This window comes from Schistocerca serialis, chromosome 5 (genome assembly GCF_023864345.2).
Source record: "Schistocerca serialis cubense isolate TAMUIC-IGC-003099 chromosome 5, iqSchSeri2.2, whole genome shotgun sequence".
NCBI classification, from domain to species: Eukaryota; Metazoa; Arthropoda; class Insecta; order Orthoptera; family Acrididae; genus Schistocerca; species Schistocerca serialis.
Window position 1 is genome coordinate 383,376,137 of NC_064642.1, and position 144,179 is coordinate 383,520,315.

Genomic DNA, 144,179 nt, shown 5'->3' on the forward strand with positions numbered 1-144,179 from the left:
ATCGATATCCCATTCTCCTCTTCAGCCCTTGTGGCTTCCCTACATTGGCCACACCATGATGATCTTTGTGAAGTGACCACTCTCTGGTGATTCCATTGTTCCCCAGCCTTCTGGGTTGCCAGCGATGGTCAACAGTCCAGGGTCTTATCCTCAATGGTCCTCAGTGTACTGTGATCCATTGGTTCTTGCAGAACACCTCGTGACACACCTTGGGATGGCATCAGTATCCTCTTCCTATCCTGCTACCTTTCATGGCAGAAACGTAGAGTTGAACAAACCCCCATTTCATCCCTCATCAAGCTGAATCCTGCAATGAACCCTTCACTGAATGGGAATTCTTGCAGGCTCTTACCTCTTCACATGACACAGCCCCAGGCCTGAATTCCATCCACAACCAGATGATCCAACACTTGGACGTTACCGAGAGGCAACATCTACTCAGGGTCTTCAACCACATTTGGCTCATGGGTCCTTTCCCTTCACAATATAGTTATCCCTGTTCTTAAGCCTGGGAAGAACCTAACATCTCTTGACAGCTACTGCCCATTTAACCTCATGAATGTACTTTATAAACTTCTTGAGGGGATGCAAATTGAGGAGCTACTTGACAGAATACTAGTGGCTCTGGTCAAAGAAAACCATCATAGCGACCGGGAGAGCGGTGTGCTGACCACACGTCCCTCCTATCCGCATTCTCAGCTGAGGATGACACAGTGGTCGTATGGTCCCGATGGGCCACTTGTGGCCTGAGGACAGGTTGAGTGTGAGGATGGTTAGCTTCTGATTATGATGGGTATCTTGGGGCCTTTTGTCCCCATATCAGTGTGGCTTCTGGGAAGGATGATCTACAACTGACTATTTACTCGGATTGGAAACAGCAATCCGACAGCATTTTACTAACCGCCGGCACCTTGTTGCCATCTTCTTTGACCTATATGAGTCATACAACATGGTTTGGCGCCTTTACATATTACTTACCCTCCATGATGGGGCTTTTGCAGCCCCCACCAGATTTTTATCTGGAGAATGGTATCCCACAGGGTTCTGTGTCGTCACACTCTTCCTCAGAGCCATCAATGGGTTTTTAACCTCTTTTGGGCCTCTGGTTACCTCAACATTGTATGTAGACGATTTTTGCATCTGGTGTAGCTCCCAGTCCATAGCAACTGCAGAGTGTTGGCTCCAAGGCGCCATCAGATGGGCCTCTGCATGGTCCATCTCCCATGGCTTCCAGTTTTCTCCCTCCAGAACGCCGGTTATGCATTTTTCTCATCGACCTACAGTACACCTCAATCCAGAACATTATTTAGGCAACCAGTTCCTATACGTTGTACCACAGTCCCGTTTCTTGGGCCTTATTTTTGATAAAAAGCTGACGTGGCTACCCCATATTCACCACCTGAAGACTATATGCATGAGGGAGCTTAATGCACTCTGCCTCCTGGTCCACATATCTTGGGGTGCAGACTGAGCCACTCTTCTCCACCTTTACCACGCTCTGGTCTTGTCCAGGCTAGATTATGGTAGTCAGGTTATAGCTCAGCAGCTCCTTCCACACTGAAAATACTTGATCCTGTTCATCATTATGGGGTAAGTCTGGCTATTGGTGCCTTTCACTTTAGTCCAGTTGATACGCTCCTCGCAGAAGTGTGGATCCCCACTCCACAAATATGATGGAACCACTTCCTGGTTTATTACACAATCGCCATTCAGCAATCTCTCTGACTGTCCCGTGTACACTGTCCTCTTGACAAATGAGGGATGTCTCTCTCCTGATCACCACCCATGGGAGGGATTTCCAGTTGAGAAGCATCTCACTTCCCTCTGTTTGGATCTCGACCTTCACTCACTGGAATGCACCCATTTACTTCTCCCACGCACCCCCCTCCCCTTGGATGGTGCCTAGACCACAAATTACCACCAACCTATCCCAGCATTCTACAGTCTCTGTCGCCCCTATGGTCTTCCAGTGTCTTGTACATTCCATCCTTGCAGAGTTCCAGGGTGCCACCATTGTCTACACTGATGGTGAGATATGCTTTCACGTATCCTAATGGCTTAGAACACCATTTATTGCCAGGATCATGTAGTGTGTTCACAGCAGAGCTGCTAGCCATTGTTGATCAGGCCTTCCTCCACAGTGTTTTAATACTGACATATTCAATGAACAGTCTGCAGGTTATCAACCAATGCTACTCTCATCGTTCTTTGGTATCTGCCGTCCATCACCTTCTCTCTGCCCTTGTCCATACCACCTACTCAGTTGTCTTTCTCTAGATGCCAAGCCATGTGGGCATCCCAGGGAATGAATTAGATGACAATTTGGTTAGAGAAGCGGATACTTACCCCCATTCCCTGTCATAATTTCAGCTGAGGATATGCGGATGTACCTCAAATCTCTTTGCCCAAAATTTGAATGACATCTGGTGTGCTACTGCTCTCAGTAATAAACTCTGTACAATCAAGGAGTCTACTGTGGTTTGGCGCTCTTCCTTCTGCTCCTCTCAGAGGGGGTCCACTGCCTTATGCCATCTGCACATTGGTCATACCAGGCTCACTCATCGTTTCCTCTTGCATAACCAACCATCCCCATAATGTGGTTGTGGAGCCTGACTGACATACCCCATATTTTGGCCCTTCATACCAAGTATAGTCTTCCAGATTCCTTCATTTTAATATTCGCAGATGATTCATGGGTGGTTGAACTGATCCTCAGTTCCCTCCAAGAAAGTGGTTTTCATTTTCAGATACAAGGTTCTGCTTTACTTCCAGAGCAGGGTCAGGATAGTGGTTGTTGGAGCCTTTCCATGTTTTCTCTTTCTAGGGCCCATGACCATTCAATTGCAAAGACCCCTCTTTTATCCCTCTGTTTCTTCAATTTTTAGATTTGGACTACTCTTTATCTTCTACTGTGTGTGTTTTAACTTCGTTTTATAGTTTGACTCCTCTGGTTCGATCTATCCACTTTTAGTGGACTGCACAAGGCTGATGACCTGGCCATTTAGTTCCATAAACACCCCCCACCCCAGTTACTTGGTCCATCAGTTCAAGTAACGATCAAACTTCCCCCGTCAGTTTTAAATTTATCTGTGACAATTCTTTCACTAATAAAAATATTCTATACTTTTTATTTCCCATTTGTTATCCATCAGGATTGCTACCGCGCAAATTGCTGATGTATTTTGAAATACTCTGCTGTAAACCACTGCGTAATAATAGATATCTGTTGTTCCTTTTCACTTCTTTGTTTCTGTTATAACAGCTATATCAGTTTGTTTACCTCTTAATTTATGGTCTATTTATTTCCAGTCCCTCTTACCTTTGATTTAGCTATTTTTATCCTATCTGCGATACTTAATTTTTATCCTGTACTTGCCTGTCTCGATAATCCGTGCTATTCATCCGAGGCTGTGTACTGTGAAAAGTGCGAGTATGTATGAAACCCCTGGATTATGGGCAATGGCAGGTTAAGTTGGTGATGGGACTGCTACCTCACAGCTTCTGCGCCCACTGGGTAACATTCCCAGGCAGGCCTGCCCTGAAGAGGTATCTTCCGCTTCTTCTACCTTTTGGATATTGCATAAAATTCTCTACCGATATCTGGGCCGTTGACATCATGATCACTAATTTTGGTCCACTCCAGGCATTAAATTTCCCATTACAATCAGACATCTGGCTAGCTGGGCATCATCATGGCATACTTCAGGCCATCGGTCGTGTTAATGCAGTGTTTGTGCTCATAGTTTACGAAAATCAAACTGATTTTTATTACATAAGTTAAATTTGCGTAACTATTCGCACAGTTGATGGTGAACAATATATTTCGGGGCTCTGGAAACTGTGGGTGAGGTGCTAACCGGTCAGTAATGTTCAAAGGGACAGGGGAAACTAGGCTTATCTTTTATTAAGTACGATTTATCACATCCAGGAGGGAAAAATTAAAGGTTTCTCTTAAGATGGTACTTTTTAAAACACTCGTGTTTTCAGTCTTTTACAATTGCGAAACATAGAACCTTAAGGATACAGAGTACTTATAAATGGTGGAAAAATAGAATTTTTTTATACTTTATTAAATTCTAAAATCTTTCCTGGTTACATTGATTATACATAATAGGGTTTCAAATGAAAACTTACCTATATATACCAAATATTATAGTTACGGTCATGTATGCTGCCACACCTCTTTTATTTCTGTTACAGAAACCAGTATTTCGAAAAGAACTGTGGACTTTATGTTTCCAGTGATTATACGTGTGATACATTGTGTATGTTGGTAAAGGTACAGGTTTTTAGTGTCTCTAAATGAATAACTTTACTAGTATTTACTTTTTTTCGTTGATGGAGTTTGTTCAAGTGTTAATGAATGTTGTCCAAGTGCTAAATATATTTGTGGAAGTACATATCCTTTAGTGTGCAATAAATGCGAACTGTGCCACACATCAAGAAATTCAATAAAAGGAAATTCCGTGGTAACCAGTTCACAAACAAAGCAAGCCACACTCAAAGTAACCTATGTATCAGTTCTTCAGGAAAGAAACCCCCACATGGCCCGCCTCCTGGTGATTCAAATTTTTGTGTTAACAATGACGCTGTTTCTAGTGGACTTCTTGTTGTTGATGTGGGAATCTTTTCTTTGATAAAGAAAGTGGTGAAGTGTAAATAATGTGATTGTGTAGGCTGTCTGGAAATAAATGAACAACAGAGTAGCAGGAAGGGTTTAACGTCAAAATTAGTTGTTCTGTGCGGATCCTGCAATAAATCTACCTCGGAAATGACTTCGAACATTGTGCATAATTCATATGATGTGAATTTGAAGTTAGTGTATGCAATGTATGCAATAGGAAAAAAGGCTGCTCAAACGTTTTGTGGTTTGATGGATCTTCTTCTTCTTCGTCCTCTTCGTCCTCCCAGTAGGTTCAGCAAGTACATAAAAATGCTCTTAGGTACCTTGACGGTTGTGTCTAAAGCATCTATGAAATGTGCAGTAGAAGAAACTGTAAATATTAGTGGAACCAGGGACATTGCTGTTGCACTTGATGGGACATGGCAACATCAAGGACATCGTTCCTAGAATGGTGTTGTAAGTGCTACTTCTCTGGAGAATGGAAAAGGTGTTGATGCTAAGTGCTTATCTAAGTACTGCCACACCTGCCATGGTAACACTGAAGGGCATATTGAACATCAGTGTTCTAAGAATTATGAAGGTTACAGCGGAGGTCTGGAGTGTGATGGAGCTCGACAAATATTTCTGAGGTCGGTGCCCATTTATCACATTAGATATACAGGGTGTTTCAAAAATGACCGGTATATTTGAAACGGCAATACAAACTAAACGAGCAGCGATAGAAATACACCGTTTGTTGCAATATGCTTGGGACAACAGTACATTTTCAGGCGGACAAACTTTCGAAATTACAGTAGTTACAATTTTCAACAACAGATGGCGCTGCGGTCTGGGAAACTCTATAGTACGATATTTTCCACATATCCACCATGCGTAGCAATAATATGGCGTAGTCTCTGAATGAAATTACCCGAAACCTTTGACAACGTGTCTCGCGGAATGGCTTCACATGCAGATGAGATGTACTGCTTCAGCTGTTCAATTGTTTCTGGATTCTGGCGGTACACCTGGTCTTTCAAGTGTCCCCACAGAAAGAAGTCACAGGGGTTCATGTCTGGCGAATAGGGAGGCCAATCCACGCCGCCTCCTGTATGTTTCGGATAGCCCAAAGCAATCACACGATCATCAAAATATTCATTCAGGAAATTAAAGACGTCGGCCGTGCGATGTGGCCGGGCACCATCTTGCATAAACCACGAGGTGTTCGCAGTGTCGTCTAAGGCAGTTTGTACCGCCACAAATTCACGAAGAATGTCCAGATAGCGTGATGTTTCGGATCTGAAAAATGGGCCAATGATTCCTTTGGAAGAAATGGCGGCCCAGACCAGTACTTTTTGAGGATGCAGGGACGATGGGACTGCAACATGGGGCTTTTCGGTTCCCCATATGCGCCAGTTCTGTTTATTGACGAAGCCGCCCAGGTAAAAATAAGCTTCGTCAGTAAACCAAATGCTGCCCACATGCATATCGCCGTCATCAATCCTGTGCACTATATCGTTAGCGAATGTCTCTCGTGCAGCAATGGTAGCGGCACTGAGGGGTTGCCGCGTTTGAATTTTGTATGGATAGAGGTGTAAACTCTGGCGCATGAGACAATACGTGGATGTTGGCGTCATTTGGACCGCAGCTGCAACACGGCGAACGGAAACCCGAGGCCGCTGTTTGATCATGCTGCACTAGCTGCGCGTTGCCCTCTGTGGTTGCCGTACGCGGTCGCCCTACCTTTCCAGCACGTTCATCCGTCACGTTCCCAGTCCGTTGAAATTTTTCAAACAGATCCTTTATTGTATCGCTTTTCGGTCCTTTGGTTACATTAAACCTCCGTTGAAAACTTCGTCTTGTTGCAACAACACTGTGTTCTAGGCGGTGGAATTCCAACACCAGAAAAATCCTCTGTTCTAAGGAATAAACCATGTTCTCTACAGCACACTTGCACGTTGCGAACAGCACACGCTTACAGCAGAAAGACGACGTACAGAATGGCGCACCCACAGACTGCGTTGTCTTCTATATCTTTCACATCACTTGCAGCGCAATCTGTTGTTGAAAATTGTAACTACTGTAATTTCGAAAGTTTGTCCGCCTGAAAATGTACTGTTGTCCCAAGCATATTGCAACAAATGGTGTATTTCTATCGCTGCTCGTTTAGTTTTTATTGCTGTTTCAAATATACCGGTCATTTTTGAAACACCCTGTATGAAGTACCTAAGCGATGGAAACTCTAATGAGTTCAATGTTTATGATGATGCCTTCGTAACAAAACTGAAGTATTGTGGGCATGTGCAAGATGGGTGCTAGATTGAGCAAGCTATGAAGAGAAATGAAAGGAAAGTTGCTATCTCATGGAAAATCTCTGTCTGGCGGAGGCAGATTGACAGAAACTTAAATAGACCTCCTTCAGAGTTATTATGGATTGGCCATTAGACGAACTGCACCTCTGAATGATGTTACAGCAATGAGAAAAGCTGTATGGGTCACCTACTTTCATAAGTTGTCCACAGATGACCATCCTGTTCACGGACTTTGCCCTAAAAGAGCAGATTCTTGGTGTGGTTACCAAAAATCAAAAAGTGGTCAAATATACAAGCAAAAGCATTCTCTTCCTGAACCTGTTATTAATACAATAAAATCAATTTTAGAGACCTGAGTAGTAAATGTCTTCATGGGGGAACTCAGAATACAAATGAAAGGAAGCTTGAAGATGAAATGCTGCAGGTTGAAGACTATGCTTCAGGAATGTTCTGAGGCACAGTTTAATTGGACTCATATCTTCATTTGAAATTTCCCACAAGTTGTATTTTTCAGAATTCAGGTACAAATACTTCCTAAAGTTTACAAAGCATTGCTCTAATTTTTTTCTGTAACTTGCAATAGTCTTTACCTATGTAGTACACCTAAGCTTTATTGCAGAATCAACTAAATTATAGAAAAAATAACTTTTACTAGGAAAAAATTATAAAAATTAAAATGTAAGAGGATATTCTTTATCCTTGTAATATACGTAATAGGTGGAATTAAATAGGTCTACTATCTCAGCCATCATGTCATGCATATCTGGTAAAAATTTGGTTTCCTTCAAGTATATAACACTGGATTAAATGGTACATCAATTTGAGGAAGCATTTTGGAAAAAAATTGCATCAATTTCTTTGAATTTTAATATCCCTAAGCAGGTTCAAAAATATTCCAAATACTTCTAATTTGTTTAGAAAGTGTGCTGCATTACCTGATATCAAAAAAATCTAAAACACTGTGTCCTGCTGCACACCCTCGTCCGACAGGAATTTTCGACCCTTCAAGACCTTGTTAATGGGCCAAAGGCGTGATATTCGCATGGGTGAGAGATCAGAAATATAGGTCGGATGCCCCAGGGTCTTGCACTTGAAATGGCGTAACTTCTGCGTTACTAAATTTGACAATGCAGAGTGCGTTATTATAAAGCAGCAGCCCCTCTTGTCGCAGTTTCCCGGCTCCTTTCGCCGCAATTGCACTCCGTAAATTCTCCAGCATTGTGCAGGGCCATTCCCCAGTGATGGCGATGCCAAGTTCCTTGAAATCACTCAGCAATGGGCCCCTGTAATCAAGGAGTAGCGTGAGCATCATTGCCTTGCCACCACAACTTGGCACACCATTCCACCACGGTGGTTTTCGATAGGCATACTGCATACACATTCATTCTCCGGTGGATGTCTACTGGTGTTCGTCCTTCGGCAGCCAAGAAAAGAATATCAGCACGTTGGTCCTGTATGCACGCATTTGGTAATAACGTCGCCATATTTCGTTTCCCCATCTACCGCACGCACGTCGGACAGACACGAATGCCACACTGGTTCCTTGCCTACATGTCGGTGCTTCTACATCCGTAGCTGAGACGCGTTACGTTACATATACACTACAGCAACGCCCCCAAACAAAAAAATTTTTGATCGTCTCTTCACGTATAGGTGTGTGATGGCGTAGACAGCTGTGAGCTTATCAGCAAGTTAATGACTTTTTTCAGTCATTAAGGAATTTTTAATTATTTGGTGCCACTAGGTTTCTGAGCAGCTCGGAACGTCATTATGTAAATGATGACGGGATTTGCGCTTTGAAGATTGTGAAGAGTACATCACGAATATTACTTAATTTGCTGAGAGGCTTGGATGCGAAGTCTGACATATGGCTAAGGTTTTGTAGACATAACCTGACACAATCCATCTATGAACCCTCAACGTGAAGGACGACTTTCTATGCACTCCGTTATCCAGAGGCAGGGGCGTAGCTACCGCCGTATCAGTGATACGGGGCCCTTTGGCCACAGGGGCCTCGACATATGTTAGCAAAAATTCGTAAAATGTTTTTCACAATATCACTCAAGATGAACGCTTATGTCTTACGCTGTAGCCCAAACGTTTAATTAAAGCAGCGTCCAAATTTTGGCAACACTGAACGTCTGAGGTTTCCCGGGGCACACCTCAGCAAACAATGATTACGGTATTTCTCCTTTTCTGTTAAATGAGAACAATCTTTGCGTGTTTATTTCAATCTGTGCACGCGGTTAATGACATTCATACGGTGTAAATGTAGTGATTATTTGTTCGTTAATAAGTTTAATTGTGAAGGAACTGAGTCATAAGCTCCTCATCGAAGCTATGAAAAGAAGAAATAAAGAGGAGGTGGAGGAGGAAATTACAAAGAAGTTGCCCAAAATTTCTTCAGTTTTTCAGCAATAAGATTCTGTGAGTGAAACTTCCTGGCAGATTAAAACTGTGCGCCCGACCGAGACTCGAACTCGGGACCTTTGCCTTTCGCGGGCAAGTGCTCTACCATTTGAGCTACCGAAGCACGACTCACGCCCGGTCCTCACAGCTTCACTTCTGCCAGTATCTCGTCTCCTAAATTTAATTTGCAATTGTAAGTACTAAAAACTTACCTATCTCCACGGAAAAAAACTTCTTGTTTATAATTTACATCACGTTATCTAGCGTTCTACGTTGTGTAACGTACGACTCGTATCGTTACACGTCGTCGCGGAAATGTACAACATACATAATTTTATTTGAATTATGGTAACAAATTATAGGGTTGTAGTGAGGATGCGCATGCGATGCATGTCGCTCGAGAGCAGCGGCGTCTGAAAAGCTGCATCTAGGTCTATCGCCTAATCGAACGAACTGCACTGGGTAAATGCATGGGAGCAGCGCGTTCGCTAAATTTGAACACAGGCAGTACGCATCTATACAGGGTGTTACAAAAAGGTACGGCCAAACTTTCAGGAAACATTCATCACACACAAATAAAGAAAAGATGTTATGTGGACATGCGTCCGGAAACGCTTAATTTCCATGTTAGAGTTCATTTTAGTTTCGTCAGTGTGTACTGTACTTCCTCGATTCACCGCCAGTTGGCCCAATTGAAGGAAGGTAATGTTGACTTCGGTGCTTGTGTTGACATGCGACTCATTACTCTACAGTACTAGCATCAAGCACATCAGTACGTAGCGTCAACAGGTTCATCACGAACGTGGTTTTGCAGTCAGTGCAATGTTTACAAATGCGGAGTTGGCAGATGCCCGTTTGATGTATGGATTAGCACGGGGCAATAGCCGTGGCGCGGTACGTTTGTATCGAGACAGATTTCCAGTACGAAGGTGTCCCGACAGGAAGATGTTCGAAGCAATTGATCGGCGTCTTAGGGAGCACGGAACATTCCAGCCTATGACTCGCGACTGGGGAAGACCTAGAACGACGAGGACACCTGCAATGGACGAGGCAATTCTTCGTGCAGTTGACGATAACCCTAATGTCAACTTTAGAGAAGTTGCTGCTGTACAAGATAACGTTGACCACGTCACTGTATGGAGAGTGCTACGGGAGAACCAGTTGTTTCCGTACCATGTACAGCGTGTGCAGGCACTATCAGCAGCTGATTGGCCTCCACGGGTACACTTCTGCGAATGGTTCATCCAACAAGTGTCAATCCTCATTTCAGTGCAAATGTTCTCTTTACAGATGAGGCTTCATTCCAACGTGATCAAATTGTAAATTTTCACAATCAACATGTGTGGGCTGACGAGAATCCGCACGCAATTGTGCAATCACGTCATCAACACAGATTTTCTGTGAACGTTTGTGCAGGCATTGTTGGTGATGTCTTGATTGGGCCTCATGTTCTTCCACCTACGCTCAATGGAGCACATTATCATGATTTCATACGGGATGCTCTACCTGTGCTGCTAGAACATGTGCCTTTACAAGTACGACACAACATGTGGTTCATGCACGATGGAGCTCCTGCACATTTCAGTCGAAGTGTTCGTACGCTTCTCAACAACGGATTCGGTGACCGATGGATTGGTAGAGGCGGACCAATTCCATGGCCTCCACGCTCTCCTGACCTCAACCCTCTTGACTTTCATTTATGGGGGCATTTGAAAGCTCTTGTCTACGCAACCCCGGTACCAAATGTAGAGACTCTTCGTGCTCGTATTGTGGACGGCTGTAATACAATACGCCATTCTCCAGGGCTGCATCAGCGCATCAGGGATTCCATGCGACGGAGGGTGTATCCTCGCTAACGGACATTTTGAACATTTCCTGTAACAAAGTGTTTGAAGTCACGCTGGTACGTTCTGTTGCTATGTGTTTCCATTCCATGATTAATGTGATTGGAAGAGAAGTAATAAAATGAGCTCTAACATGGAAAGTAAGCGTTTCCGGACATGTCCACATAACATATTTTCTTTCTTTGTGTGTGAGGAATGTTTCCTGAAAGTTTGGCCGTACCTTTTTGTAACACCCTGTATAAGTAAATACAGTCCATAATTTTATATACACAAATTTTCCCGCATTAGGTGTATGTACATGGATGTTTAATCTTATGTGCTTCGTGCAGAGTGTATTAATAAAATAAAATTTTTATCATACACAATTAATAAGATAGTGATAAACTTGTTTACAGAACTGAGATTATATCAGGAAAAGATCTCTTCCGGCCAACACATCTGGTGTGGAAAGGGCGATGAAAAATAAAGTCAATTTAGGCTTTATTAAGTACACATTCAATAAAATAAAATTTTTATCAGTATAGTACGATATTACTGTTCACCCTCAGTGGCGCGAAGCCGCTCACGACAAACTGATGGTTAACGGGTAAAAAAAAAATTGGCCCAGACAGGAATACATTAGTCCTAATTGTAAATTTTATCGGTTAACACGAATTTCCGTTAAAGCGATTTACGAACTCTTTTTCCGTCACAGGCGTAATTAAATTTCATTTTAACACAAACTTAGAATGTTGCCGTAATTTTTTTCCGAAATGAATGCAAGAAACTTAACTACAGAGCAAACTACCCGTTGTTGCCTCTTTGCTAACGTATTGTAAGGTCGGGAGCCGCGATTATCAGCGCGTGCGGTACATTTAACCAAAGATTATAAAAGTAGGTTTTACAGATATTTGCTCTTTGCCACGCGTAATGAAAACAAAATAAGCCTGATAGCTTCAATAGCAATAAAATAGTTCCTTGGAAGAACTGGCCCGATGGAAAATTTGTTATAACTAAGGACGATAATCTAATTTTTCGAGTAAGTTCGATGAATTTATGGATTATAGGTTAGACGAAAACGTCTGAATCAACGATATAAATTCCAGGATGGTATGTTCGATGTGTTGACTTTTCTTGTTATATATTCCCCAAGACCATTAATTATACTTAGAGCTTCTACAGATGTTTTTTACATATATTGATGCGCCTTGGAAAACATCATAGGTCAATAAGCTTACATAGTATTTATTGCAACATTCATTTGCCAAGAATGGAGAGGATGAAAAAATACCATACCAAAGAAAAGAAAGGCACATTATACATCGAAAAAGATCAGGAACATTACATAAGTAAACTTTGCAGAAGTGTAACATGAATCAACAGAAATATCTCTCGATATAAACCAAACTCACAGAGGATTACAAATTAGAAGAGCACAAATTCGGAGAGGTCAGTCAGCGCATTTTGCAGTTTCGCAGCTACTGCAAATAGATTTTCGTATGGAATTATTTTTTTTCCAAACAAATCCGTAACACACTTTCTTAACATATAAACCGATCACTGTTAGTTCACCGCTGCCTGCGCAGCGGCGAAATCCTAACATTACGTTTTAAAATAAGTGTACTACTTTCAATCTCCGGTTCCATAAAAAAAAAATCTTCCCTCGGTGGTGCCGAAACGCCGTTCCGGTCCTAATTAACCACTGTGCTCCACTATTTTATTCACATTTTGATGATCCCCTATGATTTGAATGAATCTCGCCCGTGATGCTTAGAACTTTTTCGTGCTGCTTTGAAGCATCAGCCAATCTATGCAGTGATCATTTGTGTTGTGCTGCAGCATCAGTTAACAAACTGAAATATGAATCGGGGGGACGGAGAATAACGTTCGCTTTTTGGATATCTATGCTTTGCATAGGTGTTTGTGGGATTTCAGTGATGCTGATAACAAAAATAAGCAACATACTGCTGCCCCTGAGACCTTCATATGCGATAATAAAATAGATGGTTTGACAATATCCGAGCTGCAGAGCAAAATTTATTGAGTTAGGAACACACATACAACAGAATAACGAAAAATACAAGCAAGCGTAATTCTAGCTGTGGCAATGCTCTCGTCTACAAGACTAAAGTCCCATTGTTAGAGTTGGCCGACTCTTTGTTAAGGAATATTGTTGGCTATACAAATTCAGGAAGCTGCATTCTTTCTTCAACATTCATCTATTTAAAATGTCGCAGCAGTGCTCCCCATTGACACATGTTAGAATTTTGAAATATTGCCACTGTACAGATCTATCTTCAAGAGAATATTTTGCAAACCATTCTCTTCTTAATGCGGCCTACTTCGAATAATTATTGCTGTTAATGTTAATAATTAATGGTGTTAATGAAAAGGCGTCACCACCAACTAAACTCGCAGCTTATAGCATGTCGAGTGTTCTCGATTGTAATGCACGCAATATGATATGTAATTTCAGTTCTGGCGACAGTCTTTCATGCATTACAGCACCTTCATTCCTTATCACATAATTAACTCTATTTAGAAGAAACGTGAACAGTTCTGGTGGCATTTTAAAAGAATTCTTGGGTCTTCCGTTATAATTATTTCAGCAAGGATGCTGAGCAACCGAGCTGACGTCTTTTCTTCATCCAATCACGAACTGAAACAGGTTTCTTTTTTTTTTTTTTTTTCCTTGAGCAGCGATTCCACGCTGCAAGCTTTAACTCCATCACAACTTGTGCAACGTGCAGCTGCCAAAACTTTCATTTCAGACACGACTCAGGGACCCACAAAACGAATAAACTAAAGGGTATACTGATGTCGCAGTGTCTACAGTCAAATATGCAACCACTTGCGTGCAACGCATTCCACACAACGAGTAGCGCAACCCAATGTCGTCGTGTAAACTAGGCCTAAATCTCCACCAAAGCAGTCGTGCGGCACGACAGGAAAATGGTTGTGTGTGTGTGTGTGTGTGTGTGTGTGTGTGTGTGTGTTGCTTGCATTGTATAAGATGGCGCAAATCAGGCCTATTTATTTCACTCCCACCGCACCGATGTTCATACGCCTTCTGCACCTCGCATCCCTCCCCCAAACAGCAGCGATCTTAAGACAGAACAATCTATAAAATATGGCCCGTTTTGACATTGCACGTCAACGAGGAGGCCCGTGAAACAATTTTGGTTCGCCGCGTCAGGTTTAAAGATTAATTTTAAAAATTAAATATTTGCTTAATTAACACTTAACGGCACAGTTTTGAAAAATAACTTCCAAAATCTCTCAATATTAATTTTACTTCATTTTATTTTTAGATTCATCTGGAACACATTGCCTGCCAGAGACTTGGGAAATGAAGAAAAACATACCGATTATCTTAATAAGTCCGGGGAATTTCATAATATATCTTCGTCACATAGAGGAAATTTTGGTGACAGCCTTTCTGATTACGAACGAAAAATAATTTTTAAATTGGCCCCATTTAAACCCCAAGGACCGTTTGCAAAGAGCTATGTTTTTCAGCCTAACATTACCCATATTTCAATACGGCTAGTATAAACATTTCAAGGCCACGGCTATGTTATTCTAATATTTTAAACAAACCGTACTGTCACTTCTGTTGGTTGTTTGCAAATGGTCAAAGCAAATCATACTCTTCCGCATGGGCCAACGGTGTTTCAGTTAGAAGCAATTTTACACAATGTACATCTGACCATGAAAACTCACAGCCGCATTAGCGCTGCTCTATCTTTTAATAATTGGTTACATGGTAATAACATCGATAATTTACTGCAAAGTTAAATCAATAGTAAAATTACTTTCTGGCGAGATATGTTGCTTCGTGTTATTAATGTCACAATTACTTTAGCTTAATGCAATTTACCTTTAAGAGGCCTTAATTCCGAGTATGGAAATTTCATCTCAATCTATTACCATCAATCTACTATCTAATTATAATCCTATTTTAAAAGAACTACTTTTAAGGCCAAAACGTGAAATAAATTATTGAAGCTCCACGACTGAAAATGAGATTATTAATTTACTTGCTACCGCGGTTAGAGAAAAATATTGTTTTACAAATTAAAAAAGCTCCATTTCTGGCGATTATTTTGGATACAACTCAAGACCTGACAAAAACTTACCAACTTTCTGTATTTTTCGATACATCTCAATAGCAGAAAATGATGATCATGTGCCTAAAGAAATAAAAATCTGCGTGTCCTTTTTGGGATTTATATCAGTAGCTTATTATAGTGCAGAAGGGCTGAAAACTGAAATTTTTAATAGTATAAAGGAATATGGAATTGATTCTTCCAGATGTAGAGGGCAGGGTTACAACGGAGCAAATGGTGTGTCGGGTGTATATGGACGATTACTAGCCCTTATAAAAGAACATGCGCCAGATTCCGATTATATTCATTGTGCGGCACATGCACTAAGTTTAATTTTAAATGATGCTACGAAACGTGTTACTGAAGTGTCATTTTTTCGGTAATTATAGTATAAAACCCTGGTCAATACTGAGTAACGATAAGTATTTAAAATATATAATTACCCTTAAGAAGGTATGCCGTACTAGATGGTCTTCAAGTCACAGCGCTTTATCGGCTATAATGAATAATTAATCAATAATGAAAAAATTGTACAAGATAAATTTAATTTCCACTGAAAAAGACGAGCTTGACGAATGTAAAAGTATAATTAGTATATGAGAGAAAAACGATTTTGTAGTGCTTGTCGTCTTTTTTAATTCATTATTTGAAATCATTATTCCAGTTTCTAAGGCTATACAGCATGAAAATAATGCCTTACAGAAAGCTAGTATTTTACTAAGTAATGTTTTGAATAGACTGAGCGAAATAAAAAACCAAAATTCATTCCATGGTTTGCTAAAAGAGTCCAGAGACCTTTTAAAACAGTGGGGGGATAACAATTGTTTTCAGAAATAAAAGACGGAAGATGACGAAGCGATATTTTTATAAGTTATCAGAAGATGAGAGAATTTCAGATCCGGAATCGTACTTTAAAGTCAGTGTGTACTATTGCTGTTATATATATTTTCTCAACTAAACAAAGTTTCAAAGCGTCTGTGACCTTAGTAATACAGTCGAACTGTTACAACCGGAGAAACACTTATTTTCAAACGAAATAATAAAAAAGGAAGCGGAAAAACTGACTGCTAAATACTGTAAAGACGTGTCATTTGATCTGTACGAACAATAATTTCTTTGAAAATGTGCTTAAAAACTTAAGTTCAGAAAATCCCATTAAGGAACTCACTGACTTATTACTGATTTAATTCAGTAGCCTTGCATCCAGATTTTCGGAGGTAATAACAGCATGTTTCCATTTTTTACCCTTCCTGTAACAACTGCAACAGTTGAAAGAATTTTCCGAAATTAAAACTGATTAAAAACTATCTTAGTACTTCTATAAGCCACGAACGGTTTTCAGATTTGTCAGTGCTTTCTATAGAGGCAGAACATTTCGATAAACTAAAATCATCTTCAGTTATCGATGTTTAATAAGTAAGTTTGCGGGAAATGGGCGAGGAAAGAATATATTTTAATTGTTTGCCTAACTTTGCTCCTAGGAGAATTAATTGTAAATAATTACTTATCTATGTAACCTATACTTAATAAATACGTATTTATTTTACTCAAAGTGAGTTTTTGTTTCTTTTGTGAAAAATCTGTAGCTTCCATTTGAGCTTCGCCACAGTCGGGCAAAACGGCCCCGCGACAAATTTTGATCAGGACCCTTCTAAGGCAAACTATTCCACTGCCCCGAGGCAACTTTAACCGGCTGTTAAGCAAACCTCTAAAACCATTTTGGAGATTGAAACCATTCGTTGTACGATGGTCGCACATATATCGGAGACATATCTGCCATACATAGTCAATGAATTGGGGTCTGAGTGACCCCTCCTAATGACGTGAATAACATAAAAACGTTGTACCCTATTGAATCAAGGGAAAGAATCGGAATGTATATGGAGATATATATGCATTAATTGACTTTCCTGAACTCTATACGTTTAACTGTAAGACGATTCAAGAGTTCTGTGTAAAAAGAGAGAAAAAACTGTCATGGCGCTTTAGTCATACGCAGTCGTTCTGAAGTTGGAGAAGAAATACGACAAATGTCTTAACTGATAAAGGACGCTACAAACAGCGCAAAACATAAAACCGTCACTTCCGCCATAAGGATCTCGTAAACAAGACAAGACATATATTGAAAAGACACACTTCCTGTAGCCTGATTATTCTGCTCTGAATGACGGCATCTGCCACAGCTTCCTGAACAGCTGGCTGCGTGTCTTGTCCTCTCTCGCACACACGATCGGTGAGCGGAAGGCGAACTTGACGGAAGCGGAGTCGCGCGCGTCACCTAGCTTCCGCCACTCAAACAAAAGACATCCACATAACGTGACTCGCTTAGTATCAAGTTCGAAAAAATACTGAGGACTTTTAACTCCGGTTGGCATCCAGCCAACGACGGTCTGGGAGGGGCAAACCACATTCGCACACAACCCCGAAACAGTCACACGTATCAACTTTAATCACAAAACCCCAAAAAATTATGGTCGTATGTACAGGTTGTTTATGGCACTACAGTTTGTGTCCAGTCCCCAACAAGTGGGACGAACTGAAATTCGGAGGGTAGAAAAGCAAAAACTAAAATACTTAACTCTGTTTTCAAATGCTCCATTACAAAGCAAAACCCGTGAGAATCGCTCCAACTGAATCCTCGAACCACTGAAAAGAGGAGTGAAATAAGTGTAGTGGTGTTGAGAAACAACTGAAATCGATAAAACTGAACAAGGTTCCGGGGCCTGACAGAATCTCTATCAGATTCTACACCGAATTTGCGGCAGAGTTAGCCCCTCTTCTAACTATACTTTATCAGAGGTCTGTCGAATAAAAAACTGTGCCCAGTAGTGGGAAGAAAGCACAGGTCACACCCATCTACATGAAGGGTGGTTGAAGTGATGCACAAAACTAATGTCCAATATCCTCGATATCAATTTGTTGTAGAATCGTAGAACATATTCTGAGCTCATACATAATGAGGTATCTCAAACATAATGACCTCCTCCATGCCAACCAGCAAAGATTCCAAAAACATAGATTATGTGAAACCCAATGACACTTTTCTGATATGAAATATTGGAAGCTTTGGATAAAGGCAGTCAGGTAGTTGCAGTATTTCTTGATTTCAAAAAAGCATTTTACTATCATATTAAAGTTTATTGTCTAAAGTATGATCATACTGTGTATAAAATGAAATATGTGATTGGATTGAGGACCTTTTGGTAGGGAGAATGCTGCACGTTTTCTTGGACAGAGCGTAATCATCAGATGTAGAACTAGCTTCGGGGGTGTCCTAAGGAAGTGTGTTGGGACCATTGCTGTTCATATTGTATGTTAATGTATTAACAGTAACTTCAGACTTTTTGCAGATGATGCAGTTATCTCTAATGTAGTACTGTCTGAAAGAAGCTGTATAAATATTCAGTTACGGTGCAAAGATCTGAAACTTGCTTTAAAGGTTCAGAAATGTAAAACTAAGCACTTCACAACACATAAAACTTATATCGTATGACTATAATATCAACGAGTTACAGCTGGAATCTGTAATCTCATACAAATATGTGGGTGTAACACTTACTTTGAGACATGAAAGGGAAGTACCACAAAGGCTCAAGTCATGGGTAAAGTAGACAGTAGACTTCGGTTTCTTGATAGAATAATAAGAAAATTCAATCAGTCCACAAAGGAGACTGCTTGCAGTTCACTCATATGCTTTATCCAAAAATACTTTTCAAATGTGTTGACCCCTAGCATGTATGACTAACACGGGATACTGAACGTACACAGGACAGCACGAATTGTCACAGGTTTGTTTGACCCATGGTTGTTACATGTTCACTGAGATGCTGAAAGAACAGACTCTTTAAGATGGACAGAAATAATCCCAAGAAAGTCTACTATGTATCCCCTGCCATGTAGTTCACAGTATTTTGTAGAATGCAGATGTATAATGGATAGTAACTAGTAACAAATGTACCAGAGAATCATTTGTCATGTAACCTGAAAAATATTTCACCATCCTTCTTACAACTAAATATGCCAGATGGATCTGGGGTCTAAAAGCTTCCAGTAGTGCCGCACCTTCAATTAACAATGTTTCTTCTTATATTACCAGCCAGTGCCAAGAAATACTAGAAATGTGGAAATATACAATGTCTACATGCATGGACATCTGCAGAACTTTATCCAAAAGGGGGAAATATTCTACAATCCTCATATTTTATATACCATACCCGATTCAGTGAATTTCAGGAATATCTCATGACCCAAGGGCTAAATTTGACATGAAGTGCCATACACGAAGGTTACTGAATCTCAAACTTTTGCTAACATTTTTTTTAAAATATAAGATTACTTCCATATTGAAAACCCATTTATATTATTAATATGACTACAGATGCTACCATTTTGATTTTAACGTCTGCGATTACACACTCAAATGGTTAAATCCGACGTATCCAATGGGTTAGGAAATAAGGCAAGAATATATTAACATCCACATTTTAATAATGTTACATTGGCATAGAAAATTAAAATTCTAAACTTTAAAAACAGCATATCAATTGAAGAAATCCAGATGGGTATCAACAAAAATAATCAGCAAAAACTGCCACTGGCTAATACACCTCTAAGTGAAGGAAAATATATATTCAACATCAATGCCATCTATAAAGTTTTTTGCTTGCAAAATTTCAAATATAATCTTATTAATAGATTCATTACCTTACTTTCATTCACTGATATTGACTAGCATAACAAAAATTGTTTCAGTCTAACCTTAATAAAAGTGAAACAAATGTGTTTCGAGACTTACTTGTTTTTTGGGTTATTGGGTAAAGTGTCACCCATGGCAGAAGGTATATGCCATTGTACTTTTTTTAGGGTTTTTTCACATTCCATTGACGTTAACTCGTTGACAGATGCACGCTTAGTGAAGGATGTTGCACCGGCAGGCATGAGATGTTCAGGCTCTTCTGTGGCTTAGTCTAATCTTGCCTTTTGGATTCCCTTAGAAGCAATATGTAGCAGATTGTAGTATATTCCTAAGAGTCATTACCTGCAGTTGTAGAAACTTTCTAAGCAGGTTTTCATGCGATAGTTTGCACCCCTCTTCAAGCATATGCCATTTAAGTTCTTTCAGCATCTTCATGACACTTCCAAGGATCAGACAAACCTGTGACCATTTGTGTTGCCCTTCTTTGTATACATTCCTTACTCCCATTTGATATGGGCCCCACACACTTGAGCAGTATTCTAGGATAGGTCACCAGAGTGTTCTGTATACAGTTTTAAATCATTAATGGAAAATCTCATATAAAGATGTGAAACAAATACTAACAAAGAGATAGAGGGGCTGGCCAGTACTTACCTCAGCTCAGTACAGCCGATAGATAAACAAAAAACAGAACCAAAAATTTACGTTCCTAGCTTTCGGAACAAATGTTCCTTCATAAGGGTGGAGAGAGGGGAAAGAAAGGGAAGAAGGGAAAGTAGATTCAGTTACTCACAACCCAGGTTATGAAGCAACAGGGAAAGGTAAACAGGGAGGGTAGCAAGGATGGAGGCATGGTTGTCAGAGGGAAGCCAAAGATATTCTACTGTAAGTACTGTGCCAGCTTCAAACCAAAGAGGATGCATACAGAAGTAAAGAGGTATATAGTATAAAGATAAAAACAACTATGTAGGATGAAAAGATGTGTGAATGGCTAAAGAGGAAAGGGAAAGAGGAGAAGACTGAAGAGTAAATGGGAGTGAGGTGGTTTAACGTAGGTTCAGTCCAGGGGGATGGCGGGATGAAAGGATGTGTTGGAGTGCAAGTTCCCATCTCCGCAGTTCAGAGGGACTGGTGTTGGGTGGGAGAAGCCAAATGGCACACACAGTGTAGCAGGTTCCTAGGTCCCTAGAATTATGCTGGAGGGCATGCTCCGCTACTGGATATTGGACATCTCCTAGGTGGACAGTTCGTCTGTGTCCGTTACAACAACTAAACTGGCTGAGCACATGAACGGACACAGACGAACTGTCCGCCTAGGAGATGTCCAGCATAATTCTAGGGACCTAGGAACCTGCTACACTGTATGTGCCATTTGGCTTCTCCCACCCAACACCAGTCCCTCTGAACTGCGGAGATGGGGACTTGCACTCCAACACATCCTTTCATCCCGCCATCCCCCTGGACTGAACCTACGTTAAACCACCTCACTCCCATTTACTCTTCAGTCTTCTCCTCTTTCCCTTTCCTCTTTAGCCATTCACACATCTTTTCATCCTACATAGTTGTGTTTATCTTTATACTATATACCTCTTTACTTCTGTATGCATCCTCTTTGGTTTGAAGCTGGCACAGTACTTACAGTAGAATATCTTTGGCTTCCCTCTGACAACCATGCCTCCATCCTTGCTACCCTCCCTGTTTTCCTTTCCCTGTTGCTTCATAACCTGGGTTGTGAGTAACTGAATCTACTTTCCCTTCTTCCCTTTCTTTCCCCTCTCTCCTCCCTGATGAAGGAACATTTGTTTCGAAAGCTAGGAACATAAATTTTTGGTTCTGTTTTTTGTGTATCTATCGGCTGTACTGAGCTGAGGTAAGTACTGTATACAGTTTTCTTGTTGCCCTAGAATTCTACCAACATACTGAAGTCTGCAACCTGCTTTACCTGTAACTGACACTATTCCATTTCATATCCCTACATATTGTTACACTTAAGTATTTGTATGGTTTGACAGATTCTAACTGGGACTCACTGACACTGTAGTTACAGGATACCCTTTTTCCTCTTGTTGTGCACAGTTACACATTTCTGAACACTTAAAGTCAGTTGCCAGTCTTTGCATCACTATGAAATCTTATGACCTGACTAAATATTTTTGCAGTTTCTTTCAGATGGTATTCCATTATAGATAACTGTATCATTGCATCATCTGCAGAAAGTCTTACATTGCTATTGTCTGCAAGATTATTAATATAAAAAATCAGTGCAAGAGTCCAAACACACTCCCTGGAGCACACCTAAAGTTATATCTACACCTATTAATGAATCTCCATCAAAGATTACTTGCTGCATCCTCTGTACTAAGAAATTCTCAATCCAGCCACAGATTTCATTTGATACCCCACATGATTGTAGTTTTGACAAATGTAGATGTGCTACTGAACTAACTTTTTAGAAATTGAGAAATACTGAATATACCTGTATGCCTTAGCCCACTGATTCCAGGGTGTCCATCTCAAAAACACGGTTGTCTTTAGCTGAATGCTCCAACTTACTAATTGGCTTCTATGACCATTTATTTCAGTTTGAAATGCTCTGACAAACTGGCTATCACAGGTCAAACAGCTAGATCAAGGCTCATGGTTATGAAAGTCCCAGTGTGCAGTAAACTTCTGGAAGAGAGTCTCACTGTCGTCATTGTCTTACAGATACTTCTTATGACTTTCTTTACATAAAATACTGAGAGAACCAGATATATTAGCCATAGTTAATGACAAAAGTAATGATAAAATAAAATGTAGATGCTACAGAGAAGCCTTTAATTGCAATAAATATGAAAACTCATTTTGTGCAGCTCCATTTCCTTCTCAACATGACTAAAACATATTACACATCATAACAGAAAATGCTGTTTCAAAAATTTGTAGTCATTACACAACATGCTTTACACATATAAAAAGCCATTTAATAAAATTATGTTCTTTCAATAACAATTATGCAGGATCCAGAACATTGTGATTATTCCATAACAACCAAATATCCCAGCCTAATTTTCTTCTGACTTTAAGAACTCTGTATAATCTGCCTCAGTCATCAGCTTCTCTAGTTCCTCTGGTTTTGTAACCTCTACTTTGAACAGCCAACCTAGAACAGACAACAGATCCTGACTGGTACCTTCAATGCAGGTAAATATAAAATATGATCAAACATCAACTATGCAATTTTCAACTGTCAATACAGATTTCTTAGAAGTACTGTATCAATAATAAACCATATTTGTTTCTATGGATACAGAGATTTCATTGCATGCACTGGAAGATTAATCCAAAGGATTTAGAAACCCATCTTTTGCTATCTGTTGTTGGACTTCCCTCTATGCTATTTCTGCAGTGAAGAAAATCACAGTCAGCAACCAAAAATTATCGTGGCAACAAACTGAGAGGTAAATTGAATAAAACCATACAATTATGTTAGAATCTGTCAAACTTCCCACTCACACAAACTCACCCAAGAACCTAAAAAGAAGAAATGGTATAAAATATACATACAAGCAAATTAACACAAATGAGGCTGATATATTAAGATAGTGAGGTGATAACTATAAAAGAGAATCACTTGGTTTCCTTAAAACCGGTCACATTAGTAGACAGCTTTACAGCTACTCCCTACATGAGCTTTACTGAAAGAAAGCCAAGAAAGTTGTAAGCACATAGGTCCTGTTAGCTAAGAAATACTTCATGCAACATATGATAGTATCCTTTACACAAGATAGCTGAGAAAATCATATCCTGTTTAAGTACCTGTGAAGAGGTTGCTCATTTTGCTTTTGCTGAATACAAATGACTGTCTCTTACAACCATCCGTTCGCCTGTCACCAGTATTCTGTTGAGAGAGAGATGGATCATACCACACAGGAAGGCAACAATGTGTGGAAGCGAGTGTCACGCAAGGTTCCTCAACCACCACATCCATTATTTAGTTGAATTTGTATGTGTACTGTTGAATAATACCACCTCCTCTGCTTTAGAGCCTTTGCAAGCAGAGAAGGGAGTCTTAAATATTGTGAACTTTTTTCTCTATCGCATGAATTTGTGCAACAGCTTGAAGGGCACGTGGGAAATCAGAGCACATCTAAAATGCTTTGGAGCCATTAAGATTAAAGCAATAAATTTCTCTATAAAGCTGAGACTGATCTTGCAGACACAATCAACACAAATTTCATAATTAACAAGATGAATTGTGAATGACACTTCTGTCAAGGATGCTCCTAAACTTTGTATAAATAACAGTCATGTCTCAAGACTTCCATTTAATGTCACTCTCTATATCTAAATCTACATCCATACTCTGCAAGCCACCTGTCTGTGTGTGGCGGAGGGTACCTTGAGTACCTCTATCGGTTCTCCCTTCTATTCCAGTCTCGTATTGTTCGTGGAAAGAAGGATTGTCGGAACGCCTCTGTGTGGGCTCTAATCTCTCTGATTTTATCCTCATGGTCTCTTCGCGAGATATACATAGGAGGGAGCAATATACTGCTTCACTCCTCGGTGAAGGTAGGTTCTCGAAACTTCAACAAAAGCCCGTACCGAGCTACTGAGCGTCTCTTCTGCAGTGTCTTCCACTGAAACCTTGTTTCTACAGTTTTCAGTAAGCACAGCTTTCCATTCTATTTCTGTCCTCTGTATTCACTCATTTAAATGACAAATATAGGCCAATATTTGTATACTTGCATTAAAAAATAATTAAAAAACTTTGTGACATGTGAATAGTGTGGCAGCATACAACCCTTGAGGATGGATGACACTGTCAACACAAGCTGTGTATATATCTACTACTTGCAGTGGTGCAATGCATTTTTTTGTATATCACACATAAGACAGCAAACAATTACTGTAAAACCTTTTACCAAGAAACCTGGTGAATCTTGTCAATTTCTTTAAGCCTAACCATTATTTTTCCATGGTCCTCTTTCAGAAAGAACAATAACATGTTTATTTAACAATTTCAAACCAAGAAAGCTTACAAGGAGAGGCCAGATCATCTCATTCCTTGATTTCAATGATCTACTAGTCTAGGACCACTCCTGTGAAATGGCTTAAGTCATTACACTAATTTACTACTGTTTCCAAAAAATCTAGGTCAAAGGCCATGACACAGAATCTGTTTATAGAGTAATGTCCTTGCTAACTGAAATGGTCGTCAGGAGGTATGCGTTCTGCATTGACATTACAGGCTACTTACTTGCACACATTCGACTTATTCTTCTTACAACTTTTTTTTTTATACATGAAGACCTAAAGTCATTATTAGTCAGTCCCAATACTTCCCACAAAGTTATCATACGCGTGGCATGCATCAAAATTAAATGTCTAGAGAAGTATCATCATAAATATACCAAGTTTGCTTTTCATTAGATACTGAGGGTGCAGTAGATTTCCCTGCTATCACCGCCTCTATGATTAATATCAGCACATTACACTGAAGGTTTACTACGATGAAGGGAATAAGTGAGTCTTTGCAAAACAAAGTGAGAGATTACAGCAATAACTGTATTACATTTATGTATTACATTTATGGAGTGCCATAAACAAGGATAACATTTTGTGAGGGGGGAAAAAAACACATGGAAAAAAAAAAAAAAAAAAAAAAAAAAAAAAAAAATCACACAGTAAATTGGTACTGAAGATTAAACTTTTGTGCTTACTCACAATGAAATTTTATTTAAAGTAACAATTTTGTGAGGCCCTTCATTCTCTTTCAAACGAGAAAAAAATAGTGTCATTCAAACCCATGTGCACGGAAACAGATGTGGATGCATGCCCTATGCAACGTGGCCACTGTTCCACATAACACAAGAATTCCTCAAGTACATGTGTAATGAAATGAAGTCACTAATTCTTCAACTTTTCAGGAACTATAAGGATGTGAACCTGATATGTATGTATAACATTCCTGTTATCTCTGTGTGTTCTAAAAACTTCCTGGTCTGGAATAGATCCTATATCACCACCTTCGACACATTTTTCACACATAGAGTACTCACCTAAACTCTTTCACAGCTGTTACTTTTGAGTGATCCCCAGTCAGTATTCCAAAGGTCACCCAAATCAGTGGGTGACAGGTTCTGGCAGAGTTAGTTTTTGATATTTCATTACATTACAGATTTTTTGTTCATGTATTTATCTTTATTACAATGAACCCCTGTGTATGACATGGTTAGGGAACACACAACACACCAAAAACAAGTTTAAAGAAGAAGAAGAATAATATCTTTATATGTGGAAAAAGGGATTTCCAAGTGTGTGTATTGCACACAGCCTCAGATAATTCATTAATAACAGATCCACACCAATACATACTTTTCAGTTTTCCGTCATGTCAGGAAAATACCCAAAAAATCACAGTCACAGATAAATTTTTTTTTACATTGATAGATTTTTATAAGAAAATGCTTGAAATAATTTTTAAAAAGTTTAAAGCCACCTGAAGATGAGAGGACTCCATACTTATGACTTTAGAATGAACTATAGTTTTGTAGTAAATAATTATTTAGTGCTTTGCAAAAACAGACATAATGTCTTATGGGATAACAGCAATCAGTGATTTTATGTTACTTTAAATCCGTCTTGATTGCATATTTTTTTTTTTTTTTTATTATTCATATGACCGGTTTCGGTTCATTCAGAACCATCTTCAGATCTGTAAAAATAATTATACTAATTTACTATTTCACGAAAGCAAATCTTTTTCATCCTATCTTATCAACATCAAATGTACCAGAACGTACCTGATATTTAAGTTACAGGAGTAGCCCGTCCAATTCAGCAACTTTCACATGCTACGTCACATAAAATTGGTTGTCAGAGTGCACGTCATTTATATTAATTATGACACTATTACCGACAGGTGGCGTCTGGTACATTTGTTACATTCCATTTGCACATACTGTATTCAGTAGATCTTTTATATATTAAAAATATTTAATTAAAATATGTAGATGTCAAAGCTAAAATCTGTTCTTGTCAGGATTAAAAAACAGTAAAATTATCATTTTTATACGATCTAACAGGCATAGGGCGATTTATATATCTATGGTGCTGGTGTGAACTTGTTTTCTTCTACGGTCTGCTTCCGTGGTTCCCGCCACTTTGGTGTTGTGCCGCGGTCCGCTCAGTCGTCTGCTGTCCATCGCCGCGGGCAAGAGGGCCGCACAGGAGGGCCCCGTCAACGACGCCAGGCGTTGCACGCGTCTTCCGGCTTCTCCACCGCGCACCATCTCTCATCCCTCGGCCTGGATCTCCATACGCAACAGTTGTCATCTTAGTAGGTCGTCATAAATGCTAAAATAGGCGTTATGATTGAATTCGCTTTGTTCGTTGAGGATTAAATCCGGATCTTTATTTTTATGGGTGTATATTTCGATCTCTTCTAAAATGTTAAGGAACCGTCCCTTGTGAGCTCTATGCAGGATGTCTAAGTTGTTTTCAATATTCGTGACTGAGTGCTTTGTCGCAGCCATATGCGCCCCAAAAGCTGTTTTGTTTTGAGAGTAGGTGTGCTCCCTGAATCTGTTTTCTAAGTTCCTACCAGTCTGCCCTATATATTGTTTACAGCAGTCATTACATTTGATTTTATATACACCTGAATCCTGAAATTTATTCCTACTATTACATATTCTATGCCGGAGCTTCAATTTTAACGTGTTATTTGTTCGGAACCCTATTTTAACGTCGGATTTACGAAAGCATCTTTCAATTTTGTCTGCAATTCTTCCATTGTAAGTGAGAGCTACATATTTTTTCTTGTTGTTCCTCTTAACTGCTACTTGCCTTCCTTCTGTTTGTTCCATTTGCCTCTTCTTTATCTTCCTATAAATATTCATCACCTGCTTACACGTATATCCGTTCGCTACGGCCACTTGTTTTAAAATACTTAACTCCTTTTCTACTTCGTGTTAGCTTAGTGGCAATCTTAGTAGCCTGTATACCATCGAAGTAAAATATGCCCATTTGTATCGCGGTGGGTGACAAGAGCGCTCGTTGATAACTAGATCTGTACATGTAGGTTTTCTGAATATGCTAAATTCATGCTTCCCATTTTTCTTTATTAGTGTTAAATCTAAGTAATCTATACGGTTGTTTTCTTCAAATTCCATGGTGAATCTAATTTTCGGGTGTTGAGAGCTCATTTTTTGTGCTAAGTTTTCGATATCATTTTTATCTCCTTTGTATAATAAAATGGAGTCGTCCACATATCTCCTGTAATATACAATTTTCTCAGCGATATTGGGATTTTCATCAAAGAATTTGTTTTCTAAGTGATTTACAAAAATGTCAGCCAGCGTCCCAGCTAAATTGTATATTACAGGAGATATGTGGACGACTCCATTTTATTATACAAAGGAGATAAAAATGATATCGAAAACTTAGCACAAAAAAATGAGCTCTCAACACCCGAAAATTAGATTCACCATGGAATTTGAAGAAAACAACCGTATAGATTACTTAGATTTAACACTAATAAAGAAAAATGGGAAGCATGAATTTAGCATATTCAGAAAACCTACGTGTACAGATCTAGTTATCAACGAGCGCTCTTGTCACCCACCGCGATACAAATGGGCATATTTTACTTCGATGGTATACAGACTACTAAGATTGCCACTAAGCCAACACGAAGTAGAAAAGGAGTTAAGTATTTTAAATCAAGTGGCCGTAGCGAACGGATATACGTGTAAGCAGGTGATGAATATTTATAGGAAGATAAAGAAGAGGCAAATGGAACAAACAGAAGGAAGGCAAGTAGCAGTTAAGAGGAACAACAAGAAAAAATATGTAGCTCTCACTTACAATGGAAGAATTGCAGACAAAATTGAAAGATGCTTTCGTAAATCCGACGTTAAAATAGGGTTCCGAACAAATAACACGTTAAAATTGAAGCTCCGGCATAGAATATGTAATAGTAGGAATAAATTTCAGGATTCAGGTGTATATAAAATCAAATGTAATGACTGCTGTAAACAATATATAGGGCAGACTGGTAGGAACTTTGAAACCAGATTCAGGGAGCACACCTACTCTCAAAACAAAACAGCTTTTGGGGCGCATATGGCTGCGACAAAGCACTCAGTCACGAATATTGAAAACAACTTAGACATCCTGCATAGAGCTCACAAGGGACGGTTCCTTAACATTTTAGAAGAGATCGAAATATACACCCATAAAAATAAAGATCCGGATTTAATCCTCAACGAACAAAGCGAATTCAATCATAACGCCTATTTTAGCATTTATGACGACCTACTAAGATGACAACTGTTGCGTATGGAGATCCAGGCCGAGGGATGAGAGATGGTGCACGGTGGAGAAGCCGGAAGACGCGTGCAACGCCTGGCGTCGTTGACGGGGCCCTCCTGTGCGGCCCTCTTGCCCGCGGCGATGGACAGCAGACGACTGAGCGGACCGCGGCACAACACCAAAGTGGCGGGAACCACGGAAGCAGACCGTAGAAGAAAACAAGTTCACACCAGCACCATAGATATATAAATCGCCCTATGCCTGTTAGATCGTATAAAAATGATAATTTTACTGTTTTTTAATCCTGACAAGAACAGATTTTAGCTTTGACATCTACATATTTTAATTAAATATTTTTAATATATAAAAGATCTACTGAATACAGTATGTGCAAATGGAATGTAACAAATGTACCAGACGCCACCTGTCGGTAATAGTGTCATAATTAATATAAATGACGTGCACTCTGCCAACCAATTTTATGTGACGTAGCATGTGAAAGTTGCTGAATTGGACGGGTTACTCCTGTAACTTAAATATCAGGTACGTTCTGGTACATTTGATGTTGATAAGATAGGATGAAAAAGATTTGCTTTCGTGAAATAGTAAATTAGTATAATTATTTTTACAGATCTGAAGATGGTTCTGAATGAACCGAAACCGGTCACATGAATAATAAAAAAAAAAAATTTGCAATCAAGACGGATTTAAAGTAACATAATTATTTAGTGACTGGTCACTGAACTTTTTCAGGAATCAAATTATTGATGTACATATTTGATAAGCTTACTCCTGATATGGCTGAATCAAAAACTTTCCAATTATTGGCTTGGTTAAACTAAGAAAAAATGCGTAATTTTTTAAGTAAAAATCATCATCCAGTAAGCTCCACGTACTTTATTATCAAAATACTTTTTAAGGGACTTGAGAACGCAGGCGACCATGAAAATGATAAACCAAAAATAAACTTTTTTATACTTACGACCTCCACGAATATCCTTTTTGTCCAGAACTGACATGGTGCAATGTATTTGGGAAACACTGCATTATTTTGAGAACAGAAAACAAAATGCATTTCTTATTTTTGATGAATGCATTGTCCCTCACTATCCAAAACAGTGTTGAGTCTGAGGGACAAAGGATCTAAAAATATGCTGACTTGAACTAATGCTCTCCCACATTGTAAGACTCGTTTGCAAAGTCTCAAGTACATTCATGATGCAGCCCCAAATCTCAAATCACCTATTCCCGAACATGACTGATCGGGTGTATATCTGGAGACATTGTGGGCTATTCCAATATGAATACCTCTGGAAGTCAGTTCAGCCAAGTTTAGATACTGTTTCTGTGTACACACTACTGCTGTGCCGAATCAAGAGATTGAATAGATGGCAGCATACGTTTTCTAAAACAGGTGTGCGCACTAGATGGAACTCTGACCAAGTCTTTCAGTCCAACTGCTGTTATCCAAACACACATCCAAGCTCATATTTCCATTTTGTGCTGTGGTAACAACGTGATTTGAAGAGTGGTGAGTAGTTTTGGGTCTTCACAGAAACAAGTCTTCCAGTCTTGACTGAACGAATACTTTTTGAAAGCCCATACCAGTAAGTCAAAGACATCTTTGCCAGCTGGAAGGTCCTGAGACCAAATGGTGTATGTGTTTCTTGATGGTAAGGTATAACACCTTGTTTTCTTGCACGTTTGCAGTGACAGAAATGAGCAACATGACAATGTTGGCAGGCAGTACTCATACTTGCTGGCAGATCAAGATTTCTGGCCACTGTTGTAGCAGACACGAATGGATTCTCCACACTACCATACGCAACAGTAAGTTTAAGGCTTGCTGTTTTTTGGTGTGTGTGACATATGGCCACAGCGAAAGCTTGGTCATATGACTAAGCACAGCCATGCTGCAATTCACAGTAGTGTATGCTGCTCTAGCTAACACAAAATAACATGGCACCTGTGTAGAAATGCATTCTCTTACTGATTTCCAGCCAAGTCCAGACAATTATTCCAAAGGTGATGCTGCCTCAGTTGCACATTGCCTGGTGACATGTGCATTTTGAGCATTCTTGTCACTGTCTCTTTACTGCATAGTATTCAACCACAATCTTCATGCAATGTAGGTGCAGGGAGCATTCTAACTAATCAAGAACAAGTGATTTAAACAACGCCACTAAATTTGTCAGAAAGGTGCGTACAATGAAATAAAAATCACAATTAAAATTGAGCTTCAGAGGGCTGAAGAAAGCACTAGCTATTCCAATTGCACAGTAATGAGAATAAACAAGGAGGGGCAGAAAACAATAGCTACTAATTCTTCCTAAGGCTTCATGACTTTGGAAAGACACATAAGAAGGCGAAAACTTTATTTTTAGGTAATACTGCCAAAAAGATTGTCTGGGAACTGAGACATAATTTCCTTATGACCCACATTCTTTATTTTACATTGTCAATATTGTAATGAGTACTGTCCACTACATTTTTTACCCTTCTTTTTGGTTTTGCAAGATTTCCTTCTGTTAATGAATGGTTGGACTTGTGTTGCTTTGCTCGATCCTTTGTTTGTGTGAGTATTTCTTTTTGAGTTCTCTAGTCAGAACTATTGACTTTGAATGTCTATATTTTTCGAATTATTGGTTGCACTGACATAACTTGCCAATACAATCATCTGCAGATTCACCAACTGTAACTTTCAAGTTAGCCAAGATGTGTGTTCATGCATAGGCATTAGCTATTGCACTGCACTTTTCTAATGCATGACAGTCATTTGTAATTGAGACCACCACCACCACCACCACCACCACCACTTCACCGATTCCTACTGTGCCGTCCATATAGGTCTGACTAATCTATTTTGGGCACACACTACATCAAAGTGCTAGCACAGAAAAAGAGCACAGTATATATTATTGTGGCATGCATGATGACACACTGTTAAGATCAATAAATTTACTGATGGTGGGGCGAAGAAAAATACTATAATGCCAGCAGAGGATGCAGGAATGTGCAATCAAATGTAAGCAAGCCCATGGCATTTGATTTACACGAGGGCGGAGATGATGACATAATGTTGGTTGGAGTAGGATTCAAGTACCTACCCCAGAGCAAAAGAAGCAAAATAAATATAAATATTTCATCATTAATGATATGGATAAATTTGTTTTTATGCAGATATTTCTGCTCTATGAAAAGTAGAGGAAAAGGCCAATTTTTGTAAAAACTTCACAGCTTTTCCCACAGTTAACTCAAATTTCAGCCCACTCAAGCAACTCTAAGAAACACTGTTCCATGTATGAGGTTCAGTTTTAAAAGGCACCAGCATAAATGGGTCGTCATGTTTGAAAGACTTTAGTGCCATTAAGCGTTCCAGTGTTGTGCTTGAGGACAACGATAGGAGTTTTGTTTTTTGTTCAGTTCTCCTACAACAGCAAAACTTTGGATTATCACATAGATTTTTTCCTTCAAAATATGTAGAAATAAGGATAGACAAACTTTTGGCATCAAGGAGAAGCACCAAATTGTTTATTTAACTGACAATTTTTCAAGAAAATGATTCCCCTCCTACTGCTTCAATAACCATCTAGACCTAAATAGTACAGAACTGGCCTGGAATCTTGAAAAGAATAAGATTCCTGGTCATAATATGTCAAGATTCTTCGTCTCCAAACTAGTAATAAACAAACTTAGTATATCACTCAGCCTGGTACAGATATTTTGCCATTGTGGCATTAGGATACCATAGACAGCCTTATATCATGAAAAAAGTGTGTGGTAACTACTAGAGGAGAGAGTACAGACAAACACACCTTCGAACATTGTTTACATTAGACTCACACTCCCTGAGGAGTTACTAAAAATTGCCACAGAGGTGGTATTTCACATCTCTATAGCGGGGTATTGGTAAAAGTTTTCAACTAGTAATAATCGCACCTCAGTTAGGCGGATGAGGAGACTGAATATGTATCAGCCAGCATGGATTCTAAAGTTACCTTTTATGACAAACAGCAGGTCACAAAAAGAAAGAGACAGCTGAGAAAGGTAAAGATCTCATAATGGGGGGGAAATAGTTTTACATGTGGTTCCAGTGAAGTGTCATGAGCAGCTAAGATGAGATCTAAATAGGCCCTTGATCCAGTGGGGTTCACAGACATGTAAGCATGTGACAGCAACCCACTTGCAAGAATACCAGATTGTATGTGATTACTTCCTCCTGTGCCCACACCTCAAATGTAAACATGATAGCACTGCCTACCTGGCCTGGTCTTCACATCACTTTGTCAGGTAAAAGATCTTCTTTGCCCTTCTTCTGAAATCATCTTATCCAGATTTTTTAGCTATGTCTGAGAAGCTGAACTGACAATGCAATCCATTAATACTTCAGATAAATAATGCATAGTTCAAAATTAACTTCTTTCCAATATTCATTCCTGATCTTTATCCATTATTCATTCCTGATCTTTATACAGCTGTCACTGCACTGCCAAAAATTAGTGTTCAAAGAACAAATTTATTGACAATCTGAGCAAGAAGAACAGCTGATGTCAGCTGTGAATCCAGATAGATGATGTTATACATACTGTACTCACAATTAGTATTAAGCAACAAAGGGGAGGGATATGGGAGGAATATAATCAGAAACATCTTTCTCTTACCAGAGATGATTTGTTACTTTGTGATCAGAGCACAATACCTTTTCTGCTAACTGTCACTATTTGCTTTTGTTTACATTTCAAACAAAGCATTTTAGGAAATGATTCCATTTTCAAGTGAGTTTCTCTCTGTACTATGCAATTTTGTTATTACGTTTTTGATGTGTGATGTTCTGATTTAATCTGATGACTTTACTGCAGTATATAAAAAACATTTTTAGCTGATTATTGATCTGTATACATGACTAGTTCCAAAATTTGGAAGAACTTGTACTTACAGTTTTTATATGGTCTATTTGTGCCGAGTTTCACATGTTAAAACATCACACAGAATTTTCTGTGCATAGTATATATTAAGAAGAGCAAACTTACATAAACAAAAAGTTACAATGATTTTTTTCAGTGCAATCAACAGAGATAATGTTATAGATTTTATACAAAGTATGATATGCTTTTGTACAGAAGGTATTTATCACAATTTACTTATATCTGTTTACCATGGTGCTTATTTCTGTGCGTTGCTATTTTTATTTAAGTATATTGTTGAAGCATCTGAAGAAATTCCCTGATTCACTTTCAAGTTTTTGTTTAATGTTTTATCTTCATATTTTCTATTACGTAAACATTCAGGGGATAGGCAAAATAATGTGAACAATGGTAGTAATGGGATAGTTGTGTTTGACAGTCAACAACGCAGGTAAAGCACGTGTCACACTGGACTGTGCGCAATCAGTACAGACTGGGCATGAGTGCAGGTTGTTTATGAGTAGTGCACACTTTATATTTGCATTCAGAGGCCAAGGTCAACGTGCAATGAAAGACCTAACAGAGTTCCAAAGAGGGCAGATTGTGGGGGCTCAATTAGCTGGAGCATCAGTAACCAAAGCAGCCAACTTATTGAATGTTTCAAGGAAAATGTTTCAACAGTCGTGACAGCCTAAACAAAACATGGAAAGACGTCATTGTGTAAACGTAATAGTGGGTGCAAATCAGAACTAAATAACAGAGATTGTCATATACTAACATGAATTGTGTCAAAACAATGCAAAACTAGTACGACAAAAGTGACTGCAGAGCTCGATAGCCAGCTTTGATACCCCATATCTATCGACACTAGCCACTGAGAACTCCATAAAGCAAATATTCATGGACAAGCTGCTATACTGAAACCATTAGTGATGACAACCAACTCAAAGAAGCGTAAAACATGATGTCAGTAGCAGAAATCCTAGACGACCAGTGGAAAAAAAGTCATATGGTCTGATGAGTTAACATTTTCGTTATTTCCAACATTGGGTTGGGTTTACGTCTGGAGGACACCGAAAGAGCCTACACTCTTGATTGCTTGATGGTAACAGTTAAGCATGGAGGTGGAAGTGTGATGGTAAGGCCATATCATGGTTTCTGCTGGTCCCATCAATACTCTCAAAGGCCGCATTACAGCCAACAATTCTGTGAACATTTTAGGTGATTAGGTGCACCTCATTATTCAAAATGATGTTTCCCAACAATGATGCCTTATTTCAGGACAATAATACACCCATTCACACAGTCAGGACAGTTAAATTGTGGTATGCAACTGAACTACAGGGTCTTCCCTGGCCAGCACAGTCCCTGGATATGAACATTATCGAACCTTTGCGGGTGGTATTGGAGCGCAGATTCCAGAGCAGATTTCTGCCTCCCTCATCACTACAGGAGTTAGAAGAGGTTCTGATCGAAGAACGGCATATCATTCCACTGGAGACTATACAATCATTATATGCCAGCATTCCAAGAAGAATCACAGCTGTATTACAGGCAAATGGGGGCCCAACCCCTTATTAATAAACCATTCCCAAAGTAAGTACAGATGTTTACATTATTTTGCCTATCCCCTCTATCTCCACTTCATCTAAAAATCCATTTTATATCCTTTATTTAGTCAGGGCAGTACTTTGACTTTTGCTCTACTTTTCCAAATGAGTGTCCTGTAGTATCGTGTATGTGTGTCACTATTGCAGGTTTTAATGCACTCTGTATACCTGGTGTTGAAATCTCCGCCTGTTTGTCCTAAGTAGAATGAAGAGCATTCCTGGAATGTTACTTTGTATATTCCAGAGTCTGGGTATGGGTCATTATAATATTTTGTTATGCATTAGTTTTTTTGTTGTTTATTAGAAGTAGAAACACTATTTCTTCTTGGTGGTGTTGCAATCTTCTGTGATATATTGTCAATGTATGGGATGTCAGACGAATATTTGATATTTTCCTTGTGTTGTGGTTTGTGTCTGCATTTTTCTTCACATTGTCTAGGACTGTGTCAATTGTGGAAGCAGTATAATCACTGGCAACTGCTACCTGTTTCACTATGTTTATTTACTGTTGCATGTTTTCTTGGCTCAAAGATATTTTAGTTGCCTAAGCAGCGTTGACCTGTATGCTGCCTGTTTGGAGGTTTCGGTGGCATGAGATTGCAGGGGTTGTGCTGTCGGTCATTGTATTTTTCCTATAAATTTTGAATGTGCATGTGTTGTGTCTTGTTCATGCTCCACTGTAAATTTAATGTACACTACTGAAGCCATTTTAGAATGTCTTATATCCTTTGCATCCCCTTATACTACAGTTAGTAAGGCATCTAAATATCGCCTCTAAAATTCAGTATTCTTTAGGCAGGGTTATTGGTTGTTGAATAATTTCAGTTCAAAGTGATTTATATCAGCTATGGTACCCAGACACAAACATTGCCATAGAAAAAAATGTATATCCAGCATTCCATCCATTGGCAATATATCACAGAAGGTTCCGAATATTTTCAAAAACCACACAGTAAAAATTGAGTTTCCCTACATCTAATAAACTAAAACATAACTGTGTAATCATGACCTATACTCAGATCCTGGAAACTATAAAGTAACATGCCAGGAATGCTCCATGTTTTAAATGAAACAAACAGGCCGAGATTTCATGGCCAGTTACACAGAGCACATTAAGGCCTCAGACACACAAAATGTCAAAGTACTCCACCAACTAAATAAAGGGCGTAAAATGAATATGTTAGATGAAATGTATTTCCATTACAGAAAATGTGAAGATAAAATCTTAAACAAGAAAACCTAAGTGAATCAGTGAATTCAGATGCATTGGCAATACACTTAAACAAAAATAGTAACACACAGAAATAAGCACCATTGTCAATAGATATAAGCCAATTATGATAAATATCCTCTGTACAAAAGCATATCTCACACTGTAGAAAACCTGTAACATTATCTCTGTGACTACATCTCAAAACATCATTGGAACTGTTGGTTTATGCAAGTTTGTTATTCTCAATATATAACGTGTACAGAAAATTGTGTGTTATGTTTAATATGTGCGTGACTCTGCACACGTGGACCAGAAGAAAACTAAGTACAAGTTCTTCCAAATTTCACCACTAATTACGTATAAAGATGATAATCAACTAAAAATTGTGTGTGTTTTTATACACTGCAATAAATTCAATGGATTAAAGCAGAAACTCAGAAATTAAAAACATGACAAAATGGCGTAGTCACAGGGAAAAACGCACTTGAAAATGGGAATAATTTCACGAAAAATGCCGTGTAAGGTGTAAATAAGAAAAAGTGTGACTGGTAGCACAAAAGTTATTTACAAACAACCTCATTGTTTTCACAGTTGCAGGCTTTCACAAACCATTTCCAACTGATCAAATCAGAAGTAAGTTTGGTTAACAAGTGCATAACACATCTTGTTTGACAAACAATCTGCATGTTTCTTACACAACTATCAACACAATAATTAACTAACTTTAAATACTTTCAGTAATAGTGCATCATATACAGGTCTAATGTAAATTATATTTAACACCAACTTTCAGAAACAGCAGTAGACTGCATTGCTTAGTATTAAGGAACCAACTATTCTATGTGAAACAGTGAGGTCACAATTCAATGAAATAAGTTGCAATATAATTTATAATAAATGATAAATACTATGATGACCAACAGAATATGGAGACTAAAGAAATAATAAAGAAAAATGTCAAAAACACTAAACAAAAATGCCCTACATACAAGAAGAGAATGCATACAAAGAGCTTAATTACAAGTAAATTACAAAAAATGGCTCTGAGAACTATGGGACTTAACAGCTATGGTCATCAGTCCCCTAGAACTTAGAACTACTTAAACCTAACTAACCTAAGGACATCACACAACACCCAGTCATCAGGAGGCAGAGAAAATCCCTGACCCCGTCGGGAATCGAACCCGGGAAGTAAATTACAATTAAGAGAAAATAACTACGAGGACATGCTGGTAAGTAATGCCTCCAAATTTTTTACGTAAAATTTTTTTATAGCTCAAACAAACATTATTAACATTTTACATCTTTATTCTTCATGTCTGCACATTTGCACCCATCTGCTGCTAGAAGATTCCAAATTTTAGCGTGTAAAATGGCAGTGTGTAAAGCAGCAATGTAAGTGAGAAACAGCATTCTGTAATTGAGTTCTGAATTCAAAGAGTTCAACCGTACATGGAGCGCCGTCTTCAGCATGACAACACCAGACCACACACAAGTGCAGAGACATATACAACCATCGAACACCTTGGGTTCACTGTCCCAATTTGGCCCCATCTAATTTTCATCTGTTTCCAGAACTTAATGAATACCTTCTAGAGCTTAACTTTGATAGTGATGAAGCAGTGCAAGCAGAGATGAGGTTGGGACTCTGTCAACTAAATCAAACATTCTACTGTTATCGTATCAACAAACTGGTCTCTTGTTGAGAGAAATGTGTTCATTACCAGGATGAACATGTTGATAAATAAAGATGCACACTGGTAACAATGTCTGTTTTATTTAAAAAGCTTTAAGAGTTCTCACCTAAAAAATCCAGAGGCATCACTTTTCAGTACACCCTCATAGTATGTGATGAAATGGGTAAACTAAAAACAGGGTTTCCAGTCAAGAATTGCTGTTTTGCACTAATCCTTAATGTATTTATTGTATTCTGTATGATTTATTGTAGCTCAGCATTTTCTTGTACTCTAAATATTTCACATAATTGTTATAATTAGTAAAGAATTATGCTGAGTGTCTGGTATTAGTGTTACTCACTTTGGCCACTGTCCCACAAACCACTTACAATGGTGACAGGTCTATACACGAATGTGCTCACATTTGGATGAAGGTGCCTAAGACCTCTAGGAACATTTACAGATGCTGATAAATCACGGCAAGTTACAGTGCTACAATACCACAAGATATTTTAATAAAAAAAATAAGACAAAACCTGGTGCACACTTCTTGAGTGGGTAATGACAAAGGATAGACCATTTCTCACCATATAGCGGAAATGTTGAATTGCAGGCAGGCACAACAAAAAGGCTACTAAACACGTATGCTTTCATCAGCCACAAGGCAAAAAAAAAAAAAAAAAAAAACACACACACACACACACACACACACACACACACACACACACACACACGCACACACACACACACACACATACACACACACGAGACCACTGTCTGTATGGCAGAGCCAGACTCACTCCTAGAATATTGCTCAAGCTTGTGGGAATCCTTACCAAATGTGACCAACAGACAATACTGAATGGATACACAGAAGGGCAGCACAAATAATCACATCTGTTCAGTGCACAGAAGAGTGGCGGAGATGCTTAAGAAGCTGAACTGGCAGACATTTTAAGTCAGAAACTATCCCGAGTAAGTCTATTTATGAAGTGTCAAGAACTAACTTTAAACGATGAGTCTAGGAGTATACTACAATATCCTATATATTGCTCTCATAGGGATCATGAGAATAAGCTATTAATTACAATGCACACATAGCCATTAAACACTCATTCTTCCCACATGTGAATGGAATGGGAGGAGGCCCTAATAACTGCTACAATAGGAAGTAACCTCTGCTATGCACTTTGCAGTGGTTTGCAGAGTATGGATGGAGATGAAGTATGAGAATTCATCCAACCATTCAGAGGTACTGAAAAACAAGTTCTGCACCTTTGAAAATGTGGATTACACAGATACAAAAAGGAGGAATTTCTCATGAGCGTTTATGCAAACAGCAATCGATGTAGCAGGTACAAAAAAGAAAAGAAAATCTCAACAGGAAGAAGGTAGCTACTGGAGAGAAAAGTTCTAAGCAAACAATAATGACAAATTTGGTAAGAGAATCAATTGAAAAATAAAAATGGTAGATGGGAGTGGAGTGGGGGTGGGCATAGGGGGGAGGGGCTGGCTGGCTGGCTGGCTGGGGCTGAACAGCAAGATCATCAGTACCTCATCTATGGGATAGTCCAACTGGGAGTTCATGACACCAACCAGAAATCTGATCAAATTGCAATTGTATGCAAGAGTGGTAAAATATAGACGTTGAGATCAATATGGATGCCAAAAGGGGAGAAATAATTTGTGAGAGATGGAACTATATGGGCCAAGTCAGTCTGCAGGCCAAGAAGCACACAAGGGTACTCCAAGGCCCATCTGCGGTGATAGTAGTAACAGAATAAATAATTCCTTCCAGCTGGAAAGAGAGGATGTCCATAGTAGTAAAACTGGAAAGGCTAAAAAGGTAATGACATCCTTAGGACCAATAAAAGTAAAATAATATGAGAGAAATGATTCGGCCGGAAGGTGGATAGGTGGGTGCAAAAAACCACCCAGCATAACTGATAGGCTACCTTCCCTTCAATCAGTTTGCAGAGTACACTGGTGAGGCTAACCGGTTAGTAGGTGCCAATGACAATGAGTTTTTGCTTGGCTTGAATATTCACAAGATCCCACCATCACCCCACTAAGAAGGGAAAAACACCTTCTAGCCATATGTGATGAACAGAATTTGCAAGTCTCATTCAGATGTTGGCTCATCTGATTATGAACCGTATCAGGACATGGGTCCTTATCATGAGATGAGTCAAGCCCAAGGTAATTCCCACTCAGTGAAAGGCTCATTATGTAATTCAGGATTACAGGGAGTAAAGGACAGTGGCAAGTCTTCAACTTGCTTTATGTTAAAAAAAAAAAAAAAAAAAAAAAAAAAAAAAGGAAAGAAAGAGGCACCAAGACTGTTGCACGGTGTTCAGCCACAACTGACATGTCCACCGTGAAGGAGGAGACCTGAAATCATTATTGATCTTCCCAAGCCCAGCAAATATATGGAGCTTGGCCGACGTCTGGGATAAAGGTCACAGTTTCCCAAGGAGGCGGCACAGCACTTCCAGTAATCATCTTTACTGCATTCAATTGGGTAGTGAGCATTCGCATGGAGCCACTTGAATGATGACAATCTGAAGGATGTCACTTGAAATGCTGCATGACCCTTAGACAGTCTTAAATATCTGACAAAATTCTTTGGTGCAGCAAGCTACCAGCTACTGGTCAAGGGCCTTAAAAACAGGGATCAAATTCCAGCAGCAAAGGTGATTGTGGTGGATAATAATGATGATGATTGGTTTGTAGGGTGCTCAAGTGTGTGGTCACCAGCGCCTGTACGAAGTCCCAATTTTTACACTGTCCAATCGAGCCGATGATGATGATGATGACAACACAAACACGAACCCAGGACCCCGTGATCCGCAGGCAGCAACACTAGCCACTAGATGACGAGCTGTGGACGAATGCGGTGGAGATGTCACAGACAATCTCACTGACACAATCTGACAGAGAGGTAATTAATCTACTGGCACGCAGTTGTCATTTGGTCCTCTGAAGACCTAAAAATGATCGTCAGAAGACATCTACTAGACAATGTGCTACTCCTCCACATGGAATATCCTTGCAGGTCAAGGGGGAACGTGAGTCGTCATCATGTTAAGGTGGCTATCTGAAAGTACATACTGATATCACACTGATATTTCTTTCAATGTGATACAGAGAAGAATCCACTAATTGATGGCACCTGTATGAACCAACTTACAGACTTCTGCAGAAGTGCTCTCGGGGCCAGTACAGTTCTGACAGAAGACACTAACCTCCAAATGCTGAAGAATAGTCATCAGTGAAATTTATTTCTTTGAGACTTGCACAGATTATGGAACAGAAGAACATTACTTGTAGTTGTTGCAGGTGACAGTAATGCCATTAAATTATCACATTAATAGTGTCTTAGACGTAAAGAAATCAAGAGGACAGGCCACTCCCAGGATCACTATCTTCTGCCGGAGGTAAGGGTTGACCAACATGGAGTCTGATGGTAGGGGTCGATCTGGTGTCCCTGGGGCATTGAAGTAGTCTTACAGTTACAGGAGAAGTGCTAATCGATATGCTTGCTTTCATAGATGGGCACACCTCATAACTCAGGATACATCTTGATATAACTAGAATAGTTAAAATTATTTCTTATTCTTCTGAAACACTACGTAAGAGTTGAGACACTTGCAAGGTATCCACTGTGAGGGTAGTAATTGAAGAGGAGTAGTTAGCCCTATGATGTGCAGTCTGTGATTCTTTCAGCCACCAGCCAGTGTTCGGTAGCTATGGAGGGAAGTGCGGCTAAGGACTAGAAAGGAGGCGACGGGGAGGGGAGGGGCGCAAGGGAACAGTATAGGAATGTGGCACAGGTGAGCTTGCCAGAGTGCAGGAACAGGGAGTTGTACCAGTTGTACAGGGTGTTTCAAAAATGACCGGTATATTTGAAACGGCAATACAAACTAAACGAGCAGCGATAGAAATACACCGTTTGTTGCAATATGCTTGGGACAACAGTACATTTTCAGGCAGACAAACTTTCGAAATTACAGTAGTTACAATTTTCAACAACAGATGGTGCTGCGGTCTGGGAAACACTATAGTATGATATTTTCCACATATCCACCATGCGTAGCAATAATATGGCGTAGTCTCTGAATGAAATTACCCGAAACCTTTGACAACGTGTCTCGCGGAATGGCTTCACATGCAGATGAGATGTACTGCTTCAGCTGTTCAATTGTTTCTGGATTCTGGCGGTACACCTGGTCTTTCAAGTGTCTCCACAGAAAGAAGTCACAGGGGTTCATGTCTGGCGAATAGGGAGGCCAATCCACGCCGCCTCCTGTATGTTTCGGATAGCCCAAAGCAATCACACGATCATCGAAATATTCATTCAGGAAATTAAAGACGTCGGCCGTGCGATGCGGCCGGGCACCATCTTGCATAAACCACGAGGTGTTCGCAGTGTCGTCTAAGGCAGTTTGTACCGCCACAAATTCATGAAGAATATCCAGATAGTGTGATGTTTCGGATCTGAAAAATGGGCCAATGATTCCTTTGGAAGAAATGGCGACCCAGACCAGTACTTTTTGAGGATGCAGGGACGATGGGACTGCAACATGAGGCTTTTCGGTTCCCCATATGCGCCAGTTCTGTTTATTGACGAAGCCGCCCAGGTAAAAATAAGCTTCGTCAGTAAACCAAATGCTGCCCACATGCATATCGCCGTCATCAATCCTGTGCACTATATCGTTAGCGAATGTCTCTCATGCAGAAATGGTAGCGCCGCTGAGGGGTTGCCGCGTTTGAATTTTGTATGGATAGAGGTGTAAACTCTGGCGCATGAGACGATACGTAGACGTTGGCGTCATTTGGACCGCAGCTGCAACACGGCGAACGGAAACCAGAGGCCGCTGTTGGATCACCTGCTCCACTAGCTGCGCGTTGCCCTCTGTGGTTGCCATACGCGGTCGCCCTACCTTTCCAGCACGTTCATCCGTCACGTTCCCAGTCCGTTGAAATTTTTCAAACAGATCCTTTATTGTATCGCTTTTCAGTCCTTTGGTTACATTAAACCTCCGTTGAAAACTTCGTCTTGTTGCAACAACACTGTGTTCTAGGCGGTGGAATTCCAACACCAGAAAAATCCTCTGTTCTAAGAAATAAACCATGTTGTCCACAGCACACTTGCAAGTTGTGAACAGCACACGCTTACAGCAGAAAGACGACGTACAGAATAGCACACCCACAGACTGCGTTGTCTTCTATATCTTTCACGTCACTTGCAGCGCCATCTGTTGTTGAAAATTGTAACTACTGTAATTTCGAAAGTTTGTCCGCCTGAAAATGTACTGTTGTCCCAAGCATATTGCAACAAACGGTGTATTTCTATAGCTGCTCATTTAGTTTTTATTGCCGTTTCAAATATACCGATCATTTTTGAAACACCCTGTATGTGCCACACCATAAGTGCATAAGTGGATTAGGATGAGGAAATTAGGGGGTAGAGCAGAGAAATACAGAGACTGTGGAGAGAGGTGTGTGAGTAGACTTGAGTGAAGTGCACAGCAGGTTTGAAACTTGGGCTGGAGGAGAATGAGGCCAGACAGACTGTAGGATCCGGTAAGGACAATTACGTAATTCAAAGAAGTAGGAGGGGTGGGGATGGGAAGGGGGAGGAGGACGAGGACCTAGATGCTATAGGTTGTTAAGTATCACTGATATCTAGTATTTTGAGTTCAGCAGCATATTCTGCCACTGGGTAGTCAGCTGTGATCTTGATCATAGTCTGACAGTGGTTGTTCAGACAGGGGCAGAGTTGGTGAGTGGTTGGTGGTCATGCCCGCATAAAAGACTGCAGTTACAGGAGAAGTGCTAATCGATATGCCTGTTTTCATATATGGCCACACCTTATAACTTAGGATACATCTGTGACATAACTAGAATAGTTAAAATTATAGAATGGATGGATTGCTACCCTCAGTAAAGATGAAACATCGAGTTGCAGACAGGCACGATGAGTTTTCGGCTAAAGCCTTCTTCAGAACAGAAAGGGAAACATACACACATTCACACAAGCAGACATACCTCATACACATATGACTGCTATCTCCAGTAGCTCTGGCAGACTGCAACTGTTGCGCTGAGCGAAAGCAGCAATCTGGAGTGGAGCAGGGAAGGGAGAGGGATATCAGGGTGCAGGTGGTGGAAGAGATGAATACACTCTTGCAGAGCATGCTGGGACTAGAAGGTGACAGGACAAAGCTGCCAGGTGCAGTGTTGGGAGGCTGTGTGGGAGAGGAGGGAGGAGAGGAGGGAGGAGGGGAGGGGGGGAATGGGGTAAAGACTTGTGCGTTACCAGAGAGCGGTGCACAATGAGGGTGAGGGAAGGTGAATTGGGAGGAGGTGATAAGAGAGAGGGGCCAGAAACTGTTGGTGGAGGCGTGGGGCTGTAAATTATTGTTGTAGGTTAAGGCTGAGATAATTTCGTAAGTGGAGAATGTCTTGTAAGAATAACTCCTATCTGCGTAATTCTGAAAAGCTGGTGGTGGAGGGGAGGACCGAGATGGTCGAGGTTGTGAAGCAGTCATTGAAATCAAGCATGTTATGTTCATATGCATGCTGTGCCACAGGGTGTTCTACTTTCCTCTTTGCCAATTTGGTGGTGGCCATTCATCCTGGTGGGCAGCTGGTTGGTACTTATACCAATATAAAAAGCTGTATAATGATTGCAGCAGTGCTGGTACATGACATGGCTGCTTTCACAGGCGTCCTAGCCTGTGCTGAGGTAGGACAAGCCTGTGACAAAAATTGGTGCTAGGTGGGTACACAGGGCAGGACTTGTACCTGCGCCTTCCACAGGGATATGATCCCTGTGGCAAGGGCCTGGGATTGGGGGTACCATAGGGATGGACTAGATGTTTTGGAGGTCAACTGGGTGGCAGAGAACCATTTTAGAAGTGTGAAGGATCTTAGGTAGGATGTGTCTCATTGTGGGGCATGGCGGTACATAGCCAAATCCCTGATGAAGGGGTTGTTTCTTTGTAACTAGTACTTGGGTGTGGTGGGAGGATTGGGGGATGTGCCGGATATGGCGCAGGAAATCTGTCTGCGGACCAAGTCTGGAGGATAGTGACCTTCAGACTACTAGACAAGGGAGTTCTTGTCACTACAAATATGCTGTCCCCAGTGACCAGGTTCTGTGGGACAGATATTTTTGGTGTGGAAGGGATGGCAGCTGTTGAAATGCAGGTACTGTTGGTGATTTTAATGTGGACAGAGAGGAGATAGTCAATGTCCAGGAAGGTGGCAAGCTGGGTTGTGGAGGACCAGATGTAGCTGGGAGAGAAGGTGGTGGTGTTGTGAGAGAATGAAGATAGGGTGTCTTGGGCCTGAGCCCACATTATGAAAATATCTCGTCAATGAATCTGAACCAAACTAAGGGTTTGGCATTTTGGGAGGGTAGGAAGGTCTCCTCTAGATAGCCCACAAATAGGTTGGCGCAGGTGTCATGCGGATGCCCATGGCTGTGCTGCAGATTCGTTTGTATACTTTCCCTTCAAAGGAAAAGCACTTGTGAGTTAGGATAAAGTTGGTAGGGTGTAAAGGAATGAGGCAGTTGGTTTTGAGTCTGAAGGATGTTGGGGGAGGTAGAGTTCAATAGCAACAAGACCATGGGCATGGAGGATACTGGTGTCAACAGTGACGAGTAGGGATCCAGGAGGTAAAGGGATGGGAATAGTGAAAAGTCACTGAAGGAAGTGGTTAGTATCCTTGACATGGGAGGCTAAACTTTGGGGAATTGATTGGAAGTGTTAGTCAATGAGGGCTGAAATTCTTTCAGGGGGATCACAATAACCAGCTACAATAGGGCACCCAGGATTGTTGGGTTTGTGAATTTTAGGGAGCATATGAAAGGTGGGTGTGTGGGATGTCACAACGGCAAGGCAGGAGATGGATTCAGGGAAGAGGTTCTGGGGAGCACCTAAGGCTTTAATCAGGAATTAGAGGCTATGTTTTATTTTTGTCCCCACACTCTCCAACCAACAGTTTCCACCCCCTTTGTCCCCCTGCCTCCCACTTTACATCCCCTTACCCTCATTGTGCACTGCTCTCTCCCAATCCACCCACTGCTCTTTTCCCCTCTTTGCTCCCCTCCTTTTCCACTCAGTTTTCCCCTGCTCCCTCCGCCACAGTCTTTCGAAGCTGTGCCTTATAGCCTTGTCCTGTCCCCTTCTGCTCCTTGCACACACTGCCAGACAGTGCTCGTCTCTCCCTCCACCTCTGCACTGCTATCCCTCTCCCCTGCCTGCTCAACTCAGGATTGTTGCATTTGTTCAACATGACAGTTGCAGTCTGACCAGACTGGCTGGAGACAGGGTCATGTGTGTGACAGGTGTGCCTGCTTGGGTAAATGTATGTGGATTTTCCTCTTTCTGGGGAAATTTGGTTGAAAGCTAAGTGTGTAAAGGTATTTCCATTGTGACTGCCTGCAACTCAATGTGTTACCTTTACTGTGAGTGAAATCTATTCTTTTCCTAATATTGTTGATATTCTAAACTGAAATTTCCATTGTTGATAGCTACAATAGGATATGTAGGTGCAAAGGACAGTTCCTGCACCTGCACCTTCCACAGGGATATGATATGGGGCAAAATTCGTTGGGTATAGGTGGACAAGGATGAGACAGTCTACGCCATGGCGAAGGATGTGGTTAAGTTGTTCCACTCTGGGGTTATACTGGGTAATGAAAGGGGTGTTCCTTTGTATATGGTTTGTGGGAGTGATTTCAAGACTGGAAGCATGTGTAGATATGATGTAAGACATTTTTTTGTGGATTAGATTTGGAGTGTAACACCTGTCGGTAGAGGCCTAATTACGACATTCATTATAGTGGGAAAGGTAGTGCTCATCAATGCAGATGTGCCATTTGTGGGTCGCTAGACTGTTTAAGTATGGAAAAGATGATAGGTATCGCAATGGAGATACATTGGACTTTATAAGAACTAAGGTTTCTATGGAGCCATCAGAGGGGGTGAAGGTCAATGTCAAGAAATGTCGAAAGTTTCGTTGAGGAGCACCAAGCGAAATGGATAGGAGAAAAGCTGTTGAGGTTGTGGAGGAATAACAATAGAAGGCGCTGATATGTAATTTCACAAAAAAGCCTGTTTGTACAATTGTCTGCCAAATTAAGCTATGCAACCGTGGTGAAACACACGAAGGTCACACAATGACGGGCCGACGTGCGATAGATTTCCTCACCACTGGCACAGAGAGGTGTTGATCTGTATGTGCCTAGAAACACTGTAACGGCACAACAAGGGTACAACTAGTGCTAGCTCAGGTTCTCACTGCTGAATGAGGTATCTGTGTCAGCAAAGCAGGATGCTGATATCAGCCATCTCAGTGCTGTGGCCTTCTGTCATTGGCATCACCATTGACAACACACCTGCAGAGGGAGAATCAGGGGCAACATAGCACTCTGTCACTGTAAACCAAGATGATGTATCTTACAGCAGAATTTTCCTAGTCACCTCTGCCAGCACCATCGCCTCCACAACCTGCCACTCCACCCTCTCTACACCATAGTGGCCCCACTCATCCCAGGCTGCTATAGAGTGGTGCAACAACTACTTGTGGACCTTGTCTGGCACCTTGTGCTAGCACAGTTGAACTCCACGCAGCACTGCTTCGCAACACAGCACACAGCTTTCTCAGACAAAGGGGCAAGTGAGTCGACTTGGTTTTTGTGGTTTCCTCCCCCCCCCCCCTCCCTGTTTTATGTGTAAGTAGCATGGAGTGTAGTGATTTGAATGTTACATTTGTACAGCCAGTGGGAACTGGCTGATGTTCGGCAATCCCATGGTAATACAGAGAACCATTATTGACAACCCGTGAGATGTGGTCATGGTAACTTGAGAGAGCATTCTGCATTGTATACAGGGTCAGTACCAGTACTTTATGTTAATTTTCATCACTTCAGGCATATGCTTCATTGTGCACAGAGTCAGGACAGGTGATGGTAAGATGCAAGATATACACTGATCAGGCAGAACACTACGATCACCGACCTACTATCAATATAAACCCATCCGGGGGATAGCAGCATCACCTGGCAAGGAATGACTGCTAGTCAGACACACGTGTGATGCACGCAGTGTTAGTGAGCATGCTGTCCATGTGTAGAATGAGGAAAGCGCGTGATCTATCCGAGTTTTACGAAAGGCAGATTGTGACAGCCCAGAGGTTTGGCATGAGCATTTTGGAAACTGTACACCCAGTTGGGTTCTGAGGAGTTCTGCGATGAGTGTCTTCAACAAGTGGCGAAACCAAGGTGAAAGCATGTTCAGGCATCATGTGGTCAAGTGGCCACCCCTCATTACAGATGTCGAACATCACAGGTTGGGCAGACTGAAAAACAGAACAGCCAGCAAAATGTGGTGGAATTAACATCACACTTTCATTCTGGGGAGAGTACAGATCAGTCTGAATGCATGCACAGTGCACCACACTCCTAACAATGGATCTCCAAAGCTGATGCCCAAAGCATATGTCAATTTTAAAACTGCATCGGCAGCTACTGAAATGGGCACACAACCATCGGCACTGGCTTTTGGCGCAAAGGCAGAACATTGCATGGTCTGATGACTCTTGGTACATTCATCATCATGCTGACTGGAGGGCGTGACTCTGTCATCTTTCAGGGGACAGCTCCTTAACACATGTACTGTGGGATGGACACAAGCTGGCGGTGGCTCCATTATGCTCTGGAAAACATTCATGTCGGCATCCATGGATTTTGTGGAGATTCTGCAAGGCACCACAATGGCCAAGGAGTAGCATACACTGGTTGCAGACCATGTACACTCCTTAAATAACGATCATGTTTGCCGAAGGCAGTGACATTTTTCAGCAAGATAATTTGCCATGTCACGAGGCCAAGAGTGTGATGGAGTGGTTTGAGGTGATCTGCTGGCCCTCCAGTTTGCCAAATCTGAACTCAATCTAACACATCTGGGATGTGACAATGTGGAGTAAGAGCTCACCGTCCCCTCCACAGAATGTAAGGGAACTAGGTGACGTGTGTGTGTGTGTGTGTGTGTGTGTGTGTGTGTGTGTGTGTGTGTGTGCGCGCGCGCGCGCGCGCGCGCGCGCAGATGTGGTGGCAACTCCCTCCAGCGACCTACTAAGTCCTCATTCCTTCCACACCATGACGCATCACTGTTATCCATGCCAAAGATGGACATACCAGCTATTAGGTAAGTGGTCATAATGTTCTGGCTGATCAGTGTTAAGTTTGTATGGGATCATGAAACTTGTTGTGTTTTGTATCTCTTGGTGTGTACTGGAGATTAAGATTCCGCAACAGCAGAATCTCAAGCAAAGGGTGTCACTAGTTGGGAGGCAATTCAAGCATTGGTTAATGAAATGGCGTAACTGAAAGCAGAAAATGCTGACTTGTGTAATAAACTTGCAGCTACGGAGGGAGAACTGGAATTAGCCGAGCAACCTACTCCTCTATCAGATCCCACCCTTCTCTGTAAAGTTGACTGACAACATAATGTCTTTTCTGGATGACCTACAGTTAGCAGCTAATATTAGGGGATGGTCACAGGATCAGTTATTACAGTTGACAAAGTTATGGTTAGTAGGGCAATCCAAAATATGTGTCAGATGTACAAAGGGACTAAGAGACGCATGGACATTTGATGAATTGAAAAAAATGACTGCTGAAAAATTGCAAGAATCAAAACAGTGTGAGGTTTTTTGCGAGGAGTTGGGTAGTATGTCAAAAAAGCATAATGAGTTGGTAGAGAATTTTGCAAACAGAATACAGAAAGTGAATGTACAGACGTACAAATTAGGGGACAGTGACGAGGCGAATTGTCATACTCCATGAAGCAAAGCAGAGAGAATTGGACATATTTTTGAGGGGCTTGTTGCCTGATGTGTGTAGAAGGATGAGAGCAGGTACGCCAAAGGATTTATACTCTGCACTCAAATTTGCCAGTTTGAAGAAACTGATTTAACAGGAATACAGAATAATAGAGGAGTATTTTACACTGACGTGAGGTGTTACAGATGTAGGAGGAAAGGTCAAGTTCAGAGGCAATGTCACTAACGTCAGTGTAGTAGATGTGTGGTTGGACAACACCAACATGATTGTAGAAATAGTAAGGGAAAACACAGCTTGAGTAAGGAGGTTTTAAATGTAAATGGACACCTCCGGCCAGCCACACGCAGTTCCTGATAAATTTCGATGCAGCAAATGTGAATGCAGAGGTGGAAGGTAGTACAGTGGTAGAAAGCACAAGTTTTTGTTACACACAGGGGCACATGTCAGTGGCAAGTACGGATTTCATGGGCCAGAGGCGATTAAGCCCTCTGTGGTATAATTTATGTGGAGTTGGAAATGGTGATGCGAAATCTTTGGGTTCAGCAGTGATAGATTTTCAGGTTGGGATGCAGCATTTTACGAAATGTGTTGACGTTATACCCCAAGTCAGTGACGGTTACGGCATGATCTCAGGATTAGACTTTCTGACAACACAGCGCACCAAAACTGACCTTTGGCGACATGTAGTTGAACTTAGGGGGACAAAGTTCCAGCTAGGTGGACTGTCGCTAGTTAAGCAGAAACTGCAAAGTGCACCAATCTTAAGGGGTGAACTACTTAAACCGCAGTCAACAGTACCAAGGATTAATTTGCACATTACTGTGCCGCAAGATACCGAGAAGTTGGCCTGAGTAAATGCATCCTTGGTATAACCACTGGCAGAAAATGATATATTAGACTCATCACGTTGGTTCATAAGGAGAAGTTTAGTACACATATGTATGAGAGGAACTGGATGGAAAGACAATGCCCATGGTTTTGAATAATATTGGTGCCGATGGAGTAACGCTCACCAAGGGAATGTAGGTAGCTAGCTTGAAAGTCTTGGATGATACTGATAGGGACTGTCAGTGTGCACCAGAGTAATGCGCAAACCACCAATAAAACTGCATTGTGTAGGAAGTTCAAGCATCTTAGAGGTATGGATAGATTGGAAATGGAGTATTATTGTTTGAATTTGAAGATATGTTTTTTCCTCGAGGGCATTTAAAAAAAGAGGGGACAGCACTAGTCCATGGAGTGTACCTGCCATAGTTGTATTAAAAAAAGTTCCCAGATGGGAGCAAAATGTATAGATTCTGTTGGGGCTACAGACGTCTTAACAGCAAAACCATAACTGATGTATATCCAAACCCAAACATTACTGAAACTATTGACAATTTGGGGCATTGTAGGTACTTTACTACCGTCAGATATAGGTACACCCAGAGAACTATCCAAAAACAGCATTCTCAATTCCCCAGGGCCATTTTCAGTATTGCAGAATGCTGTTCGGGTTGAAAAATGCTCCAGCAATATTTCAGCATTTGGTGGATGAAGTGCTGAGGGAGCTGAAACCCCACTAGTGCATGGTGAACCTGTGTTGTGTAATCATTTCTGCAAAGGACATGGCAGAGCATAAACAACAGCCTTTTAGAAGATTTTGAACAGTGAATTTAGCATTACAACACGGCAAAATGTTGCTCTGCATTAGAAGTTACATATTTAGGGCATTTTCTTAGCAGTGAAGGGATTAAGATGGATCCGAATTTGATTCAGGCAGTACAGGGATTTCCGATTCCTAGTAATGCTGAGGAGTAAAATCTTTTTTGGGTTTAGGGAATTGTTATAGAAAATTCACATGGAAGGATTTGCAGATATAGTGGGACCACTTGCATAACTGTTAAAAAAAAAGGGGGGGGGGGGGGGTTAAGTTTGAATGGATGAAGGAATGCAAAGGTACATTCAAAGAGTTAAAGAGAGCATCGATGTCGAGTACTAATTTTTCTGAACTATGAGAAAGAGTTTCTCTTGTCAATGAACACTTTCAGTCAGGCTATAGAGTGTGTTCTCAGTCAGATGGTAAATGGAAAGGAACATCCGGTACCATATGCCTCCAGGCAGATGGACAGAGCAGAGGAAAACTACTCGTCAACAGAAAATGAGGTAATTAGTGTGACATATGGACTCACTTATTTTAGATGTTATTTGTATGGAAAGAGGTTTAAAGTAGTAATCGACCATGCAGTCCTTAAACATTTCTTGGGGCTTAAGGACCCTTCTAATAAGTGGGCTAGATGGTAATTGAAGTTAAGTGAATTTGAGTATGAAGATATACACAAGTCTGGTAAGACACACACAAATGCAAATAGTTTAAGTTGAAAAATAGCAGCGATACAGACTCTTGATCATGAACTTGCACAATGGCAAGCAGTGCAACAGACAGATTTGGAATTTAAGCAGTATATCACATCCACAATTCACTGTGCGGGATGTGTTATTGTGTAAGACAATGAGGTAGTAGAAAATGAGTAATAGTGCCAGGAAATCTAAAAGAGGAAGCGCTGAAAGGAGTGCATGACCACTCGTTATCAGGACACATGGGTAGTAGAACAACGAACAGGTGAGTAATGGTGTGCTACCAGTAAACGTCTAGGAAAGAAAAGCAGATTGGTATGTACGAGGTTGTGTGCAACACATGCAGTGGGTAGATATGAGACATAACTTAATACCTTTGCAGAGGTTACCAGAAGCAATGGAGCTTTTTAAAGGCATTGGGTTGGATGTCCTTGGGCCATTCAACAAGACTCCAGTCAGCAAACAGTTTGGATTAACCATTATTGATCATTTTTCTAGATTGTGGAAGTGATTTCAATCCCTACACAACAGGCAGCATTGGTCCAACAGCTGGGTGCTCAAACCTGGTGTGCCAGAAACTATGATCACTGATCAAGGGACCAACTTTACGTTTGATTTGTTAAGGTTAAAGGAGCTGTGTAATGTGCTATGATTAAGAAGTTATGTACAAGTCCATTGGACCCTCACGCTACTGGTGAGATGGAGCTGGAGATGGTACATCCCACAAATGGAAGGATGTTGAGTCATTACGTGGGCATACACCACAATGATTGGGACATGTAATTCAAAAGTCTATTCTGAAACCAGGTTAGCAGCATATGAGGTAGCTTATAATACCACAGTATAAAATCAGTCATTGGATAACGTTATCGAACCTGTACCTGCAGAAGGATAAGACCAAGAAATTTGTAACTCATTATCAAGGGCCGTATTAAATAGCTGAGACAGCACTGCCAGTAAACATCAAGCTTCAATTACTGACTATAATAACTATTGTGCATATGGGGCATCTAAAGCCATTTCAATGTGTTCCAGATGCGTTGTTGCAGGAGTCGTCATCCACTGAGGGTAAGAGTATGGATAAGTAGGAATAAGAGGATGTATGGAAACATTGCACGATCTTTACAAGGGATTCCATATGGATTAAGACCAAGCAAATAGGATGGAATAGTTTATATCTGGGTAGAGTATATATGCCATTTAGAGGCATACGGATTAGCGTATCAGTAGAAGATGAGGATAGTAGGAAGAAGTTTTGTTCATGGTATATGTAGGATTATACTTTTATGTTCAGTTGTGTGTAAGTTTGGTACTTTAGGGCTGAGTTTCGTTTTACGACTACGTAATGGCAACCTCTTGATGGAGAGAGGGAGGGGAACAATGGGAGTTCCCTGTTCCCAGGTTGTTGGGGGTTGAAGTAAGAAATGAAGGGAGTCCTTATCTATACTCCGTTCATCATAAATATAAACATGATGCAAACAAACACAAACGTAAGGATTGGTCACAGAAACCATAGCACACGTACACTGGTGTTGTTTGCTCTTGGAAGTAGGCCCTACTTACGTATTAGATATATTATTACTAAATTATGTTAAATGAAACTTTATGACGGCTACAAAGTCTTTCGCGACATATTTCTTGAATAAAAATCTCTCGGTGTACATGCCGCGTCAATTCAGGGTAAAACTCCAAGCTTTCGACCACTACCTCCATGGTCGTCGTCAGGGCTAAAACTGGCAGTCGTGAACTAGCGAGGCTCCCACTTTTATATGCAAAGGACGGCTTCTGATTGGCTGGAATAGGTCATAGCAACAGCAATATGGTGCGTAGTGACGTGGTGCCCTCTACTTCCATAGATGTAGTTTCTATCACGCGTTGCTTGCAGCGCCATCCCTTGAATCAGGAGGTAAAGTGCGGGAAGTTTTTCTCTGCGATTTTTCTTTGTCCAGTGCACTCTTCCAAGTGTTGCTAAGTGCATAGCCGTTGTCTCTATTAAAGTTATTATCGCTAAGTCTAATTTCGACTGCTTCCCAGATCACAGAGTCCCAGTTATTCGATGCGTGGGCTATTACTCTGGTTTCTTCAAATAAAATCTTATGGTTGTTGAGCAGGCTATGTTCAGCCACCGCTGATTTTTCCAAATACCTGCATTTCAGGTGGCGCTGGTGCTCGATGCAGCGGTCGGCAACGGTTCTTACGGACTGGCCCACGTAATTCTTGCCGCATTCGCAAGGAAGGAGTAGTATAAATTCCCGGCGCTCTTAAGCCGAGACTATCTTTAACTGGTCTCAACATTTCCTTAATTTTCCTAGGTGGTCGGAAAACTGATTTTATTTCTTGCCTCTTTAGGACTCTGCCTATCTTGCTTGTTGCAGCACCGCAAAAAGGAAGCCACGCTGTGTGTTGGTCCTCTTCTTGTATATGGCCGGCATTGTGTCTTACTTTCTTGGACAATACTGATTTAATTTTACCGGCAGAATAACCATTCCTCTGGAAAACAGTCGTCAAATGGTTAATCTCGGGACCGAGGTGGTCCTTGTCGGAAATAGTCCTGGCTCTGCGTACTAAAGTATTCAGCATAGCTCTCTTCTGAGACGGATGATGGAAGCTGCGGCTATGCAGATATAAGTCTGTATGGGTTGGCTTCCTGTACACAGAATGGCCCAGTCGTCCATCCAGCATTCGCTCCACCAACGCATCTAAAAAAGGTAACTTCCCTTCCTTCTCTACCTCCAAAGTAAATTTTATGTTTGGATGTACACCATTTAAATGTTGACGAACTGCTGCAGCGTGTCACTGCCGTGTGGCCAGATTAAAAACGTATCGTCGACGTATCTGTAGAAGCATGATGGGCGGAGGTGAGCACTGCTCAACGCTCGTTCTTCAAAATCCTCCATGAAAAAATTCCCTATTGCTGGTGACAGGGTTACCGTGGCGTTTCCTTTGTCAGCAGGTAAAACAACTAGATCTAGTTGTAATCCTCAATGCTACAGATTACCACAAGAAAGTTGGATTGTTACTGGAGGACAGCACATACCGGATTCTCAGACGGGATCCCACATTGGTGCTCAGCAGGAAGACAAGGGAGCTACTAAAAAACTCTGGCCTCTCCGACGAACTGGTGTAGAACTTACGGCCGAGAGCACCAAGACTGTACAGTTTGCCAAAGGTTCATAAGGAGAACGTCCCGTTGAGACCAATTGTTAGCACTATTGATAGGCTTGCAAAAAACACTTAACTAAATTGTTGGCGCCTATAGTTGGTCACTGCCCACATCATATTAAGAATTCAAAAATGTTTGTTGATATCATAAAACAAATGAAGATAGGCCCAAATGATATCATGGTCAGCCTCGACGTAGTTTCTCTGTGCACCAAAGTACCTGTGGACGACACATTACAAATGTTGGCTGCTCATTTTTCCTCAGAAATTTTGAAGTTGTTCCGGCATACCTTGACGACCACTTACTTTTTATACAGTGGAAATTATTATGAAATGACGGATGGAACAGCCACGGGTTCGCCACTGTCACCAGCAATAGCGAATTTTTTCATGGAGGGTTTTGAAGAACGAGCATTGGGCAGTGCTCACCTCCACCCATCATGCCTCTACAGATACGTCAACGACACATTTTTAATCTGGCCACACGGCAGTGACACGCTGCAGCAGTTCGTCAACATTTAAATGGTGTACATCCAAACATAAAATTTACATTGGAGGTAGAGAAGGAAGGGAAGTTACCTTTTTTAGATGTGTTTGTGGAGTGAATGGCGGATGGACGACTGGGCCATTATGTGTACAGGAAGCCAACCCATACAGACTTATATCTGCATAGCCGCAGCTTCTATCATCCGTCTCAGAAGAGAGCTATGCTGAATACTTTAGTACACAGAGCCAGGACTATTTCCGACAAGGACCACCTCGGTCCCGAGATTAACCATTTGACGACTGTTTTCCAGAGGAATGGTTATTCTGCCAGTAAAATTAAATCAGTATTGTCCAAGAAAGTAAGACACAATGCCGGCCATATACAAGAAGAGGACCAACACATAGCGTGGCTTCCTTTTTGCAGTGCTACAACAAGCAAGATAGGCAGAGTCCTAAAGAGGCAAGGAATAAAATCAGTTTTCCGACCACCTAGGAAAATTAAGGAAATGTTGAGACCAGTTAAAGATAGTCTCGGCTTAAGAGCACCGGGAATTTATACGACTCCTTGCGAATGCGGCAAGAATTACGTGGGCCAGTCCGTAAGAACCGTTGCCGACCGCTGCATCGAGCACCAGCGCCACCTGAAATGCAGGTATTTGGAAAAATCAGCGGTGGCTGAACATAGCCTGCTCAACAACCATAAAATTTTATTTGAAGAAACCAGAGTAACAGCCCACGCATCGAATTACTGGGACTCTGTGATCCTGGAAGCAGTCGTAATTAGACTTAGCGATAATAACTTTAATAGAGACAACGGCTATGCACTTAGCAACACTTGGAAGAGTGCACTGGACAAAGAAAAATCGCAGAGAAAAACTTCCCGCACTTTACCTCCTGATTCAAGGGATGGCGCTGCAAGCAACGCAGGATAGAAACTACATCTATGGAAGCAGAGGGCACCACGTCACTACGCGCCATATCGCTGTTGCTATGACGTATTCCAGCCAATCAGAAGCCGCCCTTTGCATATAAAAGTGGGAGCCTCGCTAGTTCACAACAGTCAGTTTTAGCCCTGACGATGACCTTGGAGGTAGTGGTCGAAAGCTTGGAGTTTTACCCTGAATTGACGCGGCATGTACACCGAGAGATTTTTATTCAAAACTTTAGGATGTTCAAATGTATTAACAGTCATCAACGTTTTTCTTAATCACACTTTAGCCATGTAGCTTTTATTTAAAAAATTGCGTACAGTCACAGCCTCTGCAATGTTGTGCTCGATTGTCACACTGTTAATGCACAGCATGAAAATGGCTGAGGCTGCGTCCTGTTCAGTCATGAAACATGCGTGTGGAACACTGTTACAAATGCCGAGGAATAGGTTGTTGTCAAGGTTTTTCATAAATTTTAAGAGATAGTCAGCTTTGATGTTTTCTGTGGGACTGTATTAGAAACAGTTGAGATACAAACACATACTGAGCGTATAGCGGAATCTGTAGTGTATTGGACTGGTAAACATATTACAGTTCGTGGTTCTTTCTATCAAATCTCATCTAAGGCATTGTTTTTTCTCATTCCATTTGAATGACCTACATCTTGTAATTGTAAAATTTATCATAATTTTTTATGAATAATGCACATCATCTTGCTTCTAATTGCATATAGCACGCGATATTCCTGTTTTCATTTCAAATATAAATTCTTAATTATTGATATTTTATGAAATATTGTTGATAGAAGTAGGTTAAATTACGGAAACATAACAATTTAATTTTTAAGGCATAAATAAAAAACCAGATACTCTTTATTTGGGCTATGTCCATCGTTTTCTACTACAGATTTAGATAAGTGTCGTAGAACCATGACAAACAATCATTTTCACAACATCGAGTGCACCATACAAATGCTGAATTTTTACATTTGCCACTGTACTATTACAATATGAACCCAATAGAATGATCTGGAGCAAAGTTATGGGATTTGGCCCGGGAAATTACAAGACTGTTAAGCTGTCAGATGTACTGGAACTAATGCACACAGGTTTTTCACGCATCACTGCCAAATGCTGGCCGCATATAGAACAGCTTGTCATGAAAGAAGAGGAGAAAACGTGGTGCCTGGTTAGTTTCATGGATTCTGATGTTGACAGGCTCGTTATCAACATAGCAGGTGACACTTCCAAAACAGAAATGTATTTCTCCGATTCGGATAAGGAAGAAGCTAAGAGATTACCAGACAACTTACTGTAATTAATACCTTCAGAGGCTTCAGTACTCAACAATATAGTGAAATCCCTGCAGTATGCTTTTGCAGCACACTCAGAAAAAAATTACCCTGTGTTTAAGTTAGAAACTTTCACCACGCTTATTCGTAATTAGAATACCATGTCAGGTGAGAATGAGACCATTTTATGCTTCCTGTCTAGACACCTTAGAAGCATACAGTAGTGCTGGAGTTTTGTCGAATATTACATCATTCTGTTTAAAAGTTAAATGACATTCGAAGATACATTGTTTCTTTGCTCATCTCTTTCTATGCCTGAACTGCAATTGCTCACATCATTACAGGTTAGTTGGACCGCTGGCTCGCCAGTGCTGTCCCAAGTTTAATGTGCCAGTAAAGCTGTTGTCTCGCATTATTGCTCAGTCTATGTGCATTGATACAAGCATAAAACATATCTTTATGATCGAACTTGACTGTACCAGTCATGGCTTGGCTTTCACTCCATGTGAAACAAAATCCAATGACATTCAAGCAGAAGCAGAAGAATACATGGCATAATGTTTACATCAGGTTTATTCTTATGATGAATAGAATATAATCAGAATTGCACCTCTTCACCAGGAGTAGAGTGGGGGCATTGCAGGTGCTACCATTGGAAATTTGAACACTTTTTAGAAGGCAAGAGGACATGGTACTCACAAGGCACTCGTTGGGCATTGAAGCTGATAGAACACTTGGAAAATGCATAATGAGGTGAGGCATTTAGAAGATGTTTTTAAGAATTTATGAAGGGAAATGGAATGGAGAGAAATGCTGAAGGAAATGAGGTGTGAGTACGGTAAGTTGCACCAGTCACTGTGAAGCCAAATACAGCAAAGAGTGGAAGCAGTACCACACACAGTATGGGGTCTTAAGTGGGATTGGTTACACACAGGGAAAAGGTTATTAAAAATGGTTTTCAGATGTCAGGGAACTACATTATATGTAGACAGCAGTAAATACAATAAACTGGGACCTGGAAGTTATAGAGGCTCAGGTGGATATTTTGGACAGGAGATTGGCAGTAACAAGACTGTTGCAGTCTTCGGCCAATAGCTTGTGGAACACTCTGGTAGTGGTAAAAGAGTTGCAGGAAGAGGCCTTACATGCGGCACACAGATGGGCGAGTCCAGCTGTGTTAATGCCAAATCAGTTCCGTAGGCCTATGGAAAGTGTAGGAGGAGTTGCTGCCAGAAATGGAACTTGTAGTTCAACCAAACATGTTGAACCTATCACTGTTATTACCATATGGCACAGATCAAAATCAGGACAGATGTACTGCAACTGTATATAACAGCATGGTTTCCAATTAGCAACGGGCAAGCCAGATTCAGTTGTGAATTGAGGAAATTTGGTGAAATTCGTCCAAGTAAAGACAAAAGGAGTAGTGCTGATCGCAGAAAATGGTGGCAATCACATGGTGATGTTGCTAACCAAACTCTATCACTATCAGAAGCAGTTGTATTTAGGTAGGCAGGTCAGGATTGTCCAAGTGACATACTGGAGACATGACCCTATTTTCAGCGAGGAGGTTTGCATTGGGTGGTTTTTGTAAACAGCACCGAAATGATAGTAGCAAACTGGTGAAAGCAAGGTAAGCTCACAGAGGTTGAATTTTTGGATCAGCTCAAGAGTGGAATACTTATTAACAGGAAATACTGTGACATGACAGGGCAGACATTTCATCTGGCAGCCTCTGCTACAGGGGAAACAAACTTTAAGATTACACACCCATAGTTGTACTGGCCAGAGAAGTCACTAGCAGTCCTCCTAGACCTACCTGAATGAAACATTGGATTCTCATCTAATCCTGCATTTAGACCAACTAATAGACATGCAAGAGGGGCATATTTCTATAGAGCAAATGCTTTCACATGGTCAGTGATCTCGGAAGGAGCAGCAGCACATTAAGATCTTAAATGTCACATCCACATGCACTGTGTTAATGACTGTTTGCACAGCATTCATTCACTTTAGGCGGAGGGCAGCTTGCCAATGCGATCCTGCAGTACATAAGATACCTTTTGCCTAGTTAGCTGTTCGTACATGAGAAGGTATGATGAGTGCAAAAGCTAGACGTAATTGATTGTACTCTTAATTAATTGTGATTTGAAGAACAAGAAACTGTGAGTGTTGTAGAAATGAGTATTGCTGCTTACCATACAAGATGTCATAAAGGCACAATAAGACGATATTCATGTAAATAGTCATTTACTGTTTTGTGGGGTTAATGGTTAAGAGGTAGCTCGAACAAAAGTTTTACGTAGTAGCTTAAGGACCATGGAACCAATGGGCTGGGAATTGTAGGGGAGGAATATGCTCCTTTTTAAAAGTCTGTTCTTGATGTAAGAGCAAAAATAATATGTGTCATAAATTTGTAAGGAAGTCTTCTGTTGCAGACTGGTCACGGGTCCCCCAAAGAGAGGAGCCATATGTGAGGCAAGTGGCCAGCTACAGAGGTGCTGATACGTAATTTCATTGGCGCAGTCAGGTTAAGCTGCACAATCATGGTGACATCACAGAAACGTAATGAAATGACATGGTGACCTGCAGTATATTTCAATACCATTGGAAAACAGATGTGGTTCTCATCTGTACATGCGTGGAAGCAGTGTAACGGCACAACAAGAGCCCTACTAATTGCTATAAGTACACTCTTCTTCTACGACAGTTATATGCAGTCTGGTAGACCCTTGACAACATTGGGTCCAGGTCGGCCACCAACATGCTATCTGCCAGGCAGCAGCTAACACCAGTCTGGGCAGCCAGCTCCACCAAACTAACTCCTGATAATAAGTCTGCTGCCCCCCCTTCCCCCGCACCACAACAGCATCTAAATTCTGCCTTAGAGGGCAGCAGTTCTCAGACAGGGTAGAGTACTGACTCCACCCCTCCACAGCAGGGCGAGCTTATAATCCATGGCCACCTACGGAAATTCAGCAGATGTATGTGTTGCTGGCACTGTTCACTCACAGCCACATAATGATAGCTCAGGCACACACTGCTGAGTGAGAAGCAGTGCCAACAGTGCAGAACACAGACACCACAAATGATCATCCCATCACTAAAACCTTCTGACGTCAACAGTGGACCACACACTGGCAAAGGGTGAATCCAGGGACATTACCGTACTCTGATATTGTTATCCAAGATGAATAAAACATGCTGTATCTTGCAGCAGAGTTCTCCTAATCAGCTCCACTGCCTTCATAACCCGATACTCCACTACATCTACAATATAGCGGCCTCACTCAACCCAGGTTGCTATAATACCTTCTGTCAGTAATCACTCTAATTCGGTATGAGTGGTGGAGCCTTTGTTCACAGGGAGAATGATCAAATCAGGGTTTGACTTGAGACTGAGAATGGCTACTATATTCTCTCCTGAGCGCTACAGGTTATTGGATAGGGATATAGAAAAGGAGGGGGTTTGGCCAGGTTGCAAGTAATGACTTGCTGGAAAGTAACTAGAAAGTAGCTGACTGGAGTGAGAGAGGGTAAAGGTTGGACTGAGGCATGAACTGGGAGAGGCAAGATTCAGTGTTGGTTTTATGTTAGTTTTGGTTAGAAGGATTAGTGGCAAAGTGTTTCCATTGTATAAATAAAGAAAAAGGAGAATATATTTTAGCTGCTGGTGAATCTTCTGGGATATATGGTTGTGGTTTATGAAACTGTTTCATTCATGATGCTTCATCCAGAACTGGGTTGGACATCTTAAGAGGTGGTCCTGGTTCCACTTAAGTCTTGTTGACAGATGGGAGAGATATCAGAGAACAACAGGAATTCTGTGGAAAGGGGCATTGCGAAAGTTTACACATGATAAGCAGAGGTAATACTTGTCAGAGATGAAGCTGATCTATCAATCCTTGTATCACTATTTCAGTGGTTTATCTATACAGCCACTGATAACAGTCATTGCTGATAAATTTTGATTTTGGAAAACTTCACTTTATGATTTCCTGACCAAAGACTGTGCTTTACTACAGCTAATTTTTCTACTTCCCGAAGTCAGTGAAGGCTAATGTGTTCTTCCAAATGTGTATTAACACACCTCTTTTTAGTTCGGATGTAGACCTCACACAAGTATACACAATTTTGTAACAACTCACATGCCAACAGACCAGGTGATTTATGGTTTACAGCTCTGAGGGCTAAAAACTGGCCTGGTGTTACATTTCTATAAAATCTTTCAGAATTGATCAGTTTTTTTTTTTTTTTTAATATAAAGGAGAAAACTGTGTTCTCCCATGGCTGCATTTTATCCTTGTTCTTTGGCCTACTGTTATTTGGTCATACAACTCTAGTTTCTCTCCTGAACACCTATTTTTCTCAAAGGCCTGCTTCAGATGTTTTAACTGAGTTTAAGTGGGCAAATTCTTTTGACTTTGTTAACAAGACATCCCTCTTATTGTGGGTATGGTCTGAATAGCTTGTACCAACCTTCCATCAGTCTGTGTCACAACTAAAACATCCAAAATAAACTGGATTTGTTTACTTACATAATTTAGGTAGCAAAAAAAACAATTCTTCTAAAGATTTTTTACCTTGTGACCAAACCTAAAATCGAAATTCCCACAACAAAGCAAATAATTGGGAACATTATTAGGCATGAAACAAGTGATTTCAGTAAGGTAAATGATATTAAACTTCCTAACAACACCAGTAGTGAGATGTTAAATTGAAATCATTGGCCTCTATAAATTAAATGAACTCTTCCTGTAAATAGCAGAAAACACAGGAAGAAAGTTAAATTTACTTAGAAAGGCATTGCAGTTTTAACTACAGACATCAGTTTTGCCACATCCAATGTTAGAGGGTTCATAAGTAATAACTGTTCTGGCTATGATATTTCAACAAAAGCACTGAAATCTTGAGCTGACTTGATACTTATCTTTGCAATCCGCCAGCAAGTAAATGTGTATTTCCTGAATGCTACCCTATGCAATTGGCACATGCATGGACAGTCAGCTATGGAGACCCATTGCTAGAAGCATTTGGTAAACTGCATACTCAGACACACTTGCACTCTATCCACCGTTAAAGTCTCATGCTAGTTCCACCTCAGTTCGCCACCTGTCCTATTATTAAAATTGAACTAAGCAAGTGACCTCTAATTGTAGACTGCATCTTTTTTGTCACATTCTCATTTTTGCTGTGTGAGCCGTGCGCAGCTCATGTTTGTGCTGTTATTGCTTCACATCTTGTCTTGGTGGTACTGCCGTCTCATTTCTTATTTGATTTACTGGTGTCACTAAGTTGCTGGCTTGCCTGCCCGTGAGTGGCAGCAGCAGTGCTTATAGATAAGAGCACTGTCGTACTATCTTTGGAGCGACCGCTAGGATTTCCGGGTCATCGTGTGTCGAGCGAGTTGAGTAGGGTCGGAGCAGCAGTGAGGTCCGGACAGCCATGACTCGCCCGACCGTTGCCAGCACTCTTGACTTAAGTGGGGACGACCTAGGTTAGTCATTCAGTCATTCATCTCATCGGACGACGTGTATTTGGTCGCCTACCACTTCCGGGTTCTCTGTGTATGCTGACTTGTGATTCCTCTTAGTTGTTCCACAGTGACTGGTTTTAGTATTGTTCAAGTTGTTTGTGGAAGTGTTTTTGCAGAACCGTGTGTAGCTTGTGAGTTTTTGACTGAGCATTTATTTTAATGGTGTCTGCGTTCTGGGTTGAGGTAGTCAGTTGGTTGGGACAGAGCAACAAGGAAGTCTCCGCGGAGCGAGGCCAGGCCGGGACTACTAGTGGCGTGCATGCACTGTCGAATTGTGAGGCGCTAGCTGCGAGAGCGACAAAGTTCGTTGCCCACCGAACCTAGACACTGAAGCTGAATGATCAGTTAACCTGTTATGAAATCTCAACTAGTGTGACATCTCTTCGTTCATTTGCAGGTTGTTGCTCCCTGGGCCATTCGGGTTAGCACCAACGTATGATGTGTTGGAGTCAGTGAAATCTTGCAGCCATCTTCCTATATTGTGATTAATTATTAAATTGACTGTTACTTGCCAGTGAAGTGCAGCAGCAGTATTTTCTGCCCTGTGGCCATTAACACCCCAGTGTTGTGTGTGGCCTTCAGCTGAGGATTTATGTGAACCCCTTTTAATAAAGCCTTCAGTCGTGTGTACTCTTTACAGGCATAATTTTTTATAAGAAGGAAGGTGTTTATTTTAAACTGTTTGTCTGACTGTTTGTTGTTTCAAATTTGTTTGTGGCCTTCAGCTGTGCAATAAGTTAAAATTTCTTTAATTAGGCTTTTGGTTGTTCTGTTGTAAGTTTAAAAAAAATTTCTTGGTTGGAAAAATTGTTTATTAATATGTTTTATTATAGTTGTCCTTCAGATGTGTAGTGTAGGACTTCAGCCGCTAATTTTTTTCAATTGCGTGGTTTTCTTTTCCTAAAGGAAAAAAATTACTTTCTATTTCTAATTGCTTTTGATTTCTAAGCCAGGCCTTCAGCCGTTCTTGTTTTTGGTGTGGTTTTGGGCTTTCGGCCCAGAAAGCATCTCAAGTTCTTTACTAGGCCTTCATCTGTATCGTTTAATTGTGACCTTTTAAAGCCATGGGTAAATGAGTGGTTCATAGAAAAATAAAGTTGTGTGTTTGATTGTGCAACTCACAGTAACTGTTTACGGCCCCATCCACAATCATAACTTTACCCTGTGTGCTCTCTGAGTACCTACCAACCAGGTCTCACTGTGGATGAGGTAGCTCATAACAGAATACTGAACTATCTTTCTAAGAACAGCCTTTTAACAACTGATACTGTAATCATTACTCAAAACTGATGGCATCTTCCATTTATATCATCAGGCAATATACACTGATCAGCCAAAATGTTATGATCTGCGACCCGCTATCTATGTAAACCTATTCAGGCGATAGCAGCATCACTTGGTGAGGAATGACTGCTAGTCAGACACATGCACAGTGTGTGTGTAGTACCAGTGAGCATGCTCTCCGTGTTTAGAATGGGGAAGGCGCATGATCTAATTGAGTCTGACGAAGTGCAGATCATGATAGCTTGGGGGCTTGGCATAAGCATTTTGGAAACTGTATGATTGTCAGGTGTTCAGTACTGCTGTGGTGACCATCTTCAACACACGGCAAAACAAAGGTGAAACCATGTCCACATGAGATGGGTTGGGTGGCCACCCGCATTACAGATGTCAGACGTCATAGGCTGCGCAGACTGGTAAAACAGGACAGGTAGCGAATTATGGTGAAAGTATTACCAGACTTTAATGTTGGGCAGAGTACAAGTGTGTCTGAACACACGGTGCACCATTCACTTCTAATAATGGGCCTCCACAGCCGACAACCCCTGCACATGTGTCAATGTTAGCACTACGACATCAACAACTACGACCGAAATGGGCACATGACCATTGGCACTGGACACTGGCGCACTGACAGCATTGCATGGTCTGATGAATCTCTCACCTTCGTAATATCAATAAGAGGGTGTGAATCCATCGTCTTCTGGGGGAACAGCTCCTTGACACCTGTACTTTGGAATGGATAAAAGTTGGTGGCGGCTCCATTCTGCTTTGGGGAACATTCACGTGGGCATCCATGGGTCCAGTGGACTTTGTGCAAGGCACCAGAAAAGGAGTACCGTACAAGGGTTGAAGACCACATATATCCCTTCATGTTTACCAATGGTAATGGCATTTTTCAGCAGGATAACATGCCATGTCACAAGGTCAAATGTGTGTTGGAGTGGTTTGAGGAACACAGTGACAAGTTCCACCTGACGTGCTGGCCCTCCAACTTGCCAGATCTGAACCTGATTGAAAACATCTGGGAAGTGATTGAATGTGGCATCAGAGCTCTCCTCCCTGGAATTTACGGGAATTGCACAACTTGTGTGTGCACATGCGATGCCAACTCCCTCCAGCAGCCTACCAAGGCCTCATTATTTCCATGCCCTGATGAGTCATCACTGTTATCTGTGTCAAAGGTGGACATACTGGCTATTAGGTAGGTGGTGATAATGTTCTGGTTGATCAGTGTACAATATTATGCCAAGTATAAAGGGAAACTACTTAAATAGAATGACATTTGATGATACTTCGATTTTAGCAGCTACATTACGAAATACAAGATTTTTCTGGCTAAATGTGAACTATCAAAGCTAGCCACCTTTCCTTGCTAAATCAATTCGCTGAAGCCATGCTCTCCAACAGTAACTTAACCATGGCACAAAAATTTGACTATATAATTGTACGGGAAAAATGAGAAGTTTCTGGCAGCCACTGAAGTTACACAGTTACATCACAAAACACTGGAGAAAGCAGTTTAACAACCCAATAACAGTTTTTCTTCCTTTTTGTTAAGGAAAAAATTAAAACTATCACCTCAAGCTCTTTTTATTAAAAAAGAAAAAAAAAGGACAAAATAACACTGCAACTTTTTACTGTGTGCACAGTATTTGTGAAGGGTTAATTGTGTTTTCTCTCATGTGAAAAATGTAAGCATGTAAAGTGATTTAATATTGGAATAAATAACTACATTATTGAAAAGTAATTGGAGTGTATCAATGATTTCTCTTAATTTACAACTATATTATTACCTTCCTTGTAACAGGATTTATTTATCAAACCAGGCTTTTCTTCGACAGATGTGTTCTTTTCTACTACTTTTCCTGATATAGGACTGTACAATTCACTAGCAGCTTTCACACTTTCCAGTGCACCACATTCATCTGGAATCACAGCACAATAAAACTATACAGAAACTAAAATACAACACCAATCTTAACTATTTATATTAAAAAAATAATCAATCAGACAAATCTGGATTTGTTCACGATAACTGTTGCTTTTCAAAACCAAAAGAGATTAAATTACAAGAATTATATTTGCTCAAGCAATTAAGTGTTCCAAAATTTAGATTTAGAGCACAACAAAATCTCAAATATTTAATATGAATAAATCAATAATACCAGAGAAGGAAAGTTGCTACTCACCATATAGCGGAGATGCTGAGTCGCGATAGGCACAACAAAAAGATTCACACAATTAAAGCTTTCGGCCAGCAGTACACACACACACACACACACACACACACACACGCGCGCGAGCGACTGCAGTCTCAGAGAGCTGAAACCACAATGTGAACAGCAGCACCAGTGCATGATGGGAGTGGCAACTGTGTGGGGGTAAGGAGGAGGCTAGGGCGGGGAGAGGGAGGTATAGTATACTGGGAGTGGTGGACAGTGAGGTGTTGCAGTTTAGACAGAGGGCAGGAGAGAAGGTGCGGAGAGGGGAGGGGGTAAGTAGAGGAAAGGAGAGAAATAAAAAGAAATTAAAAGACTGGGTGTGGTGGTGAAATGACAGCTGTGTAGTGCTGAAAGGGAACATGGAGGGGGCTGGATGGGTGAGGACAGTGACTAACGAAGGTTGAGGCCAGGAGGGTTACGGGAACGTAGGATGTATTGCAGGGAACGTTCCCACCTGCGCAATTCAGAAAAGCTGGTGGTGGTGGGAAGGATCCATATGGCACAGGCTGTGAAGCAGTCATTGAGATTAGGGATATCATGTTTGGCAGCGTGTTCAGCAACAGGGTGGTCCACTTGTTTTTTGACCACAGTTTGTCGGTGGCCGTTAATGTGGACAGACAGCTTGTTGGTTGTCATGCCTACATAGAATGCAGCACAGAGGCTGCAGCTTAGCTTGTAAATCACATGACTGGTTTCACAGGTAGTTCTGCCTTTGATGGGATAGGTGATGTTAGTGACCAGATTGGAAGAGGTGGTGGTAGGAGGATGTATGGGACAGGTCTTACATCTAGGTCTATTACAGGGGTATGAGCCATGAGGTAAGGGATTGGGAGCAGGGGTTGTGTAAGGATGGACCAGTATATTGTGCAGGTTGGATGGACGGTGGAATACCACAGGAAGGGGGGTGAGAAGGATAGTGGGCAGGACATTTCTCATTTCAGGGCATGACGAGAGGTAATCAAAACCCTGGCAGAGAATGTAATTCAGTTGCTCCAGACCCGGATGGTACTGAGTTACCTCTGTGAGTGGACTGTGGGACTTTTGGAGGTGGTGGGAGACTGGAAAGGTAAGGCATGGGAGAGTGTTTTTGTACAAGAATGGGAGGATAATTACGTTCAGTGAAGGCTTCAGCGAGACCCTCGGTATATTTTGAGAGGGACTGCTTGCCACTGCAGATGCGACGACGTAACCATCTCTGAGGTGAAGATCAACATCTAGGAAGGTGGCTTGTTGGGTTGAGTACGACCCGGTGAAGCAAACGGGGGAGAAGTTGTTGAGGTTCTGAAACCTTCCTTCCCACCAACACCAGCTTTTCTGAATTGTGCAGGTGGGAACCTTCCCTGCAGTACATCCTACGTTCCCGTAACCCTACTGGCCTCAACCTTCATTAAGTCACTGTCCTCACCCATCCAGCCCCCTCCCTGTTCCCATTAAAGCACTACAAAGCAGTCATATCACTGCTACACCCAGTCTTTTTTATTTCTCTCCTTTCCGTTACTTACCCCCTCCCCCCTCCGCACCTTCTCTTCTGCCCTCCATAGAAACTGCAACATTTCACTGTCCGCCACTCCCACCATACTATCCCTCCCCCTCCCTGCCCAAGCCTCCTCCTTACCCCCAACCAGTTGCCACTCCCATCATGCACTGGTGCTGCTGTTCACAGTGTGGTTTCAGCTCTCAGACTGCAGACGTGTGTGTGTGTGTGTGTGTGTGTGTGTGTGTGTGTACTGCTGACAAAGGCCTTAATGGCTAAAAAATTTAATTGTGTGAATCTTTTAGTTGTGCCTATTGCGACTCAGCATCTCCGCTATATGGTGAGTAGCAACTTTCCTTCTCTGGTATTGTTACATTCCATGCTGGATTTTCCATTGTTTGAATATGAATGAATCAATAACATAATCTCACCATCTTTTTTGACAACGGTTCCTACATCTGGCAGTTGGGCATACACCACTTCCCCCAACGAATCCTAAAAATGTATGCTAACATTAATAACATAAAGAATGGTAGACACTCAAATGACAGCAATTTCCAATATCAAAATCAACTATGAAGCATAGCGGATTAACAAATTTTAAAACTAGGAGAGTTAGAATACTATTGCTAATTATTGGTTTTTAACATGTTTTGCAATGAATAGTAGTTGTTGTTGTGGTCTTCAGTCCTGAGACTGGTTTGGTGCAGCTCTCCATGCTACTCTATCCTGTGCAAGCTGCTTCATCTCCCAGTAACAACTGCAACCTAAATCCTTCTGAATCTACTTAGTGTATTCATCTCTTGGTCTCCCTCTACGATTTTTACCCTCCACGCTGCCCTCCAATACTAAATTGGTGATCCCTTGATGCCTCAGAACATGTCCTACCAACCGATCCCTTCTTCTAGTCAAGTTGTGTCACAAATTTCTCTTCTCCCCAATCCTATTCAATACCTCCTCATTAGTTATGTGATCTACCCATCTAATCTTCAGCATTCTTCTGTAGCACCACATTTCAAAAGCCTCTATTCTCTTCTTGTCCAAACTATTTATCGTCCATGTTTCACTTCCATACATGGCTACACTCCATGCAAATACTTTCAGAAACGACTTCCTGACATTTAAATCTATACTCGATGTTAACAAATTTCTCCTCTTCAGAAACGCTTTCCTTCCCATTGCCAGTCTACATTTTATATCCTCTCTACTTCGACCATCATCAGTTATTTTGCTCCCCAAATAGCAAAACTCCTTTACTACTTTAAGTGTCTCATTTCCTAATCTAATTCCCTCAGCATCACCCGACTTAATTCGACTATATTCCATTATCCTCGTTTTACTATTGTTGATGTTCATCTCATATCCTCCTTTCAAGACACTATCCATTCCGTTCAACTGCTCTTCCAAGTCCTTTGCTGTCTCTTGACAGAATTACAATGTCATCGGCAAACCTCAAAGTTTTTATTTCTTCTCCATGGACTTTAATACCTACTCCGAATTTTTCTTTTGTTTCCTTTACTGCTTGCTCAATATACAGATTGAATAACATCGGGGAGAGGCTACAACCCTGTCTCACTCCCTTCCCAACCACTGCTTCCCTTTCATGCCCCTCGACTCTTATAACTGCCATCTGGTTTCTGTACAAATTGTAAATAGCCTTTCGCTCCCTGTATTTTACCCCTGCCACCTTCAGAATTTGAAAGAGAGTATTCCAGTCATCATTGTCGAAAGCTTTCTCTAAGTCTACAAATGCTAGAAATGTAGGTTTGGCTTTCCTTAATCTAGCTTCTGAGATAAGTCGTAGGGTCAGTACTGCCTCACGTGTTCCTATATTTCTACGGAATCCAAACTGATCTTCCCCGAGGTCGGCTTCTACTAGTTTTTCCATTTGTCTGTAAAGAGTTTGCATTAATATTTTGCAGCTGTGACTTATTAAACTGATAGTTTGGTAATTTTCACATCTCTCCAACACCTGCTTTCTTTGGGATTGGAATTGTTATATTCTTCTTGAAGTATGAGGGTATTTTGCCCGTCTCATAGGACTCAGGTCTCTCAGTGCCCTGTCGAACTCTTCACACAGTATCATATCTCCCATTTCATCTTAATCTACATCCTCTTCCATTTCCATAATATTGTCCTCAAGTACATCGTCCTTGTATAGACCCTCTATATACTCCTTCCACCTTTCTGCTTTCCCTTCTTTGCTTAGAACTGGGTTTCCATCTGAGCTCTTGATATTCATACAAGTGGTTCTCTGTTCCCTAAAGGTCTCTTTAATTTTCCTGTAGGCAGTGTCTATCTTACCCCTGGTGAGACAAGCCTCTACATCCTTACATTTGTCCTCTAGCCATCCCTGCTTAGCCATTTTGCACTTCCTGTCCATCTCATTTTTGAGACGTTTGTATTCCTTTTTGCCTGCTTCATTTACTGCATTTTTATATTTTCTCCTTTCATCAATTAAGTTCAATATTTCTTCTGTTACCCAAGGATATCTACTAGCCCTTGTCTTTTTACCTACTTTATCCTCTGCTGCCTTCACTACTTCATCCCTCAAAGCTACCCATTCTTCTTCTACTGTATTTCTTTCCCCCATTCCTGTCAATTGTTCCCTTATGCTCTCCTTGAAACTCTGTACAACCTCTGGTTCTTTCAGTTGATCCAGGTCCCATCTCCTTAAATTCCCACCTTTTTGCAGTTTCTTCAGTTTTAATCTACAGTTCATAACCAATAGATTGTGGTCAGAGTCCACATCTGCCCCTGGAAACGTCTTACAATTTAAAACCTGGTTCCTAAACCTCTGTCTTACCATTATATAATCTATCTGAAACCTGTCAGTATCTCCAGGCTTCTTCCATGTATACAACCTTCTTTTATGATTCTTGAACCAAGTGTTAGCTATCATTAAGTTGTGCTCTGAGCAAAATTCTACCAGACGGCTTCCTCTTTCATTTCTTCCCCCCAATCCATATTCACCTACTACGTTTCCTTCTCTTCCTTTTCCTACTACCGAATTCCAGTCACCCATGACTATTAAATTTTCGTCTCCCTTCACTATCTGAATAATTTCTTTTATTTCATCATACATTTCTTCAATTTCTTCGTCATCTGCAGAGCTAGTTGGCATATAAACTTGTACTACTGTGGTAGGCGTGGGCTTCATGTCTATCTTGGCCACAATAATGCGTTCACTATGCTGTTCGTAGTAGCTTACCCGCACTCCTATTTTTTTATTCATTATTAAACCTGCTCCTGCATTCCCCCGTTTTGATTTTGTATTTATAACCCTGTATTCGCCTTACCAAAAGTCTTGTTCCTCCTGCCACCGAACTTCACTAATTCCCACTATATCTAACTTTAACCTATCCATTTCCCTTTTTAAATTTTCTAACCTACCTGCCCGATTAAGGGATCTGACATTCCACGCTCCGATCCGTAGAACGCCAGTTTTCTTTCTTCTGATAACGGCGTCCTCCTGAGTAGTCCCCGCCCGGAGATCCGAATGGGGGACTATTTTACCTCCGGAATATTTTACCCAAGAGGACGCCATCATCATTTAACCATACAGTAAAGCTGCATGCCCTTGGGAAAAATTATGGCTGTAGTTTCCCCTTGCTTTCAGCCGTTCACAGTACCAGCACAGCAAGGCTAGTGTTACAAGGCCAGATCAGTCAATCATCCAGACTGTTGCCCCTGCAACTACTGAAAAGGCTGCTGCCCCTCTTCAGGAACCACACATTTGTCTGGCCTCTCAACAGATACCCCTCCATTGTGGTTGCACCTAGGGTACGACTATCTGTATCGCTGAGGCACGCAAGCCTCCCCACCAACAGCAAGGTCCATGGTTCATGGGGGTAGGCAATGAATAGTGTATTCACATATGTAATTTTACATGCAATCAAAAATGTTCACATGTGTGTGAAATCTTATGGGACTTAACTGCTAAGGTCATCAGTCCCTAAGCTTACACAATACTTAACCCAAATTATCCTAAGGGCAAACACACCCACCTATGCCTGAGGGAGAACTCTAACCTCCGCCGGGATCAGCTGCACAGCCCATGACTGCAGCGCCTTAGACCACTTGGCTAACCCCGCACGACTACATGCAATCATGAAGTGTCAACACAACTATTCAGCAGCTCTAGGTAAGATTGCACTTCAGTTACTTAGAAAGTAACGCGCTGACTGCAAATTTCTTGACATCAGCTGCATCATGCACAGATATACAACCCAATAGCAGCATGTGAAACTTAATGCTGGACTGGGACTCAAACCATGATGTCCCACTTATTGCAAGTTCGAGTCCTCGACTTGCACAAATTTTCATGTATCACTAAAACCTAGTACAGTTGAAATCAAATGAATTCACAATCTTCTTTCAGACATGCTAAACAAAATATCTGCATGATGCTACCTCATGGATAGAATGCATTTTAGATTGTATCTAGCTGTTGTAAGTGCCATTCATCAGACTATTGAGAATTCTGGCATGGAGGAACTAATTTATTTTGTGCTCTGATGAAGTAAATATTTGTGATGTTAAGCATCTGTACTCTTACAGGTATGTCAAGTCTATTTAAACTTTATACAGCGTATAACTATACTTATTCAGTAATATTACAGCATAGAAAATTTTTAAATCCTAGCCCCTTTGCAGTAAAAAGCATGTCTAAAAATATATCAAATTGTATCACCACTTTTATTATATACTGCAGCAGCACATTTTAAAATAATGTTCACTGTACATATTTTACCAACTGATTTGATCTAATAATATTGTACTGCTACATGTGTAGCCAATGAAGGGGGCCTATTGATGGTTTTTATTGGAAGATTGAATTTCGCATGCTTAATTCTTGCATTTTATTTAACCTTGAAATGGAGCAGATGTCATATCTATAATTACAATTACAAATATTGTCTTACTGCACTGCACATGTTGCATCATTTTATTGAAACACCTACACATCAAAAAAAGTTTTCCATCACCCCAGTTCCCAGAACTCCTGAAGATAGACGTTGGCTGTCGATACTGTATCACAGACACAGTCCCTTTGACAGTTCAGAGATATCATTAACCCGCCCAAAGATGTAAACAACCATGCTTGAGCAGCGTCTATTAGACAGAGGGGGTCCCCACAGCCGATCAGTTCCAGTCATTCCACCAGGAAGGAGGTACACGGCTCGTGTTGTCCGCAGTTCAACAATGCCTAGGCGGTCAATACCGACGGGAGGCCCTAGCCACACGACATTTCCATTTCCATTGAAACACAATTATATGACACGTTATGCTAGTAATCATGTAATTAAAAAAAGACATTCCTCAGTTTTTCATCAAAATAAAAACTAGTTACTAGAGCCCCAGAGATGTAGTAAGAGTGAATTAGTAACTATAAATAATGCTGATGATAATATTATCAGATTGTAACTTGTCTTACAGCACTACAGTTTTTTCATGTAGCGGTACCAGTGAAATATGGTTTTTGGTCCCAAGAAGACATGGAGAGGGGTAGTGATGCTATTGGACATGCTCCCAAAGGACAAAGAAAAAGAAGCAGAGGAACATCATCTGCTTTTGCAATCACCGGTGGTCCTTACAAGATGTCCTCTTTGATACAGAATATGAGAGAATTGAAAGTCGGTCTAAGGAAACTAAACAGCGCATGATTAAGTGCCTCAGATGTGGTGTATGATTGCATACCTGATGAGCAAAAGTATGTGCAAAGAAAAAGGTGTTGTATCGTGATAGCTGCAAACCTGAATGAATAGTTAATGTTGAAACTTCAGTCTAAGTCCAAAAGTAGGCTAATATTTTAGATAATGAATATGTATTAAGGGCTCGGATTTCTTTCTTAATGTCTGAAAAATTAAAATAAATATTGCTGATACCAAATTTTGTATTTATTGCTATGAAAGAGAAAATTTTTTAGCGGTACAATTCATAATACCAATGATACAATTCAGAAGACCCGTTTATGAAATGTAATGCTTTGCACCTCTCCATTTACTGTGTTCTATCTTTTAAATTTCAGTAAATTTAGTTTCAAAACTTAAAGCATATGTGTCCAACAGAATTGGCTATACCTTGTCGACATTACATTTAGGTAATGTATATTAGATCTCGGTCCAATTAGAAAAATGCTCAAAGTGAAACATAAGAACAGATTACCTGTCCAAGATGTCCAGTACTGTCATGTTCCAAAAAACATTTAACACAGTGACCCCACAGCAGACTTAACAAATGTCATAGCACATAGAATGGGTTCCCAGATATGTGAGTGGCTTGATTACCTTTTTAATAGAACCCATTACACTGTCCTCAGTGGTGCCTGTACATCAGAGACAAGCGGAACAGCCTGAGTGCCTCAGGGAAGGGTCGAAGGATTGGACAAATATATCGTACTAGAACTGACATGTGATTACATTTTCACGCAATTTGGATGCATAGATCCTGAGAAATCAGTACCCAGAACAACCACCTCTGGCCGTAATAACGGCCTTGATACGCCTGGGCATTGAGCCAAACAGAGCTTGGATGGCGTGAACAGGTACAGCTGCCCATGCAGCTTCAACACGATACCGCAGGTCATCAAGAGTAGTGACTGGCGTATTGTGACAAGCCAGTTGCTCGGCCACCATTGACCAGATGTTTTCAATTGGTGAGAGATCTGGAGAATGTGCTGGCCAGGGCAGCAGTCGAACATTTTCTGTATCCAGAAAGGCCCGTACAGGACCTGCAACATGCAGTCGTGCATTATCCTGCTGAAATGTAGGGTTCCACAGGGATCGAACGAAGGGTAGAGCCACGGGTCATAACACATCTGAAATGTAACATCCACTGTTCAAAGTTCCGTCAGTGCGAACAAGAGGTGACAGAGATGTGTAACCAATGACACCCCATACCATCACGCCGGGTGATATGCCAGTATGGCGATGACGAATAAACGCTTCCAATGTGCGTTCACCGCAATGTCACCAAGCACGGATGCGACCATCACAATGCTGAAAACACAACCTGGATTCATCCGAAAAAATGACGACATGCCATTCGCGAACCCAGGTTCGTTGTTGAGTACACCATCGCAGGCACTCCTGTCTGCGATGCAGCGTCAAGGGTAACCGCAGCCATGGTCTCTGAGCTGATAGTCCATGCTGCTGCAAATGTCGTCTAACTGTTCGTGCAGATGGTGGTTGTCTTGCAAATGTCCCTATCTGTAGACTCAAGGATCGAGACATGGCTGCACGATCCGTTACAGCCATACAGATAAGATGCCTGCCATCTCGACTGCTAGTGATACGAGGCTGTTGGGATCCAGCATGGCGTTCCGTATTACCCTCCTGAATCCACTGATTCCATATTCTGCTAACAGTCATTGGATCTCGACCAACCCAAGCAGCAATGCCGCGATACGATAAACCACAATCGCGATAGGCTACAATCTGACCTTTATCAAAGTCGGAAACGTGATAGTACACATTTCTCCTCCTTACACAAGGCATCACAACAACATTTCGCCAGGCAACGCCGGTCAACTGCTGATTGTGTATGAGAAATCGTTTGGAAACTTTCCTCATGTCAGCACGTTGTAGGTGTCGCTACCGGCGCCAACCTTGTGTGAATGCTCTGAAAAGCTAATCATTTGCATATCATAGCATCTTCTTCTTGTCTGTTAAATTTTGCGTCTGTAGTACATCATCTTCGTGGTATAGCAATTTTAATGGCCAGTAGTGTGTGTGTGTGTGTGTGTGTGTGTGTGTGTGTGTGATGCAGTGGACAGAGTGAACAGCAATTTGCAACTGTTTGCTGGAGATACTGTAGTACATGGAAAAGTATCATCATTCAGCATCTGTAGAAGGATACAAGATGACATTTCCATTTGGTGTTATGAGTGGTGGTTTGGTCTAAATGTGGAAAAACTTAAGTTAATGCAGATGAGTAGGAAGAACAGAACTGCATTGTTCAAATACAGTATTAGAAGTTTGCTGCTTTACACAGTCATATCAATTAAGTATCTAGACATAATGGTGCAAAGAAATATGAAATGTCACGAGTATGTAAGGAAGGCAGTAGAAGAGGTCGACTTCGGTTTATTGGGAGAATTTTAGGACAGTCTAGCTCATCTATATACAACACTATGTACCCACTATGTCAAATTAAAGGCAAATATCAAAGCAACTCTCAGGTGTGCTGCTAGATTTATTACTGGTACATTCAATCAACACACGAGTATTACAGAGATGCTTCATGAACTCAAATGAAAAACTGTGAAGGGAAGACAATTCACAACACTACTGAGGAAACTTAGGCCTTTGCAGCCGACTATACAATGCATCTACAGCTACCAACGTAGAATTCACTTAAGGACCATGAGGACAAGATAAGAAAATTTATGACTCTTATGGAGGCATATAGACAGTCATTATTCCCCTGCACCAATTTTAAGTGGAAGAGGAAAGGAAATGACTAGTAGAGATACAACATAGCCTCCAGCAGACACTGTATGATGGCTTGCAGAGTATGACTGTTGATGTAAATGTTTATGTCCAAGAACGTGGGAGGGGAGGCAGTAACAGGGAAAAACTCCATTACTCCTACAAGCAGTGCGCTGCCAGATTCTACACATCCATAAGCGTCACTGAATTAAGTGCTCATTTAGAATATGGACAAAAACAAGACACACAGTATATCTCATCTTGACTGTCCATGACACTTCATTGGCAATATCTGTAAAACTTTCTTCGCAGTGATGTGTGTATTTTCCACAGCTGTAGATGTTCACATTTGTCATCTGCTGGTTCAGTCAGAGGTGACTGTGTAGACTCCTTGTTTGAATCTATGCCAACTGATTCTGTTATATTTTCAGTTTCCTCCACCATCAACGTCTCTCTCCTCCACAAGTATTCACAAACTTTTTTAATTATTATAAATAGTGCTTTTCGTTTCCTAAAGACACATCACTAAAACTAATGCCACAGCAATAAAATTAATCTGCCTGCATGGTCTAGCAGAGTTTTTGGCTGCTAATGTCAGGGTCCAGTCTAATTTCCAGTGATAACTTCAAGGTCTGGAAGGAGCATTCTCTTGACTTTTGAGACTGAGAAGTTGCTCGAGTATGGAATAGGGAAGGGAAGAACTGAGAAGTTAAACCAATATCAGTATTTTAGTTTTGGATAAATGGTATTTTTTGGTATTTGCTTGATTTCAGTTACAACAGGTTTTTTTTTTCATTTTTACTAAGAAGTGGGTAAAAAACTAGCATATCAATTTACCACTGCAGCAGTGTTAAAATATTTTATTGCTCTTGAATGTTCAGTTATTATAGAAAATGGGAAAAGCAATCAGTGTAGGTTTATAAAAACCTCAAAGTTACAAAATAGCAACAAACACATACTAGCACCATCAGAATTGGCAGAGCATTGCTAAGACATAAATGTATCTAGTGGCATGGCCTATTACACAACAGGCCTGCACATGCAGGAACACATGCCCACAGCTGGTCTATATGGTAGTTTTTTGCTGTCATCCTTGGATACTGGTAGTATTGCAGAATGACATCATTACTAATTTGGAAGTGCTTTACGAGAGTAATGAAGTGCGATGGTGTATTTGCTTTAAGTGATGAAAAATGAGAGGAAGCACATCATCATATAAGTAGAAAACATCCATAATGTTTCTTGGAAGACAAGGCAAATTTAAATGCTATACCTATACTGTATGTGCGAAACCCTGGTCTGATGTAAGAGAGGGCCTAAAGGCCATAATCTTATCACAGTTTAAAAAAATGCAGGGAAATCATTGACTTGTGACCTCCCACTCTCGCTGTGTCAGTATTCTACATCTACATCCACATTCCACAAGCCACTGATTGGTGCATGGCAGAGGGTACTTTGTACCACTACTAATCATTTCATTTCGTGTTCCACTAACAAATAGAGCAAGGGAGTAAAGACTGTCTATATGCCTCCATATGAGCCCTAATTTCTCTAAACTTCGTGGTCCTTGAGCGAAATGCAGGTTTGTGGCAGTAGAATCACTCTGCTGTCAATTACTTTTGAATGCATTACGGGAACAGCAATGATCAATGTCTTATAAATAATTACTATTAAAAACTGTCTTGATCACGATTTATTTAACAAGGTGACCGGTTTCGACCACTACTGTGGTCATCTTCAGGCCATTGAGTAGGAACCTCTTTCTGTTGGAGAATCATTGTGATTCTCCAACACAAAGAGGTTCCTACTCAATGGTCTGAAGATGACCACAGTAGTGGTCGAAACCGGTCACCATGTTAAATAAATCGTGATCAAGACTGTTTTTAATAGTAATTATTCTGCTGTCAGCTTAAATGTTGTTAATAGTATCCTTGAAAAGAATGTTGCCTTACCTCCAGGGATTCCCATTTGGGTTCCTGCAGCAAATCCATGATACTTGTGCACCATTCACAGCTACCAGTAACAGACCTAGCAGACCCTCTCTGAATTGCTTCCGTGTCTTACTCTCAACCAACCTGGTGCGGATCCCAAACATTTCAGCAATACTCCAGAATTACGTCGCACTAGTGTCCTATATGCAGTCTCTTTCACAGATGAATAAAACTTTCCAAAATTCTCCCAATAAAGTGAAGTTGACTATTTGCCTGACCTAACACAAGCACTAAATACTCATTTCATGTCATATTGCTTTCCAAGGTTACACTTAGATATTTAAGTAATGTGACTCTGTTAAGCAGCATACTAGAAATTTTGTATTTGAACATTACGCATTGGTTTTTCCAACTCATTTGCATTAATTGACATTTCTCTAAATTTACAGCTAGCTGCCATTCATCACACCAATTAGAAATCTTGTCTCAGTCATTGTATCCTCCTACAGTCTCTCAATGGCAACACTTTCCTGAACCACCACAGTGTCATCAGCAAATACCTGTAGATTGCTGCCTATCTTGTCCATCAGATCACTTAAGTATATAGAAAATAATATTAATAATAATAATAATAATAATAATAATAATAATAATAGTTCTATCACACTCCCCTCGGATACTTCTGATGATACCTTTGTCTGACCAACATTTGCTGTGGTGGATAACATATTGGGTTCTATCACTTAAGAAGTTTTCGAGCTGCTCACATACTCGCACCTTTGTTAACAGTCTGCAGTGGGGCACTGTGTCAAATGCTTTTCAGAAACCTAAAAATGTGGCATCTGCCAGTTGCCCTTCATCTGTAGATCACAATATATGATGTGACAAAAGGACAAGCTTTGTTTTGCACTAACAATGCTTTCTAAAATCGTGCTGATTCGTGGTCAGGAACTTTTCTTGTCTCACGGAAATTTATTATATTTGAACTGAGAATACATTCAAGACTTTTACAGAAAACTTATGTTAAGGACATAGGTTTAAATTTTTGGGTCCATTTTTACCCTTCTTATATACAGGAGTCACCAACAGTATTTTCCAATTGTTTGGGACTTTCCGCTGGGCAAGAGATTCACAACAAACATGAGATAAGTAAGGGCCAGTGCTGTAGAGTACTCTTTCTACAACCAAGCTGGGATTCCATCCAGATGTGGCAACTTATTTATTTTCAACTCTTTCAGTTGCTTCTCCGTGCCAAGGATGCCTATTACTACGTTGTCCATATGGGTGTCTGTGTGATGGTCAAAAAAAGTTATGACTGCGCGATCTCCTGCATTATTTCTTAAATACGAAACTTGAAACTTCAGCTTTTGTTTTACTATCCTTTACTGCCTCAACAGACTGGTCAACGAGTGATTGGATGGAAGATTTGGCAACATTAGCAATTTTACATAGAGCCAGAATTTTCTCTTGTTCTCGGCCAGATCTTTTTACAGATTCATAAATCTCCACTACCCTTAGCTTCCCAATATTTACACATTCTCTTTTGAACTAAGAGTGCAACAGCTTTTGCTTCCTCAGCATCTTCCAAATTTCACAGTTAAACTATGGTGGATCCTTTCTATCCCTAATCCACTTACTACACATGTACTTCCCCTCATACTGGAACTAAATTATGTCAATTCATTGTCCAAGTCAGTTGCTAACCACAGATCATCTGGTCTAACAAATTTTCTCCTAGCCTTCTTGACTGATTTATTAACTTCTATAACCATAGTTGCTAAGATAACATCATGATCACTTATCACTGTCTCAATACTGGTGCCGTCAATAAGGTCAGGCCTGTTTGTAGCTAGAAGGTCTAAAATATTCCCACTGAGTGTGGGCTGTCAAACTAGTTGCTCAAGTTACTAATCAGGGATGAATTATATAGTTTCACTTGAGTGCTTCAGTAGTTAGGTTTCTGAATCTCTGCGTATTAATCTAAATTACTAGACAGATCCTGCATTTTCGTCAGGGTCTACAGTAGAGTTGCACGGCACAAGCCGATAGTTCGTTTATCTGCATAGTTTAGTTTTCCACGGTCTTTAGTATGGACAGGGACTGCGATTGTTGTGTGCGGATGTGAGCCTATTAGGTGACACTTCGCTCTCAGCTTCAGGATGTGCTGGCTTCGGTTACACAGCTTGAGGCTGCAGTGGGTGGACACCACTGCTGTGGGCCAGCTGTGGAGATACAAAGGACATCCAGCACGTCCAAGTCCTCCGATCGGTCCTCACCGGAGGCCAGCCCACCCCTCACCCATGGTTGAGTGGGAGGTCACCACAGGGCATAGCAAGCGGAGAAAGACTTCCCAAGCTGCCGTACATAAGGCCTCCCCGGTTTGTCTGACAAGCAGGTTCCAGGTGCTGTCTGGGTCCGACAGTCACTGAGCCAGTGCTGTTCCTTATCTATATAAACAATTTGGGATACAATCGTAGCAGTCATCTTAGATTGTTTGCAGATGATGCTGTTGTTTATTAACTAATAAAGTCATCAGATGATCAAACCAAATCGCAAAATGATTTAGAAAAGATATCTGTATGGTGTGAAAATTGGCAATTGACCCCAAATAATGGAAAATGAAACGTCATCCACGAGTGCTAAAATGAATTCGTTTAACTTCGGTTACATGATAAATTCGTCAAATCAGAAGACCATAAATTCAAATAAATACCTAGGAATTACATTAACGAACAACTTAAATTTGATGGGGACACACAAAAAATTTTGTGGGGAAGGCTAACCAAAGGCTGCCTTCTACTGTTGCGACACTTAGAAAATGTAAAAGATCTACTAAGGAGACTGCCTACACTACACTTGTCCATCCTTTTTTAGAATACTGCTGCACGGTGTGGGGTCCTTACCAGATAGGACTGAGGGAGAACAGCAAAAAAGTCCAAAGAAGGGCTGCACATTTTGTACTATCATGAAATACAGGAGAGAGTGTCACTGAAATGATACAGGATTTGGGCAGGACATCATTAAAATAAAGGTGTTTTTCATTGCGACAGAATCTTCTCATGAAATTCCAATCATGAACTTTCTCCTCTGAATGCGAAAGTATTTTGTTGACACCGACCTACATAGGGAGAAACGATCACCATGATAAAATATGGGAAATTAGAGCTCGTACAGAAAGATATAGGTGTTCGTTCTTTCCGTGCGTTATACAAGATTGGAATGATAGAGAATTGTAAAGGAAGTTCGATGAACCCTCTGCCAGGCACTTAAATGTGATTTGCGGAGTATCCATGTAGATGTAGAAGACAGTTTTTAGAAAACTGTGCTGAAAATCACTTCGCAAGTCTGTCTGTCTGTCTGTATTCCCCCCCCCCCCCCCCCCCCCCCACACACACACACACAACGAATCCATAGATGTCCCAGTCTACACTCGATATGTTAAAGCCACCACCAACTAATGGTTTGGGTATTTATGTGCTACTGACCATAGATGTTCTTTGAATTACTAAAAAAACTGTCATGTCAGATTTGGGTGGCTGGTAAAAACATCCAACAATTACCTTTATTTCAAATACACCCGTTATATGTGACCAGATACCCTTACTGTCACACTCAAATACAATCTCAATAGAGAGAATATTTTTGTCAGCTGCAACAATCATCTCCCCCCCCCCCCCCCCCTCCTCCGTAGCATCTAATCTGTCTTCCCGAGATTCAGTCCATGACTTGGTAAATGTCAAAGCTTTCTACTTCAGGTTTCGCCAGTTCTTGGTCCTGAGAATACTTTGAGCGTAAGAACTTTCCTGCAGGAACTTTCCTGGAGAGCAGTAAATTCAGGAACTTCGTTACAAATACTTCAACAATTTACTGATAATATGTTGACAGACAAAGTGTCTTTACTCTGAGCACTGTCTAATTTTGCTGTCTGTGTACCGTCTGGCAAGTGTTCATGAGAGTACCTCAAACTACTACCTACCCTAAAAAAACCCTACGTGACTCCCCAAGTACTCTGCTACCTAAGCTGCTTCATTTGTGTAGTGCACCTTCATCTATTGGGAGGGGAGTCCTACAATTCCCCACCCAATAGTACAGGTCCTTCACCATCTTTGCTGGAGACAATGAGAGCAATTGCTGCCACAGCCTCAACCCCCATATCGATGGAGATTTCCCTCTCCTTCACCTGCATTAGAATTTTTCAATCATTGTTCACTTTATTATTGGAAATAATAGCCTTAAAAAACCTACCCTCAGTTACTTCAGGAACCAGTTTTTTGAGCAGTCTTAACAGTCAGGTTAAAAGAAAGTATATAACCAAAAACCAACTGTTTCAGCAATAACTGCTATCCCTAATATAGAAGCAGTGAAATTGACACACAAGTCACCTAAGCAATATTTGATATCAAAAGGCTTGCCAAATGCTATGTGACACACAATATTTATTTATTAGGAGCAAAACCATCTAGCAGGGATGGCTAGAAGACAAATGTAAGGATGTAGAGGCTTATCTCACTAGGGGTAAGATAGATACTGCCTACAGGAAAATTAAAGAGACCTTTGGAGAAAAGAGAACCACTTGTATGAATATCAACACATTCAGACTATTGATCTTATCCTTTCAAAGATTCCACACCAGTTCTATAGGATTTAGGACTGTATAGTATGGCAGAAATAGGAAAGGAACCATTTTCTTGCAAAATTTTGTCTGTGGAATGAACTTATTTAATGCCAAAAGTTTAGGTCTCCTTGGGTTTATATAATTTTTTCCTTTTTTTCTACATTTCTATATGATAAGTCCGACTTTTCCATTGCTGACATAGAGGAGAAGTGAACAGGAAATGAAACTCTGCATTCACACGAATGAATCACTAACCAACACTGCTGTTTGAGAATACTATTTGCATACTGTTACTTTACAACAACTATTCACAGTGTACTCGGAATGAATCCACAGTTCATCTAAAACTAATACCCACTTTAATTTCAAAACCCTTATTTTTCATAAAAATATCTAACGTAGTCTGCACTTTTTGCAAGTACCTTCTTTCGTCTGGACACGACGACTCATTTATTCTGGTTTCTTTTAATATCAGATCTCTTAGATGGAACATTATGGTATTGACAGGAATGGGGGAAAGAAATACAATAGAAGAAGAATGGGTAGCTCTGAGGGATGAAGTAGTGAAGGCAGCAGAGGATCGAGTAGGTAATAAGGCAAGGGCTAGTAGAGATCCTTGGATAACAGAAGAGATATTGAATTTAATTGATGAAAGGAGAAAATATAAAAATGCAGTAAATGAAGCAGGCAAAAAGGAATACAAACGTCTCAAAAATGAGATGGACAGGAAGTGCAAAATGGCTAAGCAGGGATGGCTAGAAGACAAACGTAAGGATGTAGAGGCTTATCTCACTAGCGGTAAGATAGATACTGCCTACAGGAAAATTAAAGAGACCTTTGGAGAGAAGAGAACCACTCGTATGAATATCAAGAGCTCAGATGGAAACCCAGTTCTAAGCAAAGAAGGTAAAGCAGAAAGGTGGAAGGAGTATATAGAGGGTCTATACATGGGCAATGTTCTCGAGGACAAGATTATGGAAATGGACGAGGATATAGATGAAATAGGAGATATGATACTGCGTGAAGAGTTTGACAGAGCACTGAAAGACCTGAGTCGAAACAAGGCCCCGGGAGTAGACAACATTCCATTAGAACTACTGACGGCCTTGGGAGAGTCAGTCCTGACAAAACTCTACCATCTGGTGAGTAAGATGTATGAGGCAGGTGAAATACCCTCATACTTCAAGAAGAATATAATAATTCCAATCCCAAAGAAAGCAGGCATTGAGAGATGTGAATATTACCAAACTATCAGTTTAATAAGTCACAGCTGCGAAATATTAACGCAAACTCTTTACAGACAAATGGAAAAACTGGTAGAAGCCGACCTCAGGGAAGATCATTTTGGATTCCATAGAAATGTAGGAACACGTGAGGCAATACTGACCCTACGACTTATCTTAGAAGATAGATTAAGGACAGGCAAACCTACGTTTCTAGCATTTGTAGACTTAGAAAAAGCTTTTGACAATGTTGACTGGAATACTCTCTTTCAAATTCTGAAGGTGGCAGGGGTAAAATATAGGGAGCCAAAGGCTATTTACAATTTGTACAGAAACCAGATGGCAGTTATAAGAGTCGAGGGACATGAAAGGCATGAAAGGGAAGCAGTGATTGGGAAGGGAGTGAGACAGGGTTGTAGCCTCTCCCCGATGTTATTCAATCTGTATATTGAGCAAGCAGTAAAGGAAACAAAAGAAAAATTTGGTGTAGGTATTAAAATACACGGAGAAGAAATAAAAACTTTGAGGTTCATCGATGACATTGTAATTCTGTCAGAGACAGCAACGGACTTGGAAGAGCAGTTGAACGGAATGGACAGTGTCTTGAAAGGGGGATATAAGATGAACATCAACAAAAGCAAAACGAGGATAATGGAATGTAGTCGAATTAAGTCGGGTGATGCCGAGGGAATTAGATTAGGAAACGAGACACTTAAAGTAGTAAAGAAGTTTTGCTATTTAGGGAGCAAAATAACTGATGATGGTCGAAGTAGAGAGGATATAAAATGTAGACTGGCAATGGCAAGGAAAGCCTTTCTGAAGAAGAGAAATTTGTTAACATCGAGTATAGATTTAAGTGTCAGGAAGTCGTTTCTGAAAGTATTTGTATGGAGTGTAGCCATGTATGGAAGTGAAACATGGATGATAAATAGTTTGGACAAGAAGAGAATAGAAGCTTTTGAAATGTGGTGCTACAGAAGAATGCTGAAGATTAGATGGGTAGACCACATAACTAATGAGGAGGTATTGAATAGAATTGGGGAGAAGAGGAGTTCGTGGCACAACCTGACAAGAAGAAGGGACCAGTTGATAGGACATGTTCTGATGCATCAATGGATCACAAATTTAGCATTGGAGGGCAGCGTGGAGGGTAAAAATCGTAGAGGGAGACCAAGGGATGAATACACTAAGCAGATTCAGAAGGATGTAGGTTGCAGTAAGTACTGGGAGATGAAACTTGCACAGGATAGGGAGAGCTGCATCAAACCAGTCTCAGGACTGAAGACCACAACAACACAGATGGAACACTTTCTTCCTCAGAGTATCTTTGCTAGCTTGAAATTCCAATTTTGTGCAACAAAAGCTCTGAAGTTTTTGCAAAGATGGTATTTCCTTGTATTGTTCATAATACTGCAGAAATTACTGTCTACTATCACATTTCTCTATATCAAATATTTATTGTGTGTCTTTTACTTATTCTGCTCTGGGGCAGATATCTGAATCCAGCTCCACTCAGCATCATGTTCTTCCTCCTGTAATTTGCACAACACTGACTTAACTTTTGCTTGTTAACACTTGCTTTCACATTCCATTGCATTTTGTTAGCAACATCACACCCTTCTCATTCTTATTTGATGTTGACATCAAGTTCTTACAGCTTCCCATGAAGGCATTTTCTGTGATCACTTCTCACACTCACACTGCAAGAGAACAATGTGCGCTCTTCTGAACTGAAACGTGACTGTACCTCCTCACATGACCAAGTTTATTTTCCCAATGGTGGATAAACACTGCCTTGCCAAGTGACATCAATCTTCATTTAGATTTCCTCCACACACAGCTGTTACTGCAGCCACTTCACTGGATCAAAATACTGGTTTGTAATTTATTTTCACATGTTTTCTTAACTGAAATGAATAAACAGATGCAAACGGGGAAAACTTTTGACAGCCTAACTTCTGTTTAAAAGAAGTTATACACTAACAAGTTTCCTAAGGATAAGACAAAAAGCAAGGAGCGATTTTGTTGTTCTTTTTATAAATCTGACAGTTACTTTATCAATATAAGGCTCTTATAAACACTATTACTATCATATTTATAAAATCCTCTACATGAAAATTTGCAAGGCATGAATTTTTCCGATCAAAATTTTCTACACTAAAGGACACACAATTCAGCAAAGATAAAACCTCCTTCATCACATGCTAATTTTCATATTTAGAATGTGAGTAGTGAATGAACATCTTTCACCTGTGCGTGGTCTGAAATTCCAACTGTGCCCACTTTTCCATCATACAATATCCATTCGTGTTTTGCACTGAACCTCAGATCTGCAAGGGGAAAAAAAAAAAATCACATTTAACAAGTTATTCAAGCTAAAGGTAATAAGCTCTTCTCTGTCTCATGTTTCCACACAAAAGCAAGAAACAGGCAGCACCTCTGCCATCACATCAATTACATATTGTACAAAGCGAGAATACAAATGAAAGTGTACTTAAACCTACAAAGAAAACACATTAAGAGCAAGCTAAATATGAACACTATGATATATTATGAATTTTTAGTGTTTTCATGTCCTTGAACATTTCTATGCTGTAGTTTTTTTTAATGACACTGTATGGCAGTTACGGAAAATTTTTGGGCAGTTGTTTCTAATTCAAAACAGACGATTGCCTACACTATTCAGTATTGTTCAATACAAATATTACTCATTTTGAGTATAATTATGATGTCCCAGTATGTTGCGTCCATGATAATTGTTTTGCTATTACTGGAAGGAAAACAAGAAAACCAGACTCAAAAACAGATTTCTTTCTTTTCTGTAATCACTGTGCATTTCAGAACATTGGTTTCTTTATCTGCCTATACACAAACATACACTTGTGCAGTGATTGTTTCTGTTTATCTGCTTTCTTATCAAACATATATTCACTCAGCTTCATTTAATATTGCTACTTTCTGTATTGGCCCTATCTACTGATTATTGTTTGTTACATATTTTGCTACTTTAATATTTTGGACAGTTTTATTACCAATATACCTGCCATAGTAACAGCTCTTTGTGAAAGCTTTACATTTCTGTATTCTTTCTTTGTCAGTTAATCTTTTCTCTATTCACACATTACAGGTGCTTTCTTGTATTTGCAGTCTTACTTCACCTGACCTCCCTCTGTCCCTTCATTTTCTTCTGCACTTTCAGTTCTTAGTGCTGGATTCTCTGACAAACTCATGTTGCAGCCTACAAACTAACCCTGATTGTCCACAAGAAATACAGATAACCCAGTCTTAAACTTGCATACCATGTAAATAAAAAATTTGGGTCACGAGGATCTATTTAATCATACTACGGTCCTGCCAATAATTTAATATATCGGCCTCATACCTAACTAGTAAACCTTTGTTATTTTTACAACTTTCTTAAGCTTCTCCCACCACTAACATTACACAAAAACTTCCTAATACTATCACCACACTGAATTCCTCCTGCAACATATCGCCATTATATTGTTGATGTAACTGCCTCATCTCTAAGTTTCTGTCAATGCAATTACGACTCCTATCTCACATCCCCTCATGGACGTTACTTACCTCCCATCTGATCATAAACGCTTTGGTCTTCACTCTTCAATTAACTTTTCATTTCTTCTTACACACAACCTCCAACTCTCCATGTTTTAATATTTAGAATGCACACTTACTTCTTTTCTACTCAACAGCATTTATCAGCAGCCAAAACCCAATAAGGAAACCACTTTAAATTCAAAGACCAAGAATTCATGAGAGAGAATTTTTCCATTCCGCATGGGTCGTCACACTAGCAGCTTGAGACAGTTTTCGGTAAATGTGTTCAGAACTACTTCAGATGAATGACTGCCCATACATCTGCAAGACTATAGTCACTTCCAACTAATATTGCATGACCAAGGTATTTCCATTCTACTGATTATATCTCTTTGAATGATTCTACGATAGTTACAACTGAATCAATTGGACATTATAAAAATTCAATGATTACATGACCTGAAGGTAATTACTCACCAGTCATTCTGTATCTTTGCACTTTTATAGTTTTGTCATGTGTGATTGTTTTTTTTATAAAAACTGTATTAAATAATATAAAAAATCTCCAATAAATACTTCGCTACATATTATGTACTTATATCCTTCATCAACTATGAAAAAAATTAATAGAGGACACAACAATAAATCAGAATCTTAGATCATATTCTCAAACAGAATGATATCCTCCACACCAAACAGTGTGGATTTTGAGAACACAGGTCATGTGAAACAATTCACACTTTTCTCACGACATTCTGAAAGCCATGGATAAGGGCAGTCAGACAGATGCATATTTCTTGATTTCTGAAAAGCATTTGACTCAGTACAACACTCATGCTTATTATTAAAAGTATGATCGTATGGGATATTAGACAAAATCTGTGACTGGATTGAAGATTTTCTGGTGGAGCGAACACAGCATGTTATATTGCATGGAGAGTCATCGACAGATATAGAAGACATGCCCTGTCTGCTCCCAAAGAACTATAGCTAGGCATTCTATAATATTCAGTGCCTTCTGGGTTCTGGCTCATGTCTCTTAGGTGCGGTGACTACCCCTTTGGAATAAAAAATGAGGCTCAGAAACCACACTGAGGCTATAAAATAGATAATGATGTCCAACCATCTTTACAGCCCACTCTTCTAACTACCGCACTGTAAGTTGCAACTTAAGAGTTGCTGTTGTGACACTGGAGGAGGAGGAGGAGGAGGAGGAGGAGGACACAGCAAAATCATCCACAAATAAGAATCACTGTACGGGGCTCTATGTGGTAGATGTTATACTGTTTATGGCTGTGGCAAAGATGGTAACAAAACACTACCCTGAGGAACACCATTCTCCTGCTCAATGATCTGACAATGTGTCACCAACTCAGTACCTAAAAAAACCACTGAGGCAGGAAAGACTGTATCAAGATGGGGAGGTGGCCATGAAAGCTGCTGTGCGAGAATACTGTGTTTCCAAGTACTATCGTACACTTTACTGATATCAAAGAAAATGCCGATACAGTGATGTTTACATAGGAAAGCCTGCTGAATAGCTGCATCTCATAGGATCAGGTTGTCGACAGCAGACCAAAATATCCGGAATCCACACAGAGATACTATGGAGTTGCCTGGTCTCTAATAACCAGATCAGATGACAGTTAACAATTTGATCCAAGGTTTTTGCTACAAAGCTCATTAAAGCAATACTTGGGTAACTACTGGTACACCTGTAGTACTTGAGGAGAGAGATCAAAAATAGTCTTTCTGCGTGACTTGAGGAAGTGACCTGTCTGCCATATCAAATTAAAACAGTCAACAAGGTTTTCCTTTGACACTGCTGACAAATGTCTCAGCATGCAGTACCAGATATGGAGTGCAGTATCTTTAGTCTCAGACAGTGTCAATTCCCGCTACCATAAGCAGAAAGATAGTTGTAAGACAATTATTGGATCTGAAATTCAACTTGCCCATCTCTACAGTTGCAGGGTAGTAGCAAAACACTGGATCCTGGCTGCTATTGGCAGTAGTTTCTGCAAAATGCTCTGTCAGCACCTGTGCAATGTCTCTGAGTGTTGTTTACCAGAAATCATCCTGGTGGTTTCCCATACTTCTGTAGAACAAGAGCAGTTGATGGAGTCCAGGAATGCTTGCCACGACCTTTTCTTGCTCTCCTTACTTACATGACAAGTCTCGGCTCTTGCGACCTGAAATGTAGTGAGGTTCTCTGCTGTTGGGCAGTACTTAAGCAGTTGAAGAGTTGCATGTCTGACCCAGGTTACTGAGTGGTACTCATCTGTGCACCAAGGAACAGGTTGCCTCTTAAGGTGACCTGCAGACTTTGAGATGGATATGTCACTGGCATGATAGATAACTCATGTAATGTGGTCCACCTATCCTGGACACACTCATGGTATTCAAACACAGCCACCTGGCAGAACAACATCCAGTTAACCTTGCTGACCATCGATTTTTGTGGCTGCTTTTCAGGGAATGCTCCACCCACTAGGTGGATGCAGAGTGGGAATGAAGGTAATCAATGACTTCCCATTGAAAAGTGTCTGTGAGGGCTGAAGAGCGGAAAGAGAGATCAATGGCTGAGAATGACCCAGTAGCTGCAGCATAGAAATGCATCGGTAGTATCTGTGTTGAGGATGCACAGCTCGTGAGATGTCATAAGGCCCTCCAAAACTTGACCCTGAGAGCAAGTAAAGGTAAGACCCACAAGACATGACGGGCATTGAAATCTCACAGTAGGAGAAACTGTTGCGGGAGTTGTCCCATAAGATCTGTGAGAGCCTCTGAGTCTAATGCATCTTGTGGAGATAGATACAGTGAGCCAATAGTGATCCTCTGACATACATGAATTTCAATGGAAACTGCATGCAGTGTCAGTAGCCAGGGTAGAGCTAAAGGAATGGTGTGCATTATTGACAAACACAGCAACCCACACTTGGCTTGGTCCCCAATCAGGTCATCCTTTCAGTGAAGGGTCTAGCCCCGTAGCACAGGGGCAGCAGTGCTTTAAAATGTGTTTCTTGTAAACACAGGTACAGGGGGCATTCCAATGTTAGCTGCTTCAGTTCCTCCATGTGTCCTGAACCCATAAATGTATCACTGTAATATGGGAGCCATCTGTCACACGGGCTGCACTTTCAACTTGTCCTCCTGCCGGGAAGGCGAGCCTGTAATGGGTGAGATTCAGTCTTGGGGCAATATGATTGCCCCAGTCCGATATCAAACTCAATTACAGTTTACTTCTCGACTCCATTTGTGGTGGATGCTTAATCTTTAATCGCCAGAGGTAGGCTTCGGAGCCACAATCACAGTGATAGTGGCAGCATTAGACGGAATATTTGGAGAAGGGAGCTCCGCAATGTTAGCTACCACAGCCTTGCCTGACGTTGGTTATGAAATAACTGCAGCAGCATGAGTGCACTGGATATTGCAGGTACTTATGCTCACACTAGTAACCCCCATTTGTGTAGCAGCATCTCCCTTCTGAGCTGGCTGTTTAAGATCACACACAAAGGAAGTAGCAAACTTTGGGGCTGCATGGTGCTGTAGATTTTTTGCCTCACCATATGACATATGCTTAGTTGTTTTGATCTCCTGTATCTTACTTTCTTCGAGGAAGACACTGCGGTCTCTACTCCAGACAGGGTGATTCCCAGAGTAGTTCACACATTTTGGGGGGATATGAACAACCAACACCTTCATGGGAGATCTTACCACATTTGTCACGTGTGGCTTATCCCTTAAAACTCAAGGTGGTGTCCACAAAGCATTGGCATATAAAACAGCGCATTTGGTTGGAAAATAAGGCTGCATGCTGAGGTGAAGGAAACTAGCCTTAACGTGCTCCGAGTTTGCCAGTGCTGAAAATCGCTATCCAAGGATAACATTTGCCTTCCCATAAACAAAGACACCACTTTACAGTTTGACAAAAAGGGCACAAGAGCCTGACTGTATATGACATATTTGCTTTCAATGGAAATAAAAAAAGATCTGCTAAGTCAACTTCTGACTCTGAACTTAAAACCAACAGAAGTAACAACTGCCTAAGTCATAACCAACAACCAGGTATTTACAAATGTAATAAAGAGGAGCAATGAAGAGGTCAATATTAAAAGATTTGGTGACCATACAACTTAAAGCCTTTAACAAATTCAGTTGAACTGAATGCTCATGAGCATATTTCACATTATTATGTAACAAATGAAGTGAGAAGCTACAGTGATCAGAACATAAATTTATCTGTACACTGCCTTGCTAAGAAGGTATGGGAAGAAGTTTTGAACAATACCAGTGAATAATTAATGGATTATCCTACTATTCACAGTTATGCTTCCCTATCAAAAGAAGGAAATTATTGAGGAAGAACTGGAGGAGTAGCCAGTTTACACTAGGGATTCATAAGTCCCCAAAGAAGGAAGGATTACATTATGAAATACCAAAGCAGACAAAAGCATACCTCATAACAAATATCCCACACAAAATGGTCAGTGTGGGATACTGCTACAGGGAAAAAAGAAAAAAACACTCACAGAAAACCAAAACTTGATTTTGGTCAAATATGCAGAGGAAATAATGAACCTTTACAAAGTAAAAAATAAATTTAATACCTCTTTCAAAGATGTAGCTGGAAATCGTGTGAAATTGGTTGTAGCAAATGATACAGAAGAACAAGCACGAAACAATATCAACAAAAGTATACTTTTTTCATAACCAAGAAAAGAAAGAAGTTTTCAAGGTCTGCCACTTAACAAAATTCCTGAGCCTATGTTAAAGAAATGTGCAGCAGAAATAGCTGAAACCCTTCCTGATTTTGTAGCTGTTCTATGTCTTTAGGACTATGTGCCAAAATACTGAACAAAAACTATGCTTTAATTTCGTCTATGTGGCTGCTACTTCGATGGAAGATGTGTTGTTGTTGTCGGCGGCGGCTTCTTCTTCTTCTTCAGTCCAGAGACTGGTTTGATGCAGCTCTCCATGTTACTCTATCCTGTGCTAGCTGCTTCATCTCCGAGCAACTACTGCAACCTACATCCTCCTGAATATGCTTAGTGTATTCATCCCTTGGTTTGCCTCTATGATTTTTATCCTCCGCACTTCCCTCCAATACTAAATTGGTGGTCCCTTGATGCCTCAGAACATGTCATACCAACCGATCCCTTCTTCTAGTCATGTTGTGCCACAAAATTTGTTTTCTCCCCAATTCTACTCTTCTGTAGCAACACATTTCAAAAGCTTCTATTCTCTTTTTGTCTAAACTATTTATCATCCATGTTCCACTTCCATACATGGCTACACTCCATACAAATACCATCAGAAAAGACTTCCTGATTACACTTCAATCTATACTCACTGTTAAATTTCTCTTCTTCAGAAACACTTTCCTTGCCATTGCCAGGCTACATTTTATATCCTCTCTACTTCGACCATCATCAGTTTTTTGTTCCCCAAATAGCAAAACTCCTTTACTGCTTTAAGTGTCTCATTTCCTAATCTAATACCCTCAGCATCACCCGACCTAATTCGACTACATTCCATTATCCTCATTTTGCTTTTGTTGATGTTCATCTTATCCTCCTTTCAAGACACTGCCCATTCTGTTCAATTGCTCTTCCAGGCCCTTTGCTGCCTCCGACAGAATTACAATGTCATCAGCAAACCTCAAAAGTTTTTACTTCTTCTCCATGGATTTTAATTTCTACTCCAAATTTTTCTTTTGTTTCCTCTACTGCTTGCACAATATAAAGATTGAACAACATTGGGGATAGGCTACAACCCTGTCTCACTGCCTTCCCAACCACTGCTTCCCTTCTATGCCCCTTGACTCTTGTAAGTGCCATCCGGCTTCTGTACAAATTGTAAAAAACCGTTTGCTCCCTGTATTTGATCCCTGATCCCTGCCACCTTCAGAATTTGAAAGAGTATTCCAGTCAACATTGTCAAAAGCTTTCTCTAAGTCTACAAATGCTAGAAACATAGGTTTGCCTCTCCTTAATCTATCTTCTATGATAGATCGTCGGGTCAGTATTGCCTCACGTGTTCCAACATTTCTACGGAATCCAAATTGATCTTCCCCAGGGTCAGCTTCTACCAGTTTTCCTATTTATCTGTAAAGAATTCTATTTATTATTTTTCAGCCATGACTTATTAAACTGATTGTTCGGTAATTTTCTCACTTGTCAATGCCTGCTTTCTTTGAGATTGGGATTATTACATTCTACTTTAAATCTGAGGGCATTTCGCCTGTCTTGTACATCTTGCTCACCAGATGGTACAGTTTTGTCAGGGCTGGCTCTCCCAAGGCTAGCAGTAGTTCTAGTGGAGTTGTCTATTCCCGGGGACTTGTTTTGACTTAGGTTTTTCAGTGCTCTATCAAATTCTTCACACAGAATCTTGTCTCCCATTTCATCTCCATCTGCATCCTCTTCTATTTCCACAATATAGCCCTCAAGTACATCACCCTTGTTTAGACCCTCTATGTACTCCTTCCACCTATCTGCTTTCCCTTCTTTGCTTAGAACTGGTTTTCCTTCTGAGCTCTTGATATATTGATACAAGTGATTCTCTTTCTCCAAATGTCTGTAACTTTCCTGTAGGCACTATCTATCTTACCCCCTAGTGATATATGCCTCTACATCCATACATTTGTCCTCTAGCCATCCCTGCTTAGCCATTTTGCACTTCCTGTCGATCTCATTTTTGAAACGTTTGTATTCCTTTTTACCTACTTCATTGACTACATTTTTATATTTTCTCCTTTCATCAATTAAATTCACTATCTATTCTGTTACCCAAGGATTTCTACTATCCCTCGTCTTTTTACCTACTTGATTCTCTGCTGCCTTCACTATTTCATCTCTCAAAGCTACCGATTCTTTTTCTCCTGTATTTCTTTGCCCCATTCTTGTCAATCGTTCCCTAATGCTCTATCTGGAACTTTCTACAACCTCTGGTTCTTTCAGTTTATCCAGGTTCCATCTCCTTAAATTCCTATCTGTTTGCAGTTTCTTTAGTTTTAATCTACAGTTCATAACCAATAGATTGTGGTCAGAGTCTACATCTGCCCCTGGAAATGCCTTACAATTTAAAACCTGATTCCTACATCTCTGTCTTACCATTACATAATCTATCTGAAACCTTCCAGTGACTCCAGGCCTCTTCCGTGTACACAACCTTCTTTCATGATTCTTTAACCGTGTATTGGCTATGATTAAGGTATGCTCTGTGCGAAAATCTAGCAGGTGGCTTGCTCTTTCATTCCTTATCCCCATTCCATATTCTCCTACTACTTTTCTTTCTCTTCCTCTTCCTACTATCAAATTCCAGTCCCCCATGACTACTAAATTTTCACCTCCCTTCACTATCTGAAAAATTTCTTTTATCGCATCGTACATGTCTTCAATCTCTTCATCATCTGTGGACGTAGTTGGCATATAAACCTGTACTACTGTGGGCTTCGTGTCTATCTTGGCTACAATAATGTGTTCACTATGCTGTTCATAGTTTAAACACGCTCCTATTTTTTAATTCATTATTAAACCTACTCCTGCATTACCCCTATTTGACTTTGTATTTATAGCCTTGTATTCACCTGAGCAGAAGTCTTGTTCCTGCTGCTACCGATCTTCACTAATTCCCACTATATCTAACTTTGAACTATTCATTTCCCTTTTCAAATTTTCTAACCTACCTGCCCGATTAAGGGATCTGACATTCCACACTCCGATCCGTAAAACAGCAGCTTTCCTTCTCCTAACAACGATGGAACATAAAGAACATTTAACAGCTGTATTTTTAGACCTCATAAAGGATACTGACGTTAAAACCCTGAGCTATGCAAAAAAATTATAAATTTATTTACCTTCAAAACAGGCAACAAATAGTCAAGTCAATGCAGGAGGAGGAAACAGTGTTAAGTGGACGCCAGGCATGGGGGGAAAAAAGAACACTGTGTAACCAAGGCTTGATCTTAGGCTGAATGAAGCCCTTACTTTTTTTTAAATAAACGATTTAGAATCAACCCCCCCCCCTTTGGAAAAATGTATTACATTTGAAGATGGGAAAACTCTCCTCGAAATAGGTGCTTTGTACCACAGAAAAGGACTAAAATATTACGACCACTGAAAATACACCTCCCAGAGACTTGTGCATGCCATAGTTTAAAAAAACTACAACTCCTTACTCTGCCATGATCTCATTCACAAATTAATTTCGCCACTGCTTGAGCAAAGACAACTGGGGAGAAAGACATAAATATTCAAATACTGATGACAGTTTCAATAGCTTCATTAGTGGCTTATTACTTATATTTCTGTTTCCTCCTGAAAAAGGAGAAAATATAAAAAGGAAATGTAAAAAAGTAATTGGATTGTCTTTGTAATACAAATACCTGCAAACAAAAGAAAAAGATTACTACACAAAATGTCCAAATAGAACTCATCTCTAGAATTGTACCATATTTCAGATCCTGCAAGAAAATCCTCAACAGGTTCACAAAACAAGCCAAAACAAATACATATAAAATCAGCAAACACTCTGCTGCAGAGTGAAAATTTCATTCTGGAAATACATATAAAACTCTGAAAATAAAATAAACACCTTGTGGAATATTGTAAGTAGGGAAACAGTAGCAAAAAAATGTAGAATCTCAGAATATTAACACCTCAGAAAGATCAGTTGTATTATCAGACCACAGAAAAATTGCAAATACATTTAATGCATACTTCACACAGGTAGCAAAAAACCTCACACAGCAAAACTCTCAGTATGCAGTAATGAATCAATTCAGATGTAGGTCAAATGATAAAACTCTCCTCCTATACCCGATTAGTGAGAAAGAAATGCTAGACGCTATTAAATCAAAATACTCATTTGTTATAGACAATATACCTGTCTTCATTGTACAGAAAAATGCTCCCTTCATAGTCAAGCCTCTAGATGAATCTGCAACTGTTCACCCTCAGAGGTCATATCCCCCAAAAAATTGGAAACAGCCAGAGTAAAGCCCCTCTACAAAAAAGGGATAAAAATGGATTATCCAGCTATAGGCCAATATGATTCATATCTGGGTGTTCCAGAATAATGGAGAAAAATCTACCAAAGAGATTAATAAACTTTACAGAAAACAGAAACTATTTCTCAGACTCTCAGCAAGGTTTTCTTAAACCCAGATCTACTGACACTACAATTTTGGCATTCCTGAATGACAGTTCAAATGTAATTAACAATCGAGAGTGTATTTCTGCAATTTTTCTAGACCCCTCAAAGGCATCTGATGTCATAAGCCACACCATCTTGTTTACAAAACTACAATGTGTAGGTAATAGGGGACTAGCTAATGAGTGGTTAAAGTCTTACATACAAAATAGAGAGCAAATAGCTGAACTTGCATTCCAAGAATGAAATAACATGAAGATCTATCAAACTGAAAAACTGTGCACTTAGTGTAGTGTACCACAGGGCTCCATTCAGGGAGAAGTTTTGTTTTTGCTCTATGTAAATGAGCTGGGGCCAACCAGCCCACATCATAAGTATAATAAATTTGCTGATGACAAGTGTGTTAGTCAAAGGAATGACTGTTCAGCAATTGTGGAATGAAATCAAAATATGCACCTCAGAAATTACAAAGTGGTTTTCTGCAAACAATCTAATAATAAATATCCAATAAACAGTTACTATGAATCTACGCACAGTACAGAATAAGCAGCCATTAGCCCCACGTATATTTATTCACCAGAAACACAGAAAATGTGAACGCTACTAAGAATATGGATCCACGAGTATCTGAGATGGGTTCCTCTTACAAAATATGTAACCAATAAACTGAACACCACTGTTACTGCATTAAAATTCTTTCAAGTCGCACATCAAAGCAAACAATAAAAAATGTATACTTTGTCACAGCAGATGTAAACTTCTGCAAGATGTAAACTTCTCAGGGAATTTTAGTGCTTTCTCGACCCAAAAGAGTGGCACAAGCAATGGAAAGGGGAGCTCACAAAAGCTTGTGGAAGCCTTTATTGAAGTCCCTCCATTGGATTGTTTATATATTTTGCTTTTTATTAGGAAAATCTTAAGACAATAAAAATCAGTTTGGAGTCAGAAAGCAAGGTATTCACTCACACAACAGAAGACATATACATGTCCAATATTCAAGTACCACACAAATAAAATGGAACATGCCAAGCAGGAAACAAGCTGTACAACAAACTACCTTGTGACATCAAAATTATCAAAAATATTTCGGCATTCAAAACAGCTGTTCATACCTACCTACTGCAGGTGTGTTACTACGGTGTAGCTGAGTCCCTATCAGGTTAAAACCTAAATGTGTATGTTGTTATTGTAATAAATAGTGATAATGGAAAATTTGTATTGTGTTAAGTGTGGCTAGGTAAAACAGACTGCAAAATTAAAAAATCTGTGCACAGCTATCACTTCAGTAAATTTTCTTGCAGCACAAATAAATATTTGTTAGCATAAAGAAGTAGACTACTATGCAACAGGGTCATTCCATGTAAACACGGAATCATTATCAAAAAATTAATTTTTCCTGTGGGAATCTTTTCCCCCGTTACATATGTAGGTTGGGCATTGAATTTTGTTGACAAGATTGATTTTTCCCTCCAAAACCTATTGTTTACTTGTGGGAGCCACTGTTTTGAAGACTATATTGTTAAGTTTGTTCACGCAGAAGATTTGATCAATTTCAAGGTAAGAAAAAAATCATGAAATTTATAATAATTCTTTATGGTTTGTATATCACTTTAAAGTGCATAACTTCTACTTACTTTTGGTATATTTTTAGAAGCAAACAATTAAAGCATGATAAATACAAAAAAAATTATATAACCTAACCCAAAATGTGTAATATGAGTTACCAAATGCCAGTTTTTTTAAAGATTTTCACAAAATACATAAAGTACAGAAACATGCCATTCTGTCCTTCACAGGAGAGTAACTGATAATTTGGTGACTCAAATTTCCTCCTGGAAGCCTTCTCCTGGTATAGGATATTTAATTCAAGTAATGCGAGTTACCTTTATTTATGTAACATGAGTTACTATAATTTTTGTAGGTTTAGTTATAATTTTGAGCAGTCAGATTGGTTCTGAACTACATACAACACAACTAACAATATATTTCAACATATTTAATGTATATTTATCTCCATATGCCACATAAAATCCCATAGGGAATAGCTATTTCTACTTTGCAACATTTTCAATTTTTGCGGAATGCCTTTAAGTGCAGCTGAAAAGATGAGAAGAAGAAGAAGACAGAAATTGAAAGATGAAGGCAGATATGAAGAGTGTAAAATCAAACACAAGGAAATTATGAAAAAATTCAGGAAAACAAAGCAGGAACAGGAAAAATGTTTAAGTACAAGAGAACAAGAAAAGATTGCTGCAGACAGGAAACTGAATGTTAGAGAAAAAGTTGGCAAATACCGGAAGTGCCTAAAGGAAGCATCTTCAGCTACACCGAGTAGTTCTGCTTCTCCACCATATAAAAATATGGTCTTCATTGGGAAAAGCCATATCAAAAGTGAAATGTGTACTTCCAGCATCATCACCCAGAAAACAAAAATGTGTTTTTAGAAGGTTGTATTACACATCTGTTGAACCTTTAGAAGTGGAAAGAATCTCTAAACAAAAAATAAGTGGTGAAACAATAAGTGCAGTGAGCAAATTCTATGAAAGGGATGACATTAGCCGACAGGCCCTGGACGCAAAGACGTTGTGACTGTAAAAGATGACAAAGGTAAGAGTAAGTTGCAAGTACGATACTTGATGTTTTCTTTGAAAGAAGCCCATGCAATGTTTTGTGAAGAAAATGTCAAAGTGATTGGAAAAGTAAATTCGGAGAATTAAGACCCAAACATGTCATGCTTGCCAATAAATTTCCAACGCATGTCTCTGCAGATATCACAAGAATTTCATCTGTGCTATTAACTCTCTTCATAGCATAGTACCTCAAATATCTGAGTGCACCAGTAACTGGCCAGAATTCTTTTCTACGCAGAGCCTACAGCCGACTATTGGTTGGGAAAGTGCATGAAATGCAAAGATTTATTGGCAGTTAAACTTCTTGATTTGTGTACTGGTGTACAAGAGTACGGCATGAAATGGTATGTGTGGTACGAGAGTGATGGCAGAATTTTGAAAGTAGAGAAAGAAGGTACATTACAGAATCTTATTGATCATATTCTTACCATTGGACCTAAACTTTTAGAGCACTGCTACTCTAAGAGAGAACACTCAAAGAACTATCAAAGCGATAAGGAATCCGATGCTAACTGCCATGATGCAAATTGATTTTCCTCAAAATGTTACATGGGTAAGTCAATATGAAATTCAAAGTGCACACTGGCAGCAGAATCTAATTAGTATTTTTACTGCCATGATTTGGCATGCAGGTACTTCTCACCCCTGCATGTTGGTATCTGATAATCTGGACCACACAAAAACACTGTCATTCCCTATGTTGATAGACTTCTTGAAGAACTACCAAAAAATATTAGAGAAGTTGCAATCTGGGTCAGATGGTCTTACTTTCCAGTTTAAAAGCAGATATATTGGCTATACAAGTTCTAAGTCAGAGTCATGCCAAAAGAATTACATGGAAGTACTTTGCAACTACTCATGGGCCAGTGTATGGAATTGGTGGGGCTGTCAAACACCAAGTTTGGTCTCATGTGAAAAGCACGAAATGTGTTGTAAACAATGCAACAGATTTTGTAAAAGCATTGTTGAATTCTTCTTCTAATGTGATAGCAGTTCTAATGGGCGAAGAAGACTTTAGCCAAAGAAACAAAAAACTACATCTCTTGGCCTTAATCAAGAACAAGAACATTTCTAAAATTCATTATTTGGAACTCTATAATAATGAAGTTGTAGGGCACAACTTCATCAGCTGCAGATGAAAACACTAACAGAACAGAAAAATCACTAGATACGAGGGCAGTTCAATAAGTAATGCAACACATTTTTTTTCTCAGCCAATTTTGGTTGAAAAAACCGGAAATTTCTTGTGGAATATTTTCAAACATTCCCGCTTCGTCTCGTATAGTTTCATTGACTTCCGACAGGTGGCAGCGCTGTACGGAGCTGTTAAAATGGCGTCTGTAACGGATGTGTGTTGCAAACAACGGGCAGTAATCGAGTTTCTTTTGGCGGAAAACCAGGGCATCTCAGATATTCATAGCCGCTTGCAGAATGTCTACGGTGATCTGGCAGTGGACAAAAGCACGGTGAGTCGTTGGGCAAAGCGTGTGTCATCATCGCCGCAAGGTCAAGCAAGACTGTCTGATCTCCCGCGTGCGGGCCGGCTGTGCACAGCTGTGACTCCTGCAATGGCGGAGCGTGCGAACACACTCGTTCGAGATGATTGACGGATCACCATCAAACAACTCAGTGCTCAACTTGACATCTCTATTGGTAGTGCTGTCACAATTGTTCACCAGTTGGGATATTCAAAGGTTTGTTCCCGCTGGGTCCCTCGTTGTCTAACCGAACACCGTAAAGAGCAAAGGAGAACCATCTGTGCGGAATTGCTTGCTCGTCATGTGGCTTGTCAAAGACTGTTACAGGCGATGAAACATGGGTTCATCACTTCGAACCTGAAACAAAACGGCAATCAATGGAGTGGCGCCACACCAACTCCCCTACCAAGAAAAAGTTTAAAGCCATACCCTCAGCCGGTAAAGTCATGGTTACAGTCTTCTGGGACGCTGAAGGGGTTATTCTGTTCGATGTCCTTCCCCATGGTCAAACGATCAACTCTGAAGTGTATTGTGCTACTCTTCAGAAATTGAAGAAACGACTTCAGCGTGTTCGTAGGCACAAAAATCTGAACGAACTTCTCCTTCTTCATGACAACGCAAGACCTCACACAAGTCTTCGCACCCGAGAGGAGCTCACAAAACTTCAGTGGACTGTTCTTCCTCATGCACCCTACAGCCCTGATCTCGCACCGTCGGATTTCCATATGTTTGGCCCAATGAAGGACGCAATCCATGGGAGGCACTACGCGGATGATGAAGAAGTTATTGATGCAGTACGACGTTGGCTCCGACATCGACCAGTGGAATGGTACCGTGCAGGCATACAGGCCCTCATTTCAAGGTGGCATAAGGCCGTAGCATTGAATGGAGATTACGTTGCAAAATAGTGTTGTGTAGCTAAAAGATTGGGGAATAACCTGGTGCATTTCAATGCTGAATAAAACAACCCCTGTTTGAGAAAAAAAATGTGTTGCATTACTTATTGAACTGCCCTCGTATATGAGTAGATGACTGGGTGGTGGTAAAATATGACAATACATATTTTCCTGGTTATGTTATAAAATTGAATGAAAATGGTGAGTTTAAAGTTGATGTTATGATGAAAGATGGGAAGTTTTGGAAGTGGCCTGAAAGTAAAGGTGGGATATACTACACTAAAGACAAGCTTGTCAGAAAAGTGAACCCTCCAAGTGTTGTAAATTGCCGTGGTTATTTAAAGTTTGACTGTGATCTGCGACAATGTAATGTGAGTCACTGTATATTATAATGTGAGTTACTTTTTCATTATGTTTTAATATTTATTTTATTGGAGATTAAATGTTTGGAACTTTGTTAAAATACTTATAAGATTTTCTGGTATTGTGTGTAAAACTTACAAGAAATGTTCACATAAAACAGAGCAGACTATTGTATTTTCTATATCATATGCAAAAGCCATTTCTTGGAAATGTAATGTGAGTTACCAAGAATAGTTATAAGATTTGGTTTTATAAATATAGTAATGTAACAATTATTGTGATCTAGGTTTATATAGCATTCTGTATGAAGTACGTTTTGACGTATAAAAAATATTTACTAGAAGCATTTCCTTCTGTTATCTGTCCAAAACTTATAACATAAACATCACTTTGTAGTGAGTTACCATGGGATGACCTAACACATTTTCATCGTGTGAATTTTAAATGTCTTAATTTTCTAATTTGTGTTTTTTATGCAAAAAGGTGCAGTTGTAAACTATGGCCAACAAAGATACTGTAAAACCTGTAAACATTTTCCAATTTCATTAATTGTTGTAAATTCATATGCAATTTATGTATTTATCTGTCCACATAAATCTGTCTTTCAGTACTTATATCGTACACAGGATACCAGACAGAAAACCTTCTTATCTATTGGTTTTACAAACAGGAAACATACACCATTTAAATTTTTATAACAAATTGGATCTATACAGTTAATACTTACAATTTTTATTAACTAGTGTATATTTATAATTTATTTCTATAATTAAAGATACAAATTAAAATTTTTCTAGCATAAGATTCTGTGAGAGTGAATAGCTGCAGTTTTTCAGAAGGTGGGCTTCACACACTTTTTAAAGCTCTGTCGTTCAGGAAGAGAGGTTATATGTCATGGTAATCTGTTCTATAGTTTTGTCCCTGCAAGATATACACCTTTCTGGTATAATGTGGTGTTACAGACCTGGTACAGTAATCATGGACACTTGAGGAAAAAGGTCTTTTTCTCAGTAGTTTTACTTTTTTTTTTACATGCATGACTACTTCCAGTATATAAATGAAGGGAAGGGGTAAGATCTTTAAAGATAGGTTTGCATGGTTTTCTGCTGCTCACTATTTCATTATACTTATAATTGCCTTTTGTTTCCTGAAAACAGTTTTGGCTGTTTTACATTTCCCCATAAAATGATACAGTACTTCAGTACTGAATGTACACGAGCAAAGTATACAGCCCTAATTGTTTCTGCAGTAGTATTGTTGCAAGGAATTATTAATACATAGCTCATTTTTGCTAGTTTTAAATTTAGGGATGTGATATGAGAGATCAATTTAAGATTTTCCTGGATATGAATCCCTAGAAATTTAGTTTCAATGACAGTACTAATGCTTTGATTGCCTATACATATTACCGATTGTATGATGATGTAGTGTACATTTGTGTCTTTTGTGCAGAAAGGATGAAGAAGTTAACTGATCACATGATGCAGTAAGAATGGAAATCAGTATTCATCGTGGATGTAGCTAATTAAGGTGCTAATTTAATAATAAATGAGCTTCCGAGCTGTTGTGAAAGACAATTTCTGTGTAGACTGTTACTGAATTTAGTAATGACTTGTTCCTAAATATTTGTTTAAAATTTTAAGTTACTTTCACTTATGGTACAATCTGAATACGGGACCTATGAGCCTAACAGTCACACTAAGTTGACCAAACAGACAAAATACTGTGATCAATAAAATTATATTTAAAAAAAATAAAAAAACCTGTACAATTGTAAATTCTTGTGTTTATGCATATGCAATCGACTTTCATGGAAGCAGCAAGCTGATAATGCCTGTAAAAAAAAGTATTACAAAGATGGTCACTATACCTTACTCCTGAAACCATATGGACTGTATATTAGGCCTATAGATTAGTGTGCCCTTTCTTGTGGCATCCCAAACTAATATGAAAAGGGTTTTCATACTGCAGAAGCAACCTTGAGGATCATAGCAAAAGAAAAATCAGGAGCTTCTTGCAAACACCTATTCATTAGACAATATTCTCACAGTTTATGCCACGTATATACCAGAAACTATAATGATAGTCAAAGAAGACAATAAGGCCACAAAAAGAAACGTGGATATTCACAACTATGAAACAAGGCATAGAAAGACTTTCATATGGTTAACAGAAGATTAACAGCAAAAAGCCCCTAAGTCGAAGGAGCAGTTTTTAATAACTCGTTACCAAACGAAGATACTGACGGTGGATACTTTTAAAAAGCGAGTCAAGCAGTGGCTTATCTAAAAATGCCCTTGTAACTTGAATTTATAAGAAAATGTAAACTAAAAAAAATTGTAAGTTTAAAAACTTTTCACTTCGTAGAAAGAGCACGTGCATATAAAATTGTGTTACGAGCAATAAAGTGAAGTTGAAGAGAATAGAAAATTCAGCTGCATATTTAACTGCCATTTTTTCCCTTGTGGCAAAATAAAGGTGTCACATTTAATATTGAATATGTTCTCCTCTCACAATTACTGACAAATTTAATACAACTAGAAACTTCAGTCACTGTAACTGCCGAACACATGCGTATTGACTGACGAGACCGGTAGGTACCTGGCCAAAGCACAAAGAAATAACCGTAAAACTACTGAATTTATTTTGCACTTTATTCCAACATATAAAATGACTGTGCGTAATGGTTAATCATCAAAATTATTGCACCTACCTCCTGTTGTCTTCGGAACTGTCGTGCTGAGACATCTAGCAAAGTTTACCCGTTTACTACTACTGCCGGCCTCTACATTACTTATTTTATGCAGCACACGACATGTAAGAGCCGAAATATGCCTAGATCGCAAGATGACATGCACGGAGACAACCATTGCGTAAAGTTTGAAAACCTAATTCTGTAACTCTTACAGCGCGCACGGATAGCCAACTTGAGTTTGCCACTGAACACAGTTCTTGCCAAAGAGGTTCTTATCAACAAACAGACCGGCAGATAAAATCCTTCACCACGTGATCATACGAAGGAAAATAAAAGCGTGGCACCTGTAGCCTAAAAGTTCAACATTCGCTATCACTAGCTATTTTCATTTTTGATAAATTGCGTTTATCGAAAAATTTTAACACAACGTCGAACCTTCGCAGTTTCTTAATGTAAAACTACTCATGTAGCCTAACAGCACGGAAGAATACGCCAATACAGTCTCTCTTGTGTTTATGTCCCTGCGCGTCCCCCCCTGAATCAATTCATGATAACGCAGCCTCGTAGTTACATCATTTTTGTTGAAAATATGACAACCATGCTTGATCCTCTGCCCTCTCCCAAGATCGCCGCATGCTTATCGAGCGGCAGTACCCAGAGGGTTCAAGGACTTCTCGACCTCCGAAGAGCAAAGTCCAGTTAGAACGGTATAGAACTGACCAAACGGTATAAAGAGCGCATGGGCTCCATCGTTTACTTGTTAAGAATATCTTCACTCCACTGTTTATAGTCAGTGGACGCATGTGGTACAAAAATTACAATAGCTCCGTAACTACTTAATGGTGCCGGTATACAAAACACAAAGTTAGTAAGGAAGCTCTTAGTTTTCTAAAAAGGATACTGCACATCATTACGTTATTATATACAAAGACCAGACACCTCTCGTTGGGTAAGGGGGGAGGGAGAGTAGGAGAGGACTAAGCTGAAAGGAAAATGCTGCATATATAATGTGTGAACATAGAGATATACTAAATAGGGAAAGCCCAACTGCTGTAAAACATTACGTATATTTATAAGAATTATACGCAGTATTACTAAAGAAATGACGCTTTATGTCTAAAAAAATGGGGAAAGACCTAAATAAAAAACTGACATCTCTTACCCTTTATGGGTTCTGGCAGTAGTTACGACTGTAGGAGACAAATGTTAGGAATACGAAGTGTGTTAAAATAGTATTCTTACAATTAAATGTTGGCAGTCAGGAAAACAAAGTTGGAATGCAGCACCACCTAATGATTGTTTACAAACTCACACTAGTCGTCGATTGCTTACATTTTCACTGTGGGTGAAAGCAAACAATAATGGTGTCGATTATCGTTGCTCCCTTAAATCGCAAAGTGTGCGCTGTATTTCGATTTTCACCTACAAAAGTATGTACAGATGCTCAAAGCCATCAGGGCCTATGACTGTTTTATGGGCCTACAGTAATGAGTGATGGAAGGACTAGACAATAGTATCGAGACTTTCAAAGTGGCTGTACCAATGTGCATGATGAAAAGCAGAGTGGCAGGCCCACGATCTAGACAAGTTAAATCATTTAACTAATAGCCCAGAAAATGTGATCTACATTGGCAGTTGATGATTGGTACTCTGCATGATGAATTTCCTGAAGTTGGATATGCCCCTGTTTACCCAGCTGTCATGGAAAAGCTCGGATATCAGAAACTGTGTGCAAGGTGGGTACCTAATATGTTTACTGACTAAAAACAAAGATCAAAGAATGTCAAGCAAACGAAAGTTTTCGGCTGCTATCGACGAGATGGAGAGTCGTCTTGCCACATTCTTCGAGATACGGATATCTAATACTGGTGAAGAATCAAAACAACAGTCAATGCGGTGGCGCCATTTAACTTCACCAAGGCCGAAAAACTTCAAGCTCCTTACTAAAGTAGAAAAACAAAGGCCATCGTTATCTGGACGAAATGGGCAACATTTGATTGATCTCATGTAATGAGGAGGAGAAATTACAGGTGACATACAGCACAAATATTCACCAAATACAGAGGTACCATCTAATCTCGACGGCGTGGGAACTCTCGTGCAGGATAGCACTACTCCAGGCCAAGGCTCGTTCATACATGGCAGCCCGTAGTATTCTCCAGTCTTTTCAATGGAAGCTTTTTGACCGCCCATCCTACTGTGTCGACGTCGTACCTTTTCTTGCAATTGAAGTAATGCTTTGTTTCAAAACGACGAGAGACTCAAGATTACCACAGACAATTGTATCATTTTTCAGCTGTGTAATTTCTATGTAGAGAATCTGAAGTGATAGATGCTTTTAGGAAACCAGAACACCAATAACCTTTTTCTCAGGAATATATATTTTATAAGGCCGAATGGTCATCACGTTTCCAAGACATTACACCTCATTATTGCCTCGTCTGTGACATAGAATATGGTATAAATCATTCATGAGTGGTTTAGATGTATAGTATGCTGTGTGTTTTAATAAACGACATAAGAGAGGCAACGGTTATGATGGTGACTTGCCTGTGTTGTGAAATACTATTCTACAGCCACGTCAGTACCAAAGTCCCGCAATTGCGAGTTGCAAGTGCAACACAAAAGTATTATCTCACTTCCCATTGTACTGCACATTAGGGTTTCTTCCCATTTCACTTGCATATGCAGTGCGGGAAGAGTGATTGCATGAATACTTACGTATGTCTCTATGGGCCTGTAGAGTATTCCTAAATTCTTCACTTGGTTCTGGTTCTTGAAACTTTGGGACTAGACTTTTGTCCGATTTTACCACTTATTTTCAAGTGTCTTATAGTTCAGGCTGCTCAGCATTTCTGTGGCACTCTCCTAAGAATAAAACAAATCTGTGACTCTTAATACTCCTCTTTTTTCGCACTTTAATATTTGCCACAAGAGTTATTGTGTACAGGTCCCACAGAACTGAGCACTAACCTAGAAAGGATCATATTTTTTGCAAGCACTTCTTTTGTAGACTAACTGTGCTTCTCAGCATCCTCACAATGAACCGTGGTCTGCCAGTTGCTTTATCTGGTACTGACTGTATGGGTCTATTCCATTACCTATAATCAAAAATTGTTAGACACAGGTATTCGTATGAATTGTCTATTTGACATTTTAGCCACCAAATACTACATTGCTGCGTTTTGTGAAGTACACAGTTTTAAATTTCTGAACATTTAAAGCAGGAACAGCCACACATTTGGCACAGAGCAGTGTTCTTGCTCACATGCCAAAGCTCTCTTGCATGCCTGCACACTTCCCCACTGCCACACAACACTGTATGAGCATGAGGAGGGTGAAGAAGGGGAAATTGCAAGAATACATTAAGGTGTCAATGCAGTTGCACTGCATACAGCTTGATATCATATTTCTCAACAACGTAGATCACAAACGAAACAAGTTTACATTATTATTTAATTATATTTGGCACCCTGAAGACATAATATAATTTTCATCTGGTACAGACTACTGCCGTACAGACACACACAGACAGTTTCACAGATTTCTGCACTCAATTTGCCACATAATCGTGACTTAGCTTAGTAAACGAAAAAAGCCTTTCACACACATATGTTGATAGAAATATTTTATCACATTTGCAATCACATTATGCAGACGTGGAAACTCTTCCCGAGGAAAACATTGTAGACTGGGCAGTTTTAATACAAAAGAATTTATCTTACATACGGGAATTACACTGCAGGTCAGCATATGCGCATGGGTGCTTTCAATTGAAAAGGCAACGACCTCGAAACCAGATGTAAGACTGGCAGTGTCCTCGAAACGTTTAGAAAACTTTCCTTGTAATTCCTCAAGGTCACAATGAGTTCTTCAAACCTAGCTTTTTCTTCAACGTCTATGGTCTTAGGGAAATGGATGGTGTTTTTTGTCAGAATTTGTCCTTTCCACGATGTGATTTTCTTTTTAAATGTATCTTGATGAAGTCAGAAATAAATAAATCGTCGTCTAGCAGTGTTTTACTGTGGGCAGCGGGCAGTCAAGTTCACTTAAAACGCGACATCTGCAAACACTCGAGATGTTCTAATTGTCGTTCTTGCCCATATTGTTTCATCATAATTTCAAGAACAACGGGTTTTAAATAGAAAAATCATCCCAGGCATACCGTTTGAGTTAAGCAACATACTTTGCAGTAATATATCGTAAAGTTTTCAAACAATTTGTTCATTTCCACCGAAAACTGTTCAACTGACAGTGTAACCATGCAGGCGCCTTTAGAAAATTTACTGTTTGTACTTCAAATTTTATTGTGTCTTCCATGCCCGCAAATTTAGCACACAGTGCTTCTTGAAGTACATAACAATGAACTCCAGCGGTCATTGTTGTAATTTTTTGCTTCTTGATTGTTATCTAAAGTATTAAATCTTATTATGCATAGTGTTGTAAGGTATGTTATTCCATAGGAAATTTGCGATACCCACCGATTATGCGGCTGTATATCTGTTCTGCAATAGTGAAAATTCTTATCCTTCTCTTCTGTCATCTCCATTGATTTTTAAAGGCTTTTGACGGTAAATCGGTAGACTGCCACTTTTCGTGCAAACAGCCAATGGATCCACGAATTTCATTACACCATGAACAAATAGCGAAGGATAAACGAGGGTGACACCACAATTCTGCCAAAGTGAAGAGAGTTGTGGCGAGCAAAATCTCCCGCATCACTACACTAATGAAATGTCTCAATGTAACAAGTACTTCCAAGAACGAACGGCCAAAGCTGAAACAAGCCATGCCTCAACCTGCATGCAGCCCACACATCGTGATCACATGCAATTTGGCACACTGTGACCGACCTCGATTTAAAGCAAGCTGCCAATCTTGATACCATTTGAAATTTTATCATGATGTGACTACATGTGACCTCTAAGGTTTTCTCAGCATGAATGATTGATGGTATATGCCCAGGCATTCAATCTAGTTGTTTCCTTTCCATACATAATATTTTGGCGACCAAACCAGCCATCTTCTTCAGGTGCTGTGAGTTTTGCTGTTATGCCTACTCGCTATCTGGATTCCAACCAGAGCACTTGAAGAAGATGGCTGGGTCGATCATCGAAATACTGTGCATATAATGGAAAAAACAACTGGTCTGAACGTCCAGAAGCATATATTTAACTTCCTGGTTATTTGAGCAGTTGTTAGCAGATATTACTCGTACTTCATCGTGGACACTGGTATCATCTGAAATACACTTAAGGTTACTATCACTATTGTCTACCAGGTCATGAACAGCAGAAGGCTTGACAAAATTCCCAGGAGCATGCCTGAAGTTATTTCTCAATCTGTCAATGATGTACCATCCAAGACAGATGCTCCGTCCTCCAGAATGAGATTTTCACCCTGCAGCAGAGTGTGCACTGATGTGAAACTTCCTGGCAGTTTAAGACTGTGTGCTGGACTGAGACTCGAAACCGGGACCTTTGCCTTTCACAGGCAAGTGCTCTACCATCTGAGGTACTCAAGCACGACCCACTCTCAGAGCTTCAATTCTGCCAGTACCTCGTCTCCTACCTTCCAAACTTCACAGAAGCTCTTCTGCGAACCTTGCAGAACTAGCACTCCTGGAAGAAAGGATATTGCGGAGACATGGCTTAGCCACAGCCTGGAGGATGTTTCCAGAATGAGATTTTCAATCTGCAGCGGAGTGTGGGCTGATATGAAACTTTCTGGCAGATTAAAACTGTGTATTGTTCTAGAGTCTAGGATCGGTACCTGGAAGGTATAGGTAAGAGAGAACATAAGCACACACACTCCTAAGGCTACAACGTTCTACACTTAAAACGGGCTATGATGTTAGATCACCTGCGTTTCCAACCTATCAGTCGTATGGAATGTAGCGCTGTTAATATTCCAATGTGAGAAATATATTTCAAGCGCATGATATACATCCTTCTTCTCGGTTTGTCTACGATAAACTATGTTATCTAACCGTAAAACGAAAAAACTACTTCCGTAAAACATTTGCTCTGCGTCATACAAGCACTATATAGCTTTCCAGTGACATATAGTGTCCACCGTTCATATCCGATCACTGCTCAGAAATTATACGATGCCTGCATCAGGGCTATATAAAATGATCCTACAAGGAAACAGATAATCGCATAGCAGCAGCTTCCGACATGTGAAAATTACAAGTCATTCTGTCACTAACTCCGTAAACAGCACATCTGTCAGGCAAATATGTACACAGGGATTGCAGCGCCTCAGAAGCACCTATCAATAACTTAGTCTGAAGTCTCGATTTTACATCCAAGATGCGACAGGGGAGATGGAGTACATCGCATAAATCAAAGTTTCTTTAGAGGAATGTGTCAAGCTTCATCACACATGAGATGGAAGTCTTCTGGTAACCGACAGGTTTACCGTTAACGCTCGCAAGTAGACAGTGCTTTAAACCACATACAGAACACGCAGCTGTATACAACTAGAACGAGTGCTATGTCACGCAACTGTTGCATCCGGACAGAATAGTGGAAAAAATGACCTGCAGCAACTTCTTCTCTAGAATGCAACAGTCAACCATTAAATCGTACTTCGTTACAGCTACATCTCAATCGATCACTCCATCCACTCTCTGTTATCCTTTAACGCAGATGCAAGTAAGTTTAGAGGTGAATGGTTCTCTGTATTCCTAAAAAGCATCAAATACAGTAGTTAACTCCGGTGTATCACTGGTATCTCAATAGACATACAGTATAATGCTGCCTCGACATAAAAAAATTGACTGCCTCCCTGATTCCCTTCGTTTCGATGTCGACGTTTTCTCGGATTCCTTTTGTTGCTGCATACTTGTTCCCATGTACAAATTGTTAGGCGCGAACCAGAAGATACGCAAGTACTTCCTCAATTTCCCCGCATTTCGGTGTATATTCGGTCAATTTATACCTATTCCCTCGTCATTTTTCGCAATTCTATCGATTTTATGCCGGATAGATCCATGAGATCATGAATTAACCTCTCGTTCTGTGTTCTAAAATTGCTTGCAAATGTAGCACAGCTGCCAACACCTAGCCCAAATGCACTGATCGGGAGGCGTAATATAGCACTGTACTCGACTGTATCCAGTCACCTCCACATTTGGAGAGCGTTTGCTCTGTTTTCTGTATGTCTACATGGGTTGCAGTAGGTGGTGGATATGTCATTCTCCGAGTTCTGCGCAGTTGCGACTTAAATTAGAACTATCACATGCGCTAAGCTGTAGAAATGAGAGCAGTTGCAAGATGCATAGGGAGTGACTAAAACCACGTTGGAATTTTACTGTAGCAAACATATCCGATAAAGGGGTCTCGTTTCGAGATATGAGAGTGCTAGAAATATGATTCTCCTGTGGGTGTGTAGGTATGTGGTTGAATGGAAAGACTTGATTCCAAATAATGGACATCATTTCTAGCAGATAGTGTAACACTAGAGATCTGAAAAGCTTGTGTACATTTTCTTATGACCTCAATTAGTACATTATCTACTACTGCTGTTTGTGTTCTATCTCAATCAGTCATCGCCTATAACTCAGTGGATACATTGTAGAACCTCTAATATGGTATTGAGTCAGAATACGTTACATGTACTATAGAAATATCTAGCTGGGGCGGTGTGAGGGAGTCGCAAATACTGCTTACGTATCACGTCCCTTAGCCAAATCACTTTCAAAATTCAGTGATTTTATAACGACGTTGCATCATGGGCTAAGTGTAACTGGGGTGCTGGTCTGATAATATACATTCCAGCGATCACCATCTCGGCGTTTGTCCAGATAGAAAAACCACCTCATTCAGAGGTAATGTCGTACCTAGATTTATAAATCCACTATAGCTTTTAACATGGATACTTGTGTGCACCTGTAGAAACATGATTACTTGTGCAGTAACATAGAGTATTGTTGGGATCGAGTTTTCTTAACATCTGGCCGATTACGTCTCTCTTTCTAGGACACAGTGGTAGCACTCGCAAGAAAAAACTTATGGGACATGTCCACCCATAGTTGAATTTCTCTCAGTATTATTTCGTATCGCCAGCGATCGGTTATTGACGAAGTATTATACTTAGTAGTAGAGGGTGCATGATATGTTCGTATTTGAGCATCAGGTTTATAAAGTATGCGTTTGTGTTCTGACATGTGTAAAGGAAGTGACTATGTCCAATCGTAAGAAAGGTATAGATTTGACATGGAGTACTACGATTGCATGGGAAGAGTATGTCGATTCATAAGAATGGTACTGATATCTCTATTTCCAGAGCCACAGCTGACAACAAAGTGTATTTCCGATACTTTGCATATTGTCGAATGTCGTTCAGCTGAGACCGCGATCATAACATTTAGTTCTAGGTACAGGGATAAGATATAAATGTGACCTATTTCTTAGGATAAACATTCTACCTGTACGTGCTGAGCCTGCAGCGCTGGTGACCTGTGTGGGAGTGATTCACGTTTCCCATTACCGGTAGGAGGTGTCAGATTGGAAATGCCTGTTGGAGTGTAGGAATGTAGATGAATTAACTGTGTTGACCTCTAGACGACCAAACAGCGAACTAATACTTAGTATGTCTTGGATAGCTTTCGAGATTGCGTGGAAATTTGAGAAGATTGAATGTGGAGGTGCGTTGGTACTGGATCGTTATTCCCGCACATGTAATTTGTTCGGTTAACTGCTTCTGACAATTTCGCACCTTTATTTAGTTGAGAGTAGATCGATTGTGGTGTGTGCATCTAGCGTGTGGAAGACAAGTTTGCCTGTTCTCTAGACATGAGAAACACTTTAGTTGACCTTATGGGGATGATTTGGAATCTACTACATCACCAACATCGGTATTCAAGAGTGGAAATATCTCATTCCCCTATTTGTTTACAGTTGCTGAGTAAATGTCTTCGTGGATGTGACAAGTTTCTAGTTATCAGTGGTTTACAGCATGCCCCACCTAGCTAAAGTTTCAGGTTTGTAGATAACTAATTTCCAGTCTCTATCTTGGGTATTATGTTGCGCTAGCGATCAGTAGGATGCTGCCTAGTGCTTGATATCGAGAAGTGCTGCGAAAATGGTATAATATTATGGGGAACCATGCGAAAAAATACATGTGTTCTTGTAATCCCGAGTCTGGAGATGTGTGTAGAAAAGCAAGCAAGCAAGGCAGCAAGCTCGGAGCAGAAACAGTAACGTGTTTGTGCCAAGGGGAAATGATCTCGAATTTGTAGAACAGTTCTGAGACTGACTTTGGTCTGTTATGGGTGCTCTGGTCGTGCATTGGGGGTGGATGACTTGTGATTGTTGGATGCAGGAAAATATCTAGTGCTGAGAGGAGTATATATACGGTACTGCCTGTCTTGGTGGTATATGTATGAATGATGTAAAAGGGATGATTTTGTTTGGCGCAGGATACAAATTGCATGCTTACTACATCGACACAGTACGCGGTGATATATTTCTGGGTTGGAGATCGGTTTCACGCACTAATATTCAAGCTCCTGTCCTCGGTGGGAGAGCAGTGTAATTGAGTAGGAGTTTTTCTGTATTTGACTTTATGTAGGGTATGAGATGATATATTAATGGGTCGCAGGTCGGTTTCACGTTCTAATATTCAAGCTCCTGTCCTCGGTGGGAGAGCAGTGTATATGAGTAAGAGTCTTTCCGTATTTAACGATATGTATGGTAGTTTGTAAGATTTAATTGCCAATGCAATATGACGATCTGTATAAAATAACCGCTGAAAGCCTCCGCTGCAGAAAGAAAGAAAAGGCAGATGGTGCTTCGATACCAGCGGTATCAGTAATTCGGTGGGTAAATTCGATAAGAGTCAATCATAATTCTCGATTCGTTCACATCCTTTGTGCTGGGATATTGGAGCCTCTACATAGCGGAGAGAGCGTTTGTGTGTGTTGAAAGCAGGAAGCGTAACACGTGATTTACGGGGTACCATGTTAAGTCCGCAAAGAATACTGCATTCGACGCCATTCTGCGCTATTTTCGTAAACAGGTTCTGTTAGGGCAAGAATTTCTGTGCATACAACCTGAGACATCAAGAAAGCGAGAGTTAACTATTTCTGGGACACTATACAATTTCCGCGAGGTCGACTGGATTCTTATTTTTACATAGTCATGTGACTTCAGTATAAGATTGAGAACCTTGTTAGATGCGGTTGGGAGGGTTTGTAGCTACACGCGCGCACTTCACGGCGTTGTGTCAGTCACGCTGGGCAGTTAAGCACTGTTAGACACATCTCGCGAGAGGAACAATACACCCTGTGCTATTCTGGGTAGCATTGAACATCTCTCTCGATGTCGGACCATACCACAGCTATGCGTCATCGCGTATGGGACCAGCGTGAGTGCGCCTTGTAGTTCTGTGACGTCAATATAACACTCGAAGAATTCTAACTGTATACACAAAAATAGATCCAACTTTCACCTGCAGCGGTGTGAGAGCGATGGCTCACGCTGGTTTTCGTCCGGCGGAGGCTCGCGGTGGCGGTGGCAGCGGCGGGGGCATCGAGTGGCGGGATGTGTTTTTTATTGTTATTGTTGTTGTGGTCTTCAGTCCTGAGACTGGTTTGATGCAGCTCTCCATGCTACTCTATCCTGTGCAAGCTTCTTCATCTTCCAGTACCTACTCCAACCTACATCCTTCTGAATCTGCTTAGTGTATTCATCTCTTGGTCTCCCTCTAAGATTTTTACCCTCCACGCTGCCCTCCAATACTAAATTTGTGATCCCTTGATGCCTCAGAACATGTCCTACCAACCGATCCCTTCTTCTGGTCAAGTTGTGCCACAAACTTCTCATCTCCCCAATCCTATTCAATACTTCCTCATTAGTTATGTGAGCAGTATTTTATTTAAGCTACATTCCATAGATTTCACCGACCAATAGGATGCTGCGAATTAAGGAAAACTACCCCATACATGTGAAGAATACCGATTTAATTAATTTGCATACAATTTTTATACGAATGTGGTGTTAGAGGTACAGTAGTTAATGGGAGCAGAACGGCAGGTTAAGTGCAGAACACTAGGTTAATTTGCATAATTTTTGTGTACAACGCAGTACAAAAGTTTAAGGGGGTGCGTGGCAAAGAAGAATGCACCAGAAATGGTGTTCAAAAGCATGTGAAATTCGAAAAGTGTACCAGAAAATGGTGAGAGGACATAACTAATTACTTAATTTGGTATCAATGGCGGTAGAATATTTTAAGGAAATGGAGGTGACATGGAAAACCACTTAACAGAACAATAGGTTAAGTGCCAACGAAGGCCCAAACATTAGGTAAGACACCCAGAGTACAGTGCCGAACATTAGGTTATGCATCATGTTTGCTCTATGTAATCGCTTCTTGTAAGACCTACGTGTTTCCAGACAGGAGGTAATGATGATCAAGAGAAATCCCCACAAACTGATTTTTTTTTTTATAAATAAACAATATACCCTCGAATTTCCTGGTATGAGATCCTTCCTCTCCACCAATTTCCATATAATGCCTTAAATCACCTAAATTGTTTAAATAAACTATTCCACACAATGTCTAAAATGTTTAAACAATATTACATACACTACAATCGAATACCCTCCAAATGATCCATCAACTGAGTCTTTTTCACGCCAATTTGTAGAAAGAAGTGGCGGTCAGATGAGTTAGGTTAGTGGAGGTGCCCTTTTTTCCCACCATTTTCTTAAGTTAGTAGAGGATACATTGTCCTAATGGAATTTGAACTTCCCGCCAGGGGGGCATGGCACTTTCCCACTAGAGAATTTAATTAATTGATCAATTTAATTAAGTAGTCAATGTGACCTAAATTATCTTCCCACCATTTTCATAGGTTAGTAGCAGTGGTATTGTCCTGATGGAATTTGAACTTCCCGCCATTTTATTGGGCGGTGTGGCAGGGGGGCATGGCACTTTCCCACCAGAGAGGTTCACTAATTGATCAATTTAGTTAAGTAGTCTATCAAATTGATAAGAGTGAGAGGGGGGCCTATTCCAATAACTCAGACCTGAAGCAGACCTGTAGCAGTGAGGGGGATAGGGTTGTGGGAGGGGGAGAGTCCGGCGGGGGGGGGGGGGGGACGACGACGACAATAGGTTAAGTGCCTGTCAGTCAAAAGGAAATCAGGATGATATGGAAAAACACTTAATAGAACAATAGGTTAAGTACCTGTCAATGAAAGGAGAACAATAGATTCGCCCCTGAGTGCATACCTGCCCCTGATGTAGGCAACCCACACTAACAAAATAGCCTGGCACTCCCTTCCTGAGGGGGGAGGGGAGTGGGTGGGGGGATCAATAGGTTAAGTGCAGCGACATGGAAGACCACTTAACAGAACAATAGGGTAAGAACCTGTCAATCAAAGCAGAACAATAGGTTAAGTACATGTCAATCAAAGGAGAACAATAGGTCTGCCTCTGAGTGTGTACCTGCCCCTGATGACGGCAACCTGCACTAACAAAATGTGTTCATAAGAAGGTAGCCCCACTGCTACAGCCAAAGTAGTCACATAATTCTTGGCACTAACGCGTCCTTGCAGAGTAACCATGGGCCTATGGAATATCATAATATGGTTGCCCAAATTATGACCGAACTTCCACCACATTTCATTCTTAAAACTAAATTTGCCCAGAAGTTGCAAATAGGATGAAACAAGATTTATCCAAGCAAATGACATTTTTCTATTGCTCCAAGGCCAAGGTTTTATAGCTTTGGCACCATGTTCTTATGTTGTGGGCACTTGCATTACTGATGATTGTTTTTGGAATTACAGCTTGTCCTGTAGTTTACTGCTTATGGACCTCCCTTCATGTTGTTTACAAGTGCGACATTCAGTACTGCATTGACTTTCTCAGCTGTTGTCCTCTTATTTTTCATCACAATCTTTTTCAATAACAGTCTGTTACCATCATCCAACACGTACTTCCATCCCTGTCGTGACATAGGGATGACGATTTTCTGCATTCCCTGAATGTGTTATAAATCTTTGATAAGGTGCCCTTATAAACCAAATACATTGGCTGTCTTGATTACGGTAGTACCCACCATAAGAGCACAAACAATTTCCCGATGGTTAAATGCACTGACTTCTGACACAATGCTCAAACAATTACACAGAACATTGTTCTGACCATGACTGACATTGTCAATGTGTTTAGGAGAGTGTACAGATGCCATCCATGGTCAAATACAACAATACAAACTGCATTTATATTGAAGCAAGCATTTCCCGCGGGGTTTCCATATTTCTGTCCACCCCGCAGGAGCTTTCTGGCTGATGAGCCAGATTTGTTGTAACTGGATTCAGGACTTCTCAAGAGATAGAACTCAAGTCCCTGGGCCTGATGGAAACCTGTCAGCTTATGTACCCACTTAGCAGTTCAGTTAAACTCTCTGTTAACTACAGTCTATCACAGATCCCTCGAACAAAACGCATTCACCAAAGCTCAGGTCACACCTGTCTGCAAGAAGGGTAGCATAAGTGATCCACTAAAATACCGTCCAGTATGCGTGACTCACTTGTTGTAGGATCTTGGAACATATTTGGAGGTCAAGCATAACGAGATGTCTCGAATAGAAGGACCTCCTCCGTGCCAACCACCATGGGTTTCGAAAACTAGATCATGTGAAATCCAATTCATGCTTTTCTCACATGACACTCTGAACGCCATGTGTCAAAGCAGTCAGGTAAATGCAGTATTTCTCGATTTTCAAAATGCATTTGACTCCATACCATACCTATGCTCATTATGAAAAGTATGATCAGACGAAATTTGTGATGGATTGAGGATTTCTTGGCATGGACACAGAATGTTATCTCGCATGGAAAGTCATCAACAGATGTAGAAGTAACTTCAGGTGTACTCCAGGAAAGCTGTTTGAACTCTTGCTGTCATGTTAATGACTTTGTGTACAATATTAATAGTAGCCTCAGACTTTTTGCAGATAATGCAGTTATCTATAATGAAGTACTATATGTAGAAACTGCATAAATATTCAGTCAGGTCTTCATAAGATATCAAAGTGTTAGAAATATTGACCGTTTGCTTTAAATGTCCAAATATGTAAAACTGATCACATCAAAAATCGAAAAAAAAAGTAGCATCCTATGACTATATCATCAACAAGTCACAGTTAGAAATGGAAAACTCCCACAAATACCAGGTTGTACCACTTTGTGGGGATATGAAGTGGAATGATCACTTAGGCTCAGTTTTGGGTAAAGCAGATGGTAGGCTTCAGTTTATTGAAGTTGAGTGGAATCAGTCTACAAAGGAGATTGCTTGTAATCACTCACGCAACCCATTCTTGAATATTGCTCAAGTATGTGAGACTTGTACCAAATAGGACTAACAGGGGATATTGAACATATACAGGGAAGGGCAGCATAAATTATCACAGGTTTTTGTTGACCCATGGGAGGGTGCTACAGAGATCCTGAAGAAACTAAACTAGCAGGCTCTTGAAGATAGGCGTAAACTATACCGAGAACGTCTACTAACAAAGTTTCAAGAACCAGACGACTCTAGGAATATACTTCAACCCCCTACATGCCATTCACTTAGGGATTGGGAGTATAGATATAGATGTAGATTAGATGCAGAACACGTTATTCTCAACAGGACGAAATTGACAGAGGTAGAGGTAATACCTAGTGTACCTCATAAAAGTGTTATGGAACCATTAGGTACTGTTTACAATATACCGAGTGGTTATTACTGAAGTGCAGACGTCTAGTGTTGGCTGTAATTATCGTATGGCAACGAAACTTGGTAGACATTCTAATGTGTTAATGCGGAACCACTTTACACTGGGAAAAAATTAGTTACAATTTTAGCAGCAGGTGCAAATCTGGCACTGTGAATGCAAAAACGACATGTTGAAATTTTTCCATATGTAGCGGATTAGTAACGGGATGTGGGCAAAAAAACATCAAACACGTGAGAAACGCACAATGTTGATTTCAATAATTAACCACCTCTTGCACAATGTGAACACAGGAGACGTCAACGAGATACTGTACAGCACCAGATTTGCAACTGGTGGCTAAAATTGGAACTACGTTCTGTCACTTTAGATCGGTACCACGTTAATGCATGAGCATATCTACCAAGCTTCGCTGCCATACGATAATTACAGCCAACACTGGACCTCCATGAGTTGCTGCACTTTAATTATCACCACACTGTATGAGGTCCCATCAAAAAGTTTTCACCTGAGAATGTTGCTGCAGTGTACATTCAACATAGCATGCCTCTTGATGGGAGTATATACACACATCAAAAAAAAGTTTTGCATCACCTCGGTTCTGAGAGTTCCAGAACCTGTAAAGAAAATTGGAATAGAGATCAACATAAACACCATTTCCGCCCTTTTTATTGCTCATGAAAACCACACATTGACTGTTGTACCATCACACAGCGAGACCTTCAGAGGTGGTGGCCCTGATTGCTGCACACTCCGGTACCTCTAATTCCCAGTAGCATGCCCTCTCACACTGACAGAACACAGGTTCAATTCCCTTGCAGGTCGAAGATTTTCTTTCCTCACGTCTGGATGTTGTGTACTCTTCACTGTTTCATCATCATCAATACACAAGTCCCCGAAATGACATCAAATACAAAAGCTTGCACGAAGTGGGCAAACTCCCTGAAATGGGACTCCCAATTAAACATGCCCTACATACATTTTATCTACCTAATTTTCAATGCCAAGGACGGATTCACATTTAGATCAGCTGCATGGAGGCAAGAGTACAATCTTGATCTACATTTTGTAAATTTGAATCATAACGTCCAGCCATTAGCAATCACACGAACATTCCACACAGTCAGCAGTACCCACTAATAAAAGAAGTGGGCTTGCAGATCCTAGTGATAAATTCCATTCCTTGTCAACACTGGAGCTATCAGATAGCAGACTCCTCCAACTTCTCTAAAAACCTTGATAAGATCTTTTGATGGATTCTCCTCTTGAGCAATACCTATAGAAGATTTTTAGGTGCAGTATCAAGCACAGAAAGAAAATTTATTTTCGGAGATTACTGGAAGGAGTACATTTCTGGATGGTCTGAGATCAGTTAGAAACTGTACGAGGAACAGGACCCTTCCTAGGTGTTTTGCTGCTCTAGGCAAGACTTGAAAAATGACACCCCCCTCTTTTTACTTCCTCTCCCCCCCCCCCCCCACCCATCCCATTATCACCACCACCAGCATCCAAAGGGTCAACAATGTATATCTCCTAATACGTTTTTAATGGTTAAACTAAAGTGACCCCACGTCCTCAACTTTCAAGCTTTGTCCTCAGTTCCTTTCAAACCAACTGAAGACAACAAATATCTTCAATTTCTTATTTTTTGTCCTAAGTTAATGAACTTTTCCAAAATAACTGGAATACGAATGATGTGCTAAACATATAAGATAGAACTCAACTGATTATACTAGTACAATCACATTTGGTATCAATCATTTATTTTATTTAATTGCAAGAAAATGGACTAATAAAGGTGTGAAACTATTTCTGGTGCAAATGAATTTTTCCTTGAATTCAGAAATTATGCTATACTGGTGGGAGACATGCTGAAGCATCAAAACAGGTCATCTGGATAATCGTCATTATTTCTTTATGTTTTAATTAAACTATTTTTAGAGTTAAGAATAAATCTCATCATTTTCATTAACCACTTTTATTAAAGTAAGTATAAACTTCTTAAGTATTGTTCCACATAGTTTTAAAAATAATTCGTGGTTTCAGATTTCCCTCATTTTCACTTTTTCTTCTCATTTGCTCAATTTTTTCATCGTTTGATTTGTTAATTTTTTCCGCCCTTTTTCGCTCCTAAAATTTTGTCGCCGTAGGCAGCTGCCTAATTTTGCCTAATGGAACAGAACTTTCTCTCAACCAAAAAACGAGAACTAGCAGACGAACAGCTTCATAAAATAGATGCCACATGCCACCAGAAATGGCTGGCCACTGTTGAAAACCTTGACTTCTAACAATCAAGCAAAAACGCCTAGTCCCTACTGTGTGAAGTGGGAGGTGCAAATCAAATAACATGCGACAACCTCATAGAACCGAATAGAGTTTTTGCACACATCGTCTCAACATCTAAACCATCTATTTTCTGCCCTCACACTATACAAATGAAGTGAGAACTGAGAAATATGGTGGCGAAATGTTCACATTACAGCCCAGATTCTTTCGCAATTACTTCCAAAGACGTTTCAAGAACTTCACATGACATTATATCAGGTGAAGCTCCAGATTCTGATAGTATATGTATAGAATTCCTTCTGCAATGCAGAAAATATGCTAAAACATGACTAGTCCAACTTTTCTCCAACATTCTGCAAGCAGGATCCATTCCATAACTAATGAAACAGACAACAACAAACCTGGAAATCCTCATCCTATAGCCATTTCTTTTGTGGTGTACAAATTACTTTACAGGCTGCTCCGTAGCGTAGATTGCGACCGCACTGTATCTGTGCGGATCAAATATGTATATGGAAACCATACACAGAAACCAGCTTCCAGAAACATGTGCGGCGACCACAGTTATCAATCAACGAGACAAGGACAAGATAAGTTAATCCATGTGTCTGACCTTTTGTTTTACCTTTCTTTGTTTTCTGTTTGAGCGTGCATTGCCTGCGTAACCTGTTCGTTGTAAAAGGTCTTTTTGTATGTAAAATAAATGTATGTTTTCTGGATCAGTGTGGATTTCAGTTACGAATACCTCTTATATTCCTCGCTATCATAAAATCCTATAGTCGTGATCCCACAAACAGTGAACACCATCTGAGCTGCTACAATGGATAACCTCAACACCAGCTCCACAATCAGAAAGAAGGTCCACAGCAGTCTTCTGCAGCTACACAGCATCCAGAGGCAAGTTCCTCTCTTAAACTGTTCCCTGAGAACATCACAAGGTAGGAAGGTCAACCACGTAAAGTTCCTGCCATTCTGGACGAAAGGCCACATTTGTGTTTTAAGCAATTCTAAAGCATTTTTGAGCAGCGTAGCGTCCGCAAATCTACAGAACTTTTTGACTGTCTTGTGACCCATCTCAACGAAATGCAGAGAGTTCAGGCAGAGGCTGGTCTTCACTCTCAATGTTATTTCAAATTAAAAACTCGTCTAACCAAATATTTTTCTCTCATTTGCAAGCTACGGTTTCAGAAATTTATGTGAGGCGAGAAATTGGGAAACAAATCACCGAAACAGCTACAGCTAGAACACCGCGCCCACAGGAAATAAGTTATTAATGGAAAATTCCTTACACTTGGTATAGTTTAAGTGCCTTCCTCCAAATATTAGGACAATTTTAGCGGGTCACACTGGTTTACCACTCAATGTTTTGGCTAATAAGATGAAAGCCATTGCCAATGGCTCACAGTATAATGTTAGCACCACTGTAGAGCGTGGCAATAAGGCGGCCCGCTGCACACCTGGACCAAGGATCCATGGGGCGGGAACACCCATCAGCTCCAACACGCGCATTTCTTACAACACAAAGGAGGAAATGGCTCATCAGTTGGCACCCCGTATACAGGCACTGCACGCCACAATAGCGGTTTTACAAGGCAAGTTCGGAATATTTCGGAAACTGACCATCACTTCCACTGAGCAAGAAGGCAAGTAACGAAGTTTTCGCGACTGGTGTTAGTATCGTATCACCAAAGGTGTAGCAGCAAGACCCGTACCCTGTAGTCATCCAAACGCATGTGATGGCCCCTAAAGGGTGCAAGTAGCCGTACGTAACCAACCTCCATCCCCCCTATACCTCCCTTCCGCGCCGGTAACAAGGAGAGGTAGGCTTCAATTCTGACCCACCGGGTACATCAAAATCCACTTTGTGAGAAGACTTCCGCGGTATTTCTGTCACATATGTCACTTAACTGCACAACAGAGAAGACATCCATGAACGTACTATATGTTACTCCGCTGGCTACAGTACCAAATGTTCCAACAGAGACAATAGGCACTTCAGCAAGCAGAGTGTTCCTTAACACCCTCATCACATTAATGTTCTGCAGACCCCAAAGAAAACCGACATGGCCAATACGCCTCAATTCGGATACACTCATTGCCATTCCAGAACTTACAACGTCAAGTTCGCACCAGATCAGGGTTCTGAGGTTATTTAAAGGATGGAGTACCTACAATGAAAAGCACCACACATCACAAAATCTCATCAGCGTGTCTAAGAGTGACCTCAAAAAAGTCTTTGAGTCTTACAGGTTCTCCAGGCCAGTTTCTGATTTTTCCAGGGTCGCATTGTGTTTAGACCTTAACCAGTTTTGATCGATCTACGAATTTTGTCAGCATATAGGAACACAATTGGGGCTATTCACTGAGTTAAAAGAAAGAAAACTTAAATGAAATGGTTCCTTTTAAGCAGGAAATAAACGTCCCAGTATCTGACAACCGAATTAAGTGTAAAATTTAGTGTGAACAAAAAAGTTACAGGAAGATTACACAGGTCAGTCATATTCATGTGACCACTGCCTCTGTTCGATGTCAACGTGCAATAATCACTCACAGATGGCAGGTGGAAGCACTATTAGTGGAGGGTATACAAAGTGCATCGGGGGACACAGAAAACAGTACAGCCGTTGTCGTAACGCGGAAACGGAGCAATTTATCTGACGTCCAAAAGAGCGTGATCATTGGCTTGCTGGCCAAGGGTGGAAGCATTTCTGATACAGCTACGTTTGTAAACGGTTCACATGCCACCATGAGTTAAGTATACTGTACTATCCAAAACCAGTGTTGAGGCACCAGTGCTGCGCGACAGGCTGTAGATTAGGGGGTTAATGACAGCTGCAGAGATGTGTGCAGGTGAATATACACTGAAGTGCCAAAGAAACTGGCATATGAAGTACAAATATTTGTAAACAGGCAGAATACGGTGCTGCGGTCTGCAACGTCTATGTAAGACAACAAGTGTCTGACGCACTTGATAGATCGATTACTGTCACTACAATGGCAGGTCATCAAGATTAAAGTGAGTTTGAAAGTGGTGTAATAGTCAGCGTACGAGCGATGGGACACAGCATTCTGAGGTAGCAATGAAATGGGGATTTTCCCGTATGACTATTTCAAGAGTGTACCGTGAATATCAGGAATCTAGTAAAACATTAAATCTCAGACATCGCTGTGGCAGGGAAAAGATCCTGCAAGAACGTGACCGACGACGACTGAAGAGAATCGTTCAACGTGACAGAAGTGCAACCCTTCCGCAAATTGTTCCAGATTTCAATGCTGTGCCATCAACAAATGTCAGTGTGAAACATTCAACGAAACATCATTGATATGAGCTTTCGGAATTGAAGGCTCACTTATATACCCTTTGATGACTGCACAACTCAAAGCCTTATGCCTCACCTGGGTATGTCAACACTGAGATTGGACTGTTGACGACTGGAAATATGTTACCTGGTCGGATGAGTCTCATTTCAAATTGTATTGAGCAGATGGAAATGTACAGTTATGGAGACTACCTCCTGAATCAATGGAGTGATATACGACTCTGACAAGTGACACGTGTGGAAGCATCCTGTATGATCACCTGCATCAATTCATATCCATTGTGCTTTCCGACAGACTTGGGCAATTCCAGCAGGACAATGCGACACCCCACACGACCAGAATTGCTACAGAGTGACTCCAGGAATACTCTTCTGAGTTTAAACACTTCTGCTTGCCACCAAACTCCCCAGACATGAACATTATTGAGCATATCTGGGATGCCTTGCAACGTGCTGTTCAGAAGAGATATCCGCCCCCTCGTAGTCTTATGGATTTATGGACAGCCCTACATGGTTCATGGTGTCAGTTCTGTCCAGCATTATTTCAGATATTATTCGAGTCCATGCCAAGTCCTGTTGCGGCATTTCCGAGTGATTGTAGGGCCCCTACATGATATCAGGCAGGTGTACCAGTTTCTTTAGCTGTTCAGTTTATGTGCAACTGTTAAGTGCATGGACTGCCTAGATGAATCAAAGGGCTACCAACAGTGTCTCCTCAACTACCGTTCAGCGAACGTTGCAGTCTATGGCCCTCTACAGCAGGTTCCTGGTTCATCCAACTATGCTGACTACTTTTCAAGGTGACGGAGACTGGAATTTGCACGCCAATATAGTAATTACACATCTGAGTGGCGACAGGTTACCCTAACAGATGAATCACGTTTTATGCTCCATTCGACATAGGGCCACTTGTGTGTACGACGAGAAACGTTTGGAAGCAAGGGGTCCAGTTTGGAGGAGGGAGCTTTATGATCTGGGAAATGTTTTTGTGGCATATCATGGATGATCTCGTCATTCTGGAAGGTACGCTGGATGAATACGAGCATGCACCTATTCTTGGGGATAGTATTCAGGCTTTTGACAGCTGGTCCACTAATGCGACTTGACAGTGAAAGATGAAACTAGGTCGCAAAGGAAGTAAAATACCATTAATAAAAGTTTAAATCAGGAGCAATATTCTGCTGGGAGCACACAGACATAAAAATGACATTATCTGTTTCAGTAAAAAATTACGCTTTTTACATAGAGTTTTAAGAATAAAATTCAAATTTGATTATCGAAGAAACACTAATAGAATAATCTGATAAGGACACATCATGGACATAAAGTAAAGTCACAATCAGGTAGTTCTTAGCGATCTGAGACACATCTTTCTCAGCATTTTCCATGGGTTTTGTGTTTATAATATGTAGCCCTCTTAGCTTTTCTATACGCATTTTCTTCTTCCTCTCATTTTCTTTTGAGGACTTTTCAGCTGTCCTTTTCTCTGCTACCATTTCACTGTACCTGCGAAGTGCATTTTGGAAGCTGTGTATTAACTGCTTTATGATAGTTACAGATCAACACCCTCAGCGACCTTGGCCGCATCGCCAACAGCACGAACGACTATGAGAAAGATTTTTGACGAGACTGGAGTTGTCAGACATACCTCTTTCAAGGGTGGCATTTTCCTTGGAAGAGACTAAGCAACCTTGATAAATCTCTTCACATTTTCATGCCCACTCTGGACCCCAATGATCATCATCCACAATTAACTGGTGTGAACATGATCTGCATAAAATTCTTTGAGGATTTCCTTTACTGAAAAGATTTGTATTAGAGTCTGGAACTCGGAGGCAATGGCGCCAGCTTCAAGACGACCAAAGCAATCCTATGCCTAACCATCTCTCCTCCTGCTCGGCATTAATGGCCACTTCTGGGACTGAACATGGAGTGCCCTTTGTAATGAAATAAGCAAGGGGCGATTTATCCAGAATTTTGGATACCAGAGTCTTCATAAATGTGAGACACTCATTCCAGAACGCCAAAATATCTTTCTCTGATATGTCACCTTGACCCAGAGGTTTTTTGGTTCTTACCTGATACCCACTTTCTTAGTTTGCAACACATTTTGTTAAATTTTATTGGGACAAATTTGCTCATTAATTATCTGACCACAGACTTGGCAGAATTATAGAGGAAAGGAGCTAAGGGAGCATCTGACTGAAATCTAGTCAGAAACGTCTCAACCTGGGCAGCCAGCCATAGTCTCAAAAATGGCGTGATGAACTATAAGCATCTTGCCATGCAAAGACTTACGCTCTAGCTGATGGCCATGATTCTTAGGAATTCCAATAGTGACCCTAGGTTTTGGTTTCACCTACTTCTGGTCCTTCTTTACTCTTTCTACTTCTTTTACACACTTTATAACAGCCATTAATATTTGCTGAGCCAAGACTGACACTATTTCATTCTCCACCCACCAAACAGTGCCAAAGTTCTGTGGGAAAACAAAGGTGCTTGCTACATCGTTGAAATCAGCTTGGTGGGAGGGTTCATTTTTAAATAGATTTATTCGTTTGTTTGTTTATTTATTTAGTCTTTTCATCATATGTTATACAGGGTACAAGGTTCAAAAATGGCTCTGAGCACCATGGGACTCAACTTCTGAGGTCATCATTCTCCTAGAACTTAGAACTACTTAAACTTAACTAACCTAAGGACAGCACACACATCCATGCCCGAGGTAGGATTTGAACCTGCGACCGTAGCGTTCGCGCGGTTCCAGACTGTAGTGCCTAGAACCACTCGGCCACCGCGGCCGGCGGGTACAACGTGATACTGGTCTTAATTCCAGTTATAAATAATTACTATTAAAAACAGTCTTGATCACGATTTATTTAACAAGGTGACCGGTTGCGACCACTACTGTGGTAATAGTGATTCTCCAACAGAAAGAGGTTCCAACTCAATGGTCTGAAGATGACCACAGTAGTGGTCGAAACCGGTCACCTTGTTAGATAAATCGTGATCAAGACTGTTTTTAATAGTAATTATTTATAAGACATTGATAACTGCTGTTCCCGTAATGCATTCAAAAGTAATTAATTCCAGTTATTATAGTAGTTTTTCATGATTATATGGAGTCGCCCAGAACAATATCGCTGCTCTGAGGTAGCTCAACTAACCTATCTGGACTTGCAATTAGCTCACTCTGATCCATGTGTCCACGGATGGCACCAATGTTAATAAAGCATTCCTAAGAGAGCTGAAAAGCCAGGTCAAAGTTTAAGGTAATCCACAGTGTCTCATGCTTTTGGACTTCAGAATATATAACTTACATAGTATGCATGGTGACTTTAAGACAATTTGTACTTGTAGTCACTGGAATCTTGTCCAGTTTCTGAGCGCTTTATGTAGAGCTGTAGAACTAGGAACTACAGTTCTCAAAATAGTAGTTATGTACAATAACAACTAAAAGGTCGTATGATTCTGTAAAAATATATTTATTGTCCTACAAAGTACAAGATGTTTCGTATCTTGTAGGACAATATAATGTATGTGTATGGAATCGTACAACCTGTTAGTTGTTATTATACATAACATACATTATACATAACTACTATACCGAGTACCATACTTCCTACAGTGGTGACGTGGATTTTAAATATAAAATCTCCCGTGTCTGTCTGTCTGTTCTGCAATGCCGCAGCTACCTCCAACTCAACCGTTTCTTGTTGTGAGGGATGTCAGTCTCACCTCTTCGTCAATGCCTGTGAATTCCACGAACACTGCGTGCCTCAGTTTGATGCAGTTTCGCCAAAACCTGAGCGAAGTGTCCCATTTGGCAGTGTGTAGTGAACCAACAACAAGGCTTCCATTGTTTCCACGTCACTTCACACCAAATCACCCAAGAGGTGTGTCGAATTCTCAGTGTGGCCTTACAGGTGATAGCACTGTGAAGGCGCCGAGTGCCTTTCTGCATAGTAATTCTGCTACGACAACGAATGTGATTCTGGGTGAGCAATGGCTTCTTGCCACCCAATTAGTCAGTACACATAGCGCTTCAAGCTTCCAAGTGGGGAGAAATGACACTTATTCCCATGAACACTCCTTCAGTGCCAGTGAATCTACGTGCATTAACGTTCCCTGAGTTTTGTAAAACTATCTGGACACTCACCAGAGTGCCGCGAAAGAACCAGGAACCTGCTGTGAAGGCCCAAATGCTACAATGATCGCTGACCGGTCATTGAGAAGACACTGTTGGTAGCCCCTTGATTCATGTAGGCAGTCCGTATGCTTAACAGTTGCACGTAAGCTGAACAGCCAAAGAAACTGGTACACCTGCCTGATATCGTGTAGAGCCCCTGCGGGCATGCAGAAGTGCCACAACGTGTTGTGGCATGGACTCTAATAACGTCAGTAGTGCTGACACCATGAACCCTGCAGGGCTGTCCATAAATCTGTAAGAGTACAGGGGTGTGGAGATCCTTTCTGAACAGCAATGTGCAAGGCATCAAGATATGCTCAATAATGTTCATGTCTGGGGAGTTTGGTGGCCAGTGGTAGTCTTTAAAGTCAGAGGAGTGTTCCTGGAGCCACTCTGTAGCAATTCTGGCCATGTGGGGTGTCGCATTATCCTGTTGGAATTACCCAAGTCCGTCGGAATGCACAATGGACATGAATGGATGAAGGTGATCAGACAGGATGCTTACATGTGTGTCACCTGTCAGAGTCATATCTAGACATATAAGGGGTCTCATATCACTCCAACTGCACACACCCCACATCATTAGAGAGCCTCCACCAGCTTGAACAGTCCCTTGTTGACATACAGGATCCATGGATTCATTAGGTTGTCTCCATATCGGTACATGTCCATCCGCTCAACACAAGACTTGTCCAACCAGGCAACATATTTCCAGTCATCAACAGTCCAATGACAGCGTTGACTGGCTCAGGTGAGGCATAAAGCTTTGTGTCGTGCAGTCATCAAGGGTATGAGTGAGCCTTTGGCTCTGAAAGCCCATATCGATGATGCTTCATTGAATGGTTCGTACACTGACCTTGTTGATGGCCCAGCATTGAAATCTGCAGCAATTTGTGGAAGGGTTATTTCTTTCAGTTTTGAACAGTAATGCTGCTGACAAGACGACACTTCCAAATGCTGTTATTTATATATATTTTATGACACTGGTGCTGATTTCGTGTTTAACATTTGCTGATGGCAATATGGCTTCCATACACTAGGACATGTTTTTATGAAACAGATTTCAAGATGGTCATTATAGACTGAAACCGGTAGTGTGATATAAAAGTTGTGCCCATAGACGTAAAGTAAAGGAAATTTATTTTTATATAAAATCATGACAACAATAACAATTCAGTGTAGCAAGGCCAGGCACTCAAGCCATTCCATGTCAGCAATGACGAACCTCCACACAACTTGTCTGGGCTCGGCCAGGCTGGGCTGGTTGGCATTGCATTGGACTGAGCAAGAGCAAAGGTTGGGGGATACCACAATGACAGTAAAGGGTGCTCTCACAGCACCGAGTTGGGGGTGAACAGCGAGCACAGTACTGCATCAAGTCAAGTATAGAAGGCAAGCAAATGCTTCTACCAAAATTCAAATGAGACACCAGGCTTTTTTTTTAGGCAAAACACAAAAATTCCGCGACTTTTCCATTTTCCAGGACGCTGAACACCATGCTCATTTATGGCAGGTTTTGAGGATCACAGGTTTGAAAAATTAAGATTAACTGATATGGAAAAGGCAGCGAGTTATTCTTCATAGGTGGACAGAATACTGAAGATTGCTTTTGCACATGCAGAAGGAACAGTTTAGAGGGATTTGCTTGTGACTTACAAACTGCCTGGCACCACATTTCTGGTAGACGTGGGGTCTGACTGTAGTATGCTCCCGCAACAGTGCTCTGAAGGAGACAACTCTCTTAGTATATAGCTGCTGACAGCTGCCAACAACCCCCACATTCAGACATCTCAAAAAAGAATTGAATTGGACCTTGGTGAGAAAACGAAGATTCAGTGGTGTTTCATCATGGCTGTTGTCACTTAGCCTCTTATAAGAGCTGACCTTCTACACCATTTTTGGTTGGCTGCAGACCTCCGCAAGGGATGGCTTCTGCCTCTATCATAAGTCTACTTACTGCAAATTAACTCCCCTTTTGAACACATCATTTTCAAGAGTTTCCAGAGATCACATTGTGGCAATGTCCTGTCGGCAATGCAAACATGCCACAGTGTAACATACAGTGGAACCTCCCTTAATGAGTGCCTCCCATAACGAGCAAAACAAATTGTAAAAAAAAGTTTTGCATAACGAATGAGGACGATTTAGTATGTCGTCAAAAGCCGTTCGCGCCCGCGCGGCAGGTGAAACGTTCAACAATATGAACACCTTTCATTGTCGGCAGCAGCATACGAACAAAGTCTTTAGTAGGTATTGCCATCTGGGTTTAGCGTTCTTTCTGCAACCATCTTAGTGTAGTTTGTTATCACAGATTTTTCTAAACCTGTGTCAGCACAGGCGTTTTTTGTGTACAAATTTTAATAACCTTCGTAGAAATGTCCCCAAGTATAAAGCCGCAAAAAGACGACCATAAGAGAAAGAAAATGATATTAGAAATGAAACGTTAAATTACTGAAAAACGCGAACGTGGTGTGACGGTTGCTCATTCAACATGCACATACGATCGATCTACCTTAACTATTTGCACCTTCCTCAAGAACAATGAAGAGATTAAGGAGATAGTGCTACAAAGAGAGTGACAAGAGTGTCTAAACGACGTTTTCGTTTTCTGGACGATGTCGAAAGGTTGCTCCTTATATGGATAAATGAAAAGCAATTGGAAGGTGACACTGTTAACGAGAACTTCAAAAGGCGAGAATGATTTTCGCGGACTTCGTTAAGAAGATGCCAGGATCATCAGTGGCTGAAGAAGTGTTTAATGGAAGCCATGGGTGGTTCTAGGAGTTTAAGAGAAGAACCAGCATCCGCAGCTTTGTGAGGCATGGTGAAGCAGCCAGCTCCAACACAAAAGGCAACAGAGAACTTCATCAGCAACTTCAAGATGCTAGGAGCTTCTCAGGGTTATCTGCCGCAACAGGTTTTTAATTGTTACAAGACGGATCTATCCTGGAAAAAGATACTGAAGCATACCTTTATAACAGCAGAGGAGAATGCATTGCCTGGTCACATGCCAATGAAAGACCGTCTCACAATGCTTTTCTGTGCCAATGCAAGCAGCGATTTGAAAATTAAACCACTGCTTGTTTACCATTCAGCAATTTCACGAGCCTTCAAGAAGTGAGAAGTCCAAAACAGCAGGTTAAATGTAATGTGGGGGTCCAACAACAAGGCTTGGGTGACACATGATCTTTATTGTAATTGGATCAATGAAGTGTTTGGTCCTTCAGTGAACAAATATGTGCTTGACATGAATCTACCACTCAATGTCATGCTTGTTATGGACAATGCTCCTGCTCATTCTCCAGGCCTACAAGACCACCTCCTTGAAGAATTTCAATTCATTGAGATCCGATTTCTGCCTCCCAACACTACTCTATTACTCCAGCCTATGTACCAGCAGATTATTTCTAACTTTAAGAAGCTCTAAACTGAAGCACTCTTAGTGCATTGCTTTGAGTTGAGTGAAGCTACCAATCTCTCTCTCAGAGAGTTTTGGAAATACCACTTCAACATCAGTGCCTGTGGCAAGATGACCGAAAAGCCGTGGGATGGAGTTACCAAGAGAACACTTACTTCTGCTTGGAAGAAGCTTTCGCTGGGTTGCGTTTCGAATGTGACCCTGAGGCATTTGACTCAGTACTGGTGTAGTCCGTATTCAAAAAGACTGTGTCTTTAGACAAGGGCTTGGGACTAGAAGTCGAGAACAACGATACCAGTATGATCAAGGAAGATCACAGCCAAGAAATGACTACTGAAGAGCTTATGAAGTTGCAGTGTGTTGCACAGCAGGAAGTTGTGCAGAGGAGGAGGAGGAAGGGGTTGTGGTAAAAGCAAAGCAGCAATATTCTGGTGTAATAAGGGAACTTCTGAATGCACTGGAATCGGTTGCTTAATATATTGAAAGTTGTCACCCCAATAAAGCAGTGGCTACACGCTACAGATTTACGAGTATTTGACAGTAATCCTCTGTCACATTTTCGGCAAGTGTCGATAGAAACAAATGACTATGGAAACCTTCTTACTAAGAAGAAATGTTACATATCATGAATAATAAAGTACATAGAACTGTATGTATAATTTTCTTTGAATATATGGCATGCTTAAGATAAAAAAAACTTTTACTACTTTTTCTGCATGTAATGCATTGTTGTATTTTACATTAATTTATACGGGATAAATTGTTTCGCTTAAAGAGTGTTTTGCATCGTGATTCTGGAAAGAATTATGCTCACTATCCAAGGTTCCACTGTATTTGGACCTGACAGTTCACTGCTAAAGTGAAAAGACTAACATCCATAATGTTTTTGGTGGCAAGGGCAGACATTGAGACGTAAATACAAGAAGTTGTAGTAGCACCCTCCAATAGCCAGTGGGCTTCACCAGTTCACATGTTATTAATGAAGAAGAGGAAGACATGGTGCCCATATGGTGACTAAAGAGTACTTATCGCTCATACAATGCCAGATAAATATGCAGTTCATTATGTGCCAGACTTTAACAATGCTATTGCCAGAGTACAGATTTTTAGCATAACTCACTGCAAAACGGCATATTCACAAACACCAGTGGCTCCGGAAAATGTCAAAACACCAGCAATTACTACTCCGCTTGATCTGTTAGAATACAACCACGTCATTTGGTTTAAAAATGCAGTGAACTCACGGCATAGATTTATTCACTAAGTTCTCAGTGGTTTACATTCTTCTTCTATATGAACAAAATTTCGGTGTTGTCGGACTGACACAAAATGCACCTCTGGCTACTGTTTTAATGCCTTAGGCACTTTGGAATTATTATAAGCCCAGGGAAATAAGAAATAAAAGTAATTTACTGTATGGACAAAAACATGTAAAAGTAGTGATTGTTACAACTGTGTATGTAGTTATTTGGCAGCTCTTTCTTTTGTATACATTCACTCTAAAAAAGGCCTAGCAAAAATATATGAAAAGTTGGTCTGTTATTTGGAGGAGACGACCAAACAGCAAGGTCATCGATCCAATGATTTAAGGTGGCAGGGACCAAGGGAGGAACTACACAAAGAGCACAATCCATGTAAGGGGAAGAGAAAACAGGCAAACAAAGAGGTAGAACTTCAGAACAGCAGGAAGAGTAAAGAACAGGAGGAGGATGAGGAGTGATGGTGGTGAACAGCGAGAGCATAGGTGCCCCAGAGACATTATGTAAGTTGGGGCACTAGCACCGCTGTCGACCCTTCTCAATCCCCACACCACGACACAATGGGAACAATACCAGAGAAAGGGGAAACAAAACTGCACAAAAGATATGACAAAATATAGGGAAAGGGGGAGAGAACCTTGCCAGTGTTGAGAGAATGCCAAGGTCTCCATAACCAATGCCGATGCTAATGGAGGGACACCAATTTGAAAAGGAAATTCAGGTACCTAAACCTGGAACTTTCGTGAAGAAAACTAAGGATAGATGTAGCCATGCGAGGGTCATCTGCTGACACCTAGGACAAGAAAGTGTGAAGGGCGAAAAGCAAGGGGCAGTTCAGCAAAATATGGATCACCATGAGGGAAGACCTGCAACTACAAAGGTAGGTGGGAACAGCTCATTGCAGAGTAAACACCCATGGATCAAAGTAGTATGACTGGATCGAAGACAGCAGAGGATAAAAGACTCCTGCTAGGAGAGGCAGAGGAAAGAACACCAAGTGGTGAGAGTCTCCTTGATCACACAGAGTTTATTAGACACAAAGCGGTGGCACAGGGAATCAGGAGCTGGGACCCCCAAACCCAATGGGGAGGGCTTCCCGCACCAACCCGAAGACTATCACCATGGCTCATGCGAAAGGCACCACAGGCTGAATGATTATCACGATGGTGAACCCAGTCCAAGACCAGTACTGTGGTAGGGGTATCTGAGCCATAAACTTGACAATCATAGTCCAGTTGAAACAATCACCAGTTGAAACAATCATAGTCCCCAACCCCAATAAAGGCAGGAAGTGTCGAATGATACATGCTCCAAGAGATGCAGGCAAGGAAGCAAAGGACATTGAGTTTATGAAAACAGACAGCCTTCAGAAGACAGATACAGGGCAACAAAGTAACCTTGTTGTCAAAATGAAAACCCAGGAAATGGAATTGGGGGACCACTGTCAGGCATTGGGCATCGATGTAGAGCTCCGTAACAGGATAGACCATAGGGTGGTGACAGAAGGGCACCACCCTCGGCTTAAGTGGAGAGAATTGGAAACCACGTGAGACTATCCATCCAAAAGTGCACTGGATAACACTCTGGAGCTGTCTACCTGCAAAGGCCACTGAGTGGGAGCTAGCCCAAATGCAGAAATCAATCACATAGAGAATAAGATTGATCAGCAATGTGGCAGAAGTCACAAATCTGTTAATAGCATTGAGGAGAAGAAAGGCCTTAATGGCACTGTTGAGTGCCATTCTCCTGGGACTGCAGAGTGTTGAGAACACTGCCATCCTGAACTATGAATGACTGGTGGGACAGGAACTGGCAAACAAATATCAGAAGGGGGCTCCAAAGACCCAATCCATGTAGTGCAAGTAGGATGCGATCGTGCCAAGATGTGTCATAGGCCTTACGAAGATTAAAGAAAGCTGCGAGAAGATGGAGGTGCTCAGGAAAAACCTGTTGAACTGTGGTTTCCAATCGAAGTATACCATCGATTGGAGACTGTTCATCTTGGAAGCACTTATACTCTGACTAAAATTACTTGTTAATTGACTCTTCTCGTGTTGGATGTCTTCCTCCAACCAGAGAGCTCGTCATGCTTGGACTGTTCACCATTGCCAAACTGTTACAACAAATGGTCAGTTAACTTTCAATTTCTGTTCCGGCTTCTTTCCTTCTGTTTGGACCCTGAGTCCTGTGTCCGACCCTTATATTTCACATTTCATCGCAAATGATAAACACACCCAAAACACGCGTACACGGAAAACAAAGGTAATGAAATACAGACATTTCACATATATTGCTAGCCAAGGACTACTGCATTCTTTTGCACAAGACACGATTTCGCTTCACATATTCAGTCATCATCACAGAGATCAGCCTACAGTAGGTAAACTTCATACGGCATGGTGCAAGGCGACCAAACTTTTTGAAGGTTAGAAAATGATCACTGCAACTGGTCCTATAGATAAAATAACAATATAATCTGAAGGACATCAGCGCAGTGGTTCATCACAGTCTGCAATGCAAAAGGATGCATGTTCGAATATTGGCAGATAATTTTTATTTCTTCTTTGAGCCTTTACTGGTTATTATTTTCAGTGAATCTGTTCCAATATTTTTTATTTTTTTTTTTTGTTGCATCATATTCATCATCATATAGTAAAAGGATCACAGTAGCAGTATGCCTGACGAGGGATAAAACATAAGTGGTGAATAGTGGCGGAGTGGGAGGCGAGGGTGGGGGGGTGGGTGGGGTGGGGGGGGGGGGTGGAGCGGGCAGATAAAATGTAATGGAAAATGATTAAAAATTGGTGCTTAAATAATTAAAAAGGAAATTTTTCAAACAGTAATTGAAAGAAATTGGAAGGTACACATAACCTGAGTGAACTTTAGCTGGTATTAATATCAACACACCTTAAATAGTCAGTACATCTTAAGATCAACATTCACCATTTAAATTTACATACTTCCCTTTATCGCCATTGTGCATAGAGCTGGTCATGACGATTGCCCCTCCGCTGCTCACACACCTTCCTCATGTTTTTGATCCTCTTGATGCAAGATTCTCGGCGCGGGTGGAATGATGAACAGATGGTGTTTTTAATAAACTTCACCTCCTAAATAATTTGTGATTAGAATACGCATTTTGGAACAATATTAATGTGGCGGAACTCTTAATACGTCCGCCCACAATCACTTACAGAGACGAACAGATTTTTTAACAATATTAACTCGGCCGAACTCGTAATACCTCCACCTGCTATCACTCAGAGACGAATATAAAGAAATTAAAAAATTGAAGAGCAAATCTCTACTTGTTTTGTTTCCATGCCAATGTTATCTAAGGTTAATAATAATAATAATAATAATAATGTAGGGCGTTACACTGATCATGACCAGGCCAAATACACTCCTGGAAATTGAAAAAAGAACACCGTGAATTCATTGTCCCAGGAAGGGGAAACTTTATTGACACATTCCTGGGGTCAGATACATCACATGATCACACTGACAGAACCACAGGCACGTAGACACAGGCAACAGAGCATGCACAATCTCGGCACTAGTACAGTGTATATCCACCTTTCGCAGCAATGCAGGCTGCTATTCTCCCATGGAGACGATCGTAGAGATGCTGGATGTAGTCCTGTGGAACGGCTTGCCATGCCATTTCCACCTGGCGCCTCAGTTGGACCAGCGTTCGTGCTGGACGTGCAGACCGCGTGAGACGACGCTTCATCCAGTCCCAAACATGCTCAATGGGGGACAGATCCGGAGATCTTGCTGGCCAGGGTAGTTGACTTACACCTTCTAGAGCACGTTGGGTGGCACGGGATACATGCGGACGTGCATTGTCCTGTTGGAACAGCAAGTTCCCTTGGCGGTCTAGGAATGGTAGAACCATGGGTTCGATGACGGTTTGGATGTACCGTGCACTATTCAGTGTCCCCTCGACGATCACCAGTGGTGTACGGCCAGTGTAGGAGATCGCTCCCCACACCATGATGCCGGGTGTTGGCCCTGTGTGCCTCGGTCGTATGCAGTCCTGATTGTGGCGCTCACCTGCACGGCGCCAAACACGCATACGACCATCATTGGCACCAAGGCAGAAGCGACTCTCATCGCTGAAGACGACACGTCTCCATTCGTCCCTCCATTCACGCCTGTCGCGACACCACTGGAGGCGGGCTGCACGATGTTGGGGCGTGAGCGGAAGACGGCCTAACGGTGTGCGGGACCGTAGCCCAGCTTCATGGAGACGGTTGTGAATGGTCCTCGCCGATACCCCAGGAGCAACAGTGTCCCTAATTTGCTGGGAAGTGGCGGTGCGGTCCCCTACGGCACTGCGTAGGATCCTACGGTCTTGGCGTGCATCCGTGCGTCGCTGCGGTCCGGTCCCAGGTCGACGGGCACGTGCACCTTCCGCCGACCACTGGCGACAACATCGATGTACTGTGGAGACCTCACGCCCCACGTGTTGAGCAATTCGGCGGTACGTCCTCCCGGCCTCCCGCATGCCCACTATACGCCCTCGCTCAAAGTCCGTCAACTGCACATACGGTTCACGTCCACGTTGTCGCGGCATGCTACCAGTGTTAAAGACTGCGATGGAGCTCCGTATGCCACGGCAAACTGGCTGACACTGACGGCAGCGGTGCACAAATGCTGCGCAGCTAGCGCCATTCGACGGCCAACACCGCGGTTCCTGGTGTGTCCTTTGTGCCGTGCACGTGATCATTGCTTGTACAACCCTCTCGCAATGTCCGGAGCAAGTATGGTGGGTCTGACACACCGGTGTCAATGTGTTCTTTTTTCCATTTCCAGGAGTGTATCTCACAAAATAAGCATCATACAGAAAAACTACAAAGAACAAAACTCATCTAGCTTGAAGGGGGAAACCAGAAGGCGCTATGGTTGGCCCGCTAGGTGGCGCTGCCATAGGCCAAACGGATATCAGACGCGTTTTTTTACAATAGGAACCCCCATTTTTATTACATATTCGTGCAGTATGTAAAGAAATATGAATGTTTTAGTTGGACCACTTTTTTCACTTTGTGATAGATGGTGTTGTAATAGTCACAAACATATGGTTCACAATTTTAGATGAAAAGTTGGTAACAGGTAGGTTTTTTAAATTAAAATACAGAACATAGTGTAGAGGACAAGGGGTTATTTTTAGGAAATATGGTGCGAAATTGTGATTTAGTGTGTTTCAGTGTACGATGCGCCAGCCTCACAGCAGACGGCGATGAAGGCTGGCTTTCGTATAATGCAGGTGACACAGTTTTGCAACAAGCATCAGTTATGTGTGTACATACGCGGCAGCCATCAACAGCCGGATCGGAGCATTAGCAGAATTACGCAGGCCGCGTGTGGCGTGGTTGCATTAGCCAACTTCTCGAGAACATTCTAATAAACACAGCGCCGCGTAACTGGCAGATTCAGCAGCAGTCTGCACTATTTAAAGGCATCAGAGGTGGGCGTCGGCATTCAGTTCCACCGATCAGGCGTTCGGTCACTGTTACGTCGTCATCAGTGTCCCCGAGGACCAGCCAGCGGAGGGTGCACTGGCGACTCCCGACGTCGTCACAAGCCGCCGCTCTCTGCAGGAGGCCCTCTAGGCCGGGCCTTGTGCTGCTAACCTCCTACCGCCTGCGCAGCCGCTGACCAAGCGCGGCGTCGTGTTCCCCGGGCTGCATGCATCAGCACGTCTCCACCATGACACGAGCGGTGGGGCAGAGCTACCAAAAAATGTATTGTAAGTACCAACAATAAAGAGGAAGACTGCTAAAAATAGCCACCTTCTTCTATCCAGCCACACCCTACAACCCTGCCCACGTCACCCGCTCCATTCATCCTGTTACAAGTGGTGTCTGTTGGGCAACCTATGCATCACACACTCCTGTTACAATTGGTGACAGTCGTGATCTTCTCCCTGGATTTGGAGGAAATTGTGGCTGGTAATCGACGAGGATATGTGGCACCTCAGAAGGGTAACAATGGATCAGCAACTCCTGCAACATGACAAGTAAGTGCCAATTTTTTGTTTGGTGGTTTGTCTGAACCTGTAGCATAGTTCGTCTTCCCTTCCTGTTCTTCTTTCTGGGCTTACTGTAGTCTTGATTCGATAGCTGGCAGTGATGTAGCAGTCTGTGTCAGCCGAGGTGGCTATTCAGCAGCTACTTGAGCGAGTGTCAGAATTAGAGATAGAGCTTGCTCTGTCTAAATAGGCGAGCAAGGAACGGTTTCCTGTTAATGCAGTAATTCTTGACACTAACACTCAGGTCTTTGGTCACCCCTTTCTCGGGAAAAGCTGGGGAGGATATTACAATATTTTTTAGAACCTTAGCACGGTTGCTAAATTGGGGTGCATAAACACTTTTGCATGTGGCTAAGTTGAAAGTAACTGGGGATGCCAGAGCATATGTTACATGCCATGAAGAATTAAGGGATGTTCGGACATTTGAAGTATTCAAAAAAGGGTTGTTGGAAAGGTATCGGAGGAAAAATACGTCTAGATATTATCGGGAACAATTGAATAGAATGTATCAAAGGAATGGAGAATCAATAGAAGCTTTTGTAGATCGAATTCGAAAAATTAATGTTAATACCTATGAGCTAACGGATTCCGATAGGGTTAATGGTCCGATAGGGTTAATGAAGCCATTCTGCAGGAAGCTGAGCAGAGGGCACTCAACACATTTTTGCGGGGAATACGACCCGAAACCTTCTGCAAGATTAGGATGGAATTCCGTAAGACTCTCAATGAGGCAGTTGGAATCGCTGTGGCATTAGAGGAAGTTGAAGCAGTAACAAAGCTGCGGGAGAGGAAAGCAGTGTTTAATGCAGAAATAAAATGTTTCAGATGTGGTCAGATGGGACACATTACACACAATTGCAAGGAAGTGCAGTGCAGAAAATGCAGATGTTGGGTTCATCGGGAGTGTAATTGCAATGGATCCTGGCAGAAACATGATAGGATACCGCAAGGTGGGCCTCACCCCCCTCAGTTAAACAGGGCAGGGGGTGGTGTGTCCAGTGTGCAACACCCCCAGTATGGATTAATGCTAGTGCAGAATCAGTGGCAGACTTTTTTCTGACTGGCTTGGCGAGGGGCGAGTAGAAATGTACTCGGTAAAGTAGAATTTAAACCACCACGCTGGGCGTTTCTATGCCAATGTTATCTATGGTTGATAATAATAATAATAACCCCATGGAGGCCCGGGAAAAGAATAGGCCTCCAGTATGTTCTGCCAGTCATAAAAGGCGACGAAAAGAACAAATCGCTAATAGGGCTAACCCCCCTTTTAGTGTGATTAGTTGGTTCAGGACAGAACTAAAGAAGCCTCGGACAAGTGCCGTCATGGTCGGGGACGACGCTTGAACCCTATGCCCGCCCACAATGGTAACGACACTGCTAACCAACTGGAAAATGATTTAAATCCAAATAGTGGTGTTTTGCATGATATGCTTCCTGCAACCACCGTAGAAGGAAAACAAAGACAGAGGATGAGATGGTCAGATGAAGTTAACAGACACCTCATGTTCTGTTATTACCAAGCAACAAACCTAGGAACCAACACAACTGGATACAGATCACAAGTATACACAACATTTATTACCAGATATCCAGAATTAAAATTTTTAACAGAACAATGACTAGCTGATCAGATCCGTGTAATAATCAAAAATAACAGGATACCCCAGTCAGAATTAGAAAACATCAAACAACAAGTACAACAAATACTGGAACAAAATAATGTGCAATCAGAAGATGAAGAAAATACAGTAATGGACTCAACTTCCCAGAGCAAACAAACAAAGAACAACACGCATCAATTAAACAATCAGAGGAAAACGAAATCTTAAGACAGCCACCAGAACAAGCACAAATAGAACACAAAGTGACACACATGTTAGATATAGAAGAAAAATTTCAGTTGATATATATAGAATACAAAGACCGCCAAATAACTCACAAGTCTAAACAACAATAAAAACTATCAACACAATCATACACAACAAAATAAATGAAAACACAACTATGGAAGAGTTACATCTACTGGTTTATATAGGAGCACTCACTACACTAAATTTACACACAAGGCAGAGATCAGAACCAACCAACACACAGAAGAAACCCTCAAAACCAGCATGGCAACACAGGCTACAGGTCAGAATAGAAAAACGGAGAAAAGACATCGGACGGCTAACACAATTTATAAGAAATGAAATGTCAGAAAAAAAACGAAAAAGGTTAGGTAAAATCTCACAACAAGAAGCGATAGAGCAATTAGATGAAAAGAAGCAGAAATAACAAGCTTCGGCCAAACCACTTAGAAGATACAAACAAAGTGAAAATAGAAGGAAACAAAACCAAACATTCAACACAAACCAAAAGAAATTTTACCAGACAATGGTAACACACACATTAAAATAGACAATCCACCAAACATAACAGACATGGAACACTTCTGGAGCAACATATGGTCAAACCCGGTACAACATAACAGGCATGCACGGTGGATACAAGCAGAAACAGACACATGCAAGATGATACCACAAATGCCTGAAGTGATAATTTTGCAACATGAAGTCACCCAAGCAATTAATTCTACTCACAATTGGAAAGCCCCTGGAAAAGATAAAATAGCAAATTTCTGGCTAAAGAAGTTCACCTCAACACATTCACATCTAACTAAATTATTTAACAGTTGCATTGCAGACCCATACACATTCCCTGATACACTTACACATGGAATAACG

At 40.8% G+C, this 144,179-nt stretch overlaps 1 protein-coding gene across 1 annotated transcript; it reads right to left on the reverse strand.

Moving 5' to 3' along the window:
* Positions 1 to 22,748: 22,748 nt before the first annotated feature.
* Positions 22,749 to 106,736, reverse strand: LOC126481159 (glycine cleavage system H protein, mitochondrial). The gene is made up of 5 exons (XM_050104728.1): positions 106,229 to 106,736; positions 87,682 to 87,761; positions 69,662 to 69,725; positions 67,328 to 67,459; positions 22,749 to 23,094 (listed from the first exon to the last, which is right to left on the reverse strand). Exons 1-5 carry the CDS (start codon positions 106,383 to 106,385, stop codon positions 22,997 to 22,999), a joined length of 531 nt encoding a protein of 176 aa, XP_049960685.1. The 5' UTR covers positions 106,386 to 106,736; the 3' UTR covers positions 22,749 to 22,996.
* Between the last annotated feature and the right edge of the window lie 37,443 nt (positions 106,737 to 144,179).

Coding starts and splice junctions, on each gene's coding strand:
- LOC126481159 (XM_050104728.1), bottom strand. CDS start 106,385: ATGGTTGTCTCCGTGCATGTCATCTTGCGATCTAGGCATATTTCGGCT. Junction 69,726..87,681: donor GAATTTCAGACCACGCACAG/GTGAAAGATGTT, acceptor ATACATTTTTAG/GATTCGTTGGGGGAAGTGGT. Junction 67,460..69,661: donor AACCGTTGTCAAAAAAGATG/GTGAGATTATGT, acceptor CTGTGATTCCAG/ATGAATGTGGTGCACTGGAA.